Here is a 144,179-nt window from a genome sequence, read left to right as displayed (position 1 = left end):
TACGCTTTTGGGTCATATGGTATCAGCTGATGGAATAAGAGTGGATCCAAGTAAGATAGCGGCAGTGGTAAATTGGAAAGTTCCAAAGAATGTTACTGAAGTACGGAGCTTTCTAGGATTGGCAGGTTATTATCGCCGATTTGTCAAAGATTTCTCAATGATTACCTTACCGTTGACTCGATTACTACAAAAGAATGTTGAATTTATATGGTCAGACGAATGTCAGCAGAGTTTCGATCAGTTGAAAAAGATGTTGACAGAGGCTCCAGTGTTGACTCAACCAGAATCGGGCGTACCGTTTGTAGTATATAGTGATGCGTCTCTGAGTGGTTTGGGTTGTGTACTTATGCAGTCAGGAAAAGTGGTGGCATATGCTTCCCGACAACTGAAACCGCACGAGAAGAATTATCCTACACATGATTTGGAATTGGCAGCGATCGTGTTTGCTTTGAAAATATGGAGACACTACTTATATGGTGAGAAATGTTACGTGTATACTGATCATAAAAGCTTGAAGTATTTAATGACTCAGAAAGAGTTAAATTTGAGACAGAGACGATGGTTAGAGTTGCTGAAAGATTATGATCTTGTCATTGACTATCACCGTGGAAAGCAAATGTAAAAGCAGATGCACTTAGTCGGAAATCATCATTATTTGCATTACGGGCATTGAGTGCTCATTTATCTATTAATGAGGATGGTTCTATACTAGCGGAATTAAAAGCTAAACCTGTGTTCTTTCAACGGATTCGGGAATTACAAGATGAAGACCCAAAATTGATGCTAAAACGACAGATGGTTCAAAATGAGTTAAGCTCGTAATACTCCATTGATGAAAATGGTATGTTATATTATCGTAATAGAATATGTGTTCCAAATAATTTAGACTTGAAAATGATATTTTATCGAGGCTCACAAGAGTATGTGTTCTATTCACCGGGAGTACAAAATGTATTGTGATTTGAAGAAAATGTATTGGTGGCCTGGAATGAAACGAGAAATCTGTGAATATGTAGCAAGATGTTTGATTTGTCAACAGGTGAAAGCTGAGCATCAAGTGCCGACAGGGTTGTTACAGCCCATTATGATTCCAGAGTGGAAATGGGAACATGTCACGATGGATTTTGTATCTAGATTACCAGTAACTCCGAAGAAGAAAGATTCGATATGGGTGATTGTTGATCGGTTAACTAAGTCGGCACATTTTATTCCAAATGTAATGCATTATCGACTTGAAAAGTTAAGCGGAGTTATATGTATCGAGATAGTGAGGTTACATTGGGTACCGATATCTATTATTTCGGATCGAGATCCGAGATTTACCTCGAGATTTTGGAGTAAATTACAGGAGGCTCTGGGCACCAAATTAAATTTCAAGATGACTTTTCATCCCAGCATGATGGACAATCGAGCGAGTGATTGATTTTAGAAGATATGTTAAGGTGTTGTATACTTGAGTTCTGGCAATTGGAAAGGTATTTACCTTTAGCGAATTTGCTTATAATAATAGTTATCAAACTAGTATTAAAATGGCACCGCTTGAAGCTCAGATGGAAGAAAGTGTAGAACTCCATTATATTGGATGAATTAAGTGAATCAAACGGTGGGAGTGGACTTGATTCGGAAACCGAAGAAAAGTTCAGTATTATTCGAGATTGTTTAAAAGTCGCCTCGATCGGCAAAAATCATATGCGATTTGAAGAGAAGGGATATAGAGTTTAGTGTGGGTGATCGTGTATTTTGAAAGTGTCACCGTGGAAGAAAGTTTTACGGTTTAGAGAAGGGAAAACTCATTACGATTTATCGGGCCGTATGAAATCATTGAAAGAATCGGTCCGGTAGCTTATAGATTGGCTTTGCCCCGGGGAACTTGAAAATATTCATAATGTGTTTCATGTGTCTATGTTGAGACGGTATAGATCAGATCCATCACATGTAATTCCTCATACGGAAATAGAGCTCCAACCTGACATGACTTATTCAGAGGAACCGGTGAAAATTTTAGCTCGGGAGGTTAAAGAGTTGAGGAATAAACGTGTACCACTAGTTAAGGTGTTATGGAATCGACATGGATCTGAGGAGGCAACCTGGGAAATGGAGGAATTGATGAGAATTCAGTATCCGAATTTATTTCCAGGTACGAAATTTCGGGGACGAAATTTCCTAAAAGGGGGAGAGAGTTGTAATAGCCTGAATTTTTAGTGGTGTCGGAATGGTGATTCGAGATCACTAAATCTGACAAACGAGTAGAAAATATTATAAATTTAGTAAGTATAAGTTAAATGTGAAGTTAGGAAAATTTTTGAAATAGTGAATAGTGTACTAGGAATAAATATTAAAATAATTAAAATAAAAAACGAGGTATCGAGACCTCGAAGATTTTAAACCGAGCCATAAATATTTTTAGAAATATTTATATAGTGTCATTGAGTTGGTATTAAAGTTTCGTTAGAAAATTTTAACGTTTGGATAGTTAATTAACTAAAAAGGACTAAATTGGGAATAGTGTAAAATTTGTTAAATTGTGATTAAATAGCTTAAGTGACTAAAGTGGAGGGATTTAAAAGGCTATTAGGCCCAAATTATATGGGCTGGACGGTTGGGTAAGAAAAATCAGCAGAATGTAAGGAGAAACAGGGGCAAAATTGGAAACTTAACAAATTAAACATTTAAAACAAAGACAAAAGTGAAAAATCTAGAGATCTCTTCACAATTTATCAGCAAAAACACCATAGGAGGTCTGGAATAAGCTGGTTTTTCATATTTTTGAATCATATCGAGAACCTGAAACAAGTCGAGGAAAAGAAAAAGTAGCCGATTAGTCCCCGAACTTTTACAAATTCGCAAATCGATCCGTAAGTTCATATGGCTGAAATTTAATGATTAAATGTTAATTTCATGAATTATACAATGTATGGTGAAATGTATTTATTGTTGAAATGAGAATAAAATAAAATGTGAAAATCGAATAAATGATCAAATTAAGTGGAACGTCGGATTTGAGTACTTCGATCAAGTGACAAAGTGATAAGTGGTAGTTTTAGCTACACTTATCGATCAAGAAACAAAGTGATAAGTGGTTACACTTATCTGATCAAGAAACAAAGTGATAAGTGGTTACACTTATCTGATCAAGAAACAAAGTGATAAGTGGCTACACTTATCTGATCAAGTGATAAAGTGATAAGTGGTAGCTTCAGCTACACTTATCTGATCAAGTGGTAAAGTGATAAGTGGTAGCCTAGCTACACTTATCTAATCAAGGACAAGTGATAAGAGGTCATATGGCAAAGTGAAGGTGAAGTACTCAAATTTCCATAACCGTTCCTTAATTTTGATCAAGGATGGTAAGTGACAAATGGGCCCAAAGGAATTATGGTAAAAGAATAAGTAGTAGTGAGTTTATACCAAGGAACTCACCAAAGATTGTGGTTGACAGGTAAATTTAGTAATGGTGTATATTGTATAAGTGTACAAGTGTTTGGTAAGATTTATGTTTTATGCCTATGAACTTACTAAGCTTTTCTATAAGCTTACATGTGTGTGTTTATTGTTTTTGTAGATTAATGTATTTATACATTCGGAGGATCGGATCTACATCAAGAATCACACTACCCAGATATACTCCGGTAGTTTATGTTAAGCAACTTTTTGGATTTATATGGCATGTATAGGGAATTGAAGTAAAAAGTAAATTTGAATGTTATGGTTGCGTTAGATATCGAAATAAATACATGTTTTTAGTTTGAAATGGTTGATTGGTTGAACTTCATTAGTATTTAAATGAAGTAGATGAAATCTGGAATTGGTTGTGATTTGAAATTTGCGGGAAGGTTAGACAATTATAAAGGGTTATATTGAATTTTTTAAAAATTGCAATGGAGCAGTTCTTGGACAGCAGCATTGATGTAACTTTTAAAAATCACCAAAAATAGTGGAAATAGAATTAGAAGTTGAGTGAGATATGAAATTAAAGCTGAAAGAGTCTACTTTCATAGGAAAGAAGTGGAGTAAGCAAAAGAATTATATACTTTTAGATATTTGAATTTTAGTGAAACAGGGCAAGAATGTTTTGAAGTCCCTGTTCTGACTTTAGAAATTCATTAAAATTGTACAGAAGGAATTTTGAGTTATAATTTATATGTATAGACTCCTTAATGAGTCTATTTTCAGTAGAAATAAGTTTAATCACCATATGAAGCCTTTAATAAGAGATAATTAAATTTTAGTGATGAGTGGTTAGGATAGTCGATTAGTGAAACAGGGAGACTTCAACTAATAAACTGTACTAATTGGCTAAAGAAAAATTCTGAAAAATTTATGGTGAATAGATATATGAGTCTAGTTTTATGGAAAATTTACGGATCTAAATTTAGAGTTTCGTAGCTTGAATTATAATTATTTTAGTGACTGCTGTACAGGAGGACAGCTTTATTATGAATGATGAAATTAAATTTGAAAGTAAATTTTTATGCCCCGAACTTTTAAGTTAAGTCAAGTAACGCCTCATGCTCGACTCCGCCATGGTCTCGGGTAAGGGTGTTACATTTAGTGGTATCGAGCCGGTTTAGCGGTCCTCGGAATATGTGTGAAGTGTAAAGTGTTTAGAAATACATGCCATATAAATCTGTGATAGTGTGATGTGTATGATCCGATCTAATCTTTGTTATTTTTATAGATACTCTCGATTATAAAGATGTCAAATTTACTGAACGCATTGATCAAGAAGAAGTTAACGATGAGAGCATGAATTCGAACAAAGAGCAAGCAAGTGATGTTCGATTTCCCAAATGCGAGAGCATGAATTAAAGAATATGATTTATGAGATTATGAATCGGTGGTATACTAAAATGAGGCAAGAAAGAAATCAAAGTGAACCACCTCCTCCCCTATTGCTCCATCGATGGTACCCCTTGTTGCTCCTCCACCTCCTACAACGATGAATCTAGTAAGCGTTCTCCATTGGAAAGGCTTAGAAAACTTGGAGCCGAAGAATTTCGGGGAAGGACTGATGATGATCCCGTCAAAGCTGAATATTGGTTACAGAGTTTGATAAGAATTTTTAAAGAAATGGCTTGCTCACCAGATGACTATTTGAGATGTGCTGTGTCTCTGTTGAAAGAAGAAGCTTATAGTTGGTGGGAGACGATCGAGGCTGTGGTTCCGGCAGAGAAAATTTCTTGGGAATTTTTCCAAAATGAATTTAAGAAGAAATATGTGGGCAGACGGTATTTGGATAAAAAGAAAAGGGAATTTCTCGACCTACGACAGGGAAATAAATCAGTAGCTGAATATGAAAGAGAATTTGTCTACCTCAGCAAATATGCCCGAGACATTGTACCTACTGAAGAAGAAATGTGTATCCGGTTTGAAGAAGGGTTAAATGATGAAATTAGAATGATGATTGGGGGTAATGAAATACGAGAGTTCGTTGTTCTGTCAGACCGTGCTCAAAAGCTTGAAGAAGTATACAACAGAAAAATGCAGCGGGATCGAAAAAGTAAAGAGCCATTCAAAAGAGGTGCTTCTAAGTCATTTTCAGATTTTCCGGTGAAGAAATCTAGAGAAGAAATTAATCGAACTACATCAGTGTCGGGGAGATCGGGCAGAGATAGACCAAGACAATCTGATTTCAGGGTATTCGATAGACCTGTAGCAAGTGTGAGCAGTGTTCAGAATGCTTCACGACCTAAGTGTCAATATTGTGGAAGATATCATTTCGGAGAATGCAGGACTAAGATGGGGGCTTGTTATAAATGTGGGGCTACTGATCATCTTATTCGAGATTGTCCCCGGCTGCAAAAAGATGAAGTGGAACAGAAAGAGATACAGAGAACCATTCCTCAAAGAAGTAGACGTTCGGGCCGGAAGCGATTACTGAGGACTACCCGTTCGGCACGAGGAATCGGTTGGTCGATCAGAGAATAGAGCACCAGCACGTACCTACGCCATTCGAGCAAGGGAAGAAGCTACGGCTCCTGATGTAATTGCTGGTACTTTCTATCTTTATGATGTTATTGTTTATGCATTGATAGACCCTGGATCTACTCATTCATATATTTGCACTATGTTAGCATCGAAAAGAATTTATCTGTTGAGTCCATGAATTTGATATACAAGTTACAAATCCATTAGGTCATAGTGTGATGGTTAATTTAATATGTCGTAATTGTCCTTTGAAAGTGAAAGGCTATGAATTCCCATTGATTTGATGTTGTTACCCTTTCGAATTTGACATTATTCGGGATGGATAGTTAATGAGGCACGATGCGGTGGTGAATTGTCGTGATAAGCAAATCAGTTTGAAATGTCAAACAGGAGATGTAATCTCAGTTGGGTCAGAAAATATGGGCGATACAGTCAGAATTATTTCAGCTCTCTCTGCTCAGAGATTATTACGCAAAGGCAATGAAGCATTCTTGGCCTATATCCTTGATACTCGGGGTTCTGATTTAAAGCTCGAACAAGTGCCAGTGGTGAATGAATTTCCTGATGTGTTCCCTGAAGAGTTACCCGGTCTACCACCTGATAGAGAAGTTGAATTTGTAATTGATGTGATTCCCGGAACAACTCCTATATCAATGACACCGTACAGAATGGCTCCAGCGGAATTAAAAGAGTTGAAGGCGCAGTTGCAGGAGTTATTAGATAAAGGGTTCATCAGACCGAGTATGTCGCCCTGGGGTGCACCTGTCTTGTTTGTGAAAAAGAAGGACGGTTCTTTAAGACTGTGTATAGATTACAGGCAGTTGAATAAGGTAACGGTAAAGAATAAATATCCTTTGCCTCGTATTGATGATCTGTTTGATCAGTTGAAAGGTGCTGCAGTTATTAAATGAGAATAGTTTATTAAATTAAAATAGAGTTATTAAATGAGAATAGTTTATTAAATTAAAATAGAGTTATTAAATGAGAATATTTTATTAAATTAAAATAGAGTTATTAAATAAAAAAGTGAGTTGAAGGGGATCCAAAAGAAAATAATAAATAAGGAGGGCTTAGAAGGCAATTAGCCACATTTCACTTTTAGTGCGCACAACTACAGCAATTCACTTTCAAAATTCAAAATGGTAAATTTGCATGTCAGGTCCTTGAAACTACAAGTGGTCACATTTTAGTCCTTTGGCACATTGGTGCCGCCAATGGCATTGGCACCATTGGTGCCGCCAATGGCATTGGCACCATTGGTGCCGCCAATGGCATTGGGGTGATCAGGCTGTGTCAGTTTTTGTTTTTTTTTTTTTTGTCTTTTGTTGTTTTTTTTTTTGATATATTTTGGTAAATAATTAAAAAAGCAATATTTTGGTAAATAAAAGAAAAATTTGTAATATTTTGGTAAATAAAAGAAAAATTTGTAATATTTTGGTAAATTTTTATTTTTTATAATATTTTTGTAAAAAACCCCATCATAATACATATGTGGGGAATCACACTCTATTAACTGCCCCTCTCCTAGTTCAATTAGGGGATTGTTTTTTTTTCTCTCTATTAAATTGACATTAAATGCATTCTACTAATTCAATTAGGGTTTCACTTCCTCTCCTTATAAATAGATGGCACCTGTATGGCTAAAAATATAATAAGTTACACAACTTTTGAGATATTGTTGTTCTGGCTGAAAATAGTAAAAATTTATTTCTAAATATAAATTCTATTTTTTGGGAATAGCAATTCTATCGGTTTCTATAAGAGAGAGATTTACTTTCCTACTGAAAGTAAGGAAATTATTTCTGGTTTTGTATTTGATTCGAAATTGTTCGAGCTCACACTCATAGCAGTTCATGACACAAGAATAGTGGAGAAGGTTGTTCGGTCGAAAGCCAGGAATGATAATGACCCGTCTCGCTCAAAGCACCAGTATATTTCGAGAAAGTTTATTGCTATAAATATCACAAACCAACTCAATTTTCAAAATTTTATTTTTTCGCTGTGCAACAAAAACATTTTTGAACTGTGTTTTTTTTCCAATATCAAGTTCAAATGGTGAGATACCTTGTCTCAGGTATCGAAGTGATTTACTCCCAGAAGATAAAGAGATGTGGTTGTTTAGATTAGTAATACATCAAATATGACTCAAGTCAAATTAACCTTAGATTTGCTTTTGAATTAATTCACATGTGACGTTCATGGTGTGACTTAACTCAATCTTGAGTAAGCGACTGACTATGTGTACGTAACTTTTATACCGTGATGTATTAAAAACTAGAGTTCAAATAACTAAAGAGTCGAAAGTTGGTACATTGGGTATACGACTTTTGCATGATGTAACTTTATTCACAATAGTAGAATTTATAGCTCAATAAATGATAAATGATATCCTCTTATTAGCATTATAGGGTATATAGAAAAGTAACGTGGTCATGGGTCATTTGTTTAGGTTAAATAATCTAATTACTATTTGTTAGTAATTGTCTCTTTTCATAAAGGAAGATGTAAATGTTACCATGAAATAAAATAGGATCATATTGAGAGAACGAAATTAACCCAAAGAGATAAGGATATTAAATAACACTTATGACAATGTCATTTTTTGGCAAAAATGACAAGGTCATTGAACAAGTACTTATTAAGTTTCTTTTGAGATGATATATAATAAGGAAGAGTTTAATTATGGTACTTTAGTGGAATGACTTCATGATTAAATAATGTTGTAATTAATAGGCAAAGAGCCGAACTTAAGTACAAATAATTGAACCTTAATTATATATATGTCTAATCAATCCTTTTACTAGATCGATATAACCCAAAATAAATTTCATAAAGAAATGATACTATGAAATAAATGAGAACGACAATTAAGAGAAATAGATCGCATGTATCACTATCCATAGTGAATGTGTTTTCTCATTAAGCACAAAAGATGACTTAGAAATTAAATTAATTTATTCAAATTATTATTTGATTGCAATTAAATAATTGAAATTCAAATGTGAGAATTAAATTAATTAGTCACTGTAGCTTTATCGAATGAGAAAATTAAATATATTTCCTCATAATTTCTAATATAATAAAGTTGTTATGATTTTAACAAAATTAGAATTGAGTGAGAGAATAATTTAATTGAGAAATTTAATTAATTAATATTTTTAAAAATAGAAAAATAGTTATTGGGTTGGATAAATTATAAGTGTTAGTTAACATTCCAAATAATACATATAATTATACCCAATACATAAGACGAGCTTGAGAGCTCATCCATGTGAGAGGGGTGACAAAGCCTATTATTACTTAGGGTATGTCGTCGCCCCTTAGTATATTCCATATATAATGGAATAATGTATTTTTAATTAAAATATTATTACTTAATTACCCTTATTCAAATAAAACTGTTTTACCTTTTTACGAACTATGAAATAATCTAAAACACACAAAAATACAATCAATTAAGCATTATTATTCTATAAAAGATAGTGATAATTTATTTACAAGCATAATTTCCAATTGTTGTAAAGAGAAATTAACTTTTCTATTAAAGTTACTCTCCTCATTGTTACAAAATGAGAGAGAATGCGTTAGGGACTAGTAGATAAAAAGCTACTATTGTTAAAGAGAACTTGATATTATTGATAAAGGCTAAGATTATTTTGAATTTAAATTTATTTTAATAATTTGTATTGAGATGATTCTAAATATAAATGATTGAATATATAATATTTTATTTATATTATATTCGTACTTATAATTATATTAAATTTATGGCATATTTATAATGCGAGTGTTAAAACAAAATCATGTAGAAAATATATTAATAAAAAAATATAAAAAAACAAATGAGGTTTATAAAACAATACAATTTAATTTATAAAATAAAAATATTTTCGCCATTATGGCAGTGGCTACACCAAATTTAATAAAAGATAAAAGATTATAAAATTTAGAAGAAAAAAGAGAGAGAGAGGTAAATGGTTGAACCCAAGACACGTGAAAACATGAATGGTCATATCTAATATATTTGTGGAGTTGTTAGTGAGATGAGTTAGGACAAAACTGCTTTGATCTTGTAAAAGATCCCGTGTGTTTGATGTTTTGTGATGTCTGTATATATGGTCCCAAGCTGCAAAAAGAAATGCTTTGGGCAGTGAGTTGGTGAGCCACATGACTTGCATTGCATAGGGATTTAACTTTGGATGTTGTCCTCTTCTTCATCACCCCCCTAACAAGCTGCTAACTGCCTACAAACTCACTATGCACATAATGAATCACATGAAAGATGATTTGATGAACACCATTAAGATTCCTTCCTTCCTACCTTCATTAATATATATTTAAATAATTTATTAATGATGGTATACAAATCCTATCATCCATGCATGTTAATCTCATCTCATAGTGAACTTTTATACTATTGGGCGACATTTCAATAGTTTTGTTCATCGGATTTTACAACATTCATTTCTTGTCCATAAATCATATCACTGTCCTTTTGCCTTTTGTTGTTGTTGCTTACTATCTAATACTCTTTCTTTCCTTGGGCCAACAAAGTAACATTAAGAGCAAAAAAGGCCAGCCAAGGAACGGGAAAAACAATGGGCATTCGGAGGGATTCCCCCAAGAACTCACCCAGGAAGAAAACTACTCTCAAGCATCTCTTTGATCTTGATCCCAAGCCTTATGTCGGAAGTCCCCTTCCCAGTCCCCGCCGTGGTGGTGGTGGTACTGATTACGAACACGATGGAATCCTGTCTGCTATCTCTTATTGCAACTCGGTTTTCACTTTCACCGACCCTCAGGAATCGCCTTCGCAGCAAGATCTCAAGCGCCTTAAGCTTATGGATGTTGTCTCTCTGCTCAAATCACCAAAGAAGCCATTGCACGAACAGCTTTTTTCACCTCTAATGTCCATGGTGTCTGTCAATCTCTTCAGGCCACTTCCTCCACCTTCCAAAACTTCCATCGTCTCTGCCTTGCCTGATGATGAAGAACTCTCCACTTTCACACCTCTATGGCCTCACTTGCAGCTTGTTTACGATATTCTCCTTAGGCTTGTTCTTAACGTGGATTCCAAGAAACTTAAAGATTACATCGATCACCAATTCATTCGGAATCTTCTTTACCTGTTTCAATCCGAAGACCCCAGAGAAAGAGAGAACTTGAAGAACGTTTTCCATCGTATATATTCGAGGTTCACTTCATACAGATCGTTTATGAGGAAAGCTATGAACGAGGTGTTCTTGCATTACGTTTTCGAGACCGAAAAGCATTGTGGGATCGGCGAGCTGCTAGAGATATGGGGAAGCATCATTAATGGCTTCGGTGTTCCGTTAAAGGAAGAGCACAAGCTTTTCTTGATGAGAGTGCTGCTTCCGTTGCATAAGCCTAAGGGTCTGCAGGTTTACCATCGGCAACTGGCCTATTGTGTTTCTCAGTTCGTGCAAAAAGAGCCTGCACTTGGAGGAGTCGTGGTTAGGGGGATTTTAAGGTACTGGCCCATCACTAATTGTCACAAAGAAGTTCTACTTATTGGCGAATTGGAGGAGCTCGTTGAGAATATCGATCCCGATCAGTACCGAACGTTGGCTTTGCCGTTATGCTCTCGAATTACACGATGTTTCAACAGTTGCAACTCACAGGTAAGCTTCATGATGCTACTTCCTCTGCAACATAACTTGAAATATGATATACAACTAAGGAGAAGTTAAAGAATCAAGTTTGAAAACTGTTTGCCCTTTGTTTCATAGTGGAACCGTTAAGGATCGTCATATGAAATCTGTCAAATATTCCGGTTAGGCTTATGGCAGGGGTCTACTCTTGTTTAACAATCAATCTATATAACTCCATCATAAATCCTCAAACATTGGTCCCTATTTACTAATCCATACATGCTTCCAAGCAGACGTTTACCATCAAAGATGGTGGAATGATTTGATTGGAAGGATACTTTAGTTTAAGGATTCAATTGAATGTGGACCATAATTCGGGTACTTCCAGTGAATTTAACCCTTTTTATATACAATTGAAAATCACATGAATCAGGTAGCAGAGCGAGCACTGTATGTGTGGAACAACGAGCAGTTCGTGAAGATGGCATCGGAAGCCATGGAAGAAGTGTTTCCGGTGGTAGTGGAAGGCATGGAGAGGAACCTAAAGCTGCATTGGAGCAAAAGCGTAAAGCAACTAACGGAAAATGTGAAGGCCATGTTGGAAGAAATGGATCCACCCTTATACGATAAGTGCCTCCGAGAAATCCATCACCGGGAATCCGAAGCTCATCGTGAGCAAATCCAGCGCCAACAGAAATGGGATCAAATAGAAACGGCTGCAGCTAAGCACAGCCACTTCCTTCAACCAACAAAAACCATATGTGTTTCTTCCCACTGAATTACAATTTACAAGCTTTGGTGTCACAGCCAACCAATTAACATCAAATCTTACTATATATACACACATATATATAATAAATATATATATATATATATGTTTTTGTTATATTTTATTAGATTATGTATGAAGAATTTTGAGTAAATTAAATATATATTGTTATTACTATGATATAAAACATTGGATCCATACAAATTTTTTTTGTCGAAATAAACTATATCTATTTTCGATAATTGTGATTAATTCTCTCGTCGTAAGTACTTTTTGAAGAGGAAAACAAATGGTCATGAAATGCACAATGGATGAAGATCGATCCCTCGACTTCGTGATTAAGGGATGACTTGAGTCTCATAATAATAAAAATATTATTACATATATAAAAAGGTTATATAAGTGAATCTCATTAGGGTGAGCGTTCGATCGAATAGTTGAATTAAGTGAAAAAATTTCAAGTTAACAATTCATATTCTATCATCTAAACTCGATTTGAGTTTTTTTAATTGAGTTGAGTAAAATGTAATTTGAGTCAAGGCGAATCAAGTGAATTTTTCTAGTTAAATTAAAAATTAAACCTCTAAAATTAAAATCTTGTTGTAGTATAACTAATTCTTGACAACTTTTTCAAAAATAAAATAAAATAAATATTTTAACATGATAAACTTGAATCATTAATTAATTTTTTAGTTCCCAAATTATTATTTTAGAAAATTTTAAAATTTTCAATTTTCTTCATTTAAAATTTATATGTATATTTTTTAAAAATATAAATTTTAGAATTTTTATAAATATTTTGAAATGTAAAATTTATTTTAGTTTTTTACAATTTATTTAAGAAAGCTCAATTTGTTCATTTTCAAAATTAACAGGGACTAAAGGACTATTTACACCAATTTGTTGTTCGAATTGTAAAATTCAATTCGACTCGAACTCGAATTACTTATTCGGTTTGACTCGAACAACTCAATTCAATTAACTCAAAATTAATTTTTTTAATTTTTCTAAATCGAATCGAATTTTGTTCACCCATAAATCTTATAATTATAAAAAATATATATAAATAGTGAGTGAGATTGAGGATAACAACTGTTTTCATTGCACTGCCAACCTGACGAGATTCCGTAAGTATACATATAATTGGACAGCTATAGAGGTGAAGTGGAGTTGATTTGGTGGTTGACATGCTTCAATTTCATTACTATTTCACAATATTATTTCGTCAACTACTGAAACCAATAATAGAAAGCTGGTAAAATTTATGACTAGTTACACACTTCCATTGAGTTGTTAACCTACTATCTTATGTAATTTTGTATTAAGATGGTTTTAAATTTAATTATTATTTTTAAATAGTTAAAATTATATATTTTATTTAATCAAAATTTTGAAAAGATTAAATTATTATTTTAATTAAAAAAAACTATAAAGTAAGTTTTCTATTTAGCAAGGGCTTGCCTGCACTTTTCGCTACGCACATAATATAATTTACTTAAAATACATGAAATTATATACATCCTCTAAACATGCAATAATCCTCTTGAAAAAATAATTACTCGACTTCAATGAGTTTAATCTATGATACATATATATTTGAGAGAGTTATATTTTCGTAAATGTTTTTGAGTTAAATATGAATTTTTTTTAAAAAAAAATAAAGAATCGAAATAATATAAAACATGATAACATAAAACTTAAAACTCTACAATTTTTTTATTGGTTTGGAAAGATGTTCATATAGGTAGGGATGTCAATTGGGTGGGACGGGTGTGGGGTGCTCCCTCCGCGCCCATCCCCGCTAAGAATTTTCATCCTCATCCCCGCCCTATGACTCGCAAGATTAAAACTATCTCTGTTCCACTATCCACATGGGTCCCCAAACCCACCTAATCCCCCTATATTCGCCCTGCGACCTACTTCATATAATATATTTATAAGTATCAGTTCAATAAATATAAACTAATTTTTTTATGAAAAAAGTATGAAATATCTGTCCTCCAGACTCCTACCACATATGTGACATTTTTCCAATTGTCACTATTTAAAAGAAAAAGTCATCGCTACCCTTTAATTAATAAATAAAATATAACTTCAACATGAGTTTAAAAAGTTCAGAAAATAAAATCCTTACATAATATCTAAATACAAACAATGTCTCAAATACATCATAAATGACACAAGTGCAAAAATTAAATACTATTAAGATAATTATTAAATTATTTTTTTATAAATGTTTATTTTTTAAAACATGCTTATATGTTATTCGGGGCAGGTGGGGATGAGGTGAGTCCAAGGTTATACCCGCGCCTGCCCCACCACTCACGGCAAGTATAATTTTTTTCCTCATCCTCGCCCCACCATCCGCGAAACTTGTACCCATCCCAGCCCAATTGAGTGAAAAGTGGGGCGGGACCCCACTTGTACATCAAGATTTTCAAATCGAGTGTTTGAATTTACCTGTAATTAAGTGGGTGATGAAGCAATAAATCACTCAAATTTAGGGTTTTCAAATCCAATTTGAAATTAAGAGAAGAAAATGAATTCATCAAACCAAAAAAGAAAATTTGACAGCAACACAAAAAATAGGGAAATACTAAAACTGATTTGGGAAAAGGAGAAGAAAATAGGTAAAATTAACTTGGAAAAAATTGAAACCTCAAGAAAATGGTCTCTTTTTGTATATGATATCATGAGAATTCAACATTAAATAAATGAGTCAGTATTTTGTACATTGATATTTTTTTTTATTCCATAAATATCCTTAAAAAATTGACATATATATATATATATATATATTTAATATTTTACTATATTCTCATAGGACATTTACCATGAGAGAAGCAATGAGATCAACCTCTTTTAAATATACAACATTGATTCACGCAATGCAATAGAGTTGGGCTTTCATGCGGATCTGAATGAATCATCTTTTCTATGGAGGTAAATCCTTGTCTGCTAGGCAAGAGGATAGCAAGCTACAAATTCTATTTCGGTAGGACGTGTATTTTTATTAATATGAAATTCATAAATGAAGTAATTAATCTTGATGTGTTACCATTATTCTGTTTGTAGTGACAAATCTTGTATGTATTTCATAAAGGGCCGTGGAAACACATAAGAACTCTTGAATGGAACTGGAAAAAATATGTAACTCCAATTCCTTTTGAAATGGTAAGATCTCTGGCGCAAGAAGAAGGGGTTGATCCGTATCATCTTGGTTCTACCTCGTGGAAACGCTCTTTAATGGAACTTTAGCTTTAGCCGGTCGTGACCAAGAAATCATTGGTTTTGCTTGGTGGGCCGAGAATGCCCGGCTTATCAATTGATCTAGTAAATTATTGGGGGCTCATGTATCCCATGCCAGATTAATCTATTCTGAGCCGGAGTAATAAACCTATTTGAAGTGGTTTATTTTGTCCCAGAAAAACCCATGTACGAATAAGGATTAATTTCCATACTTTGTATCTGGAGTACTTCACTTAATTTCCTTTACTGTATTGAGTTTTGGCTTTGTTTGTGGAATTAAAAAACCCCATTAATAATGTACTAAATATTTTCTCTAAATAATTAAGTAAAAGAAAGAGACAATTTAAAGAGATTGGCAACAACAAATTGGAGGAGAGATGAGAGAGAGGAGCTCGGATGGCGGTGATAATAGGGGATGAGAAGAGAAGATATAGTGAGAAAAATAAAATTTTAACAAAAAATATAAAAATAACTTACTAGAAATAAGTAATTTATTTTCATTTAATTAAATTATATCTTTTCTAATTTTAATTTTAACTTAAAAATTTGACCCTGCCCCATTTTAATGTCTGTTTGAGTTTTGGACCAAAAGTTACAACGGAGGCAAAGTTCAAAGTATCAATGTAGAATAAAAAAAGTTAGATATTAATATGAGAAAATATGTATAGTTTGAGGGTTAATTGTCAATAAAGCTTAAAATTAAAGTAATTTTTTTATATATTTTACAATTTTTATACAATTAATCTTTTAACAATCTAATTACTATATTAATATAATATAATTATACTTATCATGCAATAAATTTTCGAATTGATCTTATATCTTTACCATATTAATAAAAAATATTGTTTATATATTGAATGGTTGAAAGCTTTTTTATTTAAAATAAATAGTTAAAAAAATTTAATTGCACTACATTCGATATGTATGGTTTATATAAATGAAAAATATAACGTGACGGTTTAATTATTAAAATATTAATCGTATAAAAGGTTAAGAATGTACACAAAACAAAATAATTTTAGATTTTGAATTTCGTAATTGACTTTTGAAGGGTAATTAAGGTATTGCCATCATTTTTTTAGTTTGGGAAAAATAATTATATTAGGTTGAAAATGATTGATTTAATTTATATATATTCAAATAAGTTTCAATATAATGGTTGAGATTACTATTGTCTAAGTTATCTTTACTCCTATTTTTTATTATGTTAAATTAATTATATTTTATAACAAATTCAATAACATGCCTTCAGGGCAAACATCTATCTAGTTCAGCTAATAGTCAATGGCCAAAAGTAGTAACTGATCAACATTTGAATTATTAATTATTAAAAATTTAATTAAGTTATGACTTTCTGGTTGTGTGTTCATTTTTTAAAAAATAGTGGAGTTTTGAATTACAATTGCACCAAAATATTATCAATAATATTTAAGGAAAAATTCTCAAAATGTTATATGTTAATCAGAAAAAAATTCAGTAATAGGATTACTGATAAAATTAATAAAAATAAATATCACATGCAATTTTATCCAATTGACCTTTGATCAAATATAAATCATTTATATAATAAATATTTAGCAGATCAAAAGCCCCTTTCCTTGAAAAAAATTTAAATGAAATTAATAAAATAACATATAATCATTTAAAAATAAATAAAATATTCTAAAATGAAAACACTATTATTATATAAAATAACTTTTTAAACTTAAATAATTGAATTTGATTGCTTGTGTAAGTAATCATCCATTGAACCAAATAATGATCCAAATACGATCAGAAAACAAACGGAAACTTTATAATTAATAATAGAAAGGGTGAAGTAAAGAAAAAAAAAAGGAGTGGATAAAGTCGAGTAAGTATAGAAATGTGTCTTGTTCTCAACTGGATAACGCCTAAAAATTTTCATCTCAAGTGATTTCAAAAACAGGGAGCATGCTACAAACACAAATTGTCCCACACTAGAAGGTAAGATCTTTAGGATCCTCCACAATCTTAGCCAGTGTTTGCAAGAATGCAGCTAAATCAGCACCATAGATCACTCGGTGATCTGCCGTCACATTTACCTGCAATGTTCAACAGTATCTCATTTTATTCTATGATGGAACCGGGCAAAGTTTAGTTTTTTTCTCCATTTCTGTTATAAAAGCCATATTTTCATTACCTGCATTTGGTTCTTCATGCCAATGCGGCCATCCTTGCTAGCCACCACGGTGGGCTGAGAAGCTCCAACCGCCATAATTGCTCCCTGCACACCCACATGATTAGATAAAATATCCACAGATTCCCAGCAGATCTTACTGTGTTCTAGAGACTCCGGCAAAAGGAGAAATATTAATAATTAAGAAACAAACTTACAGTTCCAGGTGGCAGAATGGCATCAAACCGGTCCACACCAAACATCCCAAGGTTAGACAGGGTGAAAGTACCTGCAAAAGAAGCAAACATCGGCAAAAATGAAATCAGATTAAGGGCTGCTTAAAAAAAACACTTCTGACTCCAAAAGTACTTTTGAAAGAAAAACTGTGAAGAACAAGCTGAAATTTTTAACTTTTCAGAAGTGCTTTTGAAAAGCACTTCTGAAAAGGAGCTTAAAAACACTTTTGGTGATTAATTACTTTTTCACCCCTCCAATAACATAGTATTTTCTTTTTTTTGATGCTTAATTACAAATGTGTTAAAAATTATTTTTAAATACTAATTACAAATATTTAATGGTTATATTTAAATATTTAAAATATAGTTTATATATTCTAATTAAATTTTATAAATAATTAATATTTATTGCTTAAAATATTTAAAATTTATATTTCATATATTAAAATATTAACAACAAGTTATAATAAATTTTTATATTCTTACTAAAATATAATAATATTAACTAATTTAAATATTATTTAAATGCATATTTGTTACTTGATAATAACATCTCTAAAATGGACATTTTATTTTTTAAAAGTACTTTTTGACAGCAATGCTGAACACTCAAATTTTAAACCAAACTTTTCAAAAACACTTATCATCCACAACACTTTTCAAAAGCAATGAAGACTGGCCTAAGTAGAGGCCTCAGCTACGTTGAAAGCATATTAGAGCAGAAACTATATATTAACCATGACTTTATGAGAAACAAGAATAATAGGGCAAAAACCAGAGGTAAACATACAGGCCAAACTCCTAGATGATATTTAGTAGCATAGGGCTGGAAGGCTTATGGGTACATTAAAAAGAGGCGGCGGGGGGGGGGGTGTTAATTACAAATTTTTCAGCAACCATAGACCATAAATTCCAGTTATTATATATCAACCACACATACCAACAATTATTGCATTAAAATTATCCACTACAATTCAAGATTTGTACAAGATCCATCAAAATACTGTGTAAACTTATAATCAGTCACTACAAGCAGGACAGAAGGATTTCCAATCATCCTAACATTAACATGCCTAGGATTTGTCCAGACTTTGTATTTGGTGATGGATGATATCAAGCTTATTGTAGGAATAACTAAACTTCAACATATTTTAAAGGATTCAATAGTAGTTTCTAGAATCAACTACGCATAAATAGATAAAAGGGCAAAGAAAGTTAACAACACAAGGGTTTCTTCTTTTCTCATTAAGCATAGTCAAAATTGAAACGGTTCTAGGGCAAGTTAACATGTGGCAACTAAGGGGAAGAAAAAGATAACAAGAATGGAAGCTCTAGGGAAAGAGATTCTTGGCACACAACAAGCAGTAAATTTGAAGTTATGTGAGCAAAACTTGATTCGAGTCGAAAAAATCGAAACAAAATTTAAATTCCGAGTTAATCGATCGAGTCATTTAAGTCAACTCGAATAAGTAATTCGAGTCTTGAGTTTGAGTTGAATTTTACAATTCGAATAACTCAAATAATTCAAATAACAAATTGGTGTAAATACCCCTTTGATCCCTATCAATTTTGAAAAAAAGCAAATTGGTCTCTCTCTCAATAAAAATTACAAAAATTTTAAAATAATTTTCAAAAATTCAAAATATTTATAAAATTTCAAATTTTATATTTTTTTAAAAATTTTAAAAATTTCTAAAGATTATATAAAGAAAGTTAAAATTTTAAAATTTTCTAAAATAATAATTTTGGGACCTAAATAAGTTAATTATTATCACACAAAAGTTTTTTTTTTAATTTTGTTTTGGAAAAGTTTTCAAATATATATTCTTTCAAATTTATGTGCTCTAACATGAAATTAGTTATGCTATAACAAGATTTTAATTTGAGATGTTTAATTTTTTAATTTAACTCGAATAATTTCACTCGATTTGAAAAAAATTCAAATCGAGTTAGGAGGATAAAATAGTCAACTCAAAATTTTGTCACTTGATTCGATCGAACGCTCATCTCTATTTTCTAGAGTGATCAAGGACTTAATCATAAAGAAATTGTATGCTCAGTATCCTGCTGGTGAAATCTAGATCTATAATTCCTGGAAGTATATTTGATATTGTTCCAATTACTCGGAGTCTCAAGTTTAGGCAAAAACTTAAGCAAGAACATTGTTTCATTTACTTGCTAGTGGATTTGTTGCTAATTTACCTATCGTTTTCCCCCTCTACACTAAAATGTTTTCAATGCAAACTTGGTATTTTTCCTTGGTTCTGTTGCTTAGCTAATTGATTATCTTAACAGCATCCAGTGACTTGGAATTGAATCCGATCAACTGATATTAGAGCTCTTGGATAGGCAAAAGCCAATGGTTAGTGCTAGAAGGTCCATAATTGAACTGGCTTTAATGAATAACTTAATTTGAAAGACAATGACGGGGGATCTCATCTATTTTAGAGACTGGTATGATCCAACACTGTTTTGCTATGTGCAGATAAGAAATGGGAGAAGCTGCTTAGGAAAATTATTGGCACCATTGACAGAAATTAGTCTGGTTATCATTTCCGAACAAGACTAGTGTAACTGAACTTCTCAAAATTTGGAGGCAATTTATGAGAGGAAAAGTGCATAGAACAAAGTCTTCATGTTAAGAAGGCTTGCTAATTTAAGTACAAGGAGTGACAATGTAGTTGAGAACTAGATGTGTTTCAGGATCTTGTCAGTAAGCTTTCCATTAGGAATATAGTGTTTGATAATGAGTAGCACACAGTCTCTCTTGAATTCTCAAACAGATAGTAAAACTAAATAAATAAATAAAAGGCAAGAGAAGGGTGTCGATCATGGACAAGCCCTTGTCACTGAAGATAGGGGTTGAGGGGAGAACAATGGACCTAGAAATTCCAATAAGTCTTGATGAAGGTCTTTGTCCAGGAAAAAGGCCAGTGTGTTTACAGCAAGAAACCTCGTTATTTGGAGAGAAATCATAGGATCTTGGAGCAAGAGTAGAAAGGTGAAAAGAGTTGGAAAAAGGTGGATGATGAAAAATATAGGATTGTGAAGCAAGACGAAAAGGTTAAAAGAATTAGAAACAGGGGGATGCTGAGAGCACTGCTGTGGCTGCTACAATGTTAGGTGATAATTCGGTTACACCAATTTGTGCAAGTGGTAGTAGTGATTGCGAGGATCTGAATGTTGAGTAGATTGCTGCTTTGGCAGCCTTGCATGACTCTTTTGCCAAGAGAGAGCTCTTTGCTTCCTATAAAGAAGTTGACTTATATGAGGGGTCTAAGCTTCCTATAAAGAATACTTATAAGAGAGCTCTTCACTGCTTAGGAGTTGTGAAGATAGGAAATAAAAGAAAACCTTGCACTGCAGCAACTTCCTTGGCCAGTTGGTTGCTGACATGTCAAAATATTAACCAACAACGAGGAATGAAAAAACAGGGTGACATTCACGAGAAGCAAATTCAAGTGGAACTGGACTAGATAACTCATGAAAGAAACCCTAGCGTTGCAGTAACTTCACTGCAAAAACTGAAATTTTTATATCGACTATATATAATATGATGAAAACCAAAATAAAGAATTGAGATTTCCTATGGCTTGTCTCTTTCTACACCAATTTCATATATTTTCCTTCAAATTTTTCCTTCTTCCTCATTTCACTTCTCTATATCTGATTTCCATTTCTTATTATGCATCACTTTAAGACTGCGCAAATGATAAATATAGACCATATAGTTAGTATTTTTAGCCCAAGCAATGAGAAAGAAGGGAAAATTAATAAAAACTAATAAAGAAGAGCCAAGAGAAAAAATAAAACAGAAGAGCCAAACTTATGCTCTACCTTAACTAAATCAAGAAAAGTGAGATCCGACTACCTATCATAACTAGAGCATTGACCTCATTGGACTATGCATACTCTTTGTTGAGTTGCGTAAACACTTTTCAAATATGAATTGAATTTAAGTTCCAGAGATACTTCAAAATAATTTTGCATGAAAAATTGTCTGCATGAAATTGCATGAGAAATTTCTACTCATTCACTGCTCAAGTCAAAACGTCCAACTGGGTATGACAAATATGCCTTACATTAGACAGTGACAAAAGAAAGAATTACTTTGATAGCTAGAACAGTCAATAATATTGCAACAAATAATCAAACTTGAATGTTTGAATTTGTAAATTAAGGAGCTAGTTGTTCCTAAAGAAGCTAAAAAATGGAAAAGTGACATATTGGTGGCCTATCAGCTAACTCTTTAGTCTGAACATTAACAAACAGTTTCATATTCTTAAGTTTAAACCTGATGTTTAAAGTCCAAAACATTCTCAGTTACATGCGTGGGAAATTGTAAGACCCTAGCAGATTGTCGCGTTAAATTAGTTAAGACATTAAACTGCCCTGGCATAAAGGTTAAAGAATGCCCATAAGTATAACAAGTACTTTCTGAAACCTCATGATTTTTACAAGCATAATCATCCAAGTAAGACTTCAAAATTCCACTAACATTTTCCACTTATTCTGATACTTCTTATCCAATATTTCCAACAACCAAGTACAAAAATATTCATCCCCTTGAAAATTTATAAGCATTTCAAATCAACATAAGAGATAGGCAAACAGCATGACACCAAAGAAGATTCCAGCATCTATATCATCAAGCCGAACAATGCTAACATGAAATAACATACCTGTATTATATTCATGAGGTTGCAGTTGCTTGGCCCGTGCCTTATCAACCAACTCTTTCCACTTTCTTGACAATGTATAAATGTCAACCTAAAATACAAAGAAATAAAGCCCTTAGAACATAGTTACAATCATATAATGTCAGAATCCAAAAGTAGAATAATGAAAACCTTATCAGCATCTTGTAGAACCGGTGTAATCAACCCTCCATCTATAGCTACAGCAACAGCAATATTGATGCTACTATTGTATGTAAAGCTGTTGCCATCCCTACAGCAGGAGTTCACCACTGGATGTTGAACCAATGCAAGTGCAGTTGCCTTTGCAAGCAATGCTGTCATTGTTACACCCTTGGACTTGATCTGAACAAAAAATTACAACTTATATCAACCAATTTTCACAAACAAATGAAAAGCAACTCGATAAGTACAACATAACAGTACTATTCATCTACAATGTACAAATGAGTTTAGAATATCAACATCTTTTCCAGCAAAATGTCCCAAAAATATTCTAAAGACCCTAAATCAGGAAAAGTTTCTTTTATTCAAGTTTTCTAGTGTAAGGATTTCTTTTTTTGGAAGGCTTATAATGCCTGAAAATATATTTAATTTAAGCTCTAGAAAAGTCATCTTCTTTCATATGACATTGTCAAGAATTCACCATTTCGAACTAAATGCACTATCTTAAGTCCTATGCCTACCATCCATGACATCATAAAATTATAAAATGATTCGAAGTACAAAAACAAAAGATTGTTATCATTTTAAAGCACCTTAACAAAACAAGCAGCTTTACCTTTTTGTACAAGGCATCAAGTGCATTTGTGGTGATGGTGTACCCAACTCGGAACGTAGGCACTGACAAGCTCTCGACCATATTCCTACTCACAGCACCCTGCATTGTGGTAAAAGGAACCACTGTTCCCAATTCAATCCCAGGAGCCACAGGATCTGGCTTCGCCGGAGAAGCAGCCACCGGTACTGCTACCGCAGCTGCCTCGACGTCCTTAGCCACAATCCTCCCCAATGGTCCACTCCCCACCACTGTTCCCAAATCCACCTTCAACTCCTTAGCCAATTTCTTGGCATACGGCGAGGCAACTATCCTCTTCCCTCCTTCCGAAGCCGGATGCACGGCGGACCCCAAAGTTACAGCCTTTGCGACCGGAACTGATGGAGCAGCAGCAGCAGCTGGAACATCCGGAGCCGCCTCTTCAATTTGCTTTGGCTTTTCTTCTACTACCTGAGGAGTGCTACTCGAAGAAGACTGCGATTTAGCTTTGGCTTCAGAGATCTCGTCTTCAGTCTCAGCCAAGAGGGCGATTGCAGAACCGACGGGAGCAACGCCGCCTTCCTCCACCATAATAGCGGCGAGGAATCCCTCGTGGAAACTCTCGACGTCCATGTCAGCCTTGTCGGATTCCACAACAACAACGCTCTCCCCTTTAGACAACTTGTCCCCTTCCGACTTCATCCAAGACACGATCTTACCTTCCGTCATTGTAGAGCTGAGTGCGGGCATGAAAATCTCTCGTATCTTGGCCTTCACTTGAAGGGATTGAGACTTCCCTTTGGAACCGGAAATGGAGGGCCGGCGAAGGGAAGAAGTAGAAGGAAGGAAAGAAGTCTGTAGAACGTTAGCCATTGAAGGAAGGAAATGAGAAGAAAGGGGAGGAAAATTGAAAGGAAATATGTTGGTTGTTGATGTTACTATAGCTTAGCTGAAAGTTTAAAGCCTAAAAAAGTTCCTCGAAAGCATCGACACGAAACAACGAAAGAACGGGCGGAGGATTCAACCCAACCAAACCAAACCCAACTCAACCGCTGGTTCTCAAACTCCACTCGCCTCGCGTGTCTTTACCTTTTATTTTTTCTTCCCATTTACACTAATACTAGTTGGAAACTAATTTGACCTTAAATTTTAATTTCTTTACAATGTTAATATTTCCACACTTAACATTAATCATATCAACCTTAATGCTTGAATTCAATCGCATCCATTGAATTGTATTTGACAATAAGTTCACATTTAAGACTAAATTTATTCTATTAACAAAATCATACAAAAATCAAACCTAATAATATTATAATCAACTTTCATCAAACCCGAAAAGTTGAATTACACACTAAAAATCACTTTTGGGTACCAAAATATATAACTTTTGTCTAATACAAAACTTTTATCAAATTGACAAAAAATAACATAGGTACCATATTAGGAAAAAATGTCAAACTCATATATCAAATGATATATTAAGCCAAATAAAAAGTATTCAAACTTAGAAAGATTACAATTTTATATTTTAGTAGTATAATTAAAAATATAATTATTATATTGAATCCTAATCTTAATTTTTATTAGCATATGTAAACTCTCAAATGCAACCTATGAATATATTTAGGCCTGATTTGATAATTTATTGAGGAGTTTAATTTATTAAACATTAATATTTTTGCAGTTTAATTTTTTAAATGTGTGATAACAAATATGGAAAACCATTTGATTTAATTTTTCAATGAAAATATAAGTAAATAAGGAGTGATTAATCACTTGATGAATTGAAGATAATCAATTTATCCTTTAAATTACAAATAAATTCACAAAATATAAATGAGTTGTTTTTATTATTAGTTTGGATATAGTTAAAAATACTTTTTAATTATGATATTTTTATATTCAACACTTTAGCATTTCCTAGTCATTTTTAAAATTCAAATTTAAATTTATAGAAAAATATAAAATAAGATTTTCAAATTTTAACAATTACATTTATCAAACAATAAATAAATTATATTGGCCAAACAATTTTTACAATTCATGCTCAATACTTATTAAATTCAATATTAAAATTTCAACACTTAATTTTTACATTTTGACATATATGCTGGAAAGGAAAGTTAATTGACAAAACAAGTCTTTCTTTTTTTTAAATTTAGAGAAATAGACCATTTTTTTAAAAGAGAGTGAGAAAACACGTCCAGCTAGACACGTTTTCTTTGTAATTATCGAAAAGCGCTTCCAACTGGACACACTTTTCCTGGCGTGTCGTAAAAAGCTCGTCCAGCTGGATGCGTTTTTACACCCTCTTTCCAAAATTGACCTATTTTCCTAAATCTTGAAAAAAACAACCTATTTGGCCAATTAAAAAACCCCAGCATGTTTAGCTTATTTAGCCTAGTGATAAATTTTTTAGGAAATTACTTGATATTTGACCAACTATTAAATTAAAAAAGAAAATAATAATAATTAAATATGTATAAATAAATATAGTCCTTTTTTCTTCTGAGAAACATTTCAAATTCACTTTGCTAAAGCCTAAAAATGGGAGGAGGCACAGCAGAAGATAAAGGATATAGGGAGATATGAGATGGTATAATATGCATCAGATTCAGCTTCCCAAATGAAAAAGTGTTTATCCTCTTTCTCCTTTTCCAGTTCAACAAATTAAGCTTCAGCCTCCTATAATTACAACAACCTCATAAGTTGAGTGATTGTCCATTCAACAGAAACAAAACAACTACCCTACTTTGCAATGAATGTGAAATGGATACAGGATGAGATGGAGCACCGCATTTTATGCCTTGTTTACACGAATTTCTTGCCCCTCCAACATCTGCAACCACCAACCCTTGCATATCAGTAATACTTACATTGCTCATTTCCCACAAAACCTATATTACTCGAATTCAGGTATGACCCTGTGAGTATCCTTAAAGTTCTTTCATGTATTTGAAGGTCATATCTCTATAACCATTTATGGGACATGAATACTTCAAGAAAAATGAAGAGTATGAGCAAACAGAGCTAGAAACACACAAGTAGAAATAGTGAGAAGTAAAGAGTCCAGAACATACAATGTATAAGTAGAACTAAATGAGCACACATGACTTCCAAGAATGAAACAACGGATGAATATTTTGACAGATTCAGACTATCAAATGAAACCAAAAAGTTCGATCATTAAAAAGGAAATCACAACCTATGTTGCTCGGACTCAGATGTGTCACAGACAAGTATTTAAACAATTTTTTCGGATCATACTCTTAGACACATGTCTGGATATTGGACACGAATACTATAAAGGAAAACGCAGTGTCAGAGCAACATAGAATTGCAACTACCAAGCTAATTGCAGTCACCAACAAATCAATACTTCCCCTCAAACATGAAAGAAAATGCTGCAAAAACACTTCACAACAGGATCCGATATTCAGATGTAAAAGGCCTCTCATTCAAAAGATCTAAACTTACTCGTAATAACAATAAGAAGAACGAACAGGATTTCATAAACATTAAAAAGAAAAACTGTCACTGAAACCATTGCATACAACAAGGGTGTATATTGCAGAAGCAAAGGCAAAAAAAGTGGTGAACAACTTACAGCATTGTTAAAAGAATTGATGGCAGCTTCAACTTCCTCATCTGAAGAGAATGATACAAACCCAAATCCCCCTGATTTGGAGGACCCCGGGACCCGTGAAACCTTGGCGCTCATTACCTTCCCTTTCTCAGAAAAAAACTTCTTTAGTGTCTCTGAAGTTACTGTCTTCGCAAGGTTTCCCACATAAACTTTATGCGGGCTATCAACGAACTGGGAATCCTCCGCCTGAAGGAGAGACAAATCCACTTGTGCCAGAGGCTTTTCGGTGATGTTTACCTTGATCTCCCGCCCTCCAATTTGCTGCAATACATGAAAGAATAAGAAAAAAAACACCATGAAAACCAGATACCTCAACATATGTGCTACGTTTCCTCGTATATGAGGGGTTTGGGCTTACAGTGCCATTTAGTTTCTCGATTGCCGCATTAGCATCCTCCAAGGTTTTCATGGTAACAAAAGCAAATCGGCGGCTCCTTCCGGAGTACTTATCATACATCACCTGCAATTTTTCATCCATACGAAAAGCAGCATTTTCAGAAAGGCTTTAAAACCCTTTTTCTCTTATTGTTAAGTGATGTTATAAATTATAAAAAAAAGGAAAAGAAATAAAAAAGAAAGGAAGGAAGCACCTCTGCTTTTTCAACAGCGCCATGTTCCTCGACAATCTTTGTCAGCTCGTCATTTTTCAAATTTCTGGGTATGTTGCCAACGTAAAGCCTCCTGGCGGCCTCGGAAGAAGGGGAGGCCACCGTTGCGGTTTGCTCTTCTGCCGCGACAAACAACCTTAATTTTCTGGGACGTGAACTCAAGGTGAGATTTTTAGGCAAACTGGGTTGGAGGAACTGGAGCAAGTGTTGGTTTGATTGGGTTTTGAAGGAGAGTTTAGTGAGATATGGGGGTAATATTAGAGATGACATTGAAGCCATTTTTCTCTGCTTGGGATAAGAAAATTAGTATTGAGGGAAAGAAAGGAAGAGTAAGAGCGGGGGTTTTATCGCATTATCCACTTAGGGGCTTTGGCTGTCACTCACCTGCGGGTAGCTATATGCCCTGGCGTCAATTTGGGCTTAAGATCTGCTCTATTTTATTTAGAGTTGTTCATGGCCGGATTTGAGCTCTATTAAAATCTTAGGTCGATTTTCAAGTTTGGGCTTGGCTTGTTCTAAAAAATGACTTAATTTTTTGTTCAAGTTTAACTCAGATAAAAATGTTAAAAATTTGACTTAATTTGGTTAGTATTAATTTTTTTTAATTTCATTTTTTATATAAAAAAATTAAATATATAATACACTAAAAAATTAAAATTGTTATAAAATAAAGACAGGAAAGAATAAAAAATATGAAAGCAATAAAGAATGTACTTTATTGATCAAAGAGATAATTTACAATGTTTTATCGTAGTCTCTATTTATATGCATAAGAAGTATAAAAGAAGTAGATATCTAATTCTAATAACTATTAGAATTTAAAGTACATCAAAACTTTATCTTAATTATGATGGACATCCACTTAATAAGATATTCATAACACTTCCCCTTGGATATCCACTGGTAGATAATGTGCCTCGTTAAAATTTTATTAGGAAAATTCCTGTAGGATAAAAAACCTAATGAAGTAAAAAGAGTACACAATCTTCTATTACAAGCTGCCTCGTTAAAAACTTTTACCAGGAAAACCCAAAGGGATAAAACTTTAGTTAAAGGAAAAGAGTACAACTTGTTTTTAGACTCCCCCTGATGGCAACATTACATTACATCTTTGAGCCAACACATTCCAATCTTGTGTAGTAGTCTTTCAAATGTTGAAGTTGGCAATGCCTTAGTAAAAAGATCTGTTAATTTATCACTAGAACGAATTTGTTGAACATTTATATCACCTATTTTCTCAAGATCATGGGTGAATAATAATTTTGGTGAAATATGTTTCGTTCTATCTCCTTTGATGTAACCACCTTTCAATTGAGCTATACATGCTGTATTATCTTCATATAAGATAGTTGACATCTTTTTTGTAAAGGCAAATTACATATCTTCTGGATATGTTGGGTCAATAACCTTAGCCAAACACACTCTTGACTTGCCTCATGCATTGTAATTATTTTTGCATGATTGAAGAAGCGGCAACTAATGTTTGCTTTGTTGACGCCATGATATGGCAGTACCCCACATGTAAATAAATATCCTGTTTGAGATCAACCTTTATGTGGATCTAATAAGTATTCAACATTAGCATAGCCAACTAATAGGGATTTTGAATCATTTGAATAAAATAACCCCATATCAATGGTCCCTCTGAAATATCTAAATACATGTTTAATTCAATTCCAATGTCGACATGTTGGAGAAGAACTAAATATTGCTAAAAAGTTTACAACGAAAGTTATATCAAGTCTTGTGTTATTTGCAAGATACATCAATGCCCCTATTGCACTTAGATATGACACTACAGGACCAAGAAACTCATCATCATTCTTGCAATGACGAAATTAATCTTTATTCACATCTAACGATCGTACAACCATTTGAGTACTTAATGGGTGTGCTTTATCCATGTAAAATTTCTTTAATATTTTTTCCATATAAGTTTATTAATGAACATAAATTTCATCTTTCAAATGTTCGATTTGTAATCCAAGATAAAACTTTGTTTTTTCAAGATCTTTCATTTCAAATTATTTTTAAAACAATTTATTGTATTTTGAAGCTCTTCAGAGTTCCAATAATATTTAGACCATCAACATAATCAACAATTATCACAAAATTAGATCCAAACTTTTTATAGACACTTGGACAAATTGGATCGTTTTGTAACCTTTTTAACAAGTATTCATTAAAAGATTGTATCACATACATCTAGATTTTTTTATTCCATATAAGCTTTTCTTTAATCGATCGAGTAATTTTCTCAAGAAACTTTATATCTTTTCGGGGTTTTAAATCATTCAGGGATTTTCATATAAATTTAACTTTCAAGTGTACTATATAAATAGAATGTAACAACATCCATTAGATGCATGTTAAGATATCTAAAGGTGATAGCATCCACCACAAGAGAATATATCTCTTCATAATCAATGTCGAGCCTTTGCGAAAATCCTTGTGCTACAAGGCGAGCTTTGTATCTTACGACTTCATCAATTTCATTTTGTTTTCACATAAATACCCATTTATATCCTACCGACTTTTACACCTTTAGGTGTTTGGACTACAGGTCCAAAAACTTCACGTTTAGAAAGTGAACTCAGTTCTGCTTGAATTGCATCTTTCCATTTTGGCCAATCTTTTCTATTTTTACGTTCCTTAGTAGATTTAGGCTCAAGATCTTTATTTTCTTTTATTATTTTAATAGCAATATTATAAGCAAAATTGTTGTCGGCAACTACTTTTTTTTTTGTTTCATCTTTTTCTCATATTGACATAACTTATCAAGATCTCTTTATTTTCATCATTTCCATTTTCACTTTTAGGTACCTGGATCTCTTCTTGAGTTTTATAATTAGTTATGTCATGGGTCTCTTTAGGAACCCCCGCCTCTACTATATGACCATCTTGAATGTTTGCTCCTTTACTTTTATGAGGATTTTTATCTTTGGAACTGATCGGTCTTCCACGCTTCATGCATGGATTACTTTTTTTTTACATTAACAGTTTGCCCTATTAGGATAACAATTCGTATTAGAGCATTTTCAGCTGGTATGTGAGAGTTAATGAATCTGACAGTTGATTTGTAAAATGAATTATCTGTTGAACTTCTGGTTCACATTGCTTTGTACGAGGATCTTAGACATTGACAATTCATTTCAAATACTTTATTAATCCAGCTTTTTATTCTCACCCCCTAATGTTGGGAAAATTGACAACTCATGTCATAACTAAATATCGAATTAATAGCTCAAAAATATTATAAGGAGACTCATATAAATATAGATTCTCAATCTCTTATAATGACCCATCTTTGTGTGTTGTGGTGGAGCAGTTGGAACATATACCGCACATCCAAAAAATTATAAGATGGGAAAGATTTGGCTCTTGACCAAAAATCAATTGTAATGAGGGGTATTTATAATTTATTGACTTGATGCGTACAACATGTAAATCAATACAATCTCATGCTGAAATAAAAAGTTTTTTCTCATAAGTAATGATTTAGCCATTAGTTGGAGGCATTTAATAAACAATTCAACTAAATCATTTTATGTGTGAATATGAGCTACAGGATGTTCAACTTGAGCTACATGATGATCAACATTTATCCCAATTGAGATGCTATAGTCATTGAAAAATTGGGATGTAAACTTACCAACATTAACAAGATAATTGTTTTAGTTGCATAATCTGAAATTAATCATTTAAACAAGCAATCTCGCGACGACAGGTTGCGAGTTGATAACGCCTGTGATTATTTTGTAGATGCATCTACCAAAATCATATAATATCAAAACTATCCACATGGTGATGAATGAGCTCATATCCATTTTAGAAATGCAAGACATTAAATCTCAACTTTAACTAGTGAATTTTTAAGAACCAATTTTTATTGAGAACAAGCAACAAATTAGAATTCTTTAAATTAAATAATCTTCTGATTCTTTAGTGGATGTCCTTATGAATTCTCAATTAATTTTCGCATCATATACGATCCAGGATAGTCAACTGGTCACGCCAAGTAGTAAGCACATTTGTATTAGTAAACTTCTGGTTTACTTTAACATGTGTTTCAATTGTACTAAATTGTAACAAATTGATAATTTTATCATCATTCCTTTTAATTTGTATCCACATATAAGTAGTATTGTGACATTTCCTACTGGAAATGTCTAAATCAATGTGAAGTCTATAATGCCACCAAGTCAATAAATATAATTTCCAAATAATTATATGCAGTATTCACTTCAAGGAATATGCCAAAATCTTCAAATGGCAAAAAATCTATTAATAACAAATTTTGAGAGTGGATCTTATTTTCTTGATGTACAACAGGTACATAACCAATGACTTTCATACATAAGTTTTCTCTCTCGCAAGTTCTCATCAGTAATATTTTACCACGGAATTTTAATTGAGAACTTATTCTGAATACTATATAGTTATACTCACAGTTTTTAAAAAAACTTACAACTTTAGGTGCATCCAACCATAATAAGCTTTAAATAGAATTATCATATTCTATTACTCATAAGTATATCTTTAACATCAAATATTTTGTTTTCAACACTTTAATAGGGATGATGACAAATGAATATCACAAAGATTATAAAAAATATAAATTAATAACCCAATCCCTTTTTTATTAATATGAAATATAATATTTTTCTCATTTATAATCTCAATATGAGATCTATTACAAATAACTTTTAAAAGTAATGTATTAACTATCACAAAATTTGTGCTTTTAGATAGTGATATATTAGCTCTTCCGAGCTTTCAACTAATTTTGTACTATCAAATATTGGAATAATACTTATTTATTTCAATACCAAATAAGATAAATATTTTCTATCTATAATTATAGAATTCATTATTGCATTTTCATATCATTCATCAAAGAAAATTAATGAAACAAAATATTGTCCAACGCTACATATGTGGCCAATAATCTTTCATATCACATTGATAACATAAGTTATCTTTACCCTTTGAAAAGTTATCTTGAAAACTCTTATTGTTATCTTATTTATTACTATATTATCACTTTTAGTGGTCCATAAGTATATATTTTATTTTATTTATATTTACAGGATTTAACTTATAAATGTCTCAATAGATTCTTTATTTCATAATCACCATCGCAAACATGGTGGATTTTAAATTAGAATCTATCTATTCATGTTGTCATGATTAGTCTCTAATTATAATCAATATGATGTAATAAATAAAATATAGTAAAATATACATGAAGATCTTTAACATCATTGCCATCACATTGACAAATCTATTCTTTACCCATGCTTAAAAAATCGGGAATAAGAACCACAATCCATTCTAAAATTGAATCTTTCAACATCCTGAAGATGAAATTGTAAGGGGGAAAGTTTAAGGTGAAAAGGAATTTGATTTGTAGGTTGACTTCAAAAGATTTTGAAAAAATAAAGAATCATCATACTGATAACGTGTTATAAAATAAAGAGAAACGGAGAGAATAAAGAACAAAGAAAATATGAAAGAAATAAAAATGTACTTTATTGATCAAATGATGATTTATAATGCTTCATCGTAGTCTCTATTTATAGGCATAAGAAGTATAAAAGAAGTAGATATCTAATTCTAATAACTATTAGAATTTAATTTAATAAAACTTTATCTTAATTATGATGGAGATCCACTTAATAAGATATTCATAACAAAAATAAATATTTTCCAACAAATTGAAACATTAACAACAAAATAATAGCAACATAATAGTAAAATGATAGTAAAATAGTAGCAAAAAGTAAAACAACAGTAAAACATGGAAAAACAACATATTTTTTAATTGAAAATTCGGGGTCAAACCCAAGTTTAAAAAACTTTACCCAAGGCCCGACCTATTTTCTAAATAGGTATTATTTTTTTGCCTAAGTTTATTTTTTAGACCTATATTTTTCTCAATCCCTTCCATTTTTCGGAGGACCTGAACAATTCTAATTTTATTTAAACCTTTTCCTATTGCCAATAAAGAAACTAATAATAAATTAATTATCATTTTACTTTGCTTGTGATTAACAGGGTTTGAATCTCCATCTCTTTTAAGCGTTAATCATTACTTCAAACAAATTTTGACTATTATGCAATCATATTATGATTTATTTATATGTTGGATTCACTAATTAATTTTAAAAATCATATGTAGAATGAGTGATTAATTATATTTGGAAAACTAAAATGATAGACAGACTGAGGGTTGGAAAAAATCGATATTATTTAAGGCGCTTTTAATAAACTAAAAGAATTTGTGTGGATTTTTTTAAGTGTCGGAAAAATTAAATACTGAAATTAAATATTGAATTTATATTATAAGATATATTTATTATGTTACTTATTGAATACCCGATTTTTATTTATTTATTTTTTCATCTTTTCTTTGAAAAATTTATGAAATTTTAAACAAAGTCAAGAGTTTAAAAATTTTAATTAAGTCCTTAATCTCAAGATTCCTCATTGTGTTTGCTATGTACTTAATTGCTTGAAATAAATGTTATCAGTGACCTATCATAGTACTGCAGTGAAAAAAAATTAAAATTACGAATGAAATGCTTTATGGAAAATTACTTTGAAGCAAATGACTTTCATTAAGGAACACATAATTCTTAACCATAATTGTTCACCTCTTTCATATTACAATAATTTAAAGGAGTATGAAATAACTATTATATAGATACTAATGTAATTGTAAAACAAATTTATAAAATTCTCGCTAATGCACACTAAACAACATTAAAACACCAAACATGTGACAGTTAATAGAGTTTGGCTTGAAAGAAAAACCTCAAATTCAACTCCATCATTGCCTGAGTCGAGTTAACCAAATTTGAGTCTCTTAGTTCTCACTTTGGTCAGCTCGGCAAACTTAATCAACCTTATTTTTCTTTTTAAATTAGTATTGAAAAATCTCAGTTCAAACTTGAACTCGAGTTAAAAGAATAAGTAGTCAGAGTTTAAGATTGGGCATGAGAATCAATCTCTCTTTTTTTTTTTTACTAAATAAATAAGCTTAATCAAGCCTAGCAGAATGTGTTCAAGTAACTCAAGTTTTATCTCAGATCAAGCTCAAATTTTAAAAGTAAAGCTTGATTGAGCTTGAGCCGTGCTTCAAGCTTTGAGTTTCTGAGTTGAACTCAAGCTTTGGTCAATTACACCCCATTCCAACAACAAATCACACATAGAAGTCTCTATTTCCTCACCAAACCTACCCACCACCATTTCAATACCAAAATTAAAACCTTCTTATAGATCCCTAATTTAGTAGAATCAGACACAACAGATAAAATAATATTAAAACCTTTTTATATATTCCTCCCTGAGCAATAGGCATATAAGGATGGTAAACAAAGCTAAAGACCAAATGCCTGGTCATTTAATGATTTATACCACTAAGAGTTAACCAAGGATGAAATAGAAATGAAAAATTTATCTTGAACTAACTTAGACATCCTGAAAGGAGACCTTGATGCAAGGAAACAATTCTATATATGAAAAGAAGTATAGAACACCTTTAAAATCAGAAATAGAAAACAACAAGAAACTTTCTAAATGAGATTAACATGTATTGCATTTGCTTATCGTGCTAAAAGAGGCGGAACTTGGCAATTTCAATCCTGCTTGTTGCGAGCAAGCCTCGCACGGTGCCTGAGCTCTGCCTTTTTCCATCTAACTATTAGGTAACACATGGAAAAGAGAGTATTTATCTGCAGAAAGTAGCAGATGCTGATGTTTAGAAAAAAAAAGAAGAAAACAAATAAAACAAAGAAGTTTCAAGGAAGGGGGAATAGGAGAAGCTCCTGAACACTGACCAAGATGATGATTGCGATAATGAGAAGAGGACCAGACCAGAGTACTGACAAAAAAAGTCCACTTGGATCAAAATAGTTCTGGTTTGCAAATTTCTTCCAGTTGTCACCAAGGAATCCATTCAGTAACTCCGCAAAATAAACACCGAGCACTACAGGACATCATCAAGCAATTAAGATAGAATTGCAAAGAATGTTCAAAATAAATTTAGCTTCAATATTTTCATTGTAGAAATATTTGGTGATGCATGAAACGGTACTGACTAATTTGTCAGAAAGAAACAAATACTTATGTCTTATTATGCAGATCGGCATTAGGATCCTGCTCACTGTTTTGGAATGCTTGATAACATTGAAAGGCTTCAATATTGAGCTACAGCTATAATGACTTCAACTATTTCCCCTTGTGACCCCTTCAATGGCATGATGATCTTCTTCCCAAAGTTTCAGCTGTGTTTCTACTTCACAGACTCCAAGCATGGCAGAAGTAAAGGTTTTACACTTATCCATCCATACTCTTGACGAAGTTCCATTTCAACTTTTACCCCTACTTAACTGACTTACAGATGGCTTCACTACAGAAATTTTAAAATGAATTCTGAAATGGGAAGTCCTATCCTGGATTCCTTGCTTGAAGCAAAGAACCAGACATCCTAGGTAATAATTAAATCATTAATGTCTAGCAAAGATTGCTACTTTATGTCCCACTACATAATTGACTATCGAGGTTACAAGTCTATGGGGCCCGGAACAAACATGGAAGGAGGTATACGCACCCTAACATATGGAAGTGAATATGGTTCTTTTGCTTGTCAAGTCATCTACTATTTGCTTCTCAGCTTTGGAGTTTAAGATTGAAAAAATCCAAATCAACTTTTGTAGCAAGACAAAAGTGTAAATGTTTTTTAAATAGCCTTGCATTACTTATTCAAGGGCAAGTTGGGCATGAGGAAACATTGTTTATTGAGAGAAGCTGGAAAGCTGGTCCTTGTAAATACTGTGAAGCTGCCAAGTCCTATTCAATATCCTGGAATTTGGAAACTCTATCTGGTCCAAGGTTAACAACCAAGCTAATGGGCTAACCATAATCACACCGCAAGGTCATTATATATATATATTTTTTGCTAAGCAAGGTTATTATGATATATTAACATGCAATATTACATATGTCCTCAACCATTCAACCACAAGAGAGTTTATTTGAGAAGCTTCACATTTAAAAACTCAAGTAAAAAAGGATCAGTAACAAACTACTATAATCAAAAGGCGAGTTCTAAATACTCATATATTGAAGATGACTGCAGATAGCAGAGAAACAACAAACTTACATGCCAGAAGGAACAAACACATCTGGAAGTTAGTATTCTTCCTCGAGAAGATTATTACTATCAATAAGAAAACATGGAATGCCAGTAAGCACATTAACCATGGCTCCTGCCAAATAGGGGGGAAAAGGTTAGGGAATTGTTACCAATAGATGGTGGATCAAGAACACAAGTAGAATCAATATAAAGACCATGCCTAAGACCTGACGCTAAACAACAAGTCATTTAAGATTTATGGCTTTAAGCATCCCATTTGAAGAGTTTTAACTTTCCATTACTGACAACCGTGCATAAAATGAAAGCTAAAAGTCTGTTAGAAATAGCTGAACTTATACGTTAAAATATTACAAATGCTCAAAGTAGCACAAGTTAAACTCATAAGTCAGGCATGGCAAACGATCTAACTCAAGAAACCGCCTTTAAATTAGGCAGATCAGATAAAGAACTACAGTAAGGCACTACTACGAGTTTAAACTTGGATTTAGCATTGTTCCAATCACCAACTAAAATGAGAAATCGTGCATCTCAAATCTGACACGGGCATTCATATTAGAATTCACTTTGGTTACTGAGAAAAAGTTGAAGGTAAAACAATCGACCACGCGAAATATCAAACAGTCAAATCCTCTAAATCTCTCTTTCCCCGTCCCCTGGATCTAAACTTTACTCAAAATGCAGGGAAACCAATGAGAAAATAATAGACAGAAAGCGGACCTTCCAGTCGATTGCATGGAAGAAGCCCATAAAGTTATCATAGGCGGGTCGGAGGCCCGAACGAAGCTCCGAGGATAGCTTCTGAACTAGATCCGCCATTGATTCCATGTGCTCCTCCACAGCTGATTTCAGCTCTTCCATTGTTCTTCTGTTATTTTAACCAGATTCAGATCGAGCAAAAGAAAAAGATCAAACAATCAGGAAATGACGATGAGATTGGCAGAGGGTTCGCGTTTATATCATCGTCATTTGAATTATCTGGACTTTCATTCGAAGAAGAATAGAAGGGTTGCGGTTGTTCTGGGGTTTAAATGTCGATTGACTAAAATGTCCTTGATAATTTGGTTCAAGTCTACCACAGCTTTGATAAATAGTTGAAAGAAAAAATCAATTAAAAAATTAACATTTTTAATGATTTAGTCTTTTACGATAATCCAAAAGGATAGAGTTTTTATTTTTAAAAAAATATGATGAATATTTATCACTTGATGGTATAAATAGACGAGCTGAAAAAAAATTATTTATTTATTTTACCTCATATTTAAATTCTATTTTAAATTAATTATATTATTTAGTAGCTGAGTTTAACTTCATTACCTAAAAAAAAAAGGCTGCCGGGAGAACAATTGAGCTCAAGCAAAGAACCAGCAAAGGAACCGAAAAATAGTTGAACCAAACCAGTGAATACAAAAAAACAAAAATACACGAGAATATACATATAGAGCAGTCATGAATATGCATCTTCATCCTTGTTCACAAACATAACAAAACAACAAGGTGCAGAAGCAGTAAACCAAGTAGAACATTTTGCATCTCCTCGTCTATTGTAATCCAAGAACACCGATCTTATAAGCCATCTGGCCACTATTAACTGTCTGAAACTATAAGATGCAACAAAAATTTAAGATGAAACATCGACAGGGTTCATGTTTTTGTTCTTGATTAGAGATAATGATGACCACACGCTGAACATTGCATGTAATTGGCGAATGTCAGTTGACTTCAAAGACATTTTGTAAAGCTCCCTGAGCTTTCCAGCATCTCCGGACCTGTTAGATGTTGTAGCTGACACAGTCTCTGTTGAAGATTTATTTGAATTTACAGAGAGATTCACAGCCAGCATTTTCTTCAAAACCGTCTGCAACTGACTCCAATACTTCGCGTGCAATTCTGGGTATTCTGTACTAAATATATCCGCGAATGCTTCCGATACATAGCGTGCTTCAAGTAGGCGGGACAATGCATCCAGCATCTGGAGAAAAATGCAATTTATCAGCATCTTTAGTGTGGTAAATGGATCGTGTAAATATATAGTAAACAGCGCTTTTTCCTGCTTTATTTTAGTGTACAAAATATAATGGACAAAGATAAGGTGAGTTAGCACAAGCGTACTAGAAATATTCAACTGACATTCGCCAATAACATACCATATAAAAGTTACTGAAAACACCTTAAGCAAAACAATAGAAATATTCAACTGACAGTATAGTAAATGATAACCGCATATAACATACCAACTTTAGATGCAATGATCTTGAGAGGCTTAATGAAAGAGCTGATCTCTCAATAAGAATAGTAAAGTACATGGTAGGATGTGTCTGAGGACCATAAAAGTCTATTGCCTTCTGCCAGTTCCTCTCAGCCAATGAAGCATATTGCTTCACCCTCTGGTGAATGCCACTCTCACCCTTAAGCAAGCCACTTTTCTTATGATCCGGTGCCAAAAATTTCAAGCAGCAATCTCTTTGGTAACAAGCAAGCTGAAAATAAGCGTAAGCAGCCTCCTGCTTGCGTAATCCACCCAGTAATTCATACATTGACAATGCCTCTCTAATGGCCTCATTGGCAGTTACTTCATACTTTCTGAGATCTTTCCTGGCTCTTCCAAGACATGGCATAGATAACTCTTCAAGAGCTCCATTTTCATAAACCTCAGCAGTTATATCTTCTCTCGCTAAAAGCATGCCAAGCCTCAGATATGTATGAGCAAACTGAGTATAGACTTCATTCTTCAAGTTTGACTCAGAGTCAGAGAATGCCTCTTCCGCTATAGCATTCATTTCAGACTTTGCTGCCCCGTAATATCTGAGTGCTTCACTGTACTCCAGTTTTGCAGTTTCCAAAGCCTGTTTGTATGCAATATGGAAAACTTCATGCATTTTCAGACCTTCCATCTTTGCCACCATCTCTTCAGCTAATGCACGTCTGCCATGACCCAAATTACAGTATATATATACTACATTGGTGTAGTCTGAAGCTTCTTTGAATGCATCTATTGCATCTGCAAATGCAAGTTCAGCTTTGTTTAACTCTTTCAGCGCAAGCCTGTTTCGACCTAGTTCATTACAAACCCATCCTTTCTTTTTAAATAAAGACTGCAGATCTGCTAAACCAGAAGGTAGTTCACCCAAAGCCTTTATTGCTTCTTCATAACAGCTCAAGGCAGAGGAGAGATTGTGTTCTGCATCTACTACTACAGTATTCCTATTCCTAAGGTACTTGAATATGCCGCCATCTTTCAATTTGTGAGCTTCCTTTGAAGCAATTTCGTTTTCAATGGTCCCTTCGGGCTTTTTGTCATTAATTCCAAACGAAGCCTCCACCTTTTCAGAATTAGTAGTTTCCACTGCATTTACTCCAGGTTCATCTGTACAAGAATTAGAAGCTCTTACTTTGTTGTCACCATCTCCAATGTGCTGGAATAGTCCACTATCAGGAACTTGTCTATTCTTTACTTTTTGACGACCATTATTATCGTCATTGTCCCTTGAGAGTGAGTTAGGAACATTCTTACCACGCAATCTCTTGCCATGTTTTCTGCTGTAACTTACTGCATGTGTATCTCCACAACTGCTGCTTGCACTATTACCACTGCTGGCCCTATCACTTTGGCAGCTACAATTCACCAAGGAACACGAACTACATTTCTGATTATACTGGCCCAGCTTTTTTGTAAGCCTTTGCAGTTCCTTCACAACTTCAGATGACATTTTCAACTCTCTGATAGAAGGTTTATTCTGTGATTGTGCAGAGATCTCTTTACCCTTAATTACATGGAATTCAACATACACATCTCCAACTAGTGTCCATGCATTTGCCCAGAACAGATATGTTGATGAGAATTCCTCAAGAACATAACAGTTATCAGCAGAGTTGGATTTAACTTCTTTTATGTCGCTGATAAATGAACTTTTCTTTTCATCTCTGTCACTGAACTTTGTACTGGCTGGTGAGCATTTAACTATAGAGGAAATAAATCTAGTATCTTCAAGTTGCCGAGGCATAGATCCATAAACAGAGCAAGCTAATTCCACTATCTTCAGAGCATGATGCAATTGACCATCCTCCTTGTAGGCTTGTCCAAGTGCCAAATATGATTCCCCAAGGAGAAGAACAAGTTTCCACAACTTGTGGTCCAGTTTGGATGTTGGAAGCCATTCTCGAATATCACAAACTTCAATGCAATCAGCATCACCACAAGCACAAACAGAAAAATTCATAGATGAAGGTAGCTGACCGTTAATACCAATATCCCGGTTGTCCAGCTCTGGTTGAGAGGTTTGTAGCTGGCGCATCCATCTGAGAGATTTTATAGCTTGAGACACATGATGCACTGCTGCTAGCTTAGAGGAGATTGGATCAGTAATAGGTCGAACAACATCATCAGATGTAGAAGCCATGTTGAGTACCATGTAGTTTTCATCACCATGAACACTTGGCAAGGTAATTTCTTCACTTCCAAATTCTGTATTAGATGCTATCAATTTGTTAGGGGCAGAAATATTAGCCTCCAAAGTCATCATGGCAGAAACATCAGATGCTAGATCTTGAAAATCTGTTTCATCCTCTTTTAGTTTGTAATTGGCAATGAGAGAGAAGTCATGGTCCACAGATTCCTCACCAGCATCAGGAGCCGTAACTTCACACTCAATTGGAAGATATTCAGATTTTAGATCTAATTCTTCATCATAATTCAGAATAAGCCTGGCAAATTGTTCATGGGCAAATGCACGTACAACCTATTTAGGAAAATTTCAATAATAAGTATCAATTGCTGCTTTCCAATCATAAATGACAAATAAAATAAAAACAAATTTAATTAACAGCTGTCATACGAAAATACAAATTTTAGAAAGCAGAGATACCAGATGATCTGGCTCATCCAGGAACTCCAAGCATTTTTTGAAAAAATTTGCACACTTGGCCCTGTTATTAGTTGCCTGCGCCAAAAACATCTATATAGTTAGCAGATCATTACACAAAGTGGAGTAATCAACTGACAAAAGAGTTATATGTTCAACAAACCATTGACAGTGAAAGCCTGTGAGCAATGCGGTACAGGAGCGTTCCGAGTGAAAATAAAGAATCACTTCTCCCTCTATGTACTAGAGAAGGCAGAGAGCTAGAGCTATCATCACAATCACCAGAAGAACGGTTCTTGGAAACGACAGAAAGATCGAAAAGTTGAATTACATCTTCACCAGCACTTTTATATAGCTGTAGAAAAGAAATGATAAACACCACTCACTCAGAAAATTATTAAACTGACGTGCAAGAAATGTTCTTTTCATAGAATGAAAATATAACAATACCCAGTAAGCACCAGGATCTTGCTTGCAGTTCTCTTGAAGAAACCTCAAAACAGAAAGTCCATTTTGCTGAACAACATGGGGATGAAAAGCAGGAGTACCATCTTCAGCAATGCCTTTTAACAAAAATATATCATCTGTCTTTAGAAGCTCGTACCCCTGGACAACACCATTTTGGTGATAACAAATGGCCAACTCAGGGACACTAGCCATGACATTGTCAAGCCAAGCTTCAAGCCAGGTTAATGGTGTGACCTGTCAATGGTTGCCAAAAACAAATTAAAAAGTAGCACCAAAAATACCAATAAAATTAAATTCCCATTACTAGAAACAACCTGTCGTGTAACATCCCACAAGTGCAAGCTCACAGCAGCATACTTTTCATTACTGAACAGAAGCAAGTCACTGCCAAGAAGCATTCGGAAATTGTGAAATTGCCAATATAACACTCTCAAGAACCCATTATTCCCAACTCTTCTATGTTTTTCAGACTCTTGCACAGAGCATCTAGGCTTTTCACCAACATGTGCAGCCTTCTTGATAGGATCACGGCTCTTGTTTCTGTGACCCTTCTTACTTCCCCAAAAGAACCCATCCTGTTTAACCTGTGAGTACTCTGAATGGTGCTTGATTCCATCTTTTCGAGAAATATTATCATTCTCTTCCACAAAGTTTGGCGTCTCCCCCCCAGGAAGAGCAGAAGAATCTGATTGCCTCTCCAATGGTGCTTGATGAGATGGTGGACAATCACAGGCTTCCATTCTAACTGAATGCATAGCAAAATTCAGAAACAAAGATTGATCTTGACATTTTGCTTGATTGCCATGTCTTCTAACCAATTTCTCTCCTTCTTCAACATCAGGCCTGCAAAATGCCAAAACATAGTTGTATCATACTTATAACAGAACAGAAAATAGAACAACAATAGAACAATACAAACCCTGTATTCAGAATTAGAGTCTGTCCAACACGGTGTACAGCAATCGATAATCGAGCCTTAGAATATGGTATTTTGAATATTTGCTTTAGAATATCAGTTGGAGCGATCACATCAATCTCATCCCCATACTCCACTAAACCAGACACAGCTAGTGCCTCGCATTTCCTACTAAGATTAGATGCAATAGCACCATCCTCCCATATTATATCTGGCTCAGAATAACATAAAATCAGATCAAAAGTTGCAAACATTTCAATCTCAAGAGAAAAGCAATGCAAAAGATGGACCCAAAGAGGATTTGAAATTGACAAAAGGAATCAGGACATTTCAAGTACAATAAATAATCAAGGTTGGAAAGAGAGCCACAAGGACATTTCAAATTCGAAAGAAAAAAGCGAAAAAAGTTTTAACATGTTCATTATCTCTCTCTCACTGACTCTCATGCACACACATCATTTAAGTATTTATGTGGTCAAGGCTAAGCTGGAATCACTGGATCTATGAAACATCCAGAAAAGCCAGACAGGGGCTATACACTTAATATAGGTTTCAACTATCAAATAGTCGTGACTGATAGCACAGCTGATGTGACTTAAATAATCAGATACCCTATCATTAAACAAGTATATAACGTTCTTGCTCTTTTGGCATCTGATTACGTAAATTGCCACAAAAGGCCCAGCAAATTTTAGAAAAAAAAAAGTATTAACAAGAATGCTAGAACACAGGACAGATGATTCTTGCTTTCAACAATAGAGATAAATAGGAGAAGACAATAGTGATGAAAATAAAATGTGCACAAAGCCAACATGAGGAGAATAGAAAGACTTCACCTATTAGTCTCCCAAATACAAACTAGCCTTCTCAATCAGTAACTGAAATAATTCAGACAATAACAAAGATTGGATGGAAAGAAAAGAAAATTATAGAGGGTAAGAAACCATATGCCTTTACTAAATGAAGGATTTAGATTGCCCTTGTTGTTGAAAAGATCATTCAATCATAAAATAGAGTTTTATATGTATAGATTCATTCTCAATGAAGGAATTTATAGGCCCATAGAAAAACAGACTCTGAACAAACTTTCTTTTTTTCGAGTCAAATTTCAAGGAACTATAATAGCACAGAAAGTTAAACAAGAATTCTCCATTTCAAGCAAACGTCTGCTTGCAACTTTTGCAACTTGCATTCCTGGTGATATAATCTATCCTTCTACCTTGAACAAAGCCTCAGGACTCTGACTACGCTAACTAAACGGTTTTCCTTGCTAAAATCTGCAATGGTTTCCTTTTCTTTTTCCACTTGTAATTCTTTACTTCTATAAAACTACAAAATTATAGCTATTTTTTTTTTCTAAAAATAAGAATAAATAAAGGTACCTCCAGTAGCCTTCTGTACAGCCCCTATGGGAAGCACTTTTTCGGGGAAATTAGTAACGAGCGGCGGCATGTTTAAGTCGGTCTCCATCGGGAGCATCCGATACCTCGGCGCACTTAATCTGAAACAATAAAAAAACCTCAAACGCAAGTTTTTATATAAGAAAAAAGGAAAAACATGAGAGAGAAATTGAAAACAAGTAAATTTACGTTGGGCGGGAAGATGGGACGAGAGCGGAGTTGAAAGCATGGAAGGAATTATCGGTGGGAACAGGGATCGAACCACAGAGAAAACCGACGGGCTTCGGTTTTACGATTTCCATTTTGCCTACACATTGGAGCTCTCCAGAACTTTCTATCGACGACGACGGTGCTGCTCCTCCTCCTGATTTTTCCATCGCAACTACACTTTGTTCAATTTTCTCAAGAATTTTCCAATTTCTGGGATTTTTTTCTCTATTTAATCTTCTTGCTGGCTCTGTTTAGTGGCTTCTTTTTTTAACCCGGTTCTGGCAGAACTGTCCGGAATGCTCCTTCAATTACACGATCAAATCGTATTCGTCGAGAGAGAAGGCAGTGTTTGGGTACAGGTTTTTCTTTATCTTTGTTTAAGAACAAAGAGAATCTAAGAGCCCAATAACGAAATATTTATTACCAATAATATCATGCGATTTATATCACATTTATCGCTTATGTGTCTCAACGTGTAATTAAAATCAAACGGAATACCAATAAATTAATATAAATTTTTTTAACACATATTAATATTATTTATTAAATATCTTTTAATATAAATAGTTTTATTCAGTCAATCTAGTATTAATTATTATAAAATTATCAATAATAAATAAAACTTAAAAGTAAATTATTATATATAATAGGCTAGTCTAAATCATTGTATATATTACAATACTATTACTAATAAAATTAACAATAAAAATAAGTATTTTATCTAATTATTCTATTATCCTATATTTGTTAAGTTATTCTCTAACATGAAACATATACTTATTATTATCATCGATTAATCATTGATCAAATATAAATACTAACAAATACTATGAAATTTACTTAATTATTTAGTAGGCGAAATATATAGAAAATTATTTGTTATGGATAAAATTTTCAAATTATTTAAATGAAATTAATAAAATAACATATAATTATATTTTAAAATAATATATATCCTAAAATAAAATTATTATTCTTATATAAAATATCTTAAATAATTTACTTACATGTTTGAAAAGATACAGGATAATTAGATTTGAATGTAATTATTTATAATTACAGATTTGAAGAGTATATCTGTCATTTTCTAATTAGACACAATTCAGTAGATTCACAGATTATGTGATTACTCAAACATGCCCTAGGTGCGTAATTATTAAACTTAAATGCTAATTTCATCTTTTATAATTTTAAAACAAAATAATAATTTACCCTATGAAAGAATCGAATTGAGTTTTTACAATTGTTTCTAACAAAGGAGAATACAAATTCGAACAATAATAGTTTGAAGAATAATTCTGTATTTTAATTTATTGATTTTAAAAAATAATATATAAATCAACTAAGCTAAGCTCAAAAATAATAAAGGGACTTTTAATCAATACAAGTACAAACTATAGCTACAAAAATAAACTGGTCTCTTCTCTATACATAGTACATGCAATAAGCAGATGAAGTGCATTGAAAAAAAACCTTGGAAACTAATCTGTATTTGAGAGCTTTATCTTTACCACTGGACATGTCTCGCTTTCAATCTTCTTTCTTCCGAACTTCATAATCAGACTCAGGGCTTTCAGCAGAGCTTTCTTCTTCACCTTCATCATCGTCATCATCATCATAGATGTCTTTGCGAGGTTTATTGTCATCATGCGTGCTTAGCCTTCGGATAAGCATCAGAATTGCAACCAAAAACACAATTATAAACACAGCTGCAATGCTGATTACGTTCATATAGTCCATAAACGATGGTCCTTTAATCATCTTCTTTTCCATTCTTCCTTCCCTATATCCTTCCAGGAAGCGTGAGATTTGAGAACTTTGATCTTCTTCTTCATCAAGGCTTTCATAACCAATAACCTGCCGCAAAATGTAGTAGATGAGTTATTGTGTTCTATTCTTCTAATCAAATAAATATATTAGTTGAAACAAAAAAAAAAAAAAAAAAAGAGAAACAAACTAATTAAGAGTCGACCATCATAACTCCCAAGAAATCCCAAAGATATTTAATATCAGGGTACCGAAAATTGCTTTGGGACGCAAATTTTGGGATTTTAGCAAAGAAATGGTGAAGTCCCATGAATTCAGATAAGTCCAAAAACAATAGCAATTATAGCTGCTGCATAATCCTTGATGAACATTAGCATATAAAAGACTGTTTCCTAATAAAAAAGCAGCAGAAACATTTATTCAAATGGATGATTACCAATGATCTATTACCGCATTCAAGAAGATAACCAGTTACATTGTGAACTAAACAAAACAAGTTCCTGTTCACCCATAGCATTAAGAACTAAACATATTATATGAAGATTTAAAACTTACTGTAAAGTACTGCTCATCACCATTCCAGATTATCAATTTTGGAAAATTTGTATCCTCATTGGCACCAAACGTATTTGCAAACTCATCCCACTGCTTAACTCCGACATAGCCAAAAACCAAGTCACGATTTGCAGAGGCAGCAGCCTTCAATAACTTGATCAATTTCTGTGATTTCTCCTCGTTTTCATCCTCCATAATTGTTAAGACAATTTTTCTATCATCATCGCTCAATAGTTTCAGTGTTTCACGGTTCATGGGCACAGCCAGAGGGATCAAATTTTGCTTTATAAAATCACCCAAAAATTCATCTGCATCATTGGAGCAAGATGAGTAAGATAGCTTTTCTTTATGCAGCCAGAAACAAATGTCTACATAATAATCAGGAAAATTAAAGAACTTGAGAATTTAACCAGAAAAGAAAATGAATGAAGGTGGAGAGTTTATAAGAGTGTAAAACTTAAAAATAGATCAGATCATCATACTTACTGATCATTGGTGAGGCTGGGGCAGCAGTCAGTCTGATAATTTTGAAGTTTAGCATGAACTTGATTAAAATTTTTTGTCATGTATGAGCTAAACCCAGTAAGGTCAAAAAAGAAAATCGGATTGACTGGTTCATGATGTTAACCATTTAATACAGAGCAGTTAATGCGTATGGCAAATTATAGGCAACAAAGATGGAGAAAGAAAATAAATGATTTCTTTGGGTGCATGCGCAAATGATGGACCTGTCAACATATGACCAGTGGCAACATCTTGGACACAATTTAGGAGACATAAAAGTTTGTGCATGACAAATCCAACTTAAGGGTCAGCACTTAAAATTCATTTGATATAATATGTGATTTGTTTTTCTGATATAACATATGGAATCTATGTTGCTCCAACTCTTCATTTTTCTTAAAGTACATATATCTAATACTAGTATCCGACACATGATTATGAGGATATGAGCTTCAAGGACCCTTCACCCTTCAAATACATGGAAAAACATTATCTAACACTCATACTGAAGTCCAAGTTACATAGTATTGAATAGGGCATGTTATCTTTCATTAATCCAATTAACAGCCAAACCCAAGGTGTGAACCCTAGATATCTTCTTTTTCTCTTCTTTTTCAGTTTCCTTTTGAGTTTTTACATATAAAACCAACCCTGAATCATAACCATTAGAAATTCTAATTATAGAACCTAGCCCAAGTCAAATCAATTAAAATTTATTAGACTATTAATATGCATCACCATAAAGGAACTGGCAAAAATAGGTGATAAGGACTTGAGAAGATTTCAGTATCAGAACTAATGTTAATCTCCGATAACCAACTGAACTAACCTTCAAAGGGACCGTAAAAAACACTCTGTTGATTATAATTGGGGTGAAAAACCACCAAAGCAGGAACTTTGTCAAAGTCATACAGTACCATGGCATCCTCGGAGAAATCCTTAGCAACGGAAAACCATGCCTTCCTTTTATATTTGATGGCTAAATGAGATATCACCATCTCATCCAAGCCAAAACCTATGTATATAGGAAAGTAAGTCCCAACTGCTTCAACAAAATCACTAATGGCAGAGTCTGAACCAAGAATAGAGACATCAGGAGAAACAATTTTCTTGAGATGAGAAACAAGTTTATGTGCTTTCCTCGGGCCATGATAGTCTACAGGAACACCACGCTTAAAGAGCTTGAGTGTAGGATATCCACTGCAAAATTAGCATTACATTATAACTATAACCCTAGGGCCATGCTTTACTGAAACAAACCAATCACATATAAAAAGTATGAGGTGAAAAGCACACTGAATTATATTAAGCAATTACCAAGGCCTTTCACTTAGGGAATTTGACTTTTTCCTACCTACATAAATTGTAAAACAGATTCTAGCTTAGCATTTGGATTTTGGACTAGCTGCATGTTAAGAATACCATTACATCTGTCTCAAATTCCATGCTTCATCTTTATAACAGCCAAGGTATTGAGGCTAACGAATGAATGACAATAAATTTTTAAAGCGAAATATAAACAAAAGGCGTAGATACTTACTCAATTTCATATTTACGAGCAACAGTGGTAAATTTGTCAGCATTTAGTTTAGCTACCGCTATGGGATCCTTTAATCCAGCAAGAATTGGGGCAGCCTCATCTAACTGCAATCCAAGAAACAGAGTAGGATATATACAATCAAGTCCCGTTAAATTCCTAAAAGGAAGAATCAATCCATAAGCCATATATATACGTACATATAAAAGGCTATATAATTTTCAAAAAGGAAAATCCAGAAACAAACCTGGGGGGAAAGGCGTTGGCAGTGGCCGCACCAGGGAGCGTAGAAGTCGACGAGGATGTAATCGAAAGAGGAAATGGCGGAGTCAAAGTTGGAATCGTCCAACTCCAACACCCTCCCATCTAACCTATCTGCCGACGAACGAATTCCGGGTTTCAAGATGCATAAAAGCAACAGCAAGCCCCACAAAATTGATAACCAACTCATATTTGCGCGCAACGCTAAAATTGGAAGGTATTGTTGATTAATGGGTGATGAAGGAAGGGGCAACTGCGAAGCATCACCAATCACCGATCACCCTGGCAATGGCAATGGCAATGGCATTGGCAGGCTGTGTGTTTCTTGGGTATTTCGTTTCTTTCTCTCTCCGAGGCCTAACATCTAGGGTCTACAACTAGTTAGTTGACCAACGCCATTATATATTACATTTGCCATGACTTCCTTTTTAATCATTTTTCAGATGTATCTAATTAATTCATAATATCAATTTAATTAATAATTTTAAATATAATTAATGGTAAATAATTTTTCTATCCAAGAATGGTTTGTCCTAACAATCTGGTTATTTAAAAAAATTATTAATGGTAAATAATTCTTGGCATGATATTGTTATAATAAAATAAATAAAAAGAAATCCAAAGAAAAATGGTGAAGTCACTGAGGGAACAGTTATAATATTTCTGCTACACCCATAACCATGCTACTTTATCCAACTAGCCATACTTAAAACACTATCATTATAGGAGCTTGGGGGACCCCCTCATTTTATCATAAGTCGTTTTAATTTTTTTTAATATTTAATTAAGCCTCACAAAATTTTTAATATTTTTATTAAACTCTTCAAATTTTAAAAAATTAATAAGATGTTCAATTTTTTGAAAATTTACATTAAATCCTATAAAAATTCTGAAAATTTTAATTACAACCTCAAGATACACCATTGCTAACAGCCTAATGTGAATATAGGATACCAATATATGTTTATTCCTCTCTATATATTTGAAAGATAACGGAATAGGTTGAAGCATCTTATCAATCCCCTATAATATAATGGTTAAGAGTTAACATTTAATGTGCTAACCCTATGCACTAGGATGCCACATCATTTAAAATAAAAGCAATTGAATTTCTTTTCTAAACTTTTTTTTATAATATATCATCATATCATATTCGTGCATTAAATATAAATCCATAATTTAATCCCGTGTAAACAAATAAAATTAATTTTAAAAAACCATCTAAATGCTAATGTCACGGGCTAGAGTGCAAAGCCCGTGACCATTGCACAAGATGCGCCCCATGGAGGTCTATCGATTAGATGGAGAACATTTAGCCCACAAGAGCTGGCCCGATTCAAAGACCTATTGAAAAAGCTTATCAGATTGAAGCCTGGTTGGCCCGATAATGATGACATGGCAACTTAGGCTGATATGCTAACTAATCTTAGAAAATAGAGGGAATCATATATTGTAAAAATTAGATTACATTTGATATGGCTTATCTTGTAAATCCCTAAAATAAAGGAATACTGTTAATCTCGTCCGTCGATGTAAATGTATGGTTTAGCTTCTTTTGGCATAAATCGCTTCCGCTCTTCAATTGGTGCCTTGCTTCCGCTCTTCAATTGGTGCCTTGGAAGAATTCTTAAAGAATCTCACTTGAGTTAAGGCTGACTTAGGCGAGTTTAGACAAACGGATTACCTAAGACCGCACGGTTCGCGAGACGAAAACTCTAGCCCCGTGACACTAACACCAACTTCTAAATCTAACAAAATATACGTCCTTGATAGTGAAAAATTTTCTTTTGCTACTTTGGTTCCATCTACAATTCCATATTGTCAAATTTCAATGTATCAGCATCAACATTTAGACTGCTTTACTTGTTTGCACCAATATTAAATGCATAAAGATTAAGGTATAGCACAGTAGGACTTGAACTGCATTTAGTCATATAACAGAGACTACCTAGATACTTCAACCTGTCGGAATCTGTGTCCAACGCTAATAATTTAGAAAAACAAAATGAATAATTCAAGTAACCTAGCTTAAAACTGACAATAAAATGAAGCATAAACAAATTGCTTATGGATCTAATCTTTATGTACAGACTAATAAAGATACAAATATCATCCTAGAATCCATGACAGATGCATCATTTTGGAGCAACGTAACTTCAGGTCTAACTATTCTTTTTTCCTTTGTGGAAGATGAGAGTTTGCTGGATGGTAATCGAGGTCCCAAAACATCCAGAACAGTGTATCATCAGAAAAAGTTTACCAGCCATTCTTGTACTGAGGGGAACGGTGAATGATTGGTCAGTTACTTACTCCATCTTTATGCGCTTCGAATGTGTTTCCTTCATCCAATCAAGACATTCCTCCGCAGTCCCAGAAGGGTGTGCCAGCTGCCATGAGAGAGCCTTTTGTTGCTGCCAATGAAAGAACAGATTAGAATTTCACGTTCTAGATATATATACATATAAGAGAGGGCAGCTGAATAGGCTCTACCCATTCCCTAACAAGTGGCCCTCCAACTTTAAGTTGCAAAACATTCATGATATCCTTCCCATTAACCAATGGTTTTAAATCCCAAACTTTCTCAAGACCTGCATTCATGCAAAAACTGAGAATCAGATGCTCAAAATCCAGCCTGACCAAATTAATTAACCATTAGACATCAGAAAACATATAGAGGGAGTTCTTGGGCTATGGAAATTAATTTATAAATGAAAAAAATAAAACCCTCTCCCGGCTGTTTGGATGACAATGCAATAATATTTTTGCAGTTTGACATTTGTAAAGAAAATCTTAGAAATTTACTTTATATTTACCATAAACCTATGAAAATAGCATCTTAGTATTCATTTTTCTTTTGAGCTAGAACTAATTCTTCATAACATTTGAGAATGTGTTTGTAAATGAGAGGACTGGTGTTTCTGATTAAAAACTCCATCGTTTTCTTGGTTTAGCTTCTTCTGTTTTTTTTTTTTTTTTTTTTTTGGGGGGGGAAGTGTTCAGTGCCTCACCACCTCAGAGAGAAACAACTTCCGATAACTACATCAGAAGTTGATTTCCCAGGTTTTGCCTCAACTCTGATAGATTGACGGTACACTAGAGGTCTGAAGTAGATTTATCAGGTAAGGAAGCACTGAAACAGTTTTTAATGTAATAATGCCCAAGGGCTAGGGTAAAGAGCATACAAGTATCTTAATCATTACTAAGTCAAAACAAAATCAGGGAAGTAAGGGGAGAAGCGCTGTAAATTAGGTCCTGTAATCATTTCTAAGTCAAAACAAAATCAGGGAAGTAAGAACTACATGAGGAGAAGCAAGGCGAGAAACGCTGTAAATTTGTTCGCTAAAAAACACTAAGAACAAGGTCTATGTCAAAGTTAAGAATTCACATGAACAATTTGAAACTAAATTGTTTAACTCCTGTAATTAATGAGACCGGGAATAGGAGATACTGCAACGATTAAACATAAAGCATATAAATAGGAAAAAGAGAATGCTGATACCTAATTTAACAATGGCATTGTCGACTGACACAAAAATGTTTTTTCTCTTGTCCAGTTGAAAGTGTTTGTCTATAATGTCCTGACTGCACTCAGTACCGGTGGGATATAGCAATGTAGAGATCAACAAAGCAACCCGCCAAAAATCTTTAATTTCTCTAAGCAGAAACCCTGTATATATAAGAATAATAAATTACCAAAAAATCCAAGAACACTCTAATTGTTGAACTGTTTTACAGTGAAAAGAAGTCAGGTTGATAGAGTAAAACCTATAAAGCTGAGCAAAAAGTTCAATTAAAACCACTAATTATAAGAAAGCATAAAATCCTAATAGCTAGAATCAAAGGAGAATGACTGCGCATTCAAACTGCTCATGATTCCAATTCTAGAATGTATGTTTAGTAGCATCCTTCTCATGGAACACTCCAGCCTCCAATTCCAGAAGTTCTAGTTTCTATACAAGTGAGCCAATGTTTTATCCAGTTTGATGTTTCATATTATACAAACACTGCTATTGTTCACAAATAAGATTATAGTACTAGATATAATACAATCTATATGATTATATAATGAAAGGTCAGCTTTCTTAAGAACTAACTTAGAATGAATTATTCGGGCAAGTCTATGTTTGGAGAGAACAATAATACACGGAAAATCTTAAAACAGAAACCTGTCAATACACGCAGTTTTGAAGTAAAAGGGACATCATCAAATTCTCTTCCCCAGTCAACCTCAGTGAGTTGGATATCCTCATTTGATAAAAGAGAAGGAATCAAGGATAAGAATTTCTCCAGTGACTTGTGGATGTTCATGACCTACAAAGCAAAGAGAATTGTAGTCAATGCTACAAGAAGGCTGCCAATTCAGCCTATAATAAGTCAATCCTAACAACAACAAAGAATGTGTCAAGAAATCAGGAGAAAATCTAGACTCACTGTGTCAGCATCACTGGCTTTTCGCTTAAGAGAATCCCGGAAAATGTAATTGACCACAGGAATCTGCAGTCAAGTTATACAGGTATAGTGCATGACAGTAGCTCTTGGATTTATCATAGACAAAAAAGTTTTGAATAAAACCAAGTGGGATGAAGAATAGGTTGAACCCATCAAAATCCAGATCCAGTTCAACAAAAACTTTTAAGCAAGTGTATATGTTTAATATGTAGGAGAAAAGAACAATTTCTTTATATGTATACACATCAAACCCTATCAGATTACAGCACAATTCTACCTAAATAACAGCAAAAATGTTAAAAACTTTATCTGCCTTCATACATAGAAGCTTATGGAAAGAATAGGATGGGTACCTTTTTATCTTTACGATCCTTGTATGCGGCACTGCGTAATGGAAGAAATAAAGCAGAGTACAAACAGAGCCTTCTCTGTTCGTCCTACAAATTCACATGCCATGATTCAGAAGATAACAAGAGAACACATACATGGAGAAAATAGAGCAAATAAAAAATGAAACTGGTGTCAAATGAGGTTAATAGAAGCCACTTGAGGAGAGAATAAAAAAAATTCTTTTACACTCTCATTACTCACATCAAAGTTGGAGCATCCAATAAGTTGAATAAGTTTCCATGAAGCATCCAAATAAGCAGCAGAAAGCCTGTATAGTTGTAAAAGGAACAATACATGAGTATGAAATCAGAAGTTTCAGAAAGAATGCTCAGTACACTTAAGCATTCTTCTGGCCCACTGAAAACAATATCCACAAATGCCAGCTTCCACCCCACCCCTAACCAACAACAGATAAAGCAAGCACCAGCCAAAGACCAAAATCAAGCTATATTGCATGGACAAGGCACAGTCATGAACACATACTATGTCTGTCACAAGTACTTCAATTACTTTTTATGTTTTTCCCCCTAGATTTAGAGAAGCACAACTTTATATTTATGTCTGTCATAATTACCTTCAATCATTTAGTCTGTTTTTTCCTAATATTTAGAGAAGTGCAACTTAATATTTTGTCAATTTGAGGTGTTTGACATACATCCACCATAAGTATGTTAAGTGAAGAGTTCTGATAACATAGGAATCATGTAAAACAAGAACTTTGCCACATGGAAACATTAACTACTAACATAATGATGGATGATCTATTGTCATTGTACTTTCCCCCAAATTGCCTTGGCAGCTTCACTTAAGACTCTTGAAATTCAGTTGTTGAAATTATATAGAATAATCTAAATGCTAAAATTTAGAAAATAAAAGTCAATATGTATCATGCAAGAAAAGATCGCTATATATACCATGCGGATGCAAAAGATAATTATTCAAAATGGCAAATTGCGACCATTTTGGTGCACTTCTCCAATAGATTATTAAAAGCTAACTGGTATGATTTTATTTGGCTATTAAACATGGATTTATAAAGTTAATATAAACTTGTGTTTCATTAAAAAGTAAAAGTAATATTAAGAAAACACTAAGCCTAGAATGAATTGCACATAACATTTATTAAATTACTAACAAACCTATGGCATTCTTCTGACACAGCAGGCTCAACCTTTGGAGGGAGACTGAAGACAACCCAAAATAATGTCAAATCACAAACGTAGTCAATTGCTTTAACAGGTTGGTTTCCAGAGATCATGAGATCAATCTGCATGGAAGACAAGCAACATGTAGTAAATTCAACAAGGTACATAGAATAGTAGAGAATCACCTACGAACAAATTACCATGAATATCCAAAAAAATATAATTTCATATGCAGCAGCAACAATGCTATGCATGAAATAACATACTTCAGTTCCAACGCGCTCTCTGCTAATTTTAGCTGCAAGAGCTGTTTTGACATCATCGCAAGCAGCAGCTTTCTTTAATTCTTCATCCAGTGTGAAATCAAACCGTGCACCTAATCAATGAAATAAATTTATATAAGGCATCTAGGTTTATGTTCGTATATTCAGAGGTCAATCAACAAGAAAATGGGTAACCATGCAGAGTTGATGGCACAAGGAAGTTGCAAGTAGCATTAGAAAGTTAGCCTGCTTCGCAAAAGACTGAGAATCCAAGCATTTCATACATTCTTCTTATTTTTATTTTCTTTATTTTGTTTATAAATAGTACTAAGACAGCCATTCAAGTATAATTCAGAAGCCTTCATTCAGCAGCACAACACTTTTTCTATAGTTTCTCTGCTTAAGACTTGGAATTTCCATGTCTCCCACTCCAAATTCTTCCATGCTGCATTCATGGTTATAAATTACAATGCTAATAAACTTCATTTAAGAGGAAAAAGAGCACAAGAATGAAAGATATTATTCCCTCCATGATAAAACTATCAAGAGTGAAGGACACTAAAGGAAATATGGAAACAAGTACCAAAACGAATAGCTCGAAGAACCCGTAGGGGATCATCCAAAAATGTAGCCTTTGGAGGTAATGGAGTTACTATCCTTCCAAATTTTAGATCCTCAAGCCCTGTAGTTTATTACATGAAAAGGAACAAAAATGAAACATGACAGCAACCTACAAATATGTGGAATCATCGAAAAAGTAAAATCAGGAGAAAGAAGGCATTACCTCTTTTAGTGAAGTCTTCAACTAAGTTGGTGTTAATATTGTAGAACAAGCTCAAAAATGAAAAGAAAACTCCATTAATTCCTAGCGCTCAACAAATGATATCAAGGAAAGATAAAAGACAAAAAGAGTTCACAGAAATACTATTGTATTACTCATTCTCTGAAAGCTAAACTCCTAAATTATCCATAGAAGTATAATGATCAATTCCTAGCTATAACATGTGATTAAGAGCACAGAAACTTACCTATTAATGGTCAAATCTCTTCTATATGCATCCTCCTCAGCAGTGCCAAATTTCTAATTCAAGACATGAGTGAACAATAAAAACTTATAAATGCAACAGTTAGGAAACGTAATATTCAATAGAGAGCACATTATGAACTAATTATGAGAGCTTAGTACTTATCCTGGCATTGAACCTGTTAAAATATTTGTTTACCATTGTAGGGATGCGGCTGTTCTCACTATAATCTTCACACCTCAAGTTCACAAAATCAATCCATAAATCAAAAAGGCGCATCCTTGCAGTTTCTAAGTGCTTAGATTGCTCAGGATTACTGCAAAATGAAATTAAACTGTATAATGGCCAGAAATAATACAAAAAATTATAAACAAAAAAACAAATATTAGGATTCAATATATAATTATATCAGGGGAAGCCAACAAAGACAAGAAGTTTATTAGGCAAATAAAAGTTACAAACTACAATGCATATTATACAGGCCATACACTATCCAGATGAAGTTGTACCATCCCAAAAGTTGCAAATTTTGATATAAAAAAGCTATCCAAATGAGGTTGGAAAACAAAAGGAAGCAAGTTAAAACTGTATAAAATAACAGTCTCATGTTTATTGCCTCAGCTAGTAAAAGGCATTAAAAAGATGCCATGCATTGTACAATGAATGATGTACCTTGGAATGACAGCAAGGCCCTGTGCAACTTCCCCTGTAGTTGACAAGTATTCCTGAACCTTATCAACAAATTCACTGCCCAACATGTTGTCAAGTGCAATATCAATGTCATAACATTCTTTTCCAAGAAGCTGTAAAGGAAATTAAACCCAACATTAGCTACCTGCCACTAATAAAAATCTATAGAAACATCAGAAGCCATGCATGGAGCAATCATACAGACAGAGGATGCAACTTATGAGTTATGGTACAATAAGGATACATTGAAACAGAATTCTCAAAAGATTATAATACAGCAAAACAGATAAATTAAAATCTACAGTCAAAATCACACTCTCTTTTCTTTTTCTTTTTTTGCCTTACCACTCGCCTTAATTCCTTCCATCTCAATTCCTTATGATGCTTATAATAAATGGAAATCCTCAGCATTTATTATGAGTGGCTAATTCATATTGAAAAATAGTAATCAGCTATCCTCCATTTATAATGCTTTACTGACTTACGAATTACAACAGCATCCAATTCTTAACCTATAGGCACATCCTCACTTTCCACCATTCAATTTTACAGCCTAATAATCTTAAATCAAGATTCTGGCAAAGCAATTATCTAAATAGCTGTATATTCAACTAGATTTCAAAGAAAAAGAGCAACCCTTAGCTAGAAGCTCAAAACTAGATGATATCAAACTGTATTTTACTCCAAAAAATTTATTTCATCTATTGGGATTTCATAATACCATAAAATTCCCATTTATTATCTTTCATTTTTTAAATTTCCTTTTGAACACTGAAACTACTCACATTAACCATAAAAAAAAACAGTAAGTAGTTCAAAATATGAGTAAAATCACCTTATCGCGAACCCATCCACCAGCAACTCGAAGCTGAGTTTGGAGATTGAAATGACGAAGAGTGTTCAAAAGCCTATCGAAAATCTTCTTCTCCGTCTCTGTCAACTCAATTTGCTCTTTGACTTGAACGCAGGCCGCGGTCATCATGGCTGCTCGGCAGCTAAGAAACGGCGAGGGAAGAAAGGGTATGGTATTGGGTGTGGTGGTATTTAGGGATAGGGCAGTTTCATTTAAGGGAGTTGAAACGCTGCGAAACGCTAGGGTGATTTTGGTGGTGGGTAGAGTGAAGGAATGCAGCAGAAGAGGCGCCTTGGCCTTGAGCTTTATGGCGTTGTTCAAAGAGAGCATTGCACCGCGTGGGATGGCCTCTTTTTTTTTTCACTCATTTATTTTTGCTCTTACCAAAAAGGCCAAAATTAAAATTTCATTAAGGTACTATAAGAATTTATATTTTGATAAGTAATAAATGTGTTTATAAAAATTGAGGTTGAAATAAAAATTATAAAAATTATGATGATTTAAGCATGTCTGTTATTTTGTCGATTGAGTGTTAATTCGATTAACATCGATATTATTATTAGCGTAAAAGAATATGGATTTGAGTCTATTTGAAGTATATTATCTCTTATTTAAGGATGAAATCATAATGCTACACTCATATAAAAGAAAATAAACAAAAAAATATATTATTTTATAAAAATTATAATAATTTCTATATTAAATTAAAATTGTGTCACGTCAATTTAATTAACTACTTAAATAATAGTACAAATATAGATAAAGTGGTCATGTAAAATTTTCAATAATAGTTGTTTTGTCTGTATAAATTGTATATAACAATATTGAAGGACAAAAAATATTTATTATTATTTTCCTTAAAATGATTTTAAATTTTTTAAACTTATAGGTATGCAATTAATTCATGATACAAATTTAATTAATTTTTTGATATTAATTGAGATATATTTTATAATATCCTATAAGTGGTAGTGCAACCAAAACTGATTAATAATCGAAGGAATGGGTTCGAATATAATGCTTGGCTTTAATAGTACACTTGATAAATTATTATATTTTAAATTCGAGTATAAATAATTAAAAATAAAGTTAAAAACTATATGAAAGACATTTAAATATTTTATAAGGTCTGATGTTGGATTGCAAAAAAAAAAAAAAACCTCTGATGCTGCATAACATAATAATACTTCAAAACGAAGGATGAAATAGAAATAGAAATAGCAAGAGCTTCTCCGCCTTGTAATGTACGCAAACAACATTTTGAAACCCAATTTTAAATAAAAAGGTAGAATAGAAATAGGAAGGGCTTCTTCCCCTTGTAATGCACGCAAACATCATTTTAAATCCTAATTTTTGTCAGTTGAAGTCTTTCAATCTTTTCTTGAGGACGTCCATGGATTTCTTGCGTGAATTTGTTTTAGTATTTCTGCTAGAAAGGCTTCCAAAGATGCCATCAGCTGAATCCTTGAATTTATCACAGATGATACCCACTTTCTTGTAATCCAAGGCATTGTAATTTTTCTGCCGTATTACAGGATTCATGAAATTCTCTGGCTGGCTGCTAGACAATAGGTTTATCAACTGTCGAGCTTCGATCAAGCAACCACGGAAACTACCATCCTTGTATACCTCCTTTAGCCCCGTGCTTTCGAACCTCTCGTCCGCGAAATTCTCTAGCATCTTGAGATCGTTGTTGATTACAATCACCGCATTGGCGTTGAACCTCTTCACGCTGTCACTGAGAAATGCTGCAACTATGGAATTGGATATATGCTCGAGAGCGCCACTCCCGACCTTATATAAAGCATCCAGCGGTAGGATTTGCTGTGCTTTCGATAACAGTGTCTCGAGGTAAAAAACCACCTCATTCATATAGTCGTTTTTGTTTTGGACTAACTCTTCTGATGTCCAGTTTATGTTTTCTGTGAGTGCCATGAACTCTTCCAACTTACTGTGTACCAGATTCAGGAGAGCCAGATAAGCTTCATCTCTTGATGTCTTTAAGATTGCCTGGGCTGTCAAACCGGCTCGAGGCCTCTCGACCGCCCGAACTGGAATCCCGCACAGTTGGGCCGCATGTTGTACAAAAAAGTCACAAGCTCTTTCGAGGTATGATATATTTGCAGCAATCTGCATGGCTTGAGACTCACCAAGGCCAGTGCTATGAACTTTATTAATGATAACTTCATTAAGCATATCAATCAAGAGCTTGTCTAAATACTTCCTCACTGTATCATAAAAGTTACAATTCACTCCATGAGACAAGTAATCGACGGAGCCTTTGATGAATGATCGAACAACACGACATGAATCAGGCACCATAGAGGAGAATGGGGCAATGTACGGAAAAGCCGGCATTATATCTGAAGCCTGAAGATGAAATGCCAGAACATTACTTTCATAGTCTGCATCCTTCTTCATTACCATCTGCTCACAGGTATCATTTGAAAAGATGTTAGAAATCTGCTGGCGACACTCTTCGAGAAGAAGGTCATGGTATTTGTCTCGGCTCTTGTCTAATACCTCGAGAATCGAACCCACCTTGTAGCCATACTGCGTAAGAGCTGCCCCAAGAAGAGTGATATAGTCCTTCACCAAGAGAAGGTGTGTTGCAGAACGCATTAGAGAAAACTGTGTTTCCAAAACTGATGTCACTTTAGCCACAGTTGTTTCCCACATTGTCTCGACTTGTTCATCCGACAACAAACCTCCAGAAGTCCTTAACACCCTATCTTCCACAATGAAGTAACCTGCAATTTGAGCGAGATAAACATGATGCGATTCGACAAATGCTTGCGAGGAAGAGATTTGCAAGTCCGAAGTGAGCTGCAACATTCGATTCTTGTAGTAATATTCGCGAAACTGCTCTTGGAGTCCAAGGCAGGCATGGATGTGATACGAGCGATGAAGAGGTGTGAGATCAAACTTCAAAGGAGATTCCTCGGAAACTTCTTCATCTAAAGTATAAACAAACTCCATCCCATACATGTTCATTTCCTCGGCTTTTCTCTGACGTTCGAGTGTTTCCTCCTCTCTCTGGCGAGCCGATGCGGCATGGCCTATTGCGGTTTGTCCAATATTCTTAGCAGAACTCCTGATGTGAACCAGCCACTCATTAAAATGTGTAGTCACTTTCTTCTCAACATGTGCTTTGATTATAGGAATGGCTTTTTCTATAACAATCTTGATTTTATTCACAGGGATGTTCTTCAAGTAGTTCTTCTCGATCAAATCCACAGCTTTTAAAGCAAGGTAAAACTGGCCTGCTGAAAGGTGAGTGTTGCATTTAACACAAAGCTGCAACACTTCAATGCAAATCTTGGACATTTTAATAGCCTCGGTGACACTTTTCTTAATGGAATAAGATTCAAGAAGCTCTTCAAGTTTGAGCAGCAAGGCACTCCCTACCTCTTGCAGCCTGAAATTATCGCTGGCGAGGTCGCTTTTGAGCTCTTCCGCATCGACCAAGACGCCCCGGAGCTCATCCACGGCACGAATGAATTCCTCATAGTGAGTCTTGCAGAGCTCCTCGATCTCCACTTCTTTCTTCTTCATGAGATGCTTCAGTTGCTGAACCAGCGGCTCCGGCCGCCCCATTTCAAAGGCATGTCTAACGAGGGGACCTAAATCGTCACCATTTCCAATCAAAGTTGCGAGCACCAAGTCTTCCCCTGTCTCCCCATTCTCTATAGCTGTCCTCCTCTTGGGTGGTTTCGCATCCATTGTTCAATGAACAAACGCTACGAATACAAACAATCCAAGAATAAAAAAAAAAAACGGGAAAGGACTTGATAGAGGTCCCAATATGATTCAAAACATACAGAAACAAAAGAACTCGAAATTTCTCAACATAAGCAAAAACAACATGCAACGAAACACATTTGTAAGGGAAAAATAACACGACCAAAAAAGAATTCTTAATTGTACCTGAAAGCAAGGCAGCTGAATGTCTGATCTCAGATGGTTGCAAAGGAAAGATGTTTTCTTTTAGGGTCAGATTAAAATGAAAAAAAAAATTGAAATCAGTTCGCGATATCATCATAATCATCGTTCGTGCGTGTGTTTTTCATTGTTTATTTTATTCTAGTTTTTTGGTTTAATCATAATTATTTTCGAATCTCCGTTTGTTTGTCACTGTTTTCGGAGACGACAGAGTCCATGCATCATCAATTACTAGATACTTTTAAAGCTGTATTATTTTAAATTTGCTATTCAATCAAAATTTTATTTTATTATATTTTATATATTTTTATTTTAATATGTATAATTTATTATTTTCGTGCTGTTAATTGATCAACTCAATGACAAAAACATTATCTTGTAAACATGAGAGTCTGGGTCGATCTAAAGTAACCCCATTTCCTACTACTAATTATAAAAAATAATGTTATTAATTGAGTTAGTGACACAAGTCAGCTTGACCCTAACTCACAACTGATGGCAACATCATGATAAACAAGTGTAATGCTTTTAATATGGTTAATATGATATATTTATATGTTTAAATTCAATTTTAACCGTAATTTAATCTATTTTTTTATTTTAATACCGTGCTATTATGATTAATTAATTTCAAATCATACGTTTCATTAATTATTGTATGTTAATTTTAAAATGTATCGTATTTTAAATTTATGGTTTCCACACACATATGCATGTTATAGATTTTTAGTATATTTAGTTTATTCTATTTTTAGGTAAACTACACGAAGTCACTATAAAATAGCATCGTTCCTATTTTGGTCACTTTATTATTATTATTTTTGTTAATTTAGTTACTGTAATTAAAATAACTACTCGAATTGGTCACTGCCATTAAAAATTACGCTAATTCATTAACAAATTGCTAACGTGACTTTTTTTTTTTACTTTTAACTAAAGTTAGTGATCTCTATGTAATTAGTCCAAAACACTTTTTTTGGGTTTATTTGCAACATAAAACTAAAGTTTGTAAGTTCTCTTTTTCTTTCTTCTTGTTTGTTTCCTGATAAAAATAACAGAGAAAAATGGTGATAGTTTTGACTCTTTTAAAATAACCTGACCCTACTCTCACCTTCAATTTGACATTCTCATCATCGTTTCTCTTATCGTGGTTTCTAGCATTGTTGTTTCCAATGGGGTTAATCAATTTCATATTGTGAATTCAATTTTCCAAGAAATCAAGCAAGCCTAAACCATCCTCATTTTCCTTTGATATTTTTCCTAGGAAACAAACAAAAAAAGAAAAGAGAGAGAGAGAAAGAGAAAACTTTTGATATGTTGCAAATAACTAAAAAGAAAAAAAAGTAATTTTGACTAATTATAAAGATATCACCATCTTTAGCCAAAAGTAAAATAAATGACATGTCAACAATCTATTAATAGATTAACGAAAATTTTAAAAGCAGTAACTAATTCAAGTAATTATCTTAACTTGAGTAATTAAATTGACAAAAAAATTTAAATGTTCGATGCTATTTTAGAGTGACTTACCGTGTAGTTTGCTCTATTATTTTTCGGTATCTTTTAGCTTATTATATGTTTTTGGTGTCTTTCTATGTCCATTTTATAGAGGGTATATATATTTAGTTTATAATATTTTTTGGTATCTTTTATTTTATTAGTGATGATCAAACGAGTTAATTATTTTTTCATTCCATAATTTGTAAACTAAAAACATTTTTAAGGTAATAAAATATTTTTAAAAATATATAGTTTCTGAAATATTCAAAAAATATAAAATAATATAAATTTCTAAATTTTGAAATAAATATATAGAAAAATTCTAGAACTTTGGAAATATTAGAAGTTTTAAAATTTTGATTAAAATATCCAAATTTTCGAAAAAAAGAAAAAGAAAATAGCTCTACAAATATAGAATTATGAAAAATTCAAAAATTTTAAAATTAACAAAATAGGTCCAATTTTTTCGGAAAAGATTACAAAAAAAGATTTTTTTTTTGGATGTTGAAAATATTCAAAACATTTTCTAAACAAAACAAAAAATCATTAAAAAACTCCAAATTTTACAAATAAAATAATTTAAAATCTCTAAAATCGATTTGGAATTTCTGAATTTTTTATTAAATTTTAAATTTTATAAATGAATTGTTGTGTTAAAAAATCCAAATTTTACAAATAAAAAGACTGATTTGGAATTTCTGAATTTTTTATTAATTTTAAAATATATAAATGGGTCATTGTTGTGAATTTTAAAATTGAAGTTATCTCCCTATGTAGAATAACTCTGGAATGCACAATTTCACCATTTTAGTAAAAGATTAAATTATTATTTTGAAAATGTCAAAGTGTATTTTTATTAAATATTAATTTAAAATTTTATAAATGATCAACCTGACCCTAACGGTCGCTCTCTGACCCATATTCCACGTCAGCATCAAGGAATTGAACACACCCCATAGCTCACCGTGCAAAACCTTGCATTTCGTCCTAGCTCAGCGAATCATGCACCATTTCTATCTCTGATCACAGCACCAGCTGCAGACCCTGAAGGGTTATCTTTCATTTCCCCATGAGCTTCATGAAATTGCCATCCACAACCCCATCAATGAGGGGGGTAAGATAACCTCAAATATGACAAGATGGATATCGCTGCACCCTTGTAATTCCATGCATGTGCTTAAACATTATTCTTTAGGTCAAACATTAGTCTACATTAATTGAGGACTGGATTAATTTTTCAGCTACAAGAGCTCAATTGAGTACTAATTTTTCTTGAGAGCTTAACTGAATTTATTTATTTTTTACCATTAAGCCTAAAAGCAATTCCCTTACCTTCCCTTCCCATGCAAAATCAAATATATTGTTTATTATTATTATCAAATAATCAATTCCCATAATTAACAACAGGTGATTGCCAACAGAAATACTAAAATCCTGCAAGTATCATCATAATCATCAAACTACATCGGTTCAAAAGCTGAAGATCACAAAGGCAGTTGCTTCCATTATTGCAGGCAGCCATACCGCCATGAAGGCAAGCACAAAAAATCAACCAGATGCAGTCTTTTTCTGCTGGAAAATGACAGCATAGATGGGAACAAACACGCCAATGCTGAAGGCTGTCAAAACTCCAAGCGACATTGTCAGCTTCTGATTTTTCATCCTATCCAAGTTGTACATATGCTTAGCATGGAGGTAATATGGTTCATCATGCCCATGCCCTCCTCCCATCCTCTTCACTCCAGTTGAATGAAACCCTCTATTGCCTGCCACAAGCACAACAGATATAGCTCTTCATTTTTTAGTTTTAGACATATAATTACCCAAAAGCACAAAGGCTAAATCCCTAAAAAAGTTCCTTTCAATATTTGAGGCTTCTGGAATATGCCAACAAGCAAAAATAAACACAACTTATACCCATAACCAATTTGCAATATTATCATCCAAGTATAAAATCTTTTAAAATTCTCCTCCAAACCCAAAATATACTCCAGAATCAACGGAATTATGTTCCACTCCTAATCGGAAGACCTTCCACCCACAAGTCCTGGCAGTTTATTCTGCATCACTGTCAAAGCCAGAGCATTTGGGAGAGGTAAACTAAGTTAACAATTTAAAATGGGAAAAATTAGTGGATCGTTCAGGTTTGCAGAATACAATGATCAAAGGGAAATACCTCGTTCTCCTTCCAATTAGGAACAAGTAAGCTAAAAGAAAGCCTAAAACACCTAAATAATTAGTGAACATGGCTTATTCGGTCATCTACTCGATCTTTCGTTCACTTCATTGTCATCTTTTTTTTTTTAAATGCCACTTTAATTGTTGCTCCTATAAACCCTCACCAACATATTTAACGTGCACATACTACTACAAATGTTTGTAAATGTATAGCACACCTAAATCCCCATCAAGGAAAAAACGAGGATAAAAGAACACGATTTTAAATTACAAGACCAATATACTTCAAGACGTGCGAGTAGATACAAAAAACTATTTCCAAGTTACCCAAAAATGGTATTAGGCCATCCATACACTTCTTCCAATAAGCCTATTGTAAAAGCTATATCAAGCAAAAACAGCCTGAAATTTCTATTTATGAGAATATATGTTATTGAGTCTAAATATGAAACACTTAAAACAAATTGGAAAAGGGTAAAGCATGTAAATATCATAGAGTCCAAACAAATATCATGTACAAGTATGTTCTACATTTCTATTGCTGAGGAAGAAACACAAAATATTCAACCAGAGTGCTGAAAATAGCCTGTGGTCACCATAATTAGATCAATGAGTTTGCCGAAAAACGAAGGAAGTTAACTTTCATAGGTAGAGCACATAAAAACACAAGAGACAAAGGTCAAACAAACACAAAATAAGAAAGCATCTCATATACTCGAAAACATAGAAAGAACTTTTCTATCATTTAAACAAAATCTCAGCATGTAAAAATAATAGAAACTTCCTCGTAGCCATCTAATTGCAAAATCAGCCAATTTCAAATGTAAACATAGGCTAGGGCACTATGGTAGTGGCTGGAGTTTATATAGTAACATCGAATGGAGGACTCCTCTCTAAACCACACAATCCATTAGGATTACAAGCCAAAAACAAATTCAAATTCAGTTTACTAGAGATGTAACCATGAAAACGTCAAGTCAACAACGTTATTCACTTCGGAATTGCGTTCCACATAAAATAAGTCATTGCAATTAATAAAAAAATCATATAGCAGTCGTAGAAGTTCTTGAAACAAAATGCATAAGCAAATGCTGATTAAAGACCAGTAGAAATCAGCATACTATGACACAACGCAATTCATAATCGATGTCAACCTATTCAATAACTCCCTTAGGTTTTTCTTTTCAGAAAGAGTGCTTATATACAATTATAGAACTTTTACCCTCGTAACAAAAAAATTCATTTATTCGTTAAATGTTATTCAAAAGTTAATCAAACTACCCAATCCTTAATCCCTGAAAAGCATAAGGGCGAATCTATATATAGTGAAAATTAGTCAGGTCAAAATCATATGATATTTTAATCCAATCAAGAACCCACAAACATAAATCAGCAACGGACGAAAAAAAAGGAAAAACAATTACAATACCAATTACGCAGATCTACATAAACAGTTATGAAAAGTCGATTTCAGCTAATAAAAAAAACGAAATCCAAGCACCCAGATGCTCATCTTCCATTCCTTTCCGCATTTCCTCGGCTACCAAACAAAAGGTAAATACAAGAAAAAAAATCGCTAATGGGTCACTGACCTGACTTGTGGATAAGAGATTGAGAGGACGAAGTCAGAAACTTCGAAGCCGATCTAAGACCACCGTTCAATGCCATAGCTTTTCTTTTTCCACCCGAAAAAAAAAACTCGATCGACGGCTACTGTTTCCACAAAGCGGTGGCTTCTTTTTCTTCCAATTCTACTACCGAAGGCTGCCGGCCGACTGTCTATAAAGAATCTATAATTCACAGCTTTGGGTTGAGTGGACTGGGCTTTAAACTCTTAAGTCTAATAAAGTTTAAGGAATGGAATTATTTACACTTAATATTGTGTTTATATAGATTAATTATTTAATTAGTTGACGAAGTATAAGATTATTAAGTGCGTAAATAATATAATAAATTTTCTTTTAACTTAATGGATAAATATTTATCAAAACGAAGTAGCATTGCTTTTTAATTTAATGGTTTTGACTTTTAACTTTAGAAAAGGTAAACATTTATCAAAACGACATAGTTTTATCTTTTCTTATTCAATTTTCAGATAATTTAAATTGTGTAATTCATATTCGAATTAAACCAACAATTTTAATTTTTATTCGAGTTTATCCGAGCAAATCGAATAACTCAAACAATTTAATTAAAATTTTGAATTTCTTATCGAATTTTTGAATCAAATCGGATTTTGCCAAAAAAATTGGAGGGGCTGGAATTAAATTGTATATTTGTTATATAGAAAAATGTAATTTCACAATTTTAATAGTTTATATCTTTATAATTTTTAAAGGATTAAATCAATTTTTTTATCATTTTTAAAGGGTCAAAGTGTAATTTTACCATTACTAATTTAAATTTCATCGATTATAAAATAGCACAAATAGAAAATTTTCCATTTTAAAAAGAGTCGAAGCCCCTACTAACCCTTAACTTCGCCCCTGTATATAATGTATGCATATCAATCGGCGAGTTTGGATCATATTATTGATCACCCTTATATAACCCTACAAATTATAGTTGATAGTTTTTTTCTCAATGTCTCATCTTCGTATCAAACTATATGTTTTTTAGCTTTGGTTTGAATTAATCTCTATTTTGAAGAGTAATTTCTAATTGAGAATGAAAAGGTGAATCGAAAGAAAGAAAAATAATTTTAACTACAGCTCACAAAAGAATTGCATAATCTAGTTTCACTTAGTTTATCAAGGAAGCTTAAGTTTAAGGAAATTATGAAGGATTCAATTGGGTTTGAATCTTGTTGATACATGTTAGTTTTCTGGGTTGGATTAATATATATTTTACTATAACTCTATAATAAATCTAAAGTTTCTTTGCTCTTGTTTTGCCAGTGAATTGTATTGTTGCAACACTTATCAAAGGTAAATTGTGCTCTCTTTTTATGTTCAATATTTTTTTAAAAAAATTTATCTTTGCTTTGATGGAAATGTAGGTTATTTTGTGGAATGGATGAGTTATATTGTATTATCTGGGGGGAGTGTGAATAATTTGTGTGGAGTATGGGTTGTGCAGCTTTCATAGTTTTGTCATTAATGGTGAAATGAGAAAAAAAAAATTAAAAGTCAAAATAAAAATAAAAATTATCGAGATCCAAAACTAAAAATATTATACTAAAAAATCTAAAATCTAAAATGATTTTTTTAATTTCCTTAGAGAACGAAAAATGAATCGCACCATTACAACCTACGTAGTTTAAGGGCCCTTGCCTCCTTTGAATTCACCAATATTTGTCATACTAATCTAGTTTGGAGAAATTCTGTATCTTCTTATTGTATTGTGCCTCAATTCCTCTTATATTTGTATAATTCATCATAATAATTCAGTTTTAGAAAATATATATGTTATAATTAGTATTTTTTTATTTCAATAATGCTTTAAAATTACTAACATATGTTTACGAAGAAGTTAAATTTCGTTATATGTCTTGCACCACCATGTTTTCCTAGCCTAATTGGAATCAGGGTAATGGTTAGTAGGACTTCAACATCCATAGGTGTAAAGGGCTTTGTAAAAATTTTAAAACTATAAATTGTAATCATTCATATATTTTGTAACGATTGCGGATATTATTTAAATCAACTTTGATATCCATAGGTGTCGAGATTATAATAAAATATTTAAAAATATAAATCCTAATTTGTAAATGACTTTTTGCAAGTGATAAAATATTAAAATTTAAATTGACCTTACCACCTATAGGTGTCAAAGTCTTATCAAAACCCTTAACTCGAAAACCTATAAAAACATCTCATTTATTTATTTTCTCACCAAAAATAAACTCAATTTTTTTTATATTTGGATTTTGAAACATATCATAGTGACTACTTTCTTATTGAGATCAGAAGAATCTTTAGTGGACGAGTGTCACAATAATGCAAAAATATAATGCCTAACAACAAAAACAATTTCTTACTTAAGAGATATTGGTTTCTATCATGTTAGTCAAATTGAGAATTTTATTTTTATGTTAACATTCGTTTATGCTTTATTTGAGTAATGGAGACTCAAAACCTATAGTTGTCATTTCCTATGTGACAAAGCTACAATAACACTAGAAAATGTAGCATTATTGACAAACCTTTCAATGGAATGGTTTTTAGTAATGAGAATTCCTAATTACACTCTAGCAACCAAACTTGTTGCAATATGCAGAATGATAACAACTGAGACAAATTCACCTCTAACCCCAAGCAATGTTGGAGCAGTTGGCACTAGTCCTGCCACTGCTTGCTTTCATCTCAAATCATGTAACATCTTAAAGCAAATTTGCCTAATGTGCTTGGGCATCCACAATAATTACGAATAATCATGTGCTTGGAATTCACCTTGTTTTTAACATGTATTAAAACAGACCTATTTGAACATTCACCACAACTGGTGTTGTTTGTGGCTTTGACAAAGATTGTTGGACTCCAAGCCTTAGCCTTTCCCTTCTTCTTAATATATCCTAGACCTCTTTTCCCAAGGCTTGTTCTTTCGGCTACAAGGATTTCATTCAATTTCTCACTACCTGTATTGAACTTTTCGAGCATCAATTGAGTTGATGTAAGACCCTTTTAAATAGCCTCAAGGGTAGCATTTTTATCATCTGGAAGAGAGCTTTTTACCTCCATTTGCTTGATCAGCTTTTGGTTTCCTTCCTTTAGACAAGAGTTCTCCTCCTCCAACTTGGCATTGACATCGCACACTTGCTCTTATTTCTCCAACATTATCTTGTAGGTTTACAGAAACTTAACACTAGATTCTCAAATCGAATCATCATCTGTATTAGACTCAGTTGAGACAAGGGTATTGATTTTTGTAGTGAAGGCTACATAATTACTCACATGATTATTATCTAAATACGAGGCACTTGAAGAATCCTCATTTCTCTAGGTAACACATAGGGATTTCTTCTTCTTTATACTGTTAGTACACTCAGCTTATATATGGCTAGAATCATCACATTGAATGCCCTTCTTCTACTCCTTGGTAGATTCTTTACCACATCTTTGTTTTTGTTTTTGGGAAAGTTCCTGATAGCCTCAAACTTCTTGTTCTTACTGGGTTGCTTTTTAAAAGCCTTGTAAAAATTTTGAGTCAGCAATGCTATCTACTCTTACAATTCTTTGATAATAGTGATACCTTCAGTTGGAACTGCTCCTGTCACTTGTAAGGCAATGCTCTTATCGCCTTTAGATCTACTTCTTTACTTATCCAATTTGACCTTGAAAGTCTATAGAGATCCAATTTGACCTTGATAGTCTATAGAGATCCAATAAGCTTATCTATTCTCATATTATCAATAACAGTGACTTTTATCGCTAATCTCTCAGGCAAAGATCTAGGCACCTTCCTCACTAGCTTGTGGTTCGAGTACTCATTTTCAAGGCTCGTACTCATTTTCACGGGCAAATGCTTGATTGGATAGGTCACACAACTTTACTTAGAGTTCACCAATAGTTTCATTTTCTTGCATACCGAAGCCCTTAAACTTGGTTGTCAACACTTGCATCTTGGATTACTTTACAGTATTTGTACCATCATAGGCAATCTCGAGAATATCCTAATTCTACTTAGTAGCAGTAGACTTGGATATCCTTTTGAATTCTTGCCAATCCACAGCAAAGAATATTGCATTCAATGCTTGTGAATTAACATTGGTAGCTTCTCCTCTACTGTCCAAGTAAGTTCAGACTTTGGTGTTTTCACCTAGGTAGCTGGTATCGTTTCGGTACCACCCGTACTGGCCAGAACACTATTTCATTTCATTTTGCAGACGATGGATTTACCCTCCACAACATCAAAATCACATTGCTTACTTTTCCTTTTAAAAAATTAGAATTTTCGCTTGGGATAACTTCAATATTGTGGTATAGACAAAAGAAATTACCTTACCTTACCTTCCCATGCAAATCCAAATATAATGTTTTTATTATTATCAAATAATCAATTCCCATAATTACCAACAGGTGTTTGTCAAAAGAAATCCTAAAATCCTGCAAGTATCATCATAATCATCCAACTGCATCAGTTCAAAAAGCCGAAGATAACAATTCACAAAGGCAGTTGCTTCCATTATTGCAGGCAGCTAGACCATGCCATGAAGGCAAGCATACAAAATAAAAATCAACCAGATGCAGTCTTTTTCTGCTGGAAAATGACAGCATAGATAGGAACAAACACACCAATGCTGAAGGCTGTCAAAACTCCAAGAGACATTGTCAGCTTCTGATTTTTCATCCTATCCAAGTTGTACATATGTTTAGCATGGAGGTAATACGGTTCATCATGCCCATGCCCTCCCCCCATTCTCTTCACTCCAGTTGAATGAAACCCTCTATTGCCTGCCACAACCACAACGGATTTAGCTCTTCATTTTTTGAGTTTTACACATATAATTACCACAAAGGACAAAGGCTAAATTCCTAAAAAGTTTATTTTGACATTTGAGGCTTCTGGAATAAGACAAGAAGCAAAAACAAACACAACCATTTTGCAATATTAACATCCATGTATAGGATCTTTTAAAATTCTCATTCGAACCCAAATTATACTCCAGAATCAATGGAATCGTGCTCCACTCCTAATCAGGAGACCTTCCAACCACAAGTCATGGCAGTTCATTCTGAATCACTGTCAAAGCCAGAGCATTTGGGAGAGATCAACTAAGTTAACAATTTAAACTGGGAAAAATTGGTGGATCGTTCAGTTTTGCAGAATACAATGATCAAGGGGAAATTCCTTGTTCTCCTTCCAGTTAGGAACAAGTAAGCTAAAAGAAAGCTTAAAACCCCTAAATGATTAGTGAACATGGGTTATCTGGTCATCTACTATATCTTTTGCTCACTCCTTCATTTTTCATCTTTTTGAAACAAATTCCACTTTTATTGTTGCTCCTATAAATCCTCAACAGCATATTTAGCATGCACATACTACTACAAATGTTTGTAAATGAATAGCACACCTAAATCCCCATCAACGGAACAAACAGGATAAAAGAACACGATTATAAATTACAAGACCAATATACTTCAAGACATGTGAGAGTAGATACAGAACACTATTTCCAAGTTACCCAAAAGTGGTGTAAGGACATCTGTACAATTCTTCCTATAAGCCTATAGTAAAAGCTATACCAAACAAAAACAGCCTTGAAATTATATATTATTGAGTCTAAATATGAAACACTTAAAACAAATTGGAAAAGGGTAATGCATCTAAATATCAGAGTCAAAACAAATATCATGTACGAGTATGTTCTACATTTCTTTTGCTGTGCTGAAAACAGCCAGTGGTCACTGTAATCAGATCAAGGAGTTAGCCAAAAAAAAAAAGTTAACTTTCAAAGGTTTAGGGTACTATGGTAACATCAATAGCCCACACAAATGGAGGACTCCTCAATAACCAACACAATCCATTAGGATATCAAACCAAAAACAAAAGCATAAAAAATTTGATTCAAGTGCAGTTTACTAGAAATGTCACCATGAAAACGTCAAGTCAACAACCTTATTCACATCGGAATTGCATTCCATATAAAATAAGATAACAAGGTCATTGCAATTGATACAAAAATCATATAGCAGTCATTGAGGTTCTAGGAACAAAATGTATAAGCAAATGATGCTTAAGGACCCCTAGAAATCGACATACTATAACCATAAAGCAATTCACGATCCATGTCTAAACCTATTCAATAACTCCCATAGGTTTTCCTTTTCAGAAAGAGTACCTTTAAAAAATTATAGAACTTTGACCCTCGTAACATAAATTTCGTTTATTCGCTACGTAAAACATGGGTATTCAAAAGTTAATCAATCTACCCAATACTCAATCCCTGAAAAGCATATATACAGATAAGGGCAAATCTATATGTAGAGAGATTAGCCATGTCAAAATCATATGATATTTTAATCCAATCAAGAACCTCCACAAACATAAATCAGCAACAAACGAATAAACAGGGAAAAAAATCACAAGTACCAATTAAGCAGATCTACATAAACAGTTATGAACCCTCGATTTCAGCTAATAAAAAAAGAATTCCTAGCACCTAGATGCTCATCTTCCATTCTTTTCCGTATTTTCTCAGCTACCAAACCAAAGTTAAATACAAGAGAAAAAATCGCTAATGGGTCACTGACCAGACTTGTGGAGAAGTGATTGAGAGGACGAAGTCAGAAACTTCGAAGCCGATCTAAGACCACCGTTCAACGCCATGGCTTTGCTTTTTCCACCAAAGAAAACCCTCAATCGACAGCTGCTGTTTCCACAAAGCGGTGGCTTCTTTTTCTTCCAATTCTACTACCGAAGGCTTCCGACGGACTGTCTAAATAATCTATAATTCACACGTGTGATTGCGTTTAGTGGACTGGGCTTTAAACTCTTAAGACTAATTTACTTGTGTTGGGGGGGGGGGGAGAAATGGTTCTTGAAACTCTTAAACCATTCTTTTGTTATTGGGTTAAGTCCGTGTTATTTATAGCCGAATATTTGGGCTTTTTGTTAAGCATATCGCGAATTGCATGTGTCCAATGGCATGCCATGAACTTTTTTAGATATGTACGAGTTTAATTGTAACCTTTTGTTTTGTTTAAGGTGGACACCACGGGGAAGTTATAAATTCTTTTACAAATTCGGAATTAAATTATATATTTTTATGATAGTGAAAATATAATTTTATCATTTTAATAGTCTATATCTTTGTAATTTTTAAAATATTAAATTAATTTTTTATCATTTTGGGGGCTAAAGTGCAATTTTATTATTACAAATTTAAATTTTATAAAATATAAAGGGCCATAAATAAAAATTTTACCATTTTAAGAAAGACCGAAACCCCTACCAGCCCCCTTGGATCCGCCCCTGGTGGACATTGATCCTACGTGTAAGCTCGAGAGACAACATGTTTGGAAAAGGAAACGATAAGGGAGGAGGAAAGAAAAAAATGGAGAGATGAATAAAGAGAAAGCCGAAACATGATTTTCATTAGACTTGTCCATACGTTAGGTCACGAAGGCCTACTTAGAGGGTTTGGGCAAAAATATAGGCCCGAAAATAGGCTTTGGCAAAAAAAATGCTCGTTAAGAAAACAGGTCGAGCCTCAGGTAAGGTTTTTTGGGCTTCGTCCCAACTCGACTCGACTTTGCAAAAAAAAAAAACCTATTGTTTTGCTATTGTTTTCCACTATTTTGCTGTCATCTCACTATTATGTTTTTTTAATTTATTTTCAATGTTTTTAGTGTTTTTGATGTATTATATTTTTTTTAAAAATTTTTATATAAAAAGTAAAATAAAATGTTTTAATACTGGTGGGTCAAGGAAAAATTTAATGCCTATTTTTCGAGTCAGGTCTGAACCTATTGATCGGAGGTTGTGCAATCAGTTGGAAAGCCACTTTGCAAACTACAGTCACTTTGTCTACCACTGAAGCTGAGTACATGGCGATTACTGAGGCCTGTAAAGAAGTTATTTGGTTGAAGGGATTCTTTAGTAAACTCAGTGAAGACCTTCAAATCAGTACAGTGTTTTGTGACAGTCAGTGTGTCATCTTTCTTATAAAAGATCAAATGTTTCATGAGAGAACAAAACACATTGATATTCAGTATCATTTTGTTCGTGATATTATTGCTCGTGGTGATATTATTGTGAGCAAAATTAGTACTCATGAAAATCTTGCAGATATGATGACTAAGTCACTTCCTATAACCAAGTTTGAGCATTGCTTAGACTTGGTTGGTGTTCGTTGTTGAAGTTAAACCCTTAAGGGGTTTTATAAAAGAGGTGGAGAACTTGTTCATGCAACAACCCGTTTTGGGTCAAATCAGAATAGTGGTTTCGAGACCACAAATTCAAAGTTAAAATATTAATTTTATTATTATTTTAATGTTTACAGCATGTTAGTAGAGTCATATGAAAATTTCGTTAAGAAATTTTATCGTTTGCATGCTTAATTCGATAAAAAGGACTAAATCACGTAAAGTGCAAAACTTGAGTTCTATTAGTTAAAGGCATCAAATGACAATGTGATTAAATGGTTGAGGTTTTTATGTCACAATTAGACCATATAAATTACTAGTGGACTTTTGTGGCCATTAAAATGAAATTATAAAGGTTATATGTTAAGGTTAAATTAGTAAATAAACAAATAACTTAAAATTAAAATAAGTAAAATTAAAGTATCATCTTCCCAAAAGCTAAACACTACCGAAATTTGAAGGTTAGGAAGCCATAGTTAGGGCTTGAAGCATTCGGCCAACATTTCTAGTGCATGTAAGTGCATTTTTACTCGGTTTTTAATTATTTCTATGTTTCTGTGATCGTTGCAACTAGTACTAGCTAGCCCATGTCTTCGATTTCAAAACTGTTAAAGATTTCGATAGTTGTCATTTATGATATTATGTGCTCTTTGATGTTTAATGGTGAAATATGAACATTTGATGTTAGATTTTCATATTTTATAAAGTGATTTTTTGTTATGAAAGTGCAAATTAGGGATTAAATTGTGAAAAGATAAAAATGAAGGGTTAAATGTGTGAATAAATGTGAAATATGGGCTGCTAGAGGCACTATGGTAATTCGTTCAAGCATGAGTCTTGTTGAATTTTATGAATTTTGTGTATTTGTGAAATATGGACTAAATTGTAAGAAATGTGAAAGTTTAGGGCCAAAGTGCAAATTGGCTTAAATATGTGTTTTTGGACTGAATTGAATGATTATATGATTATATGAGTTAATTTTGAATACATATAGATCAAGAAAAGAGGAATCTAGAATTAGATCGGGGGAAGGGCAAAATTATCGAGTAATCAATCTAATTCGTCAATTCCGAGTACGAGGTAAGTTTATAAGTAAATAAATGTATATGTTTTATACATTGCCGAATTGATTTGTATAAAGATATACATTGCCGAATTTGATTTGTTTATAGGTATACATTGCCGAATTTGAATTGTTTATAGATATACATTCTTAGAATTGATTTTTATATAGATATACATTGCCTAATTTGATTTTTATATGGTTATACATTGTCGAATTTGATTTGTATATGGATATACATTGTCGAATTGATTTGTATATAGATATACATTGTTGAATTTGATTTGTATATAGATATACATTGCCGAATTTGATTTGTATATGTTTATACATTGCTGAATTTGATTTGTATATGGATATACATTGCCGAATTGATTTGTATATAGATATACATTGCCGAATTTGATTTGTATATGGATATATATTGCTGAATTGATTTGAGCATTGGATGACTGGTTTCGTGCATGAATTGAAATAATTACAAAGTCGAAAGCTCCGAATAAACCTTAGTAAATATATTGGATCTTGATGTCATGATATTAGGAAATTAAAGGTGTGATTTCGTGTAAGACCATGTTAGGGACATTGCCATCAAAGTGAGAAAACGTGTAAGACCATGTCTGGGACATTAGCATCGTATATGATTCGTATAAGACCCTGTCTGGGACAGTGGCATCGATATGCGTTAACATGTAAGACCATATCCGGGATTTGGCATTGTACGAGCTTTATATGATTTCCGCATGTTCTTAACAATTCCGAATGTGAATTTGAGCTAAATGGTTCAAGTATGTGTGAAGTTATACGTTCATGAAATATTAAGGTAAGTTTAGTACTTAATGTGATAATATGAATTTATATGAGTTAGTTAAATGTATATGTGTTTGAGATTTATTTGAATTCTACTTAGTTGAATTGAATTATAAATATCATTGAGATGATTTATTTGCTTATGGCTTACTAAGCTTCCAAAGCTTACTTTGTGGATCCTTCCATTTTTTTATAGATATATAAAGCTATCTCGAGCTCGGGGATCGTCAAGGATTATCGTCACACTATTATTACCCATTTCGGTATTTTGAATATAACAACTCGATTTTGGGCCTAGTCGAAACAGTGGTTTTGGGACCAAAAATCTGATGAGGATAAAATTTATTTTTATTATATTTTTATGGTCTACGATTTCACAAAATGATTTCGTGAAAATTTCGTTCGAAAATTTCGATGTTTGGACACTCAATTTAGTCAAAAGGACTAAATTGTAAAAGTGCAAAAGTTGAGATCTACATGTTAGAGGTGTCCAATTGTTATGAAATTTTAAATTGGATGTCCTTATATGGTAATTAGACCATTGGTTAAGTTGGTGGACAAAAATGGACATGGCAAAGTTTTTCAGTAAGGGCATTTTGGTCATTTAGTTATTAAAGTGAATTAAAAACAAAATTAAAATTCAATTTTTGTCCATCTTCAACCCCTAGGCCGAAAATTGCATGTATAAACCATGGCTAGGGTTTTTCAAGCTTCCAAGCTCGATTGTAAGTCTGTTCTAGCCCCGTTTTTAATGATTTTTACGTTTTTGAAATCCTCGTAACAAGATTTACCTATTTTTATCATTATTTTGATCTAAGGTTTGTGCTTAAAAATTTACCCATGAATGATATGAATGTATTTTTATGTTTTATGGAAGAATATGAATGTTTGGAGTGTGATGAACGTCTTTTACTAAGTGATTTTCGATGAAAATGCCTAAAAAGATTAATTTGTAAAAGTTATAAAATATGTCACAAGTGTGTGAATAAGTGAGAATTGTGGACTGCTATAGTTATGAAAATGGTTCGTCTAGGCCTAAAATGCAAGAAAATTGAATAAAAATTATTTTACGAGCCTAGGGGTAAAATCGTAATTTTGTGAAACTTTAAGGGCAAAAATGTAATTTTTCTAAAGTGTGATTTTTGGACTAAATTGAATAATGTGAGTGTTAAATAAGTTAAATGTATTATTATAAATCAAGAAATATGAGAAATTGACTTTGATCAGTAAAGAAAAAAGTGAGAAAAAGTGAAATTATGAAATAGTACATTTAGCAACAGAACAGTTTAGACAGCAACAGTTTTGTGACTTTGAAAAATCACCAAAAATGGTGTAAATTTGATTAGAGACTGAATAATATAAAAATTAAAGTTGAATGAGCCTATTTTCACACAAAAGAGACAGAGCAAGCAAAAGAGTTTTATATTATGAGATATTTGAATTTTAGTGAGACATGGCTAGAATGATTTCGAAATCCCCTTTTTTAACTTTGTAAAATAATTAAAAATTGTACAAAAATAATTATGAGATAAAATTTATATGGTTAGAATCCTGAATGAGTTTATTTTCAAAAGAAACAAACGAGAACATTATCCGAATTCTGTACTATGAAATAATTAATTTTTAGTGAAGAAAGGTCAGAACTATCGAGCAGTGAAATAGGGGAACTTTAAAGAATAAAATGCACTTATTGGCTAAGAAAAAAAATTTAAAAATTTTATGGTAAGAAGATATGTGAGTCTAGTTTCGGGGAAAATTAACGGATCTTAATTTGGAGCTCAGTAGCTCGAGATATAAATAAATTAGTTACTCTGACTTAGACAGATAGTTTGAATTTACATACAGGAAAATAGTGAAAGTATGGATAATATTGTTTAAGTGTGTTATACACATTAATGATGTGGAATGGAGAGGAGGAGGAGGAAAATTGGAAAATATATGAATGATTTGTGTATAATTGGTCATATGGTCACTAGGATTGATAAACGATGAAATAGAAATGCTGCTTATATTTGCGCATGATTGGTCATGGTTTAAGCTCATGTGGGAAAATACAGTTTCATAGTATGTGTGTATGATATATTTGGAATATGATATGGCTTGAGGTAATGTCATGAATGGTTTATGAATTAACACATGTTGGCATGTTTGATACATGAACAAATGTTGTGCTCATCTATGCTTATAATGCTTATGCTATATGTTTATTTGGTTAACATATTTGGTCTACATGCTTAGGCTTTGGCCAAGTTGTGGTTGGATTATGCCACGTTAAACTTATAAGTTATGCATTGAGATGGTAAGTGCCGAAATGGAAATATGCTTGTGATCATGATAGGGGTGGTAAGGTTTAAATTTTGTAATCTCTAGTGAAATGGTTTATCACGTGGTTAATTCCAAAAAAGAATTATGTTTAAATGCATTAGCTTGCAACTATGGTTGAATGATATGTTTATTTCTTGTGTGATATACATAGGAAACGAGTGTGGAAAGATAATGAAATAGTAAGTTCATATTTTAAGTGAAAAATGACGAAAAAGGGGATGATGAGTTTAATTGATGTTGTTATTTAAGCTAAAGTGATATTTTCATTGCAAAATTGAGAATTTCATAAATGTGTTAATGAATGGTATAATCGATAAACGTAGAGTTAAATGGTAAATACGTATTAGTATTGAACTTACTAATATTGAATTGTACATGAATTAAATGGAAATTGCTAATGATAGGTTTTGAATTGTGAGCATGAGAATTTGTGAATTGAATAAAAAGAAATGAAGCATTGAATTGCATGACTATGTATCGAGTCTCATAGGCCCTATTTATTATGAATATAATATTTTGAGGATATATTGTGAAGAATTATAAAAGCATGTTAATAATTTAAAAGTTTTAATTTAAATGAAAATTTATAACTCGGTTCAATACTTTACAAGTGTATGTGTTCTAGTAATGCCTCGTACCCTATTTCGGTGTCGAATACGGGTAAGGGGTGTTACATTGAAAGCTTGATATTATGACATATGACATGTATAGACTATGGCTAATTTTGAATTGCATATAAGTTGCCATGCGAAATGGCTTATTAGAGATTCTAATTATTATGTATATTCGGTTGTGTTATAAGCTCTTTTGGGAAGTCTGTTTTGAGGTATATATGTATGATATTGTTTGGTTATAAGATTCGGCTTAAGTAATTATTTAGTTGGTGAATGTGTTTTGTTATAATGTAATATGATTCGATATATGTTATTTGGTTTGAAATTTGAATAGTAGAATGGTTATGACTTGGTTAAATTTTAGAGAATGATATGTATTGTGAAATTGGTTTGCAAGGAAAAGAAGTATGGTTTGTATATGAGATATGATTAGTAGACATGAATTGTAATAAATGACTGTGTTAGACTATGTTGTGGTAGGTAATGCCTCATAACCGTAATTCGGCGATAGATACGGGTTAGGGGTGTTACAGTTCATTGAGAGTTCGCGGTGAAGAACTTGTTCATTGAGAATTAGTGTCAATGTGGAGATTGTTAGAATTGAGTGACCTGAATCCTTATTTAAATAAAATACAGTGGTAAAATAAAATAAAAGTAAGATCCATATAGAACTACACTTCTTTTATTTTATTTTAGAATAAGGTTTTTTAAACCTTATTAAACTCCATCAATTTGATATTGATTAAAATAAGGTGTTTCAATGTAACAACCCTAACCCTTATCCGTTACTGGAACAAGGTTACAGAGCATTATCAAACTTTACGAATTAAATACGGACATTTTCTAACCTTTGTTACACATATTAAGAATCAATCATATAACACTCATATTGTCCCTTAGATGGACCTTCGAGGCCCAATATTCACCTTAAAAGTGAATCGAGACTAAACCGGGTACTTAGGGAATTTTTCCCAAAATTTTAAAAATTTTCTTAGAAGCAGGGGACACAGGCCCGCGTCTTTGCCCGTGTAGACGAAAATAGACCATTTTAATGTCACTTTTTCTCACCCATTTTGACATTAACCTGCACTCAACATTAACATACACCAATATATCCCAACCAAGCAATCAATACAAGGTAAAACATGTTCTCAACATGACATAACATCACAAATATTTCATTTACTTATACATACATACTTAACTCATTTCATTAATTTATCAAATTCTACTACTAATTATATGCATACAAACATTTAATATTCACAACCACAATTCAAACTATTTCATTGCCAAACCAACTCTATTCATGCCATTTAAACCAAAATTTACATTGCAAAAACTATCGGAATAAACTAGATAGTGTAACTTGATGTGTTGATTTGATCTTCCGACTAAATGTTAATCTACAAGATAATTAAATAACACGAGTAAGCTTAATGAAGCTTAGTAAGTTTAATAGGTTAAATATTGATCTTATCGAACTTAATATATTATAATAAATTAAGTTGTAAATAAATCATACATTTTTCCCTGTCAAATACAATATAATCAATAAACACTCTTCCTTCATATCAATATCAATAATAATCTATAAATCTTTCAATTCAATCACATAAGTCTCTTACCATTTCTTACTAAATCGAAGAACGGCATACGGATATGAGTACATCGTTCTTTTTGTGCCATAGTCCAACTATGGTCTTACACATGCATTGCTATGGCCCTGCCATGGTCTTACATTTGTAGTGCCACAACCCAGTTGTGGTCTTATCATCAGAATGCCATAGCCCAGCTATGGTCTTATACGTGTATCTATACTGCTATGGTCCAACCATGGTCTTACGTTCAATGTGCCATAACCCAATGATGGTATTTTCATTAAAATGTCATAGCCTAGCTTTGGTCTTACATTTAAACATTGCCATGGTCCAACCATGGTCTTATCCGCCAATTCATTCTTTGTCACGGAACGATCATACTCAATCCTGCATTCTACTCGTTTTAAACATTCAATTCAATTTTTATACTTTTACAATAATCTTAATTTCAACAACAAAATATGAATAAATATATTATATCATTCCTAAATTAACAAATAATCATGAAAGTTTAACCATATGAACTTATCTGGGTTGGATTGTAAAATTGGTAGTAGTTTAGAGACTACTCAACTAATTTTTTTCTTTTCTTTTCGTTGATTTATGAGCTCTTGGTATGATGCAAAAATATGAAAAACCAGCTTAGAGGACATTCAATGGTGTTTTTGGACTGAAAATTAGAAGAAGAATAGCCTAGAAAAGTTTAGAATTCAATTTATTTAAGTTAATTTCATAAAATTTACAATTTTGTCCTTTAATCACATGATTTTTGTTTTCTTTTTTGCTTATGCAGCCTCATGCCTTTATTTTAGGCATAATTTCTTCTTAAGTCCTCATTTGTTCATTAATTAAGTCATTTAATAACTGTTTTTTTAATTAGCTAGTTTTGCACCTTTTTTTAATTAAGTCACTTTTAGTTAATTAACTATTGAAACGTTAAAATTTTCTAACGAAACTTTAATACTACCTTAATGACACTCCATAAATATTTATAAAAGTATTTACAGCTTGGTTTATAAAATCTAGGTCTCGATACCTCATTTTCAAAACCAATTAATCTAACAAATATTTCTAAAGCATAATTCACTAATTCATAAGCCTTCCTAGAGGTGTTCATGGGCCGGGCCCATAAAAAAATTTCGGCCCGAGTCCTAGGCCCAGGCTCGGCCTGAAATATGGGCCTGAAATTTTGTCCAGGCCTGGCCCGGGGGAAATTCCTAAGCCCGGGCCCGGCCCGGGCCATTTTTTAAATAAACACCAAAAAATTTTTAGAAAATTAAAAAATTATTTTAAAAATAAAAAATATATATTTATTATATTCGGGCCGGGCCGGACCAAAAAAGTGGTGCTCGAGGCCAGGCCCGTTTTCTAAACGGGCCTCATTTTTTTGCCCAAGCCCATATTTCGGGCCTATATTTTTACCTAAACCCTCCTATATTTCGGGCGGGCCGTCGGGCCGGACCCATGAACACCTTTAAGCCTTCCTAAATTCACAATCGACTCATAAACACTGTATAATAAAATTTACGAGCTCACTTGTCGAATTTAGTGGTCTCAAACCATTGTTTCCGACACCACTGAAAATTGGGTTGTTACATTCAATCTTGCTACTCTTATTAGAATATGATTTTACAAGCTTATAAATAGATATAGTCTACTCCTCTTGTAATTATTCAAATTCGACATAGTGAATTTTTTTCTCCTCTGCCCATGGTTTTTTTCCTGAAAGGGTTTCCACGTAAAAATCTATGTGTTCTTTAATTTTTTCTTTCTCTTTTCTTTGCGATATATATTTTCATTACCGACATTCTATTTTTTACAGAACAAAAAATGAAGTGTGCCATTTTAGCCAAGGGAGTTTATGACCCTGCCTCTTTTGGATTAGCTCATATTTGTCATATAAATAAATTTTGTGTCTACATATTGTATTGTGTCTCGATTCCTCTTATATTGGTATAATTCATTATAATAATTCAAATTAAAGAGAAAATATAAGTTATAACTAGATTTTTTTTAAATTTCAATAATGCAAAAAAAAAAATTAACTGAAATATGCTTACAAAAAAGTTTATTCCCGCAATAGTTATTTTTTACAGGTACCTTGACCCTTATGGATATCGAATTCCATAGTATGTCTTGTGCCACCAAGTTTTCCTAGCCCAATTGGAACTAGGGTAATGATTAGTAGAACTTCGATACCCTTATATGTTAACGTCCTTGTAAATTTTTTAAAATTCTAAGTGGTAACCATTCATATAATTTGTAACGACTATGGATATTATTTAAATATACCTCAATGTCCTTAAGTGTTGAGGTTATAGTAAAATATTTAACATCGTAAAACTTAATATGTAAATGACTTTTTTGCAAAGGATAAAATCTTAAAGTTTAAATTGGCTTTATCATCCATGGGTGTTAAAGTCCTATAAAAAAAAACCTAACGAAACCTTAAAACATATGAAGCTCATCCCACTTGTTTATCTTTTTCACAAAAAAAACACCCTTAAACACTTACCCTCTGCATTGTATACTATCCTATATACCTAAGATTTTCTAAATTCAAATTTTAAAACATACCATAATTCGAATTTTAGTAGATCAATCTCGTAATAATTTGAAAATAAAATGACTTGACAGCAAAATCATTCCTCACTTAATAGATATTGGTTTCTATTTTGTTACTCAAATTGAGAATTTTACTTTTGTGTTGACATTTGTTTTCGCTTTGTTTGAACGATGGAGGCCCTAGCACCATAGGTTTCATCTCTTATGTTGTGAAACTACAATAAAACTAGAAGAAGTAGCGTTATTGATGGAACTTCCAGCGGAATAGCATCCAATAGTTAGAATTTCTAAGTACAATTTAGCAATAGAACTTGTAGCAATAGAACTTGTTGCAACATTTGGAACGCTAACGACAAAGACAAATTTTTACCTCTAATCTTGAGTAGTGCATGGAGCAGTTGGCATTGGTCCTACCACTGCTTGTATCAATCTCAAATTATGTAACATCTTAAAGTATCTTACCTAATGTGCTCGACTACTCCACGATCAATGCAGTTTATGGTTTTGACAAATATTGTTAGACTCTCGACCATAACCTTTTCTTTCTTTTTAACGTATTCCTAGACCACCTTTCTTAAGGCTTCTTATTCCTATTGTAAGGGTTTCACCAATTTTTCCACTACTTGCATTGAACTTTTAAGTATCGATTGAGTTGCTATAAGATCCTTTTGAATTGCCTCAAGACTAGTAGGTTTATCATTTAGAAGAGTCTTTTACCTCCATCTTGTTGATCAACTTTTGCCTTTTGGTTCTCTTCCTTTAGACAAGAGTTCTCCTCTACCAGCTTAATTCTGACATCACACACTTACTCCCATTTTTCTAGCATTATCTTGCAAGTATGCAGAAACTCGACACTAGACTCTCCGTATGAATCATAATCTGCACCAAAGTTAGTTGAGGCAAGGGTACTACTTTCTGTAGTAAATGCCACATAATTAATGTAACACCCTAAAAATCTCAACATCAGTAGTATTTCAAAGGATAAATAATAAAATTTCTTAAAAACTAAGAGTTTATTAATTGAATAATTATAGTAAAGTCAAAATTTAAAGAATAATTTATTTGTTTATCTGTCCTAATTCATAACATATTTTTCATAATTCGACATAATAATTCAATTTAAAAAAATTAGATGTTTATATCACGTTCTCATTTTTTATGAAGTATTATAAATTTACATAATTTTATATAAAATTGTCATGTTATTATATTTTTTATGTTTTTTTCTCGTGGCATGATCTTTTAATCAATTGAATTGCCATATTTCAATTTTCATAGTTTACATAATTTTATCTAATGATTCAATATTTTAATTTTATAATTAATTATTCCATATATAGTTGCATCATTATAGATATATACATACACATCATATATATTATATTTAAAATTTTAATCCAAATTTCCAAAGCAGCGGTCAAATTCTAGTACTATTTAATTAGGCGAGAAAATTAATTTTTTTATTATTTTATGCTGATATTATTTTTAAAAATATTTACCATTTTGAATTGATAAACATTTTAATAAATGGTAAAAGTTTTACTCATAAAACTAAAGGAAAAGAAGAAGAAGCCTAGAACAAACTAAAAATATGTATGCATCTTAATTATTGAATAATTATACATAAAATTAATAATAATAAAATATATAGTCAAAAATATTAATATAATTTTTGCCCTCGAGTCATATTTTTGAATTCATCACTATCTCTACCTATATTTCAATCCAATTAGTATTATTAGTAGTAAAAAGGATGATTTGGGGTACCCAACCCTACCTACCAACCTTACCTACCTTCCAAACATACCACATATCACATGTTACTTTTAGTTGGTGATTTTTAGTTTTTTTTTTCTCTTTCTGCAGTCAAACAAACAAACGATCCCTTCTTTTAGATTTTATATTTATATTTATATTTATATTTTTAGTTATAGAAATATAAAATTTCTTATTAAAACTGGTTGATTGAGTTGATTTGTTCTGTTCAACAAATATAAGTTTATCCAGAATCTGAGTTGAGCTCAGCTTACGTCATCCACTGACGATCGAACTCTTTCTTTGACTGTAGACTAATATATAATTTAAAAATAATTTCCAACCATGATTTTCTTTTGATGCTGCCTACTTTTTTCTTATAATATATTTTTTGAAGTTATATTTAATTTATTGGTTCTACATAAATTTATATACTGTCAATTTATTAATATAATAATTATACCTATTTTAATATTTTTAAAATCATTCATTAATTTTAATATTTTTATATAGTTTAAAGCTACAAAAAATATATATATCCGTATAACCCAAATATAAATATCAAATTCACACCCAATGAAATTTTGAATATGAAATTCTCAAAACTTCTCCTTTACAAATAAATTAAAACCTCATCAACAACCACCACATCATATAATTTGATGATTAATTAATTGGTATAGTTGGTTGGTATTCCATATCTATGAATAGATCTGATTATGGGGTTAGGACAAATTAAAAATATATTTAAATTTTGTTTAAACTCGATTTAGATTAAAATTGTTAAATTCAAGCTTGACCCGACTCACCCGTTTAAACTATTTTTATATAAAAATAAATTTAAAAATATAATACATCAATTACACTAAAAATATTAAAATAAATGTTTTCTAATAATTTAAAAATACATTAAAAATTATGCTTAAATAACATCAATATAATTGCAACTTAGCAAGTAAATGTCTCTAAAATAGTAGCAAAATTAACAATAAAACAATAATTATACAATATCTAAACAATAATAACAAAATAACAACAAATATAATAACGAAATGGTAGCGAAACAGTAACAAAATAACAGCAAAGCAGCTGATTCGAGTCAGGCTAGGCTCGAGCTAATAAATCATATCTGAGGCACGGCCCATTAAAAAAACAAATCTTATTTTTTGTCCAAACTTATTTTTCGAGCTTATATTTTTACCAAAACTCTCACTTTTCAAACGGGTTTTTAAATCTGAACGAGTAACTCAACCTATAATCAGATCTACCTATAAACTACAAAAATTAATTCGATAAAAAAATTAATTATTAATTGGGAACTGTCCTTATAATATTTTTAAAATAAATATTAAATACATGAATTTTAAATGAAAAAGTAGATTTAAAAAGAATGAATCAAACAAAATCTAAGACCCCATAAAGCATGTGTATAATGTTTATTACGAGGTTTCTAGAAAGAAGCAATATCTTGTATAACTAAACAAGGGCCTCCACTCTCCAACGAACCCTGATTTTTTAATGCAAGTATAAGATTGTGGGCGTTGAACATGCTCTATTAATTGAATTGACAGCTTTTATTTCTCAGCTTTTTCCCCTTTTTAATTGTATTCATTTCATAAAAGTTCACCTAATAATAAAATGGGATAGATTTTAAAATTATATATAAATTATAATTTAATGTGTAAATGTATACATAAAATTTTATTTTGATCAAATTCTTGTAATTTATCAATAAAATTATTGATATAACATCATTTTATATTTATATATTATATACACGAATAATTATATTTATCCAATATAAAAATAAATTGATGCATTTATTTTTTAAATGTGCATAACTAAATCAAAATTAAAGTTTCAAGTATATATTTGAATCACAATTAGAGTTTCACGTGTATAATTACACTAAATTAAATGTATAATTTTAAGATTTATCCTAATCAATAATTCAATTCATGCTATTGATAAGGATGAGATTGGAAAATCATTGAAATTCACATTATAATGTTTCGTTCATTTTCAAAGAAATTTTAATCATGGAATTTGGTAATTAATGTTTCATATTACTCAAGTTACTAAAAAGGGTAATTGAGTTGAATACGTTAATTGATATAAATTGAATAACATGTACCAAAAAGTGAATTTTAAAAAATTCAAGTGAACAACTTCGCTATTAGATTAAAGTAGAGAAGACAATGACATGATACATGGTGACGGAGGATGCCTTGCGTTGCCTACCTTTTTAGTAATTGTGATTGAATGAATGTGCATATTAATTTGGTTTTTAGAACAAATTAAGCTCATTTTTATAATCCTATCTACGTGTAAACCCACCCAATATTTGGTTGCGTTAGGTGAGCACCTTAAGTAAAGGTTTAGTTCAATTAAAAATTAAAATACTAATTTAATTGATTAACACGTGGATTTAGGTCGGTTAAGATGAAAAAAATACTGAATGAACCAGATTTCGATTTCTTTGTATTTTGCAAAAGTTATAGATTTAGTTATTGTTATTTTTAGTTTTGGTATTTTTCAAATTTTAAAGTTCAGTTATTGTTAAAATGATAACCGCTAAATTCATTAAGTTAGGTTCTGTTGTTTCTAAAATCCAATACACCAAACATATTATCATATGTGTTATGTCATGTCAGTTTGTTATTTTCATATATTACTCGCTAAAAAGTTCATTTAATGGGCTAGTGATGGTAATTTGCATCAAGATTGAAAATTTAAAATTTGAAAAGTGTAAAGATTTAAAATGATCCAATTAAAGAATATACTAAGTTTACAACTGTACACATAGTATATAATTAGTAATTGAATTTAATCGGACATTACATTCTTGTTTGGGTCAAGATTAAAATTTTAAAATTTAAAAATTAAAGAGAATAAAATTGACTAATTGAAAAATACGGAGACTAAAATTGATCAAATTAAAGTATATAGACTAAATTCATTTTTTTACAAAATATAGAGGAAAATAATATTAAACATGGGATAATTATCGATATAAAATAATTATTCTTTAAATAATATTTTATATAAAAGAATTAAAAGTTGGTGTTAGAAAAAAATAGTATAATTCTTTTTTCTTTTAAATAGTATAATTTTTTTCTTTTAAATTGGACATAGTGTAAATGTTATACAAATGTAAAATACATTAAAAGGCTGAAACCTGAAAGAGTGATTTATTTTTAAAGAAATGGGTGTTCCCTTCAGAAATAAAAACAAAGAACTTCAGCCAGTCCCTAAATGTATTTGTTAGTAGTATTACGCCATTGCCATCAAAACCAAAGTCAGCCTTGGCGGCGGCTTAATTAAGTCAATTACTCCATTATCATATGTTAAGGAAGGAAAAAATATTTTTATTCACCATTCTAACAACATTATGGTTTATTTTCAATTATTTAATAATTTTTATTTTATTAATACATAATTTTGATAAAATTTTTAATTTAAATTCTGAATATCAAATTATAAATCTAAAATTCTGAATTTTAAACTCTAAACTTTAAATTCAAACTCTAAGCCTAGAATTTAAAATTACAAACTCGAATCTCATAATTTAAAGTTTAGGGTTCAAGATTTGAGTTTGAACTTAGAGTGAGTTTAAGGTTTAAAGTTTAGGGTTTGGTGTTCAGGATTCGAGATTTAAAATAAAAATTATCAAAATCATATATTAATGACATAAAAAAATTATTAAAATATCATTAAATAATTAAAAATAAACCATAAATAATGTGGTGAGAAAGATACATAAATTAATTTCTCATATAACAAAGTTACTAATTTGGAAACTTAAACTTAGATTCCCACGTGGAAGAACCCAAAATTTATAAAAGAATTTGTCATAATTTTTGCAGAAGTCAAATTAAAATTGACGAGTGGTGATTAAAATTTCGCATGGTTGATTGCCGCATGATTTGCGAAGAACAATTTGATGCTCAAATATTCAATATTATAATTGGTTTTTGACAGATTTTATGGCGTAATCTTTGGAAAGTAAATGTTTATTTTTTTTATTTATTTGTTGCAGATGAGCAAATACAGATAAGGAAAAATTATAGTAAATTATTTCCTAATTTTACATTGATCATATTAAATTATATAATTCAGCATTTACCAATTACCATTCACGATGATACAATTCCTTCTAGCTATATCTTCGTCTTTAAGAAATTACACAAGCCAATCCTGCATCACAGAATAGTAAAAAAATCAGAAATACACTTATCTCTACTGCTTTTTATTTTCAATTTTTATGTTTTCAACCTGTTAAAATATTTTAATACTTCATTAACCTTGTTTTAAAGACTCAATAAAATATATATTACTGCTTAAAAAAATTCTTAGTCAAAATTTAAACATATTTCTCAATTAAGTTTTAAACAGAATTCATATCTTTTAAAACAAATTATAGAATAAACTAATTTAGTGTTTAAAAAATCTTGATGGAAAAGTATATTCAAAGATTTATCAAATTGTGCTTATTTTTTTATTTTGTTCAGTGGTGGAGGCTGGCACCACCCATCTTTTTCCTCTCCTATCAACTCTTTATTTCTTTCTTTTTCTCATCCACTACACACGTCTTCTTTCTTTTCAGTTTGCATATCTATTTTGTAGATATCTTTGTTGTCTTCACAAGTTGTGATGGACAGATGACTGTGTCTGTCATTCGCTAAAACTCCACCGACCACTAGTAGTTTTTCTTGGAAAATGAGTAACTCTTCATCAACCTCTTAATTTGTTTCTGTTTTGAGAGTATTTTAGAATAATAAATGATTTCACGTGTCAATTTGGACACGTGTTGTCTTAAGTTTTATTTTATTTTTTGTTTTTCATTGTTTAATAAGTCCTCAGTTTTAGAAATTTTTGTCTCCTCTTGTAGCACTTTTTTTAATCTTACTTATGCATGCAATTTTAGTTTTACAAGTAATTTTAGGGACGATTTTGTTGTCGTCCTCTCTAGTTTGGTGAATACTCAATTCTTTTGTCTTTTTGCTCACCGCTTTAGACTATCCGGGATTGATTTCCTTATCATATTAAGTACTTACAATCACTTTAGATATGTCGTACTTGAGTTGTGACAAAGCTAATTATCAATGTGTCATAATCTTCCATTGATACTGAGGCTGAAGTCTTTGTTGTGTTGATGAAACTTGTCCTTCACCATCTAAGACGAGTATTTTCTATTTTTTTCTCTAAATTATATGGTTCTATCTATTGAATTAATTAATGAATTTACCTTTAAGAAAAAGATTTATCTATTTATTCTCCAACATGTAGATTTGTCCTTTTTTTTTAAAATAGAAAAACTTCAAAAGAGCCAAAACGATCAACATGCAGAAACAAAATACTTATTTTTGATTAAAGGGCAATTCGAAGGTTCTAAGACTTCATCCAATGAAACGTGATGGTAGAAAGCAAACAACAACCTCGAAGAGGCTATAATTTTGGCTTCAAGACGGTAGGACTGTGGGTTTGACTAGATCAAAGGTTTTTCATTTTAAACTTGATCTTTAGATTTTGAATTTTTGATTCAATTTTGGGTGGGATCATCATGAAATCAAAAGAGAAAATAGAATCAGGTGTTGATCAAGGTGAATTCAAGCTGAAAATGACTTTCAGGGGCAACGTTTCACAATAATAATTTGTTTTTGTGGAGAGAAATGGTTTGAGAAAAAAAAAGAGGAGGAATTTTTTTTTTTTAAAATCAAAAATCTGGAAACGGAAGTAAAGATTTTGGGTATGAAATGAATACATAAGAGAAGAACGTGAAAGGGAAAAGGAAAAGGAAAATAGAAGAAGGTGAAAGGGAAAAGGAAAAGGAAAATAGAGGAAAAATAAGGGTTTGGAAAAGTTGAGATTAGCATAGTTTGTTTATCTGAAAATGACTTAAAGAAAATTTTGTTGCATTTTTTTGTGTTTTATTTCATAGAAAATAACTTAATTAAGGAAAATGATTTACAAGTCAATAGAAAACAAGTCATTTTTCTTAATAAATGATTGTTCTTTTGAAAACGGAAATCGTTTTTGAAAAAAGCTCTTTATGGGTAATTTTATTTTTATATAAAATTAACTTAAATCAAGCTTGATATTATTACATTGATAATAAATTTTATTTTTATTTTAAAAATATTTAAAATTATTAAAATTAATATAAAATATTATATTTTCAATATTATTAAACATACATATTTAATTATATAATAATTTATTAATATAATTTATTATTTTAATATATTATTTAATATTTCAATTTTAGTTTAATAATAAAATTTTAATAATATTATTCACATATTATTAAAAATATTCAATATTAATATTTTAATAATAAATATTTATTACAATTATAAATATATTAATAATAAATGTTTTATAGTATTAAGGTTAGAATACACCATAAGTCCATGTACTCTTCACAAATTTGGAATTTAGTCCTGTACTTTTATTTTCAAGAATTTAGTTCTTGTACTTTTATTTTCAAGAATTTAATCCATTTACTTTTCAGATTTAAAATTAAGTCCAATTGTTAACATTGTTAATTTTTTTGTCAATTTTGTTGATGTCACATTTTAAATAAAAATACTCACTTGATAGTTATATAAATAAAAATTACATTGTAATGAACCTGAATTTAACAAAATATTTTTAATATATGCAAAAACAATATAAGATATAAATTTGTAGGTATAAAATAAACTCAATTAAACAATGAAAAGATAACAAAATCTCAAATGCACGTTTGTTTAATTGAAAACAGCTTTTATGAAATATTTTCAAGAAATCGCTAAACAATTGGAAATATTTTACATAGATTCATCTAAACACCAAAAAATATTAATTTTTTTAAAAATAAGTCAGTTTCAATAAAACAAACAGAGTGTAAAAAAATTAATTACTAAGTTTAATAATATCTAAATTCCAAAAGTTGTAAATGGGGAAAGTTTGCCGCCCATCACATGTAGGTAGATAAGATAGTTTAGGGTCTTGGGTTAATTTGTATTAAGTCCCTCATCGTTCATATTTTTTCAATAGAGTTCCTCTTTTTGTTCAATTTAGGCCATGCGCATGTTATTATAATTCTAATTCAATTTGAACCTTATGGTTATTTAATTTTTGTTCCTTAATTATTTTTAATTAATTATTCTTTGTGTAAGTGTTCCTAAATAAAATATTTTTATGTTTTGAAACCATTCATTGTTGACTATTTTTAAATTGAATTTCTTTATCACATTATATATATACTTTATCAAAACAAATAAACTTTATTATATTTTGTTAATAAATACAATCAATCGTATGTTACATAATAATGTATTAAATCAAACATATTATATGACCTCTTTAAAGTCAATTAAAACCAATTACACTAAAGTATAATTTCTTTTATCAATTTTCTAGGTCGCATAATTTTCTCACAATTAATAAAAGAAATCCACAATTATAATCATTTCAAACTAATTCAATAATGAAAATTTTAAATTAAGGGCACTGTTTAATATTAGCAACTTTATCATTTCTATATAATTAAAATTTTGGATGATGGTGGTGCATATGGATATGGCTTGCCAAAGGTATTTTATTACCTTAATCAACTTTGAATAAAGTTATATAATTACTTTCGACCTAGTATTATAATTGTACAATACATACATCTAATTACGATTGAAAAATTAGCTATATTTTATATTATTAAATAATTAAACCATTGTTTTCATTAAAATATTTGAACCGTACGTCACATGGATATCTCGTAAACCTCACATTTCATACCAAAAGTTGTTTAGAATCATTAATATGAACCATGGTCATCGTGACAATATTGCCTAGCTATGCTGTTGGGACACTTCTTATTCTTCATTTCTTTTAACTTGTTGGGATTATTAAGTTGAGATATGAAAAACTCAGGTTATAATAAACTTAAATTTAATAGAAAAATTTTAATTATGTCAATGATTAGACTTGAATTTTTAAAATATGAAAAATAGAGGAATCAAATTATTTGAAATAAAAGTAAATGGACTAAATTTTAAATATGAAAAAAGTAAGCAAAACTGAATATTATTGAACACAAATATGATGGTAAAGTGTTAGTTGAATTTTAGGGTACAAGGGATAAAACTTCAATAATTTGATACAGATAGAATTATGAACAAGGCTCTTTTATGATAAATCAAAAGAATAGAAAACATACTGTTTTGTAATTAGCTTTCAACTACAGAGAAAGGAAAAATATGAGATACTATCAACCCAAAGTTGTACAATATCTAAACAACCCATTTGTATTTTCACAGTTGCTACAAATTTCACTTCTTTGAAAACCCAATTGCCAACACAAACATACTGCCTTAGGCTTAGCCACCTTTGGTTTGGACTCAGCCGAGTTGGCTGAGTTAATACTAAACCCAATCGAAAGCTCCAAATTTAACTCGTTCGGCCTGCTACTCGGTTGTTCTTCATCTGTAGTCATGCCACTGCTGGTACAGTTTCCTCCTTCAAGGGAATCTGACTTGGCCTTCACTTGAGACTCATCGTATTTGAAACTCAAAGATGGGGTTGCAGTTGTAATGGGTTTTATTTTAGGAACGGTGGGTGCGTTTCTAAAATCCAACTCGGTGGGTGTGGCTTTCGCTATTCCATTTAGAGGACGATGAGATTGCGGATCGATCCCTCTGCTAACAAGCTTTCTCTTGATGTGGGTGTTCCAGTAGTTCTTGATCTCGTTATCTGTTCTTCCAGGTAACCTTCCTGCTATCAAAGACCATCTGCCATATATATATATGTTCATTCAATAACAAGTAAATCTAAAAAGCTGAAAATATATTAAAAGAAGAAGAAAACTGACTTGTTCCCAAGTAAACCGTGAAGTTTAATGATAAGTTCGTCCTCATCTTCAGTAAAATTGCCTCTTTTAAGATCAGGCCTTAAGTAGTTCATCCATCTTAACCTGCAACTCTTACCACATCTAAGTAGGCCGGCAGCTTTGGGAAGGGAACGCCAAGAACCTTCACCATGGACACGGATGTAATGAATGAGGCGTTGGTCTTCCTCTTTGGTCCAAGCACCTTTGTTGGTATGTGCTTTTTCACAACAGGGTGACCGTCCCATGAAATCTGTTGAATCAAAATATCACAACTTGGGAATGGGATAAGTTCATAAGTCTGTGTTTCAAACGGAATGTAAATATTTAAATGGGGTTGGGCAAGATGGCGATGGGATTTGACCAAAGTTGGTAAGAAAAGAAAACCCCCAAAGTGGTTAGTTAAAGATAGGGTTGGGATTTGGTAGGTAGGAGCTACTTTTTACGTCACAATTCATATTACTTTGTGCTTTTCTTTATTCAAAATCCAAAGGCTTCTTGGAATTCCAGGGTGATTTTAGGTCATGATCAGCAATCAGCATGGTGGTAAACTAATACTTGGTCAATCTTCTACACGCCACCTCACGTTTTCTCGTTAGGCTGATTTTTACCTGCAATCTTCGGTACTTGGTTAAAATCTGCCATCAGTCCCTGTACTCTTTGGATTTTTAAAATTCAGTCCCTCTACTTTTTAGATTTTAAAATTCAAGTCTAACTGTTGACACAGTTAATTTTTTTGGTTAATTATAACGTTATTTTTAATTAATTTACTACCAAGTGAATTTTTTATTATTTTAAAATGTCATACAAATAATTTTAACAATGTTAAAATAGTTAGATCTAAAATTTAAAATTTAAAAAGTAGAAGAACTAAATATTAAATTTTCAGCGTGATTTTATTGGAGTAGATTAAAAAGGAAAATAAACGGGCTTCACAATGAGATCACTTTTTCATTGATTTTTTGGATCTGAGATTGGATTTAGGTAAAATCCATCCTCCTATACGTTTATATAAATTTTTTATCAATTTTATAATTATTTTTATATTTTAAAATATATTTTTATTATTTTTACATGATGATTTCGTGTGGGCAAAAAAAAATTAAAGTTAATGAGTTTCAGGTTGTCTATATAAAAAATCAATTTCAAAGTTGATTGAGTGTAATAGTTAAGTACATTGTATTCTTAAAAAGAAAACGCGTGTTTAAACTTTGAAAATAATATTGTTAGGAGAGATAGCCACGATTCTTGAACATGGACAATAAAAAAAATATATTAAATGCCTTTGAATTAATCCCAAGGCCTTTTAAAGTGTTCAAAAATGTTTTTGAAGAATTTTTAAGGCTAAGTATTGATACCAAATCATTAGTATTGGATACCTTTGAGTTAATCCCAAGACCTTTTAAAGTGTTAATGTCTACTGGGATTGAGATGGATTTGGGCCGGTAATGGGATCATGATCTAGGGGGGGTCATAGTGGGCACTAAGCTCCAATATTTAAGTATGGAGAGAGTAAAAAAATTAAAAATGATAAGTATTGAACATAATAGAGAGGAATCCGGGAAGACCTTTTTATGCTCACCTCTGAGGCTTTGCATCATCTCTCACATGACAATTTTTTTAGCCTTGTGGCCAAAGGTGCCTCAAGATTGGTTTATCTTCCTATTTTGTTCATTTGTTCTTTTTGTCTCATTCTGACTGTGTCAAGGTATCTTGTCCTGGTTCTTTGCAGTGTTAAAGTCTCCTTTTTGTTTTCTTCATATTAACTATGCATTAGATGTTTTATAATATCTTTTGTAGACATTTTTTACTTTTGGGCTTTATGATATAACATAACATATTATATATTGAAAATCTACGATTGAGTTAGTATCACGAGTTAATTGGATATCAATTCAATTGAAAAATAATTAAAATTCATTCTTTTATGAAATAAATTATATTATTATAAAAGTATTTTTATATTTTTACATAAAATTGATAAAAAGAAAAACTCACCTTAACCTAATATACTATGATTTATAAACATTCAGAATTAGTATTACTACTGATGCTTCACTTTATTCTTATATAAACTATTAATAAACTTTTTATATAATTTTTCACTCCCATGTATCGTAATTTAATATATATATTTATACTATAAGCCTAATTGCCCTATGAATGTTACATTTATTTCTCTTCTAGTTTATACATTTACATTATTTCTATTCTAGTTGGTAGTGATAGACAAATAGTTGACAAATCTTCTTTTTTTTTTTTTATTAAAAGACTTCAAACAAAGCAGATGTTAAAAAAAATTCCATGATAACAGAATAAAACTCACCGCTCAAATGCTATTGAATCAAAACTCGAATCCTCGAAAACAAAAAAACTATCAAATCAAAACTCGAATCCTTGAAAACAAAATCGAAGCTAGTAACACCATCCGCAAAATAAGATCACATGAAGGGACGACCGAGGAACACCACAAGCATAATAATAATAAAAACTGGATCAACCTCAACGAGACAGAATAAGATGTGACTAGAATTGAAAGCACGTATCGTATTGTCAAAAAAAAAACAAGTGAGTGTGGAATAGCCCAATGGTCGAGGCAATGACGGCATGAGTTAAAGGCTCGTATCGATCAAGCGATGTTGCATCCTTTCTCTCCTTGGTGGCTAGTTTTAGAAAGAGATGAGAAAATAAGGTCTCCCGTTTCGGCTTTGAAATCAAAGGCTTGATGTTGTTAAATTGGCTCATAACGCTTTTCCTCCAACCAAGAGCATATTGTATTTTGTCTTTTAACCTTACCACATACAACCACATCATCACATCTAACGAATGGCTGGTTCATATCAATCAAAGATAGCACTTATAAGTGATACCATACCATTATATAGCAAAAACATACCCTGATTCAGTAATTAAACCAATCAAACCACCAAACTTGTTTCAATTAAATAAATTATTAAAAATTTATAAAATTTAAAATATTTTAAAAAATAATAAAAAATTATTATTATTATTATTATTTTGATTCAACTGGTTCACATTGATTCATGGGCCAACTAATTCTTTCCCTTACTCTAAATTGGTACACCCGAACGGCTTCATAGCTCTATATCATTCTGTAACAACCAATCCCGGATCCAACCTAGTCCAGTTTTAACAACCTTGCAAATAAGTACCTAGTTTGGACATGCATGCTCAGCTTGAGTTCGAGAAGGCTTAAACATGTAATGTGTTGTTCATCAGGTAAACTAATCAGAGAACCATTAAGAAGGAAATTACTACCATCTATAAAAGGAAAGACAAGAGCAGAAATTGTTACTTATTGTGATAAAATATTCTGTACACATAGAACTAAAGAGAAAACTAACTATAGCCTTGAATTCAGTTTAATTCTGAAACAGTTTAATTTCACTTGATTTCGAGGCTTGAACAATTCATTTAATCACCCCCTTAACTTTTCACATGCAAAAAGAAAAAATAGTTAACAGCTTGTGTCACACAGCACCAACTGCTGGTAACTCACCAAAAATATAGCCAACCACTTAGCGTTTAGGACGCCAAATGGGAAAATGGAGCAGCAGATGGACTCTTTACACAAGCAAAAGGCCTCTTCTTTTGCAAAGGAATCTCAATTCAATATGTAATTACGAACTCCGGAGTGTGTCAACTCGATCAATGACATCCAATGCCTTGATCCGGTCAATATCAAAGTCGATGAAAGGAACTGAAGACAGCCTCCGAATAGGGAAGGGATCTTTCTTAGTTTCACTTGTAGGAGAGTGGTTACTACTTTTACTTAACCTATGGTGCTTGCTTAACCTAGTTTTTGCTGTGTCAAATTCCTGGCTCTTACTTATTCCAGGTGTGTTTTTCCTCTTACTAACATCTCGAAGCATCTCCTGATCTTCGACCGTCAACATTGGAGATGTAGGTTTCTGAGTTAGTTGAACCATCTTCTGATTAGGGGACCTAATTGGAGACTTAACAGGAGACCTGATTCCGCCATTGCAAGCCCTCACTTGGGTAACAAGATGGTGAAGCCACACTACCAAATCGAGAATATAAACTTCAGTTTTCTCCTTGTCCGCATGGTGTAGCGTTTCAATCCTGAGCAAGTCAGTTTGGCCAGCAGGTTTACGATTCACCTCAGACCTGAAAATTTTGTTCATAAAAGCTGAGCAACAAAAAGCATTAACTTCAAGGAAAGAAAAAATATACATAAATACAGATCTTACCCAGTATTTGCCCATTCTCCAACCCAGCCAAACCCATGATGAGCTCTAGTTGGAACAAATTGATACCAATAGAAACAAGGATCAGTAATTGGAAAATACACTTAGAAGAATAGAAACTAGGGGGCAACAGCTTCATTCTAAAAACTGCAGAGAAGGTATCCCAACCATGCCTTATGAACAGAAACAACAAAAAGTCTATCACAAAAATAGGGTACTGTAAGATGCTTACTTGGTTGTGTTAGTGGCAATGGGAACTAGCCACTGCAATGTTTTCTCCATTTCAGCTTTGATTTGTGGGACAGTCAGCTGAAAAGAAATTGGAGAATTTGTCAGTCGCATATTAGGAGTAAATATTTCCAACAATAAGCAACAGGGTAACGGAATCTTCGAACCAACGTTAGTGTGAACAATAGATGAACAAGTAGGTAAGTAATATATCATGCATCAAGATTATCCAAATTAGCACCTCTTCTTTTATCTGAAATGACTGCAGTCTGGACCGCAAAGCAGACTTTACTGTAGGCGGCAGACCTTGGTATAATGAATCCCTCGTATTAGGGGGCACAGAACTTGACCGAGACACCTGAGTACATTGAAAAATTAACTTATCAAAATCCCCCTCTTATTACTGAATATAAGAATAAATGTACCTCAAAATTTTTCCTATGCTTTGAGAGGAAGGAATGGAAAAGGGGTTGCCTAAAACTCCAGTATATCCCTATTTGACAAGATTATCAGGTTCTTTATAAAGTTCCACAAGAAAATCCCACAAAACTGGTTTAGAAGAAACAAAGAACATAGGGACTCTGACCAAGCTTACACATCATCCCCTCTATCATTGTTTTTCCAAGCCATGCTAAAAAAGAAAATCATTAATAATTCCCTAGCCACATTCCTCACCAATATAGAAAATTTCTTATTAATTAGCAAGTTTCAAAAGAAAAATAGAGAAAACAACTTCAAAAGAAAAAAGAAGTTGAATAGCTGAGCTTTCATTGTATAATCTATAGCATGTTAAACATTGTTCTGTGCATGGATTGAACTAAACAATATATTAGTTGGTGCACATTCATCATATGCCCTAAAGGATTATCTGCCTTGGGAAGGGGGAAAACAACCAAGTCCACATATAAATAGGCTAGTGAGGGTAACCAGAACCACCTCTTAATTTCAGATAATAGTCAATGCACAATAACCAAATTGTAAGATGAATGTTATTTGTTTACTCATTATCTATTCTCTAATAACAATATTATGGTTGAGAAAGTTTCAGATGTCTTTATGATTAAAAAAAGGTCTTTCAATAGGTATAGAATCATCAAAATGCTTAGAAGATGCATAGTAGTCATTTCTGAAAGTAAAGCAGCAAAAAGATATTCTTTAGTTTGGAGAAGAGAAAATTCTTATCTTTGCATGTGAAATATTGTAGAAGAGGAACAAATAGCTTAGTTGTTATACGTACAACACTAGTGGAGAGAATGGTTAGCGTCTCTTATGTTCATAGCCATAGAGCTTGCAAAAGCAATTCATGATTTTCTTTTTGTTTCAGTTGGATCATGTAAAGCATCAAACCTAGAACCACTTGCTTATATGCACACCCTGAATATAAGGCTCACAAGTCCCCAAGAAGCTCTAAACAAATGTAGGATACCACTACTAAAATACCAAGAACACTTATAAAGCTTTTATCAAGTTGAATGAATAAATTCATCAGGCCTGTTGCTGGTTCTCCTCCAATTTATCCAAAGCATTTTCCCTGATTCTTATTGATCCCCTGAATGACAATACTCTTCCTTTCCTTTTTGTTTGGAACTTTATTGTAAATCTCAATCACGATAAGTAAGAAAGGATAGCAAAAGGATGCATGAAATGCTCCTGCAGTGTATAACCAAAATTTGAACTACAAGAGATGCACCATCCTTAATCTCTACGACAATATGTCCTCTCAAAATGACAGCTTAGAAAAGCCATTATTAGGCAGAAAATCTTAAACTTACAAGGGTATCAATTTGAGTAATGATATTGGCATAGTGCAATGCAAGACCAGCAGATCCCAACTTCTTATGACTACTAACAGAAGCTTTAACAGGTTTATCACCACCTGCAAGGTCACAGACAAAAAACAATACCCCTCCATAAATAGAACAAATAGCAAATGCTGTGTTTTTAAGCATGATAGAAAATGTGTATGAGAAATAATGTTATGTATGCCATCTTAATACATGTAATCAACAAAAGAAGACAGCTTTCCTTGCACAACGAAAAGGAAATAACCTAATGTAGATCTAGCTTTGAATAGAAATTAAGTTTAACATTACCCATTCTCAAACTTAGAGGAAATTAAGAATTTCCAATTACAAAAGAGAAATTATACTTGATTAAAACTTTGATAAGTGCTCGAGTCACATCCTTGCTCAAGTTTTATAAACAAGTGCAACTACATATTTTAACCATCATAAATTCTACCATAAAGTAATACCATTTCCAGATGTTTTCAGTTCAATGTTTTAAATTCTTACCAGCACTGCCAAAGGCCTCATGAATCTCTAAGTGCAAGAAATGAACAACATCTACAAGCTTCTCCATGACCTATGAACATAAGATATAAAACTTCATTTCAGAACAAATATATATTACCTTCAATAATAACAACTATAGGTGCAAAAAGCTCGCATGGTTTAGACTCCAAATCCATGAAAAGGATAAAAGGATGAAGAACACTAACAGTCATTTAGGAGCTCATACTGAAAAGAAAATGGATAGAAATTTACTAACTCGTACCTCTTCCAAAATCCTTGACCAAAGAGATTTTTTCTTCAAACTTCTCACATGCTTCTTTTGACTCTTTAATTCTGCTTTTAATATTGCTAGGCTGTCTCCTGCATGTAAAAATCAAAATTATAGTACCATCATAAAATTAGCCATACCCGATAAAATTACCAAGGAAGGAGGAAAAACTTGGTCGTAAAGAACCTTCAATCTTAAAAGAACTCAGACAGCAAATAATTGCCGAGAGTGTCACAGACAATATCCAGTTTGACTCAACCTAGGCCTCTGAAAACTAAGTTATAATCCCAGGCTGGGCAGCCAAAATATGGAATGTAGCATCCACCAATCTAAATATGAGAGGTCCAATAAATTCAAAATAAGTATGGGATGCACTCATAGAAATTGTGCAAATGAAATGTCACTAGAAAGCACTAACATGCCCAAGGGCCATGAATAAGCTTAACAACGTCTTAAAAATAAAACTGAATTGAACATATATTGGTTTGAATGGAAATACATAAAAAGAAATTGTTTATTTACATATCAGCAGTTTTTTTTTGGGTTCACGTGTTGTTTTAATGAAGAAAACAAATTAGAAAGACCTAATTAATCCAGAAGTAAACAATGCCACAAAAAGGAAAAAATAAAATAAAGATCCAAGAAAGAGGTTACCTCTTTGAACAGCAGTTGAATTATCCTCTTCCTGAAGCTTCCGTCGATAATCTTGTTCAAATCTGTCCAAGGCATGCAACTCATGATATAATTCCTGCAAAGAGAACAGTTCTCTCCTTAAATGATTAGATCAGTTATAAATTACCAATGAATTGTACCATTATTCATATGCCTTCTTTCTTAAGAAATGCATCAGAACAGCAAATTCGAAAGCAAGAAAATTTTCAGCGATCTTAGCTAATCTAAAGCTCTGTACCATCAGCCACTATAAATAGAATTTATATCCTCTTTTGTTCCTAGCGCCAATCAGCTTAAACTAACAATTCTCTAAGATGTCCCTAGAAAGTAACTACTCTCATAAAATATGCCTACATAGCAAATTATTCCCCATTAGTGAATCATCAAGATAATTGGTTTTTCAACTTAAAAGTGCAGGGAGGCTAGAGATCTACGTCATACTTGACTTGTGCATTAAAATTGGGGGAAAAAAGTGTATAGTATTAAGAGATGATACAGATTTCTTTCATACTTCAAAAAAATAAAGCACTATACCATTGTCACAGTAAACTTTAAAGAGGTAAAACTGCCGTATGAGACAAAGAACTGCATTAAAGTGCAAAAATAAAGAAGCAATTGGTCCTTAAAAGTTCCAAGGTAAAAAATGTAGGCCGATTATTCCTTTCTAAAAGCTTGATAATCAAGCCTTACTGGATTTGGATTGAACACTATTTTACCATCCTTGAATAAACCACCATATTTTACAGTTTGTCTGGCACACCAACGTTTGAGGTCAAAATTTCTCTCACCCACTATGAATTATCCAATATAGGCAATAATAAGAAAAGCAGCAAAAACAGAATTTCAGAAGTGGGTGCAAAATATGGGAGCAACAAAAGTGTTATATAAGGAGAAGAGAGGACGATATCAAGCCAATGGAAATTACTGTCATTGGCAAATCACTCTTAAAAAGTTCCGTAACAAAGCCATGAATCAACAAATAATTGGAATAGGTAGCAAGTTTTATGAATGTTGCAATGGTAGGAATGCCCACGACTTATTCTAGAGCCTCAACAGTGTTAAACATATTGCAAGATTGATTCACATGCTAAAATGCAATAGAACAAAACAGCATCATCATTACTTAAAATATTGTAATAGATAATTTAAGAAAGAAATTTCTGAAGCCTTTCAAAAGAAAAAACCAACAGAGAGAATATTTAAAAAAAAAAAACCTTTGCTGCATGGATATGTAGTTCAGACAAAGTCTCCAAATATAAAGGGAAAAAAAATAATGCAATAGATAATTTAAGAAGAAAACTTCTGAAGCCTTGCAGGATAAAGAATAACAGAAATAAAATATTTGTCACATGGATTTTTGGTTCATACAATGTCTCCAAACATAAAGGGAAAAAAGAAATATTTTCTCTACTGCTTAGGAAAAGATGGAATGTAAATTTCGGTTTTAAACAATTTAATCTTACACTGCAACTTCTAAGAGCAGCTTTCTCAGAATAATGGTAGGAACTGATACTTACAGCTGTATACTGAACATAAGACATCAATTGTTGCATTATTGCCTCTGCTTCATCCTTCAATTGCTTCTCAGGTGTAAGCTCAGAACCCAACCTAAATATTACAAAAGACACAGCATGAAAGATTTTAGAATCTTGCACTAATGTCATAAATAACACTTTAAAAAGTGCAACAAGCCGGAAAATTACTTTTCAAAATAACGATCCAAATTATGCCACTGAGGATCTTTACAACGGTTGCCAAAACGTACCACTTCTCCAGAAAAAACTTTTAACTCTTCCCTGTTGGAAATGGATAACAAAAAATGTTCAAAACTTTCACATTATTTGAAATTTAACCACCATTAGAGAGGATATTAACAAACTGTATAACAACAAAATCATTTTCAAAGCAACATGGCATTTATTATCCACCTCTTATCAGCAGCTGCAATTCTCAGGAGTTCATCCATATCTCTTGATATCAAATTTTGCACTCCTTCTGATGGAAGGACCACCTCTTTTAAATGTCTGATGTTCTCGTTAGAAAGCGATTGCATCAGATTGGCACCTTTAACGATCGTATTTGCAACTTCAAAAGCTAGAATTGCTATTTTATTCCCTTTTGTCGTTACCCCTGAGGTAAAGCCACTGCTGAGGTTCAAATTTGTCATGCTACTACCAAGGGTGTCCAAAACTTCCACAGCCTTTCCAAGCCCAGCAGTACCAGCTCTACCTAAAAGAGAGCCAACCTCAGAAACCTGCAAAACCAAAGCAACAAATCGATTGTTTCAACAATCATGATGTGTGTTTGGTAGACGATATCAAATAAGTTTTCTGCAATCTGCAACCCAATAAAAGAAACAAAATGATAATAGTAGAACAAGAAGTATCTTTCTCTGCTCCAATTTACTAGGCAGAATACTATAACCAGTGAATATACTGCAAGAATTCGCACTCCACAGTATTATAGTAACAGACCAATAATCATCAACCTGACTTCTCTCTACAAACATGAAATTCGGAAAAGCAGCAAATTTGTTCATAAAAAACAAATTCTCAATCATGATATGAGTTTGGCCCATGGTTCAGAGGCGACCTGCTTCAATTCTAATGGTTTCTAGCATATCTCTCTTCCCACCCCAACAATCTCAGTCCTAGCAAATAAAACAATCTTAGACATTTCCATGATTAAGCATAAAAGATTCCATCAGTTCTTAACATATTTAAGAAACAATGGAAGTTATCATGATTGCCAATATCCTGGTCTGTTATATTATAGAAAAAGATTAAAGCTTAGGCATTTGCCGAAAAGCCTGACTTCTATCATGAAACACAAAATTTTCATGGATTTACATCATATTATCCATTCTTTCAGTCATTAAGGTTAGAAATATCTCCATTAAAGTGTGACAGTTAGTAAAAAGATCTCATTGATACAATCCACGGTTAGGTAGAGAAGCAAGAGTTAATGCCAGTAAAAAGGACATTCGAAAACCTGAACTGTAGCTTGTTAATATGACTAAAACATAATAAGTTTCACAACATCAAGTGTCGGACATTTTTCATCAAAGAAGTCATTAAGCAATTATATTTTAATTTGTACTCCAAGGTAACCATATGGCCGTGTGGCTTTCATATAATCACAGGTTGTAAAGGTACCCAACCCCACCCCACCCTTCACCCTCCCCCAAAAAAAAAAAAAGAAAATATAAAGATAAAATATAATAAAAATTTAAGCTTCTTTGACGACTGACATGCATCAATACAGCAACCATAACAAAAATAATATGTAACCAGACAAGGGGGCAAAATGCACACTCTAGGCACTCAAACCCTTGTATTGCCTGGTATGCAAAGCACAGAAAAAGAGCTTGCTTAAGGGTGTACATGAGACACTAGTGCTCACAAGCTACTCAAGTTTAACTCGAAAAAAAACTCTAACTCAGTTTAGTAATATTGAGCCGAGCTCAAGCTATCGGTCGAGCCAAATTTGAGCTTAGAAATAGTCAGCTCGAACGGCTAGCGAGCCTTATTGATGTTTTCATTTTTAATATATAGTTTAAATATTTTTATATTATTAAATTACATTAATTCCCTTGGTATATATTATTAACCCTAAGGATATTTAACGAGCCAAGCTCGGACTCGAACTTGAATACTTAAAAGCATAATCAAGCTCAAGTTCAAGCATGAGTATGAAAATTGATAAATGAGCTTAATTTAGTTTGAGAAGCTCAATTATATCTCAAGCCGAGCTCAAGCTTAAAAGTAGACATTCGATTAAGCTGGACTTGAGTATCAAGCTCCAAATTTCGAGTCGAGCTCAAGCCTACCCATATTTGGGCTCCTCGGCTTGGCTTGATTACACCCCTAGGCTCGCCTAAGTGAAAGCACAATAAGCATATTTGTATTCCTTTTGTATGTGTCTTTGTGTGTATATATGAAATATATAATTATTATAACAATAAACTCTACAAGTGCTCCAGTTTTTTTATAAAATTCTTCTTTTTCTTTTGTAGGCCAATAAGCACCATTTCTTTAGATATCATGTCTGTTGAAGAATACTCAACTAATAAGTAGGAAGTTCCATATTATCCTATTTCTTACTGATGACACTACACCTAATGAAAAAAGTTTAAAATAAAATAATTAAAGAGAACTTCAATCGAATTCTTTTTTTTCTCGTGCGCATATGCCCATCACCTTATTTAAAAAAAGACACTAGGTGGATCAGGTATGCACTTGATCAAATGCACCTTGCCCTTGAGGCACTTTTGTTGTTTGGCGCTAAGGAGCACACCTAGAGAACAGTGTGCAATAATAGATCTACAAGGAAAAATATAATAGAATTAAGCTCACAGCACTGCAAGAGTTGCAACATAAACTTAGCTTGTCTCATTAATATCATTGTAAAGCAACTTTACATCATCTCAATTAGTGCACATATGCATAATTGAAAAGGAAACAAACAACTTTCATACCCTTGATCGTAGAAATTCCAAAATTGTTAATACTTTCATATTTACAAGCTTCTTCCTAAACAAAACTGGGAAAAAAATCATCACTTTGCCTCAGTGAAATCTAGAGATAACGCACTCTGATCATATACAGAAATTAGACATAAGCACCAAGATAAGGTTCACTAAGCAGTATATATAATAGAGAAAACAAGAAGTAACAGACATACATTCTTACAGCTAATGTGGTCATAGAAGAAGTTTCCAAAAGGCATGCATTTCAATTTTCACCCTTGGCTGAGGATAGCTAGCTTACAGACAACATGATACAGCGCAATAAAACAGCATCTGCTAATTACCTAGTAACTTCTCTTAGTCTTTAATTTACATAACTAATTTCACCTTTAGCGCATTCTATGTTGTCACAAATTGTACTCAGATAGTTTTCAAAAGTCAAAGCCTATCCTCGGTCCTATATCTAGCAAAAAGACTATTGACCAAGAGATGGGAGGAATACAGACAGCCTATTTAACCACAAGTGACTATGCCATTTATCATCTTGGAAAGACAGAGCCCATTTATATGGCTTTGACTAAAGAGGAGTTTATTTAACACACAAATGACAGCTCTAGGAATTAGGCCGTAAACCCCTTTTATTCATCATGCAAACTCACTCTAGAGAACAGGAGCAGTTGACAACGAAAAGATAACCTCCCAGGCCCATCTCCTCAAGAATATAAACCTTTACATCCTTTTGCAATTGGTCAACACCTTCTGCAACAATATCCTTCCAAGTGAAAAATCTGTGACTAAATGGACTGCAGACAACAATAGCCAGACCTAGTCCAGCATCTCTAAGCCCTCACATAAGTATAAAGCAATCTAAGAAAAGAGTCTATGCCGATACAATATAAGCACCTATGGAGAAAACAGAAAATTGGAACTAAATTTTGTATGGGAACAAGTAGAATTTGAGCTTACTTTTGCTGCAGTAACCTGCTTAGATTTTGCTGATCTCGATTTATCTGATAGCACCCTTGACAAACGAGGAATTCCATCATAGATATCATCTGCACTTGTCCCATATGGAGCTGTACTGATCTCTGGGAAGGAGAACGGTTCTCCAGACACCATGTCTGCATTATCCTCAGCTGGAGGGGGATTTGATTTGGCGTTTATCTTAGCAGGAAGTTCACGGGTCTGAAAAACTAATCCAGTCCTTTGACCAATATGGCCATTAACATGTGGGAAGCCTCCACAGGGAGCATTATCTACAGTGGATCTCCTCGAGCAAAGCCCACCCATTTGTGCTTATCACGAGAAATTTTTATACTTTAGTATTGATTGAAATTTGCCATAAAAGGCCAAGAACCTCAAGTATGTACAAGAACAAACACTGCTTCCTTATTTTTATCAAAGCAGTGATACAATATAAAAGCTACTAACTTCCCACAAAACTAATAGGGCCCCTAGCTACTTATTGAATCAAAGCAGTCTAAACCTAAAGATAACCCATGTCCCAGCAAAGCAGTCAGAGTACCAATTTTCATTCATACTTAAGCTCCAGTCCATTAACACCAAGTCTCACCAAACTGTAAAACAGCAAAAACAGAGGCAAACTCATCAATACAAATTCCAAATAAAGCAGTGAAGAATGAACAAAACCTAGCTCAAAGCATCTAAAATAAACATGCAAAACCCAACTTAGGAACATAACAAGTAAAATGATTTTGGCTGTGCTGACTAAAACAAAGAATCCCCAGAATGGATCCAAATACCCATTAGCAAAAATAATCAGAACTCTGAGATCAAAAAAATCGTTCAATATAACCAAAAACAATAAAAGATAAGCTTACCAGGTTGGGAGATAGACAAAGGGTTGGATCTGAGAAGATAGGAAAATCAAAAGGTATGCCTGGTTCTATTGTTCACTAACCAACAAACAGACAAATTTTACCAGAGAAGAGAGAGAGTATTAGAGTAAGGTACAAGGGTCTTTTTTTTCAACGATGGTGATGTTAAGATGAAGAGATCAGTAACAACAGCAAAAACAAGGGAAGATCCTAGATAAGATGTATGTTCAAATTAAAATGAGAAAGTTAGATAGGGAGAAGACTTCATTTCCGAAGGGGTGTGTCAGAGTTTGAGTCAGAGGCAGCTGCCTTCCATCTCAGCTTCTCTCGTCGCTGTTAATGCCAAACAAACAAATAGTCTCTCTTTTTCTCAGTCATAGAAAGAAAAGAGAAAAATATAAGAGAGTAATTGAGGAATTGGTCAAAGCAAAATCTCTCTCTTATGAAAAACAAAATAAAAATAAAAAACACATTTTATTAGTTTTCTTAGGGAAAAAACATCAGCAGCTTTTTTTTCCCTTATTATTTGTTTATAAATTCTGGTCTGTTTGTTTGGCAGTTTAGAAAATAATTTTTAAAAATAATTTATTTTTCTAGAAAATAATTTACTAGAAAATATTTTCAGTATTTGAATAAATCTGTAAAATATTTTTGTTATTTGGCAGATTTTCGAAAATATTTTCCAAAAAATTCTTTTTCATAATATATATATTAATAAATTTTTATATTTTAAATTGTTTTACATATATTACAAATATTTTATTTATAATTAAATAAATCAAATTAAATATATAGTAATACTCAATTATTAAGTTACAATATTAACCGTCATAAATTAAAAACAACCAATATCAAATAAATTATTTGTAATTGTGTTAAACAAATAAAAACAATGATTGAATAATTATAAATTAATAGCTTCGAAACCACAAGTAATACTAGAAACTAATAATATTATCCAAATGCATAATTAGTAGTACACCACATAGTAACAACATTGTCCAAGTGCATAAATAATATTACACCACATAAAAATATCAATATCTTCAACCTTGAGAAATTTTTTGAAGCCAAATTTTTTTATGCTTCTTACTTTTAACTAAAAAAACTTTGCCATCGGATTCATGACTCACTAGATAATCAAACACAGAACACAAGAAGTCATCATCAAATAATTCTTCCTCCATCGACATCACATGCTCGTAAAGCTATGGTGTCTTATCCGCAGTAAATTGTTCCAAAGTATTAGCAATTTTGCCGAGTTGTTCACCCACAAATTTAATTTGTTCATCAACGACACTTTCTTGAACATTTTTTCTTTTACGTTTGGATGTGCCAGATGAAGATATATTTGTTCTTACCTCTTCAGCCTCTTCATTGTCGCAGTCTACAGGCACTGAATCTTCATTACCATCATCCAAATCTATGTCAGCAAATGTTCTGGCAAAACTTTCTGTTACTATATCTTTGCCAACAACCAAAGCCATTTCATCATAATGATCAATGCTTTTATTCAAAAATGGTTCATACTTCTTGTGTGTCTGTTGGATATTATACACAATTAGAATAACAAGTAAAAAACAATTGAAATATACTTAACATATATATACATATATTTCCATCACTGCTGCATCGTATGTCGCTTTATCACATGTGATCATTTTCATGTTATCATCCCATCCAAAACCACTTTCACCTCAAATTTTGCATATAATTTGCCACTAGTTTTTTACAGTCCTCAAATGATTTTTCACATGCTTCGCATCGCATTGGACTTGGAATCTTTCAGAAATAGCATCGACAACTCGATTAATAGAAACTGCTTTGAAAATATTAGATGGCTTATTTCCTTTCTGGGCCTCTTCTGCTAGAATTTCAAGGAAAACATGTTCCATCAGTTTTGTCCACCTAAATTGCTTGGAGGTCCCTTCTTTGTTGCCCTTACCCATTCTACATTAAATAATTGTCATTGTCAATCATTTTAATATCCAACAAGCTTAAAACATAATCAATATCTAACAAATTCAAGATATAATATCAAAATCCAACAAACTAAAATTTCAATATCATTATCCAACCAATATTAACAAAAAAAAAACAAATTTAATACTAAAACATACATAACATAGAAACAATAACCATAAGCCCTAAACCTACCTAATATTTCTAGCCATATAATCAGTCCACATAGTTTGTGTAATTTCGTCTCTCTTAGCAGACCATTCTCTTGCTTCTTCTCTTTCTTCTCGCTCCGTGAGAGTTGGTATTATCAAATCAGACTCAAACGCCTCATATAATCCTTAATTAAGTAAATCACTAGGATCAACTCCCATTATATGATTATGAATGATACAACAAGTCAAAACTATATCTACTTGAGTTTGGAAATTCCAAATGGTTCAGCATCTAATACACGAAACCATTTCTTCAAAATCCCCAAAACACATTCAACAGTGATTCGTAATGATGAATGACGAAGATTAAAGAGTTCCTTTGCATTTTCAGGCCCTTCAGCACTAAACTATTTCAAATGATATTGGACACCACGATATAGGGTAATATATCCATTTCGAATGCCATATCCAGCATCAGCAAGATAATATTTACCTACAATTTTACAATAAATAATTAATACTAATAAGTTATGAGCTTACTAGAACTATTTGCTATTTAATGATAATTATTACCTTCCAAAATTCTTAATCCTCCTTGGCGTGAAAGTGCATCACTTAAAATACAAGAATCATGTGCACTACCTTCCCAACCAGATAGAACATAGGAAAATTTCAAATCAAATGTAATGGTAGCCAATAAATTTTGTGTCGTTCCCCCTTTACGGCTACGAAATCTTCCTTGCATGCTAAGTGGAACGGATGCACGAATATGAGTTTCATCTAATGCTCCAATACAATCTTTAAAATAAGGATAAAACCTTGGATTGTTTCTAATTTCTCTAGGAGTTGACTCATCGGGTAATCTAATAACTAGTCTATACAATTTAAAAATAGCTCTCAATACAACCCTAAAGTAACGATGAACTGTCTCAGTTGATCTATAATATCTAGATCCAATCACTCGAAACCTTACATTATGACCAATTATATGTAAAAATATAACTACTTGCTCCCTAATATTGACAGATTTAGATGATTGTAACAAATTATTCCTACTAAGAGTATCACATAAATTAAAAAAGGTGATCAGTCTCATCCTTATCACATCAATACAATGCCGGTCACCACTATATAAAATAATATTAATATAATTTTCTCTTTCATAATCTTGATTCACACGAGGGCGAGAAGCAATTTCCTTCCTAGTTTCTAATTTTTTAATCCAAATAGCCCCAAAAGCTAAAACTGAAGCCACGACTCTGACAATTGCATTTTGAAGTTAATTACGATCCATCTACACAAAATAATGCATACATACATATCAAGCTAATTATAATTGCAAAATAATTTTTTGAGAAATTTAAAGCTGCTTTGAAAGTACCACTTAAAATATATTGATCATAGTTAATTCAATACTTCAATAAATGATTTGGTTAATACAATACTTATATTTGATAAGCATATGAAAATGAAAGCATGACAAATGAGTTTTCTTGTAGGAAATTGTGAAAGAATTGTAACTAATGTGTTTAATCATGATAGGTTAAGGGCTTATAAATAAATTTGGCAAATTTGGAATGGAATTCATTTAAAATCATGAGTTTGATTGGTGCAAGATTTTGTTATATATTATTAGGTTATCTTCCATGTATAATTAATTAATTAATCCTCGTTACATATTTTATCAAGAATTTGAATGGGAAATTTGGATGTAATTCATTTAAAATCAATATATTATTAGGTGCAATATTTAACATATTATTTATAAAAATATACATTAATGAAATTTGATTATTTATAAAAAATATACATTAATGAAATTTGATTATATATATGTTATAAATTTTATTTATTTCTATTTTTATAATTTTTAAATTATAAATTGATTAATTTTATAAAAATAAATAATGTTTAAGTGCACTCCTAATTGCTATAATATGAAATGATATCTAAGACCTTTTTAATGTGCGTAAAACATCGATTAACAATGATATTAAACCTTAATTAATTAATTAATACATGTCATATGATATTTAAACAATAAACAAGTATTCTATTCATGCATCAACATGGCCTTCAACAATTAAATAATTAATTAGCTTAAGCCAAACTTTAGCATTCAAATGATCAATGATAATCCTTCTCAAAAAACTGAAACAGATTGAACAAAGGACGTTTGGCAAAAGCCATGTGGGGATGGCAAACTCAAATTCCAGATCTATTATAAATTCATAAATGTTAGTTTCACCCTTCAAACACAAGCCAAATAGCTCATTCTGATGAAACAGAGGCATCAATGTAACACCCCTTACCCGAGACCGTTGCCGGAGTCGAGCATGAGGCATTACTTGACTTAACTTATTAGTTTGGGGCATAAAAATTTACTTTTAAAATTTATTTCACTGTTCACCATAATACTGTGCACCTGCGCAGCAGTCACTAATTTAATTATAACTTGAGCTACGAAACTCGAAATTTAGATCCATAAATTTTCCCTGAAACTAGACTCATATATCATTTTAGCATAAAATTTTCAGAATTTTTGGTTCAGCCGATTAGTACAGTTTATTAGTTAAAGTCTCCCCTATTTCACTAATCCACTGTCCTGACCTCTCGACACTAAAATTTAATTATCTCATTGTACAGACTTCATATGGTGTTCTCACTTGTTTCTAAATAAAATATACTCAATAAGGAATCTATACATATAAATCACAACTCATAAATATTTTTGTACAATTTTTAATGATTTTCCAAATTCAGAACAGGGGATTCCGAAAACCACTTTGACTTTGTCTAACTAAAATGCAAATATCTCAGAATACATAATTTCTCTGTCTACACTGTTATTTGTCTATGAAAATAGACTCAATAAGCTTTAATTCTATATCTCATCCACCCTCTAATTCATTTTCTACTATCTTTGGTGATTTTTCAAAATCACGTCACTACTGCTGTCTCAAAACCGATTCACTGCCAATTTTTACTTTTTCATGATTTCTATGCATAATTTATCACCTAGACTTTTATAACAACAAACACCTTCATACTTAGCCATTTTGATAACTATTCATCATCAAATATTTACATATCATCTTTTGGTCATAATTTAAGAATATACAATCGAAATGACTAAGTCCCTATACATGCCATAGCTCGAAACACTTATCGTCTTAAAATACCGAGTTGTGGTGGTTGATAGTGTAAATGCTCTCCGACGTCTTCAAGATCCCGACTATGCTTAATAATACTATATGAAAGAAAAAGAAATAAAAGAAGTAAGCATAAAGCTTAGTAAGTTTACAAGTAAATAAATAACAACATTTAACACAAATAATGATATGCAAGTATCATGTTCTTAAGTTTCCTCTTTACTTGCTCTCATTTACTTGTTTATATACTTACCTATTTAGATAGCTTAAGATTACAACTTACTCTTCTCTTGCTGAAATATTGGTTCTCACTGATATCATAACATATTCTTAACTCTTATAACTCACTTGAAGTTGCTAATGATACTTTTACTTGAACTTCCATAGAACATAATCTGTTTTTTAGCCCGTTGAGCCACATTGGAATATTAAGGAGACTTGGGTCTCATATCTGATAATAACATGCCAAAGCCATGTCCCAGACATGGTCTTACATGGGATTTTTTTTACTGCCAATGCCATATCCCAAATATGGTCTTACATGGGAGTTCTCATATCGGTGCCCATGCCATGTCCCAGACATGGTCTTACGGGGGACCTCTCATCTCGGTGCCAACGCCATGTCCCAGACATGGTCTTACATGGGACCCCTCATAATCTCAATGATGCCAATGCCATGTCCCAGACATGGTATTACATGGGATCTCTTTACCCCAATGTCATAACATTTGTATCTGATACATTCCTAATGTTTCAACGGGACTTTTTAATACTAATTCTCTATCGTCTCATACTTGAGTCAACATCAAATAAATTCATGAAATAAATATATAATTGATGAAAAATAACAGCATTAATAATAATTATTGAAATATTGCATTTATTTATCGTAAACTTACCTCGGTACAAAATTTGACCAAATCTAGCAACTTAGTCCTCTATCTTTTTCTTTCCCCGGTCTAACTCTGAATTTCGTTTTTCTTAATTTATAATAGAAAATTTAGCTTATTTAATACTCACATTCATCAAAACAATCCTTGACTCGAACTTTGGAAAAATTACGATTTTGCCCTAAACTTTTGCATAATTACACTTTTGCCCCAAAGCTCGGAAATTAAACTTCAGCTCTTTTTCTTATGTTTTATAACATGCTGAACATTTTTCCCTTCTATGACAACATCAAATTCTTACTCTAACACTTACTTATGAACATTAGATATTTTTACCGATTATGTCGTCTTACTCGTTTTCACTTAAAATCGCTTAGCCAAAGTTGTTTAACATAATTTCAAGCTTCATATTCTACCATAAAGCATCAAAATAAACACGTTTCACCTATGGGTATTTTTCCAAATATAAATCCTAGGTTAAATTATTGCTAGAATAAGCTAAATCAAGTTACCGGGACTCAAAATGTAAATAACATTAAAAACAGGGCTTGGAATCACTTACTATGGAGCTTGGAAGCTTGAAAACCCTAACTATAGCTTCCTCGTTGCTATTTTCGTTCACCATGTAGAAGATGAGCACATTTTGCCATCTTTTTCCCTTTTTAATTATTTTTATTACTAAATTACCAAATTGTCCCTAACTTAAAAATTTCCTATTTCACTTATCTAATGTCCATTTTTGTCTACCAACTTAACCAATGGTCTAATTACCATATAAGGACCTCCAATTTCAAGTTTCATAACAATTGGACACCTCTAACATGTAGAGCTCAACTTTTGCACTTTTTACAATTTAGTCTTTTTGACTAAATTGAGTGCCCAAACGTCAAAATTTTTGAACGAAATTTTCAAAAAATCATTTCGTGAAATTGTAGACCATAAAAATATAAGAAAAATAAATTTTTCCTCATCGAATTTGTGGTCCCGAAACCACTGTTCCGACTAGGCCCAAAATCGGGATGTTACAATCAATGTTACAATATGACCTTCCTTTGAATTTACACATGGTAGATATCAAATGAACATTCATCACCCCTTTTCTCTAGCATCAAATACTAACAGATCATTAACTGCTAACAAATACTAACAAATACTAACAGATCAGTAAGTGCTAACCAAAGAAAGGCACATATGCCAATTCATACATTAATCATACATTGCTCACTTGACTAACATTAATAATTTTTTACATGTAATTTAGCAAATCAGTCCACATGCCAATTCCATATGCTATAGATCATGCCAAAATTACCAAAATTCATGACATAGGCACATATGTATTTACCTACCATCAACCAAATATAACAGCTCATCACTGCCAAATTACAGTAAATATGTAAATCAATAATAAACCATACCCAAACACATCCAACAACCATGCTTAATTCACTTGAACCGAATTATAACAACCACAAATGCATATTATGCCAAATCATATATCAAGCACACCACAAACATATAACAACCACAAATGCCATGCCATTGGCAGACCAGAATCAAGAAATAAGATATTCCAAAGATGCTCAAGACCAACCTCTTATGAAAATATCAACCAATGCCATTAAGATGAGTAAGAATGCTAAGGTAGAAGCTAGGACAGCAAGAAATGTATACCTGGAAGTCAAGCATAGAAATAAATTAAAACCATGTCAGGACCATATTTGAGCTTTTTCTGTCCCAACTCTGGCATGCCCCATACATTTCCTTTTACCCTAAATAGATAATGCAATGCATCAGATTTAAAGATTAAAAAAAAAGAAACATAAGAGAAGCCTACAACCTTATGCCTACAGAAAATGCATGTGCCCCAATGAAAGTTGGCTTTTGCAAGCTCAGTATTGCCATTGGCGCCTAAATATGGTGCTTGACTACACTAAAATAACTGTCCAAATAAGATCAATCCAGCAAGCAAGAAATTGATTTATCACAACTCAAATTATAGTACCTCGCTCTTTAACAAAGAGCGTTCTATTTAATTCAGGAGTTAGACAAACAAGGCTTGTGTAAAACTTCCTATCGTGAGAAGCCTAAGAGTGACCAAATCCAACAAAAAGGGTAACTGATACCCATAGACTTCGCCAAACTTGTCGAGAAATTCAGAACATTTCTACCCTCTAAGAACATTTTGAGGCTATTAATTTCTAGTCTCAAAAACCAATTCTGTAGTTAATTGAATATGGTTAGCATACGAGAAAATGAACGAACAAAATGGATCAATATCAGTGAAAACAAGCAACACATATTCCAGGAAGAATATATACTTTTTTTTCTTGAGAAATGAAACAAAGCCAGAAAATAAACAAACAAAACGAATCAATATTTGTGAAAGCAAGTGGAACAAAAACTAATTCAACAAAGATCTTATCTTGCTTTCGTTTTCCCTTCAAAGTCTTCGATAAAATAAAATGGATCTGACCCCATACAGAGAAAATACTAAACAAAAAATGGATTGGTGGCAAAAGCCACAGATCAAACCTCAAATGAAGAAATTCGAAACAAATCTATTACGTTGGGGGAAGAAAATATATGTACCTACTGCTCCGATAAAGGCTTACACTGCAACAGTTGCGATATCCGTTCGTCCAGGTTCCAATACGAGTTTGAACCCACAGAAAACCACGGTGATAATCGACAGAGAGGAATGAAGGAGGAGAGTGGAGGATTACTGGAAAATCGATAATCTCAGGGAAGTTTTCTAACAGAAATGAAGGAATAAAGGAGGAGAGACTGGAAAATCGATAGATAGGAGAGCTTTGAAAATGTCTTACGGAAATTGAAAGGGTAATACATTTTCCCTAAAATGTAAGGTGTTTTCCCGTGTTTTGGATTTCATTTTCCAAATGGAAAATGTTTTCCGGCAAACAAACGCTGGAAAAGTTGGAAAACAATTTTCGGAAAATCAATTCCCACAAACAAACAGACCCTCTATTTTTTTATATTTCAATTCAGGATCCTATTAGACTCTCCAAAATTAGATCATTCTCGTTTTTATTAAAAAATTGACCAATTTGATCGCTTCATTATTAAATTTAGAATAATATCATTTCTTTTTTTAATTTCTTTTTCTTTAATTTTTCTTCTTTTTATTTCTTTCTTACTTTTTTTCTTCATTTTCTCCCTTCTAACCCAGAAGCCATAGCCTCTTCTTTTGTTAAATCATTGTTGTTGAACATGGTCCCTGTTAATGAAAGACACCGAGGGATGCTTCTTCTTTTTCCTTATTTTCCCTATTTTCGTTTTCCTTTCTCCTCCTTACCTGCGGCTTCCACTTCTCATCATCATTGTCATAATCATCCAACACATTCTTTGGTGTCAGACTATCAATCTAGAAACCACTAAAGTGAAACTCAAAGCCTCCTATTTGAATCTATAGGGTTAGATTTCTCAAAAAAACCCTAAAAATTGTGAAGTCGCTCTCAAAATTTTAGAATGTTCATGCTAAGATCTCTTAACCCCTCAATTTGTATGGCCTAATTTTGAGATGTCTTTTTACTTTTAAGCTCGTCGATGGTGGTTCAATGAAAATAACAACATCTTTAAGGGAGGTGGTGGCTAGGGTTTCTAGGTTAGAATGGAGAAGAAGAATAAAAGAATAGGAGATAGAAAAAAAACAAGTGAAAAAATGAATTAAAAATAGATTTAACGATGGAAGAGATGGATTCAACAGTTGAATGACTAGTTTAATCAATTTATTTAATGACGGTGTTATTGTTGGATATGGTTCCCTGAATGTAGTATATTTTTTTATAAACTTGTAATTTTTCAAATAAATTGATTAATAAAATAATTCATTGATTACATTAATATATTTTGTATAATTGTCCTCATGTGGTTTTTGCATGCAAAGTAAAATAAAAGCAAATATTAGTTCATTGGTTGTCTAATGTTTAAACTAATATCAAGCAGGATTAAGTAGTTAGATTGTAATACAAAAAAACAACTTATATTAGTAAACAAACCTAAACATGTCATTAGTCTAATAAAAAATAAGCAAATCAATTGAAAGACTAATATATCATCTATTAAGTCCAATTGGGAATATACATAGTCTTGGGCATCGGAGTGGATGACTCCCGGAAAATAGAGACATAAACGTGACTAATTGGACTGACAGTACATTGGACTGGACCCAAGAAGAATAGATCCTGAGTTTGTTTATGAATTATTCACTTGTGACGTTCAAAGTGTGTCATACCTTAATCCTAACTGGATAACAGGCTATATATGAGTGACTCGTATACTTTGATGTACGCAAAAGCTTGAGTTCAAATAGATAAGGAATCAAAAGCTAGTACGTTAGGTATACGACTTCTACAGTATGTAGCATCATTCACAACAATAGAATTCATAGCTCGAGATATAGGTAAATAATATCCTTTCATTGGCATTACATGGTTGATGAAAAGTAAACGTGGTTACGGATCGCTTGTCTTTGTGATGAATGACTTGATTACTATTTGATAGTAATTGACTTTTCATGAAGGAAGATGTAATGGTCAACATGAGATAAATTAGGATCATATTGGGAGAATAAATTTATCTCAAAGAGATTAAGGATATCCTTTGAGGGTAACACACTTATGACAAGGTAATGAGCATTGATCAAATTGCTTTCGTAATGGTATGTCACTGGAGAAAGCTTAGTTACGATACTATAGTAAAATGGCTTATTGACTAAATGAGTTTATAATTAATAGGCGAAAAGCTAAAACTTAATTATAAATCATTTGAGCTCTAATCGCATAAGTCTAATTGGTCCCTCAGCTAGCTCATTGAAACCAAAAATGAATTGCATGTTAAATCAAATGAATAGAAATGGATAGAAATGATAAAAAAAATGAGAAATGAGAAACATTTGGAAATGAATATGGTGTTCTCCAAAATGAAAATGACTTGGAAATGAATTTATGGTTTTCGAATTAAATGAATTTCGAAAATGGAAATAAACCAATTGATCATAGTAAATCCATCGAATGTAGAAATATTAAATATATTTTCTCATAAATTCTTTTACGAAAAAAATTTCATGTTTTTAACGAAATTAGAATTAGGTTGAGAAGATTATTTAATTGGGAAATTGATTTATTTAAATTAATATGATATTTTATTTTGGGAAATAAAAAATTAAATACAATGTTGGATCGAATTATAAAGTACTAGATTAAAAGTCCAGGAAGTACTTGTAATTGGGCCCGATATAGGAGAGACCCAAAAAGCCACTCTTATTTAAGAAAGGGACAACAAACTCTAGCTTGTTTAACTAGGGTTGTTACCCCACCTACTCTTAGTTAGATTAGGAGTACATTTTTCTATTGAAATATGCTTCTACATTTCAACAAAAGTTTTATGTAACACCCCACTTAATTTGTTTCTGTTTCTATAAATATCTGACACAAATGTGTATCTGCTTCAGTGGTTAAGTGTTCTAGGGGCGTGTGTGAGGTATTGGGTTCAAGTCTCATTGTTGCCAAATTTTGTTATTTTGATCCAAGCTTTACTCTTATGGAATGGGCTTATGTTAAGTTGTTTGTTAATCCATATTAGAATAAGCCTACTGGTTCGAGTCGTAAGGAGTTAATGTGTTGGAGGTCCTGTGTTTGAACCCCTGCGTGAGCGTGAGTTTAATTTTTGCCTCATTTGGTTGAGAGAGTTTGGATTGGATTGGGAGTCTAAGGGAGTGGGTAGTTGTGGTTGAGATGATAGTGAGAAGTTGAGATTTTGGGGTTATTCAAATTTTATTTTTTTGTTTTTTTTCTTTTAAAAAAATTTTGGTTCTCCCTCTCCTCCAAGTTTTCTGACGCTAGTTTTTGCCATCCCTCTCTGGCTCTACTGTTTGGTCCATTTTGTTCTTCATTTATGTCATTTTTTTGTTTCGTCGTTTTCTTTCAATCGATTTACTTTTCATTTCTGTCATTCGCACATTTTCGGTAAGATTTCCAATTCATTTTCATTGTAGTAGCGTAATGTTGATTGTAGAGAACTTGATTTCTACATGCTGTTATGCAGGGAAGGTGGTGAAGCGGTGTTTTTCGCTCCAACGATTTAGTTTTGCGTGTGGTCATTTTTGCAGTGGTAAGTTTTTTAGTGTTGATCAGTTTAGTGTTGTCGATTCGTATTTTGGTTGCTAAATTAGTGTTAGGTAATCTGCTTTTAGGTGCTGGTGGTCTCGAGAGTGGTTTTGTATCAGAACCGTGCCAGGTGTGTTCCCAAATCACTGAAAATCGAGTTTCGATGAAAGCCAAAAAAGTTTCCTGTCGACACCACACGGGCGTGTGCCTGGCCGTGTGTTTGACGAAGGTGCGGTCATGCGCAAGACATGGCCGTGTGATGGTGTGAGTGTGGCCGTGTGAGCCACACGGACTTGGCTAAGATGGGCGTGTGGGCTATACGGGCAGGTCACACGGGTGTGTGAGTTTTGGGTCAAGTCGTGTGGGACATATAGGCAAGGCTAATCTGGGTGTGTGGGCCCACACGAGTATGTGGGCCCATAATTCTAAAATTTTCCCTGGGGTTGCACGAGTCGTTCTGATCGACTGTGGTCCTACTGTAGGGTCGGTAAAGGATAACCAAACCCTAGATTATGTGATCTGATATTCTAATAGTTTGTTCTGAGTAGGACACTGATATGCATGTCTATTTATATTGTGATATATATATATATATATATATATATATATATATTTGATATTTGTATGGGAGCATGTTAAAAATGATATTTCTATATTTGTAATTATGTTTGGGGTTGGATTTGTATATGTGGAGGAAGTATTCTGTGTGGCGACCATTGCCTATATCCTGGCAGTATGACTGCATATTATCTGTTACGTGTCGTAGTGACACAATATAGTGTGTAGGGATGGGTGAGTGTTTTTAACCCCATACGGTGTGATGGGATGGTCAGAGTTGGTGTGTAGAGGATGGGGTAGGAATCTGTATTTTTTGATCTGCATATCTGATTCTGTTATCTGTATCTGTAATGGACTTAAGTCCAAATCCGTAACTGACTGTATATGTGATTTCTGTTTGTGTAGCATGTCTATTTCTGTGAGGTTATACACTGAGTTTACGAAAACTCACATTTGTTTGTTTGTTCTGTTCAGGTAATCCTCAGACTTAGGCAGATTGGTGCGGCGGAGTCTCGCAGTGACCACAAGTTTGTGAACAACTTTTAAATAATGGTTTTGTTTAATTATGGAATATTTCTGAGAGATTTGTAATATCTGAACTATTCGGTTAAATTTTTGGATTTTCGTTTTAACTTTGTTTATGATGGATGTTTTGAAAGTGCGGGTTTTACTAAAACAAAGATTTTCCAAAAATTACAAATGTGATTTCTAAAATAACGTTTTCTATGACTTACACTACAAGTTACGTTCTTGAAAATAAATTATTTAAACAACACATTTGACAAAATGATATAAACGAGTGTGGCTTATAAAACTGGGATGATTTGTTGAACATCATTACGAAGCTTTGTCGAAGTAACTCTGTTTTCAAAACCTTCCTTATGACACTTCCGAATTCGGCCATAGCGTCTAGGTTGGGTTAGGGTGTTACATTTTACTTCTTCCCCCTATAAATAGATGACATCAGTAGGGCTAAATATATAACTTTAAGATATTGTTAATCTATCCGAAAATAGTGAGAGTTTATTATCTAAGTATTAAATATATTTTTCGGAATAACAATTTTACCAGTTTCTATTGAGAAGAGATTTGCCTGCACACTGAAAGTAAAGAAAACTATTTTTGGATCTATGTTTGATTCAAATCGTTCGAACCCACACTCAAAGCAATTCGTGGTATAAGAATAGCGGAGAAGGTCATTCGATTGAAAGCCAAGAATGATAAGGATTCGTCTAGTAGAAAACACATGTGCAAGTTTGGTAAATGGTTTATTGCTATAAATATTACAAAATGGATTGATTTTCAAAAATTTTATTTTCCTTTGTGCAAAAAAAAAAGTTTTCAAACCGAGTTTTTTCCAATCTACAGATGCCCCTTTACTAAGCACGATCCGCACACAACCCTTATTGAGAACCATTCATGAGGATCTATTGTCTAAAATGATCCACAAGGAACCCTCCGCGTATCCTATTTGAACTAGCTTCGAATGATCGGCTATGCCCCAATCGCAGGGACCACTAAAGGATCCCTCAATGTGCATCTTTTGTGGGGACTACTGAGATGCAATAACATCGTACAATCTCATGGAGGAGACTATTAAAACAAGGCCACACAATACACTATATGGTGACAACTAACCTGTAACAATCTTGCCACCTAATGATTAAAATTTTGGTTTAATTCGAGTATTAACAGAACGGATCGTTTGAACACCCCTAATTGGTGGTGTTCAAATTAACAAAAAAAAAGGTAAAAAAAAATAAGAATGACCTAATTTTAGAGTGCTTAAATGGGTAGTTTACTCTTTAATTTATTATATTCTTTTTTTTGTTATTATTTTTGGTGAATGAAACATTTTATTATTACTATTAATGTTAAGCTTAAGTAGCAAAAAAATATTGTAAAATAATTTAAAAAATCAATTGAATCACCAAGTAAAAAGTGCAATCAATTAAGCACTTAATCAAAAGTTAGCAGTCAACTGGGCTTATGTAACGTGATTTTCTGTCAAAACCCTTAACAAGTCGTCAAGTGTTAACGTGGGAGCTAATGTGATGGTTGGCGTGGCAGATGATGTGGAAAGATATCGACATGAAAGGCTTAATAGATATTTAATTATTTGACGAAGGCTTAATCACTTTTTATATTTATTTAAATCTATAAATTATTAAAATGATATAAAATTTTGAAAATAATAGAAAATTATAAAAATTATAAAAATTATAAGATATTAACAATATGTTGTGAAATATATGCAAATATTATATAAATAATATAAAAGTTTAGAAATTAAAAAAAAATTACTTTAAAAATATAAAAACTATAAAGAAAAGTTATAGAAAAATATATAAAATTTATAGAAATTGTTTAAAAAGTTATAAAATTCTATTAAAAGTGTTAAAAACTGTTTGTTATTTTGAAGGTTTGATTTATTTTGATGGTCAACTTAAAGTATGATGGTGATCACACCTGTAGGAAGTGTCGAATAAGGGGTCTAAGAGACAATCGTAGTGTTTGGTGTTTTATCATGTTATGGTTCTAATGGGATGTGATTTCTTGAAATGTGATACCTATAATGTTACTTTATAACGTTTGTGTACATAGAAAAGTATAGGTTAAAATATCAAGAAAGTTATATCGTCACATTTGGTTTACTAAGTACTTTCCTATAACTATAGTTTACTGAATCTAATTTTATTAAATAAAATAAAATATAATATTCATGTATTTACCTTTTATAATAAATTTTATTCTTAACAAATATTTGGATTAAATATTTAATAATAAAATTTATTTGATAGTTCTTAAATTATTTTTAATTTATAACTTTAATTGAAAGCAAAATTGTTTTAAAATTTTATTACATATATATATTTCTAAATATAATAATGCATATATAAAATTAAGTATATATAAACTTGTTTTGGAATAAAATTAAAAATACTTTAAACCACATTTTATTTTAGTTAAAGGTTAACTCATAAGAACATAACAAAAGTTGATTCCAAGTATTGTTCTAAGCAAAACTATAAATAATTTAAAGGTAATGATTAAATAAGTGAGCTAAACCTAAACTTTAATTTTTTCCTTTTGCTAATAAATATTCTTAAAGACTATAATAAAATTGAATTTTCAATTAATTTATTAAAAGAAAAGAGAGAACAAATTAATAGAAAATAAACTTAATATGTAAACAATATACTATATAGATATTAAATATGCATATAAAAATAATATTAGGAAAAATTATTTGTGAAAAATCTGTAGAAGTAATAGAAAACAAAGTAAAAGGAACGAGACTAGCTTTTTTTTTTTCGCGTTTGTTAATAGACAAATGCCATAAACCAATATAAAACATGGTTAGTTTTGTCTTAATTTTTTAACTTTTCAATTTATATGAGAAAGAAAGCAATTTTTCCACATTTTATTATGAGAATCACATTGTCATATTTATTGGAAAAGTAAATAAAATTTGACATACCAAACGTTAAAAACACTTTCCAACTATAAAACTTAACATATCGAACATTAAAAATACTTTTCAAGTATAAAACTTGATATATTAAATGTTAGGATTACTTTCCAACTTTTCAACTGATTAAATATTTAAGAAAGTGATCACTTTTCAACATACCTAACCTACCAATGAGTTTAGTATTTGGTGGAAAGGTGATGCGAAGAAAGTTGATAAGAATATATTGAGGTATGATACAAGATGTTGTATGAGTTTAGACAAAAATAAATAATAAATTTTATTAAAACATTATAAATTTAGAAAGTTATGAAAAATAGGAAATTGTATAAGTTATTATAAATTATCAAATATTATAAAATTAAAAAATTACTACTTTTATAAACTTTATAGAAATTTTATACAATATCTAAAAATTAATTAAGTTATTGTAAAATGATTAAAAATCAATTAAACAATTTACGTTAATATTTTTTCATGTCAACCGATACATTATCATTTTCCATGTTAGCACTTAACGACTTCTTAGACACTTCAATGAATAACCATATTACAATGACTTAATTAATTGATAATTTTCAATTAAAGATTAAATTAATTACAATTTTTACTATGAACTCAATTATTTTACAAGAACAATTTAAGTTTGATTGAACAATTTCAATACAACCCATTAATCTGATCTAAATCCTTCATATGGAATGCCAAAACTTACATATAGAATAGAAAAAATTGAAATAAATAATTGAGTGCTCTAATTATACTCAAGTTAGTGGGCTTATTAGTTATAATAGTTATTTAAATATGTCAAAACAGTATAATCACATGTAGTTACACTAAATCTAATTATGATATCAGTTTCTAAATACAGTCAAAGTCTAGATTAATACGTTTACATTAAAATCGTTATAATTTGTTGTTAAGTTATTGATAAGTTAGATAAAATATATTATACTTGATTTACTTATAACCCAACCCTCAACCCAACCATGTCTTAAAAAAAATTCATATATTTTTGAACTATCACGTGGCTAAAAAATGTGTTAAGTTTGTAATTTTTTCAACCACACGATAGTTCGAAAATATATGTAAATTTTCAGAATGGGTGAATTTTTTATGAGTCGGGTCAATGAGTAAATAAATTGGATATGACATGTTTTATTGACTTCACCAATAATTTAGAGACAAATTATAACAGTGTCATTATTTGAATAATTTTTATTTTACAAAGATTAATCGGGAGAATTTTAGTAAATACAATCCACTTTTATATTTTATTCCGAAAATGTTACATAAAAATAAAAAGACAAAATATACGCAATATCATTTATTGAGATGTTAAAAATTGGTCGAAAATTGATTATTTGTTTATTCAGGTAAGCATATAATGGTCTCTAATCCGGAAAAGGAAAAAGTCCACATTCCTTCATCCTCTTCCTTTCTTCTATTGTACGTTATTTATAAATTCATTCAATTTTGTTCCTTCTGCTAAACTAACTTCAAACAGAAGGAAGAATGTCGATCAACATGAAAACCCTAACCCAAGCCTTCGCAAAAACCGCTGCGGTCATCGAGAAAACCGTACAAACTACCGTCCAGGAGGTCTCCGGACCCAAAGCGCTCCTGGACTATGAGCTCCTTCACCAGATTGGTTCCGCTGGCCCTGGCCTTGCCTGGAAGTTGTACTCGGCCAAGGCGCGTGATGCGACGCGTCCCCTCCAGTATCCCACCGTTTGCGTCTGGCTCCTGGACAAGAAGATGCTGGCGGAGGCGCGCGCGCGCGCGGGGATCTCCAAGATCGTTGAGGATTCATTCTTCGATCTGATACGTGCGGACGCGGCGAGGCTGGTCAGACTGCGGCATCCAGGTGTGGTTCACGTGGTGCAGGCTTTGGATGAGAATAAGAATGCCATGACGATGGTTACGGAGCCATTGTTTGCGTCGGTGGCTAATGCGATTGGGAATGTCGAGAATGTTGCCAAAGTTCCTAAGGATCTCAAAGGGATTGTACGTGCTCTACTCTCTTTTTCTTGAACGAATTCAAATTTGATTCATTTTCAATTTGAGTTGCTCCAATGTTTTGTATAAATGAGTGAATCTTAAAAGGTATATTTGATCCAAATCTTTGTGTATCTATGCAAATCACTTTTTGTTCTACTAGGTGATAATAGCTATTTTAAGTGGTGTAGTTCTCTAGGATCAGTTTTGTGCATGATGGTGTTACTGTAATCGGTTTGTCCAGTTTACTAGATTTACTGTAAATGTTGAATTATAATTTCTGTATAGTTTACCACATCGGTATTTTGAATTTTAGTCAATATGCCCTATACTAATTTGGGTACGTGGATAATTTAGCTGTGTGTTTCTTGTGTTTTATGTCAACAGAGTTGTGGAAGTATCCTAGCTTTAAGAATAAGAGTTGCTAAAATAAAGGAATAAGCATTTTGGACTAAGAATGACAAATATGGTCAGTTGCAAGTGCTAAAATGGTGTTTGCTTGTTGGTCAAGCACTTTTGAATCTAAATGTATTACTTTGTTTAGAGGCAAAAGGTGGGCAGCAAGGAAACAGGTTACTGGAATTTTTTTCCTTGTAAAATAGTAGGGCTTAATTCAAATTGGGGGTTTGTTATCAAGAACTGGTTAGAAGATACATGCAATCTCTTGAGGGTCTGAAGGATATAAGAAAAGTAGATTGCATATGCATTTCAAATGAGGGCGGCAAACCATGCTGAGAGAAGCATTTGCTGCCCTTACTAAGAGGAGATTTTCAAAAATATATATTAAGCTGTCCAATAACTTGGTCCATAATCTATGTCATCATGGAAGTTAACTAAATCTGCAAATTTCAGATTGGAGATGGGAAAGACATGGATATTAGACTGGATTGAGGATAAGATTTTAAGTTTTAGAAATAATATACAAAATCTAAGAAAATGGTTAAATTGTAGTATTGATATTCCATGATCAAGATCTGTTTAACAAAATAGAAAATCTCAAATACTAGTGGCTACTATAAACCATTGAAGTATTGAACTAACCAGCTGAGTAACTATCAATAAGAATAAAGAAAACCCTAATTATCTTCTTTGGCTTCAAACGAGAATACTTTTATTTAAACAAGTTGTTGATGCAATATTATTTTAATTATGGTTTTGAAGTATTACAGAATCTGTTTTTCTCAAGTAAAATGTGAATAAAAGGAATAACCAATTCCATATAACTAAACTATAAGTCTGAGATGTGGTTTTGGAAGAGTTAAGAACAAAAGGCTGAGCAATAGTTGTTAGCAGTTGTTACCTTGATAAAGCTTGTTGTGCAAGTTTCCTGCAGTAATGCTTAATTGCTTAGTCCTTGAAAGAATTTATGTCAAAATATAAGTTCAATGATTTTATTCACAGTACACCTATAGGGACCATGCCTTTTGTAGTTAAGATGGAATGTGGTTCACTTGCAAAGTAGACACAAATTGTGTCACACAATGGTTCAACCTTGCATAAAGGTGTAAAACTTAGAGCTTAGTCTAAGCCTTATATGGTAAGTATTTTAACATCTTAATCGCCCCCCCCCAAAAAAAAAAGGAACACAAGGAAGAAAAAGAAAAGAAAATAGTTTGAATTTTAGCTTTTTTTTTCACCATGCTTAATTGGAGTTTGGAATGCATTTGAGATGCCCTGATATTTAATTTCTAATTGGTCTCAACCTTAACACTATGTTGGGAAGTTTGGAGGTGGAAGAGATTACAGTAAGTGGGTGGGGAGATTACTGGAGTGGAGTTGAGTAGTAATGTTCCTTTTAGATTTTCTCAGACTGGACAAAAAGAAGTTAAAGTTGTAGGTTTATAACTACTATAACCTGTTTTGTGGTTATTGTTAAATTGACACTATTAAGGGTTTAAAGGGAATATCAACCTGAAACAGTGATGTGGAGTACTTTTGAATCCTTTCGGCTTTGGGGAACTTAAAGTGATGTTTTCGGGGGTTAGTTTCAGTGTAAACAATATTCTCTACCTTTTAAGAAAATGTTCTCAAATAGGATAAGGGCAAAATTGTACTTTTCACGATGCCTCTATTTCTCCTCTACATGAACAAATTGCTTTCACCTTGAGATATTGCTAGTTTTTGAAATCTAACCCATTGTTTCTTTTAGACATTGGATGTGCATGTTTCTAATGTTTGATATGTCTTTGTATAAGATGAAAAGTTGTTCTTTAAGATTTCACTGGGAATGCTGGATGCTTGAATCACCATCTTGTTATGCATTCACCTCTTATGTTATATGATTAAAGCAAACTTAGAAGTGTGTTTTCTTAACAGGAAATGAGTTTGTTGGAGGTGAAGCATGGTTTGCTTCAGATCGCGGAATCCTTGGAATTTCTTCATACCAATGCACGCCTTATTCATCGAGCTATATCACCTGAGGTTGCTTTTTTTTTCTTCTTTTTATTGTTTTAATAATAATGTTGTCTTGACTTATACTAATATGATCTTGATATTGCAGTAAAATCTTCCTTCTCTGCATAGTTATCTTGATGTGTTGGGATAAAGAACTAGTGATAATTTATGGGCCATCTTCTGTATAGTGTTTTAACCTTCCGATTTTTTCAAAATTTTCGGCCTGTTTATTAATTTTAGTAGGCTTAGGCCTACAAATTTTTGGTAAGTTTTTGTTTGCTTCTTTCATACTTTCTTGATTGTTGAAAACAGATTACTATGTTGCCTTTTGAGCTTACATGGTAGATAATTGTGGGCGGGGAACCTAACTGCTTTACAAGTGTGTTTAACAAACGAGTTTGTACTTTGCAGAATGTCTTAATTACATCAAGTGGAGCTTGGAAACTTGGTGGGTTTGGTTTTGCTATCTCAACAGATCAGGCCTCTAGTGATTTTGTGAAGGCCTTCCATTATTCTGTAAGAAGCCTTTTGATATCTTAACGATTTAGCTCAAAATTGTAACTGTCAGTAGACTTTGAGAAGAAATGTAGGTTCAAGCCATGGTATTTTCCATTATACTTAAAGAAAAAAAAAAACTTAATTCATTGGCCAACTGAAATCGGCACATTTTCTCTGGCTATGTTGCTGTGATTTCATTTTCCATAAAATAATTTCGTTCAACACATATTTGATGGTTGTGGGCATGGAGGTCTGACTGTCCACCTATAGGGAAAAACATGAAAAATTTGAATGTCAGGCTAGTAGGCATATATGATACTAACCCTTGAGCATAAGTAACATACTTTAGTTTACTATTTGTAATTTACTTATTGTCATGCCATCTTTCATTAGGTTAGCTTCTTTGCAATGTGGATATGATGCCATCTTGCCGTGTATTATTTTATGTTCTAATATGATATATCATAGATGCGGTACATGGTCGTACATGATTAAATATTTATTATTGTGTGTGCATTTTGGAATGTCATTTAACTCCATTCTTTAATCGCTTATTTCTTTGGCATAAATACATCTGCTCTTAGTAGCTGTCTTTCTACATATTAGGCTTTGGTCCCTTTGTTTTATTCATGTTTACTTGTTGGCCATGTGGTGTTTGGTCTTTGCAAATAGGAGTGTGCTCCTTATGATATTTTGTCACTTCACTCATCATGATGGGTGGATTTGCACGTGCAATTGTGATTTACATTTAGCTTTAATATTCTAATTTGATATGGTCTGTTTGCAGGAATATGATACTGAAGATTCTGTCATGCCTCTTCAGCCATCATTGAATTATACTGCACCTGAGTTGGTTCGTAGTAAATCATCTTCTGTTGGATGGTCTTCTGATATTTTCAGTTATGGATGCCTTGCATACCATCTAGTTGCTCGAAAGCCTTTGTTTGACTGCAACAACAATGTCAAGATGGTACTTTCTAATTAAAATTTTTATCCTTTTCCTATTGCCTCTTTTGTTTTCTAAACAAGAAAAACTACTTTCTTATCAATTTTATATCATGTCTATGGGTTTTGCTCTCATTTTTGTTCAAAGTAGAAAACGAAAATCATTTATATTAACTTAAGGCAGGATTATACAAGGAGGTAGGGAGAGATCTGTACCAGAATTGCTGTTCTCCTTCATCACATGATAGCGCTGCTCCTAACATGATAGAGAGAACTGACAACTACTAAATTCCAAAGTTAAACCCTAAATGTCTAAATTATATTACTCCATTCCCAAAGGTCGATCTTTGTTTGGAAAATTTCCTTCATATCCAGCAATATATCACTTTCAAAACCTAAATACATAAATCCATGTTTTCTCACAATGTATCACTTTAGTAAAAGCACAAAACAACAGAATACCCTCTGAATAACTTTGCATTGCCATCTTCAGCGAATTATAAGCCACATCCACATTGACTTTAATTCAACCTAAATGAGAAGGCAATGGTTGATGCTTCTTTGACTTTATCATTCCCTCTGTTTCTTGCACTCCCTGCATCGCTTGGAAGTCCTCCAATCAGACTTGGAACTTGAATTTCAAAAGATGGGTTTAGATTTCAAAAGTAGTATATATTGTGTAATAAAACACATGTAAACTCAATCGTTCTTTTAGTGTATGTCAACATTTTAGTTTTCAGGATTGAGTTATTATTCTGGATTATCTGGTTCAGCAAGTAAGCTTTCCTTTGGGTCTTTCGATTTTTGAAATTGGCTGGACTGAGAAACTTAGTACAAACCTGTTCAACCTGACTTAAGGTTGCACTTATCATCAAATCTATTTCAGTTGAGAACCCAATGGGTTGTAAATTAGTGACTCAGAAATGCTAACCACATTGCCACTGATTATATGGTGTTAATTCTTTCAAACAGTTTCTTTCCTCTTGTTTGTGCTAAAAGTTCTTTGAAGTCTTCCTCTTATCCGACCTATTGACTTAATAACAAAGTTCCCACTATTCCTGCATTTATATTTTTTTTCAGTAGTCAGTTTACCAAATGTTGAAGTCTTTTAAGATTTAGCGAACTTTAGATTTATAACTATATGAATCCAGACATTGTTGTTCAACAATTGACTCAGTCAATGTTTTACACCTTGCACTTTTTCCCCATTTTTAAGTTTATATAGATGCTTTCTCCCAATTTATTCAAATTTTGTTGGCACCTAGCAAGGCACATGTAAAAAGCCTTTTCCGAAAACTCTCTACCGCCATACATTTGTTCCCTCATGCAAATTAGAGAGGTTTGTGTGAAAGACTGCTTTAGAGACTTAGGAATTCAACAAGTTTTTTGAAGATATATCCTATTCTAGCATACTAGATTTGAATTATGTTTTTTCTTCCCTTTTTGTCTTTCTAGTGGTTGATTGTGGTGTTTCTTTTCTGCAGTATATGAACACATTGACGTACTTATCCAGTGAAGCCTTCTCCTCTATCCCACCGGAACTAATCTATGACTTACAAAGGATGCTCTCTGCAAATGAATCTACCAGGCCATCAGCACTGGATTTTACAGGTAATAAACCTTTTCAATTTTCTTTTATGTCCTCAAAAAAGAAAAAAGGAAAATACTTTAGAATAATAGTCTGTTTCCTGTATCCAATTTTTTTTAGAATTAAATAATTTTAAGAGAATGTTTCAGGTTGCTTTCATCTCTTTACTATGAGCTGTACTGCTTATTCAGTGGTCATTGAGTTGCTGTGAAAAGCAAATAATCATGCATTAAGTCTCTGTTTATCATAAAATATGGACTTCCTCTCAAAAGACAGTGGCACTGTTTGCTTTGGATACTGATGTTTGTCCTGCTAATTGGATTAATTTATTGAATTTTGTGTTATATTTCAGGCTCTCCATTTTTCCGGGATGACACTAGGTTGCGTGCTCTTCGTTTCCTTGACCACATGCTTGTATGCATTTGAATTTTTCTTGTCTAACACATGCTCATTAACTGCAGTATCTAGAAGCAACTTGCTTGAATAATTGCTATAAAATTGCTAAATTCCTGGATGATGATTTTGTTTTGCAGGAAAGAGATAACATGCAGAAGTCTGAGTTTCTAAAAGCTTTATCTGATATGTGGAAAGATTTTGATTCCCGTGTGTTGCAATATAAGGTTTGAGGTTTTATTTTGTCTCTTTCAGTGCTTCTTCCCTAATATTGCTTGGTGTGTAATACAAGTTCAAGTTTTAAGTACATTACTATAGTTATTTAGGGCCTGTCTTTAAGGATATTTGAGAAAATAAACGAAGATATATCAGAAATCAGAGTTCTTGATTTCTTAAAGTGATTAACATATGTGCGTTCCTCCTCCCAGACTCTTTCCCTCTCATTGGGTGATGCTTCAAGATCTTCAAATGTTATCTCTCTCCCTTTCTTATTTGTTGCTATTTCTGGTTCACGAGCTTAATGAGGAGATATTAGTGGTTCATGATATTATGGATTGCATTTGTTTGGCCGAAGCAAGTCAAGTAAAATAAGATTTCTAAATGCAGGTACTTCCGCCTCTTTGCGCAGAGCTAAGGAATCTGGTTATGCAGCCAATGATTGTGCCCATGGTTCTCAAGATTGCAGAGTCACAGGTGCTTGTTTTGCTCATACTAAGGTTTTGGAGCATTAACAGAATGCATGTTTTATTTTTCGTGATTGGAATTCAAATAATTTGATTGGAGATTGTATTGGCCTTTGAAGTATCTCCATGCTAACCTTTCTGGATCAGTTGCTAATGAAGGTCTGTCTTTTGATATTTTCAATGTGCTAGGTATTTTCTCTGTTAAATGTTAGATTACCCTTTTCCTGCCTCTCAAGATCTATTTCTGCAACTTTCACATAAATTGCCTGCACTTAGTTATATTTCTGAAATATGGTATAGCCTGTGTTTCTCTTTCCTGCTGTTTCTTGGTTGACAGCTTTTTACTTCCCTTAAATTGTTTGTGCCATCTACTAAATCTTTTCATAAGAAAAAATTCTGCTACTAAATAAGATACTTCAGTAGTTTCTCAACTGTCTAATAATGACAATAACAATGAATAAACATATCAAATAATAGCCATGAATATGCGCAAATACTTAAATATATGTTATTTATATTTATAATGAATGTTGTAATTTATATTTAAATAAGCATATTAAGATTTTGGTGTATGATCTATGATGAATGCAGGAAAAGCATGTTATGCTCAATTTAGGACCATATCCTAGGTTATGGGTAAAAGGAAGCTCTCTAGGAATAGTTTCTTCCTGTGAAAATAAAGTCTAACATATAGCAAAAGGTTAACAAGTGCAAAGCTATGTTGCTTTAGTTGGATTCTAAATGAAATGTTAAAAGGGTAATTTCATTTATTGTTGCTGAAAATTATCAAATCGACTTCTACTGGCATTTGGATTATACATGGAGCTACTTGTATCAAATCAACATTCCTTATTGAATGCCAAATGTAATATAGCACCAATAAATAATGTTAAAACCATGCCAAAATTTTCACTCTCAAAGTTGTTACATTTGGTTGACTTGCCAACATTCTTTTTTCCTTCATCTATTTGAGGTCTGTTTGAGCTTTATCATTTGGTAATGTGGAGGAAGTGCTTTTCCCTTAGTTCATCTCTTTTTTCTGTTAACAAATCTGAATCGTGATGAAACCGCATGTAATACTGAATCTGGTATAGTTATATCTAGTATACTATAATCATGCTTTTCAATCTTGTTTGATTAATGAACTGATGGCTTGAAATGTATCGTAGGGTAAAACTGATTTTGAGTTAGTTACGTTCCCAGCTCTTGTGCCTGTCATGAGCATTGCTGCAGGAGAGACCCTGTTGTTGCTGGTGAAGCATGCAGATCTAATTATTAACAAGGTAACTAGGAGATTGCTCCTTCAAAGAGTGCTCCCAAGGGTCAAAAGTTCCATTTTTCTTTTTCTGTATCTTTTAAGATACAATCAGAAAAAAGACTGGTCTAGTTTTGTTTGTGAATATGAACAAGTTGATATCTAGTAAAATTTTACATGATATGGAAGGAAGTGATGGAGAAATAGATCTATGTGGTTCGGAACATTGCTAATATTCTACTTTGATGGTCATTTTAGGTGTACATTCTTTTTAAATTTCATGAAAGCTATTTAAATGGGTGATATAGGTTTCTTTCATTTTGTTCTGTTGTTTTTCTTGGATATCTCTCGCTCCCTGACCCCAAAGTTTTCTCAATCTCAGTGATTTATTAGAGTTAGGTAGTGAGGCTTTATTTATGATATGAGGTTCTTAAGAGAACCAAGAAAATAAAATAAGTGAAAACACTGATAAAGATTCCATGGGTTCCTTGCACCTATGGTTGATTGCATCACACAGTTATGATGGAATACTGCGGAAGTTCTCATATAATAATTTCATATCTCAATTGAAAGGGTAATTGATTAATATAGACTCCAAACATCCTTACTCCTAGAAGGAACAGAAGTTTTACTTTAATTTGGACTTTAATGACTGCATAGACTCCAGATAGGAAACTAACTAAACTTATAGCAGAACATAATAGGATAAGAAAAGCCCACATTAAGAACCTACATATAACTGTAAAGCCCTAGAACTTCAAAACTACAGTTAAACTAATACAGAACTCCCTAACTAACCAAAGAAAATCTTAATGTGTCAATCATCTTTGCATCCTTAATAGCCCCATCCCCCCTCCCCAACATACACACACACCCAGTCCTCTTTTTGTTTTGAGGGTTTTGTTTGAGCTTTTATTAAGGTTTCAAGGTTGCCACCTGATGTTTTAGGTACTGATAAATACTTCTATAGATAGTCATTCTTTTACTGCTATTAATCAGTAGCTCAATAGAACTGTGGAATCATAGATATCGTATCATGTAAATGAAGAAGCTTGATATTTCAATTGCTTTGAGATATGCCATTCAATTTTACTGGGCTTTTGTGTTTCACTTCCTTCCACCATATGGTAATTTCTGAAAAGGATCCTTTATAAAATGGCAATGTCATGTTTCACATTTTCTTCTGAGGCTTGTTTTCATCATGGATCATGCTCAATCATTTAATTTAGTTACTCCAATTACTGTAGACAACTTCGGAGCATCGAGTATCCCATGTAATGCCCATGCTTGTTCGAGCTTATGATGATGGTGATCCTCGTATACAAGAAGAGGCTTTGAGAAAATCTCTATTCCTTGCCAAACAGCTTGATATGCAGGTGACTGTCATACATTGTTTTTCTTTTAATGGATTGTTATTTCAAGAAGTTTACCTTCTCATCTTTTGTTGCATGCAATAATAATCATAAATTGATTGCACATCTTTTAGAAGAGAATCATTTATATTGCTAGATCTTTGACTTGGATGTTATTTATGCTTGTTATTGAATATTACGAAAAGGAGCAACCATTAGTACCTGTTGATTGTTGGATGGTGTAAATTATTCCTTAGACTCTAGATACTAAGAGGAATGTACAGCTTCACACTCAGATCTCATCTTTGCCTTAAATTTTTAAAGAAGATAAAATAATTCCATCGTTGCAGAAGGATCACGCCCTTTTTTTTTCATTAGCTGCATTTAATATGGATTTGAAATGAATCAAATCTCAAGTCGAAAGTTGAAACAATGGATGGAGAGACCAAAACTTACAACTTTTCGGCATTTTGTTTGAATGATTGTGCTTGATTTTTTCATTAATTGCTCGCATGCTTGACCAACTTCTTGAGTAATTTATTGTAAGAAATGTCACTGGCTTGTGTCACAAAAATAGAGAAATTAATAAAAATCATTCTTAGTACATCCAGCACTTTTTGTCAGATAACTTTTGTTCTTCAACTCTTATAGTGCTGGATCTCCATGTTTAATTTTGATGATTCTCTTCATTATTTAAAAAGAAAACATACTCTGATCTGGTAGGCTAATAAGTTTATTCCTCCATAGCGTAGTTCCATTTCCTTTTTGTAGTCATAATAGTGGGTCTTTACCTATCGTAAGTTGCAGTTGTCACCATCAACATTTTGTAGTGGATTTTAGCTCAAATTTATTTTTCCAGATCACTGTGAAATAGAAGCATGATCTTCATGTTTTGAGTTCTTTTTAGCTGTTATATTCTTGTTGATATTTCTATAATGAGGGTGTTAAGTGCCAACAAGTAACAGCTGGTTATTTAAGATTACTTTTTTATGCTTTACAGCTTGTGAAACAAGCTAATCTACCTCATAATGGATTTTGTTCAAGCATCTTTGAGCTATTCCGAGTGCATTGCAGTATTTTCAGTTATTTTTGTAAATATATTAAAAATAGGAATTTGTCGGTTGTGAAATATGGATTAGACAGTATGGTGTCAAACACCTTGTAAGTTTCATCTATATTTTTGATGTTCTTTTTCGTTACTGTATTCATGATGATAGCCTGTTGTTGAAGTACTAACTTTATGTTTCAAATTATTCTTCATGTTCAGCTTGTGAAAGAAGCCATTCTGCCTCGTATTCATGGCTTAGCTCTGAAAACAACAGTTGCTGCGGTATGTATGCATATTTTTGCTAATTAACTTTAATTATATTATTTTGTCATAATTTATTAGATGTAATAATATGAATAAACACTGCCATGTGATGTAGGATAATTCTCCAGAATAATTTTCAGTATCAACGTTTTTCTGTTACCCAAATCGAACCTCCTAACATAATATAACTTACATAAGCTTCATAACTTGGTGTTAAACCCGTGAGGAAATATTGCCCAACTAATCCAAATAGAGAGACATTCTTCATCAATATTTCATATAATTTATTCAAAAAAGAGGCCCGCCTTTGGATATTTAGTCTGCTTCAAATGCATATGTTAGAGCTGCTTTAGGTTAACTTTGTGTATTATCCCTACTAGTTTCCTGGAAAGACATTTGAGCCTCTTGAAGAATGTGAATTTAGGCCATTCATGAAATTATCATATTGGAAAAAGGAAGAATGGGCATAGTGAAGTGTGTTTCATTATTGCTTTTAGGAAGACATCTAAATTCTATCTTCTTTCTTGTCATTCAATAGTATTCATAATGCTCATCCGAATTGAATGCAGCAGATACAACTGTTTCTCAAAGTATGTGGAGTTAGGGGATTTTTTTATTCTTGTTGAATATTATTCTAAAAGCAGTTTTAAAAGAACATAGCTACTCTATTTCTATTGATTTCTTCTGAATCTCTTAGTTTCTTTGAGCAGGTTAGAGTCAATGCTTTGCTATGCTTAGCAGATTTTGTTCAAACACTAAATAAACATGCTGTGCTGGAGGTATTACAAACCATTCGACGTTGTACAGCTGTTGATCTTTCAGCTCCCACCCTTATGTGTACCCTAGCAGTTTCAAGCTCAATTCTCAAGCAGGTAATGAGAACTCTATTGTTTGTTGCTTAGGTTGTTTTTCTTCTGTATGTCGAGAACTTCTGGTGCCTTACAGCTCAGTATCTGTCTTTTCTATTCATCTTGTTCAGTATGGAGTTGAGTTCGCTGCAGAGCACGTTCTCCCTCTACTCACGCCTCTTCTCACTGCCCAACAGTTGAATATTCAGCAGTTTGCTAAATATATGCACTTTGTTAAGGATATTCTCAGGTATATTTGTTATTGTTGTGATTGTTGAATTCCCTTATATCCTATTTCTGTTTACCATTGTGATTTTGTAATGAAAAAAATATTTTAGTCTCCCTTCCTGAATCTCTAATTTTGTGTTAACTCAGCAAGATAGAAGAAAAACGGGGGGTTACTTTAACTGATTCTGGGATCCCAGAGGTAAAACATTCTACTGCTGCGAATGGGCTTCAGTCTCAAGCCTTGAGCAAAACGAGTGCAACAGTTTCTTGTGCTGCCAATGCAAAAAGCAGCCCCTCATGGGATGAAGACTGGGGCCCTACAGCCAGAGGAGCTGCCAATGCTGGTGCCAGTGTCAGTGCCACTGTTCAGCAGGCTTCACAAAACAACTCATCCATTAATCCCATCTTGGGTGATAAATCAATTCAATCAGCACCCGTACAAACAGAGCCTTCCGTGATATCTACTGTATCTAGCCAGCAAATGCCTGTTTCTTGCGCTGCGGTTGACATCGAGTGGCCTCCTCGTGCACCTTTAGGTGTTACTGCAGAGTCAGGCAATGTTGAGAAGCAATTCAATGCTGGAACATCATCACCGTCAAATTTTGATGATTTAGATCCTTTTTCAAACTGGCCTCCCCAGCCTAGTGCTTCTAATGGTTTTGGGACATTCAACAATGGCACCATGGGACCAGTCACAAACAATTATGGATCCAATTCTATAACAAGTACCTTCCCTGAGAGCAAAAGCAACAGTTGGGCCTTCAGCAACCAAAACTCTGGGGAGCTACTAAGACCAAATCCTGTGGATTCAACTCCGAATGCAAGTATTTTGAACACTGGGGGCTTCCAGAATTCTATTGGTTTCTTGAAACAGAATCAAGGGAATTCAGTTTCGATGAGCTCTTCATATAATAATCAGAAATCATTAGATCTTGGGTCTATATTTAGCACTAGCAAAAATGAGCAGGCTGCTCCAAAACTTGCACCACCACCCTCGGCTGCTGTGGGTAGAGGAAGAGGGATGGGAAGAGCAAGGGTTACCCATGCCAAATCATCATCTCAGCAGCCACCTATTTTAGATTTACTTTGATACTTGGGGTTGCTTCTACTAGAGTGACTTGTTTTATTTTATTTCTCTTTTAAAATGATCTGATAGAGCAGTCATTCCCTTCTGCATAACGCTTTGTCAGATCCCTGAAAGTAAATTTATACATCTGTGGATGACAGTCATATATGGTCACTGCAGACCGCATTGTTTAATATATATATATATATATCATAGCATCGGTATGGGCTTGTTTGTAACTTTATTATTGTAATTGGGATTACATGTAAGAGGTGTGTGTTATCTCAATTAGTGTTGCCTCTGCACTGCACTATAATTGTTTGAGTCCTCAATTTTTGTAACGAGAAATAAAAGTAAATCATTTTTTTTTGGGACATTCATTATTTTGTAGATTGTGGTCTACAACAGTAGATGTAAATGTTAAATTGGATCGATATTGAATCAAGTTTGATGTACGATATTTTACATTGTATTGCGCTGTCAAATTGGGAATTAATATGATTTGTGATGCGAAATTTTGATGACATTGATAAATGATTGGGTTAAATACTTGATTGATCCTTATATTTGTACTTTTATTTGGTTTGGCACTTGAAGAGAAAATAGCAGTTAATTTGATTCTTCAATTTTCCTCCAGACAGTAACTTCGTTAGCAAAAGGTTTATTTTCTTGTTAAAATGAATCCTTTTGGTTAATACTTAATAATTCTCTCAATTTTTTAAATCAAAAGTTGAATCTTATTCATAATTGGAAAGAAATTTTCTAATATCACAAAATGGTGAAAATGAAATTGGAGCAAATATTAGCTATTATAGCAAAAAAGAATTTGAGCGACAATGGTGTATTATTCCTGATATATATACCTTACCTCTTTGCTTGCGTAAGTGTCATGGATTGCACAAAGGAGCCTACGATTGATGCACACATTGTAGATATTTTATGTTCATTTGGGGTCATTCGGCCCGACAAGTTAGGTTCATTGTTTGGAAGAGACTCAAAGCTCATCCACTTAAATCCTGATTAAAATATAAACACTACAATAACTTCTATTTTTACCAAGATAAATATTTAAAACCCCAAAGGATAAGAATGTATAGAGTTTAAATCCTTTAAAACTCTCATCTTGTAGATAGATACTAATTTCAACCAATTTCAGCCATTGACGTAATTCAATTTGTATTGTTGGATTTGGAAAAGTTTCACTATAAATAGAGTTTAAGGGACAATGTGCGCAAGGGATGTGGACAATTTCTCTAGGGATGAAACAATATTTCTGGGAGATTAACATTGAGGATGATGCCATTAAGATAAATAGTATTTCAATTTATTTTACTAATGTTGCTCTCTTATAATGGCATTGTAGGTCAACAGATGAGAAACGTGGAGAGACTGCAATTAATACTTGGGAAGAGTTTTAAAAGAAGTTGAAGAAGCAGTTTTACCTACAATATGCTGAGGAGAAGGCTTGGGCTAAATTACGTCGGCTTACGCAATAAGGTATTGTTCAGGAGTATGTCAAAGACTTTAGTGAATTAATGCTTCAAATCTCTGACTTGAGTGTGAAAGAAATATTTTACTGGTTTAAAGATGGGCTGAAACTGTGGGTAAAACAGGAGTTGCACCGAAAGGGGATCATTGAACTTATCGTGGCCATGGATGAGACCAAGTCATTCATAAAGTTGGGTGGTAGGAAGCTTGACAAGTCTGAGTCTATTAAGCCCAATTCAAACCAAAGGGAAATGGTGGGGATGACAAAGACAAGCCACCCAAGAATGACGATGGTAAGCCACAAATAGTGAAAACCAAAGCCAACAAGCCATAGGAAAAGAAGAAATAGAGGGACCTGTTGAAATGCTTCCTTTGTGGCGGTCCACATATGGTGAGAGACTATCCGAAATGGGTTATGATTTTTTCCATCAAGGGGATGGTGAGTCAAAAAAGATGTCCATGAAACTTTGTTAAATTTTGAGTTTTGTTGAAGCTAAGAAGGGTCGTAAACGAAAGGGGCTGATGTTTGTAGACATTACTGTGACAAGAAAAAGATTGAATACCCTCATTGACATGGGTGCTTCAGATTTGTTCATATCCAAAAAGATTGCTAAAAAATTGGGTCTCAGGGTTGAGAAAGAACTGGGGTGGATCAAGACAATGAATTCCAAGAGGGTTTCGATAATGGGTGTTGCAAAAGGAATTGGACCGGTAAGGGAACCATTGAGGTAATACCACTTGATGATTATGACTTTGCGGTTGGTTTACATTTCCTTTACTGGAATAATGCACTTCTTGTTCTTTTTGCTGATTGCATGTGTATTTTGGATTTACGCCATCAATGTGTGGTATCGATTAAATGTGAGGCGAGTGCATAATCCAAGGTATTGCCCGCAATACAATTTGCTAAGGGGGTGTGTAGAGATGAAATTTCCTACTTAAAAACTTTAAAGTTATTGAAACTCATGTGCTCATTGATGAAACCCTAAAAGAGGTGGCACAATTATTACAACCTTTTCAAGATGTCATACTTGTTAAGTTGTATAAGAATTTGTCACCTAAGAAGGAAGTGGATCACATGGTTGAGTTAATGTCAATTTCGAGCCTCCGACCAAGTCCCTATACCGAATTCCACCATTGAAATTCGAGGAATTGTGGAAGCAATTGAAGGAGCTTTTAGATGCTGGGTTTATTAGACCATATAAAGCTCCATTTAGTGCACCGATTTTATTTTAGAGAAAGAATGATGGGTCATTAAGATTGTGCATAAACTATCAGGCATTGAACTTGATCACTATAAAGAACAGGTATCCAATCCTACTCTGCAAACTTGTTTTATCAACTTGGTAGTGCAAAGTGCTTTACTAAGTTGGATTTGCGGTCGAGGTACCATCAAGTCAAAGTAGTCGAAAGCGATGAGCCAAAGACAACTTGTGTGACTTGCTATGGCTCGTTTGGGTTCATTGTAATGCTTTTTGGACTGACTAATGCTCCATCGATATTTTGAACATTGATGACTAAAGTACTTCAACCTTTTTTTAAATCGCTTTGTAGTTGTTTATTTTAACGATATTGTGGTGTACAGTAAGTCACTTGAGGAGCATCTGAAGCTTTTTAGGGAAGTGTTCCAAACCTTGTGAGAGGATGAGCTTTATGTGAATGAGGAAAAATGCTCATTTGCACAATGCAAGGTACGTTTCATAGGCCATATTGTAGGAGGTGGCAAAATCCAAAAGGATGAGAGCAAGATTCAGTCTATTGTTGATTGAGAGCCACCAACTAAGGTAACAAAGTTACAATCTTTTCTTGGGTTGAAAAATTATTACTAACGCTTTGTTGAAGGTTATTTCAGAGTCACCGTACCATTGGCAGATTTATTGAAGAAGGGTAAAATGTGGAATTGGAATGATCAGTGTTAGAAAGCCTTTGATCAAGTAAAACATGTAATCACCAAATAGCCTATGCTTACTTTGTCAGATTATAATAAACCATATGAGGTGTATATGGATGCATCAGACTATGCAATTGGGGGAGTACTGATGCAAGATGGTTATCCAATTGCTTTTGAGAGTCGAAAGCTTAATGATACTGAGCAGCGATATATGCTCTATGAGAAAGAGATAACCACAATGGTGCATTGTTTGTGCATTTGGAGGCACTATTTGTTGGTTTCTAGGTTCATGGTATTTATATATAATGTTACAAATGATTATTTTCTAACTTTGAAAGAGTTATCTCACTAGCATGCTCGTTAACAAGTTTTCTTGACAGAATTTGATTTCAGTATGGAGTATAAGACGAGAAAAGTCAATGTAGTGGCTGATGCACTAAGCCAAAAGATAGATTTTACAACAATCAGTAAACTTGACAGTTCTTTATTGAAGTGCATTAAGGAGGGTTTGTCCCATAATCCCACAGCTATATCGTTGATTGAGTATGCTAAAGAGAGGAAAATGAGGCAGTTTTGGCTTGAGGGAAACTTGTTGTATACTTGGGGGTATCGCCTTTATGTGCCTCAATATGGGAAGTTACGCAAAAAAAGTCATGAAAGAATGTCATGATTCGAGATGGGTTGGCCATTTAGGCATGCACTACACATTGTCTCTTTTGGAGGACAGTTATTATTAGCTTCACATGGATGATGATGATGTCGAGACCTATGTGAAAACTTGCTTAGTGTGCTAATAGTTGAGTTGAA

The 144,179-nt window shown here is 32.7% G+C and overlaps 13 protein-coding genes across 14 annotated transcripts; 2 read left to right on the top strand and 11 right to left on the bottom strand.

Moving 5' to 3' along the window:
- The first annotated feature begins 10,273 nt into the window (after positions 1 to 10,273).
- LOC105771118 (serine/threonine protein phosphatase 2A 57 kDa regulatory subunit B' beta isoform) lies at positions 10,274 to 12,355 on the top strand. The gene is made up of 2 exons (XM_012592518.2): positions 10,274 to 11,570; positions 11,974 to 12,355. Exons 1-2 carry the CDS (start codon positions 10,527 to 10,529, stop codon positions 12,316 to 12,318), a joined length of 1,389 nt encoding a protein of 462 aa, XP_012447972.1. The 5' UTR covers positions 10,274 to 10,526; the 3' UTR covers positions 12,319 to 12,355.
- Positions 12,356 to 17,337: 4,982 nt separating this feature from the next.
- On the bottom strand, positions 17,338 to 24,452 carry LOC105769944 (dihydrolipoyllysine-residue acetyltransferase component 5 of pyruvate dehydrogenase complex, chloroplastic). Its single transcript, XM_012590924.2, has 6 exons — positions 23,413 to 24,452; positions 22,785 to 22,976; positions 22,617 to 22,704; positions 17,917 to 17,987; positions 17,723 to 17,806; positions 17,338 to 17,624 (listed from the first exon to the last, which is right to left on the bottom strand). The coding sequence occupies exons 1-6, from the start codon at positions 24,259 to 24,261 to the stop codon at positions 17,520 to 17,522; spliced, it is 1,389 nt and encodes a 462-aa protein (XP_012446378.1). The 5' UTR covers positions 24,262 to 24,452; the 3' UTR covers positions 17,338 to 17,519.
- Positions 24,453 to 25,985: 1,533 nt separating this feature from the next.
- LOC105770406 (30S ribosomal protein 2, chloroplastic) lies at positions 25,986 to 27,995 on the bottom strand. The gene is made up of 4 exons (XM_012591600.2): positions 27,628 to 27,995; positions 27,396 to 27,497; positions 26,999 to 27,298; positions 25,986 to 26,230 (listed from the first exon to the last, which is right to left on the bottom strand). Exons 1-4 carry the CDS (start codon positions 27,922 to 27,924, stop codon positions 26,192 to 26,194), a joined length of 738 nt encoding a protein of 245 aa, XP_012447054.1. The 5' UTR covers positions 27,925 to 27,995; the 3' UTR covers positions 25,986 to 26,191.
- Positions 27,996 to 35,140: 7,145 nt separating this feature from the next.
- LOC105769943 (uncharacterized) lies at positions 35,141 to 37,851 on the bottom strand. Its single transcript, XM_012590923.2, has 4 exons — positions 37,523 to 37,851; positions 36,812 to 36,917; positions 35,487 to 35,635; positions 35,141 to 35,381 (listed from the first exon to the last, which is right to left on the bottom strand). The coding sequence occupies exons 1-4, from the start codon at positions 37,661 to 37,663 to the stop codon at positions 35,286 to 35,288; spliced, it is 492 nt and encodes a 163-aa protein (XP_012446377.1). The 5' UTR covers positions 37,664 to 37,851; the 3' UTR covers positions 35,141 to 35,285.
- A 335-nt stretch (positions 37,852 to 38,186) lies between these two features.
- Positions 38,187 to 45,054, bottom strand: LOC105769942 (uncharacterized). The gene is made up of 9 exons (XM_012590922.2): positions 44,638 to 45,054; positions 44,431 to 44,549; positions 43,052 to 43,259; positions 42,447 to 42,975; positions 42,115 to 42,366; positions 41,828 to 42,019; positions 41,668 to 41,742; positions 39,037 to 41,541; positions 38,187 to 38,774 (listed from the first exon to the last, which is right to left on the bottom strand). Exons 1-9 carry the CDS (start codon positions 44,823 to 44,825, stop codon positions 38,424 to 38,426), a joined length of 4,419 nt encoding a protein of 1,472 aa, XP_012446376.1. The 5' UTR covers positions 44,826 to 45,054; the 3' UTR covers positions 38,187 to 38,423.
- Positions 45,055 to 45,990: 936 nt separating this feature from the next.
- Positions 45,991 to 49,666, bottom strand: LOC105770236 (protein disulfide-isomerase 5-2). Its single transcript, XM_012591341.2, has 5 exons — positions 49,269 to 49,666; positions 49,025 to 49,128; positions 48,314 to 48,684; positions 46,981 to 47,288; positions 45,991 to 46,515 (listed from the first exon to the last, which is right to left on the bottom strand). The coding sequence occupies exons 1-5, from the start codon at positions 49,470 to 49,472 to the stop codon at positions 46,189 to 46,191; spliced, it is 1,314 nt and encodes a 437-aa protein (XP_012446795.1). The 5' UTR covers positions 49,473 to 49,666; the 3' UTR covers positions 45,991 to 46,188.
- A 1,527-nt stretch (positions 49,667 to 51,193) lies between these two features.
- On the bottom strand, positions 51,194 to 58,450 carry LOC105770178 (tRNA nucleotidyltransferase cca2). Of its 2 annotated transcripts, XM_012591258.2 has the most exons (15): positions 58,080 to 58,449; positions 57,227 to 57,357; positions 56,753 to 56,870; positions 56,558 to 56,610; positions 56,314 to 56,363; positions 56,113 to 56,211; positions 55,533 to 55,642; positions 55,261 to 55,388; positions 54,323 to 54,389; positions 54,085 to 54,168; positions 53,714 to 53,776; positions 53,449 to 53,593; positions 52,782 to 52,949; positions 51,773 to 51,870; positions 51,194 to 51,693 (listed from the first exon to the last, which is right to left on the bottom strand). In XM_012591258.2, the coding sequence occupies exons 1-15, from the start codon at positions 58,425 to 58,427 to the stop codon at positions 51,589 to 51,591; spliced, it is 1,767 nt and encodes a 588-aa protein (XP_012446712.1). In that variant the 5' UTR covers positions 58,428 to 58,449; the 3' UTR covers positions 51,194 to 51,588. The 2 variants fall into 2 exon arrangements, with proteins under 2 accessions (XP_012446712.1, XP_052487621.1); XM_052631661.1 differs by lacking the exon at positions 53,714 to 53,776 and having other exon boundaries at positions 58,080 to 58,450.
- Positions 58,451 to 59,453: 1,003 nt separating this feature from the next.
- On the bottom strand, positions 59,454 to 61,820 carry LOC105767556 (exocyst complex component SEC15A). The gene has a single exon (XM_012587122.2). It carries the CDS (start codon positions 61,818 to 61,820, stop codon positions 59,454 to 59,456), a length of 2,367 nt encoding a protein of 788 aa, XP_012442576.1.
- A 3,063-nt stretch (positions 61,821 to 64,883) lies between these two features.
- Positions 64,884 to 67,538, bottom strand: LOC105769934 (uncharacterized). The gene is made up of 2 exons (XM_012590912.2): positions 67,310 to 67,538; positions 64,884 to 65,305 (listed from the first exon to the last, which is right to left on the bottom strand). The coding sequence occupies exons 1-2, from the start codon at positions 67,383 to 67,385 to the stop codon at positions 65,088 to 65,090; spliced, it is 294 nt and encodes a 97-aa protein (XP_012446366.1). The 5' UTR covers positions 67,386 to 67,538; the 3' UTR covers positions 64,884 to 65,087.
- Positions 67,539 to 71,672: 4,134 nt separating this feature from the next.
- Positions 71,673 to 74,083, bottom strand: LOC105769933 (uncharacterized). The gene is made up of 2 exons (XM_012590911.2): positions 73,910 to 74,083; positions 71,673 to 72,109 (listed from the first exon to the last, which is right to left on the bottom strand). The coding sequence occupies exons 1-2, from the start codon at positions 73,983 to 73,985 to the stop codon at positions 71,892 to 71,894; spliced, it is 294 nt and encodes a 97-aa protein (XP_012446365.1). The 5' UTR covers positions 73,986 to 74,083; the 3' UTR covers positions 71,673 to 71,891.
- Positions 74,084 to 94,408: 20,325 nt separating this feature from the next.
- On the bottom strand, positions 94,409 to 95,589 carry LOC105771049 (transcription repressor MYB6). Its single transcript, XM_012592454.2, has 2 exons — positions 95,108 to 95,589; positions 94,409 to 95,027 (listed from the first exon to the last, which is right to left on the bottom strand). The coding sequence occupies exons 1-2, from the start codon at positions 95,368 to 95,370 to the stop codon at positions 94,508 to 94,510; spliced, it is 783 nt and encodes a 260-aa protein (XP_012447908.1). The 5' UTR covers positions 95,371 to 95,589; the 3' UTR covers positions 94,409 to 94,507.
- A 2,818-nt stretch (positions 95,590 to 98,407) lies between these two features.
- On the bottom strand, positions 98,408 to 109,540 carry LOC105769928 (protein PSK SIMULATOR 1). The gene is made up of 13 exons (XM_012590899.2): positions 109,123 to 109,540; positions 108,248 to 108,858; positions 104,742 to 105,067; positions 104,517 to 104,609; positions 104,331 to 104,421; positions 102,796 to 102,889; positions 102,136 to 102,233; positions 101,874 to 101,943; positions 101,352 to 101,455; positions 99,821 to 99,937; positions 99,584 to 99,660; positions 99,355 to 99,399; positions 98,408 to 99,271 (listed from the first exon to the last, which is right to left on the bottom strand). Exons 2-13 carry the CDS (start codon positions 108,569 to 108,571, stop codon positions 98,764 to 98,766), a joined length of 1,947 nt encoding a protein of 648 aa, XP_012446353.1. The 5' UTR covers positions 108,572 to 108,858; positions 109,123 to 109,540; the 3' UTR covers positions 98,408 to 98,763.
- A 17,266-nt stretch (positions 109,541 to 126,806) lies between these two features.
- LOC105769924 (SCY1-like protein 2 B) lies at positions 126,807 to 140,369 on the top strand. Its single transcript, XM_012590892.2, has 14 exons — positions 126,807 to 127,440; positions 129,748 to 129,852; positions 130,237 to 130,341; positions 131,111 to 131,293; positions 132,753 to 132,879; positions 133,209 to 133,270; positions 133,390 to 133,476; positions 133,856 to 133,942; positions 135,102 to 135,215; positions 136,435 to 136,563; positions 137,807 to 137,869; positions 138,562 to 138,723; positions 138,831 to 138,949; positions 139,075 to 140,369. Exons 1-14 carry the CDS (start codon positions 126,949 to 126,951, stop codon positions 140,015 to 140,017), a joined length of 2,778 nt encoding a protein of 925 aa, XP_012446346.1. The 5' UTR covers positions 126,807 to 126,948; the 3' UTR covers positions 140,018 to 140,369.
- The last annotated feature ends 3,810 nt before the right edge of the window (positions 140,370 to 144,179 follow it).

This window comes from Gossypium raimondii, chromosome 5 (genome assembly GCF_025698545.1).
Source record: "Gossypium raimondii isolate GPD5lz chromosome 5, ASM2569854v1, whole genome shotgun sequence".
Taxonomy (NCBI): domain Eukaryota; kingdom Viridiplantae; phylum Streptophyta; class Magnoliopsida; order Malvales; family Malvaceae; genus Gossypium; species Gossypium raimondii.
Note: the sequence above shows the minus strand (reverse complement) of the source record. Positions and strands in the feature narration are given on the sequence as shown.

Bases quoted from the DNA above. Each gene is read 5' to 3' on its own strand.
- LOC105771118 (XM_012592518.2), top strand. From the start codon at position 10,527: ATGGGCATTCGGAGGGATTCCCCCAAGAACTCACCCAGGAAGAAAACT. The intron at 11,571-11,973 runs GTAAGCTTCATG...CACATGAATCAG, and splicing joins TCAACAGTTGCAACTCACAG to GTAGCAGAGCGAGCACTGTA.
- LOC105769942 (XM_012590922.2), bottom strand. From the start codon at position 44,825: ATGGAAAAATCAGGAGGAGGAGCAGCACCGTCGTCGTCGATAGAAAGT. The intron at 42,976-43,051 runs GTTTGTATTGTT...GGCATTTTGCAG, and splicing joins ACTCTAATTCTGAATACAGG to GCCTGATGTTGAAGAAGGAG. The intron at 38,775-39,036 runs GTATGTTATATG...ATTTTTCTCCAG, and splicing joins GATCATTGCATCTAAAGTTG to ATGCTGGATGCATTGTCCCG.
- LOC105767556 (XM_012587122.2), bottom strand. From the start codon at position 61,820: ATGGATGCGAAACCACCCAAGAGGAGGACAGCTATAGAGAATGGGGAG.
- LOC105770178 (XM_012591258.2), bottom strand. From the start codon at position 58,427: ATGCTCTCTTTGAACAACGCCATAAAGCTCAAGGCCAAGGCGCCTCTT. The intron at 57,358-58,079 runs GTGATTTTACTC...TTTCCTTTACAG, and splicing joins GTGGATGGGTTCGCGATAAG to CTTCTTGGAAAAGAATGTTA. The intron at 56,871-57,226 runs GTACATCATTCA...TTCATTTTGCAG, and splicing joins GGCCTTGCTGTCATTCCAAG to TAATCCTGAGCAATCTAAGC.
- LOC105770236 (XM_012591341.2), bottom strand. From the start codon at position 49,472: ATGAGTTGGTTATCAATTTTGTGGGGCTTGCTGTTGCTTTTATGCATC. The intron at 48,685-49,024 runs GTAAGTATCTAC...CTAATTTTGCAG, and splicing joins GCTCGTAAATATGAAATTGA to TGGATATCCTACACTCAAGC. The intron at 46,516-46,980 runs GTAAGTTTTAAA...ATTTTGCGGCAG, and splicing joins GTGATGAGCAGTACTTTACA to GTTATTGGTTATGAAAGCCT.
- LOC105769928 (XM_012590899.2), bottom strand. From the start codon at position 108,571: ATGGGTGGGCTTTGCTCGAGGAGATCCACTGTAGATAATGCTCCCTGT. The intron at 102,234-102,795 runs GTAACCTCTTTC...TTTTACATGCAG, and splicing joins TTCAACTGCTGTTCAAAGAG to GAGACAGCCTAGCAATATTA. The intron at 99,661-99,820 runs GTGCTAATTTGG...ATTTCTTTTCAG, and splicing joins CATTTCAGATAAAAGAAGAG to CTGACTGTCCCACAAATCAA.
- LOC105771049 (XM_012592454.2), bottom strand. From the start codon at position 95,370: ATGGGACGGTCACCCTGTTGTGAAAAAGCACATACCAACAAAGGTGCT. The intron at 95,028-95,107 runs GTCAGTTTTCTT...TATATATGGCAG, and splicing joins CACGGTTTACTTGGGAACAA to ATGGTCTTTGATAGCAGGAA.
- LOC105769924 (XM_012590892.2), top strand. From the start codon at position 126,949: ATGTCGATCAACATGAAAACCCTAACCCAAGCCTTCGCAAAAACCGCT. The intron at 129,853-130,236 runs GTTGCTTTTTTT...TGTACTTTGCAG, and splicing joins ATCGAGCTATATCACCTGAG to AATGTCTTAATTACATCAAG. The intron at 138,724-138,830 runs GTAATGAGAACT...CATCTTGTTCAG, and splicing joins CAAGCTCAATTCTCAAGCAG to TATGGAGTTGAGTTCGCTGC.
- LOC105769933 (XM_012590911.2), bottom strand. From the start codon at position 73,985: ATGGCGTTGAACGGTGGTCTTAGATCGGCTTCGAAGTTTCTGACTTCG. The intron at 72,110-73,909 runs GTCAGTGACCCA...TGGTTGTGGCAG, and splicing joins ATCACTTCTCCACAAGTCTG to GCAATAGAGGGTTTCATTCA.
- LOC105769943 (XM_012590923.2), bottom strand. From the start codon at position 37,663: ATGGAAGAGCTGAAATCAGCTGTGGAGGAGCACATGGAATCAATGGCG. The intron at 35,636-36,811 runs GTAAGTTTGTTG...GATGTCCTGTAG, and splicing joins GTGTTTGTTCCTTCTGGCAT to TGCTCGGTGTTTATTTTGCG. The intron at 35,382-35,486 runs GTCAGTGTTCAG...TACTTTCTGCAG, and splicing joins TTATCGCAATCATCATCTTG to ATAAATACTCTCTTTTCCAT.
- LOC105769934 (XM_012590912.2), bottom strand. From the start codon at position 67,385: ATGGCATTGAACGGTGGTCTTAGATCGGCTTCGAAGTTTCTGACTTCG. The intron at 65,306-67,309 runs GTCAGTGACCCA...TGCTTGTGGCAG, and splicing joins ATCTCTTATCCACAAGTCAG to GCAATAGAGGGTTTCATTCA.
- LOC105769944 (XM_012590924.2), bottom strand. From the start codon at position 24,261: ATGGCTAACGTTCTACAGACTTCTTTCCTTCCTTCTACTTCTTCCCTT. The intron at 22,705-22,784 runs GTTTTCATTATT...TTTGTATTTTAG, and splicing joins TTCTACAAGATGCTGATAAG to GTTGACATTTATACATTGTC. The intron at 17,807-17,916 runs GTAAGTTTGTTT...GTGGGTGTGCAG, and splicing joins CCATTCTGCCACCTGGAACT to GGAGCAATTATGGCGGTTGG.
- LOC105770406 (XM_012591600.2), bottom strand. From the start codon at position 27,924: ATGGCTTCAATGTCATCTCTAATATTACCCCCATATCTCACTAAACTC. The intron at 27,299-27,395 runs GTAAGCCCAAAC...CATGTATTGCAG, and splicing joins TCGAGAAACTAAATGGCACT to CAAATTGGAGGGCGGGAGAT. The intron at 26,231-26,998 runs GTAAGTTGTTCA...TGGTGGTTGCAG, and splicing joins TCAATTCTTTTAACAATGCT to ATGTTGGAGGGGCAAGAAAT.